A 144,179-nucleotide genomic window follows, 5' to 3' on the forward strand; every position below is an offset into this window, starting at 1 on the left:
ATACATCTCTAGGAATGCATCTGTTTCTTCCAGATTATCTAATTTGCTGGCATATAGTCGATCATAATATGTTCTTATAATTGTATTTCTTTGGTGTTGGTTGTGTTCTCTCTTCTTTCTTTCATGATTTTGTTGATTTGGGTCATTTCTCTTTTCTTTTTGATCAGTCTGGCCAGGGGGTTATCAATCTTGTTAATTCTTTCAAAGAACCGGCTCCTAGTTTCGTTGATCTGTTCTACTGTTTTTTTGGTTTCTATTTCATTGATTTGTGCTCTGATCTTTATTATTTCTCTTCTCCTGCTGGGTTTAGGCTTTATTTGCTGTTCTCTCTCCAGCTTTTTTAGGTGTAGGGTTAGGTTTTGTATTTGAGAACTTTCTTGTTTCTTGAGAAAGTCTTGTATTGCTACATACTTTCCTCTTAGGACTACCTTTGCTGTATCCCAAAGATTTTGAACAGTTGTGTTTTCATTTTCATTTGTTTCATGAATTTTTTAATTCTTCTTTAATTTCCTGGTTGACCCATTCATTCTTTATTAGGATGCTCTTTAGCCTCCATGTATTTGAGTTCTTTCCAACTTTCCTCTTGTGATTGCATTCTAGTTTCAAAGCATTTTGGTCTGAAAAAATGCAGGGAATGATCCCAATCTTTTGGTACCAGAGAGACCTGATTTGTGACCTAGGGTGTGATCTATTCTGGAGAATGTTCCATGGGCACTAGAGAAGAATGTGTATCCTGTTGCTTTGGGATAGAATGTTCTGATAATATCTGTGAAGTCCATTTGGTGCAGTTTGTCATTTAAAGTCTTTATTTCCTTGTTGAGCTTTTGCTTAGATGATCTGTCCATTTTAGTGAGGGAGGTATTAAAGTCCCCCACTATTATTATATTGTTGTCAATGTGTTTCTTTGCTTTTGTTATTAATTGCCTTAAATAATCGGCTGCCCCCATGTTAGGGGCATAGATATTTACAATTGTTAGATCTTCTTGTTGGATAGACACTTAAGTAGGATATAGTGTCCTTCCTCATCTCTTATTATAGTCTTTGTTTTAAAATCTAATTTGTCTGATATAAGGATTGTCACCCCAGCTTTCTTTTGGTGTCCATTACCACGGTAAATGGTTTTCCACCCCCTCATTTTCAATGTGGGGGTGTCTTTGGGTCTAAAATGAGTCTCTTGCAGACAGCATATCGATGGGTCTTGTTCTTTTATCCAATCTGATAGCCTGTGTCTTTTGATTGGGACATTTAGCCCATTTACATTCAGGGTAACGATTGAAAGATATGAATTTAGTGCCATTGTATTGCCTGTAAGGTGACTGTGACTGTATATTGTCTGTGTTCCTTTCTGGTCTATGTTGCTTTTAGGCTCTCTCTTTGCTTAGAGGACCTCTTTCAATATTTCTTGTAGGGCTGGTTTCGTGTTTGCAAATTCCTTCAGTTTTTGTTTGTCTTGGAAGCTTTTTACCTCTCCTTCTATTTTCAATGACAGCCTAGCTGGATATAGTATTCTTGGCTGTCTATTTTTCTCATTTAGTGCTCTGAAGACATCATGCCAGTCCTTTCTGGCCTGCCAGGTCTCTGTGGATAGGTCTGTTGCCAATCTAATGTTCTACCATTGTAGGTTACATATCTCTTCTCCCAAGCTGCTTTCAGGATTTTCTCTTTGTCTCTGAGACTTGTAAGTTTTACTATTAGATGTCGGGGTGTTGACCTATTTTTATTGATTTTGAGAGGGGTTCTTTGTGCCTCCTGGATTTTGATGCCTGTTTCCTTCCCCAAACTAGGGAAGTTCTCTGCTATAATTTGCTCCAATATACCTTCTGCCCCTCTCTCTTTTTCTTCTTCTTCTGGGATCCCAATCATTCTAATGTTGTTTTGTCTTATCATATCGCTTATCTCTCAAATTCTGCCCTCTGATCCAGTAGTTGTTTATCTCTCTTTTTCTCAGCTTCTTTTTTTCCATCATTTGGTCTTCTATATTTCTAATTCTCTCTTCTGCCTCATTTATCCTAGCAGTTAGAGCCCCCATTTTTGACTGCACCTCATTAATAGCCTTTTTTATTTTGACTTGGTTAGATTTTAGTTCTTTTATTTCTCTGGAATGTGTTTCTCTAATAACTTCCATGTTTTTTTCAAGCCCAGCTAGTATCTTTAAAATCATCATTCTGAACTCTAGTTCTGACATTGTACCAATATCCATATTGAGTAGGTCCCTGGCAGTCAGTACTGCCTCTTGTTCTTTTTGTTGAGGTGAGTTTTTCATCTTGTCATTTTGTCCAAAGGAGAATAGATGAATGAGAGAATAAAATGCTAACAGGGTAACAATGTCCACAGAAAATATACTCTAAACAAATCAGAAAAGACCTGAAACTGGGGGAAAAGAAAGGGAAAGAAAGAAAAAAGAAAGAGAAAAGAAAGAAAAAAAAAACAAAAAGAAGAAGATAAAAACAAAAACAGAACAATACAAATAAAACAGAATATGATCAAATATGATCAGGCTAGTGCATAGATCAGTGCCACACACTAGATTTTGGGCGTATTTTGGTCTGTTAGAAAAAAGTGCCTCCTAAAATTTTAAAGGAAGAAAGACATATATGTACAAAATAAGGGTTGATACAATGAAGGGATGGAAGATGACTCTAAAGATGAAAATTATAAAAAATTTTATAAAAGGAATTGATAATTTGTTTGAAAAAAGAAAGAAGAAAATTTAAAAAAAAAGAAAAAAGGGATAGAATGTGATTAGGCAGGAGACTAGAACAAAGCCATACACTAGTGATTTAGGGTATATTTTGATCTGTTAGAAGAAACTCTATCTCAAAATTTTAAAGAGAGAACAACTCATATATATATATATATATATATATATATATATATATATATGCCAAAAATAAGGGTAACTACTATGAAGGGATAAAATATGACTCTAAAAATGAAAAATAAAAAATGTCTTTTTAAAAAAGGGGATTGATAAGATGTTGGTTGAAAAAGGGAAAAAGAAAAATTAAAAAAACAGTAAAAAAATTAACTTTGAAAAACTAATGAATCATGGTAAAAAAAAAGCCATGAATTCTATGTGCAGTATTCCCCCAACGCTGGAGTTCTCCCGTTCTCCCTGATTGGTAAACTTGGTCTTGGCTTGCTGGCTGTTCATGCTGATCTTCTGGGGGAGGGGCCTGTTGCCGACGTTCCCAAATGTCTTTGCCGGAGGCAGAATTGCCCCGCCCTTGTCGGTCTGGGCTAAGCAAGCTGCTTGGGTTTGCTCTCAGGAGCTTTTGTTCCCTGCAAGCTCTGGTACAGCTTTGGAGGACCAGGGTGAAAATGGTGGCCTCCCAATCTCCACTCGGAGGAGCTGAGAACTCGGGGCCCCTCTCCTCAGTGCGCCCCAGAGAAAAGCAGTCACTCCCGTCTCCCTGGTCTCCGGCCGCACTGCGTGTTCACCCAGCCTGGGACCGAGCATTTCTATCTCTGGCACTCAACCCCGTGTGGAGTCTCCAAACCCAGCAGATCCCTGACGTACGCTCCCGCGCCTCTCCTCCCGGGGGAAGGAGGGGAGTCTCCCCGGATCTGCCGCTTCTTGGGTCCCTGCTGGAAGAGCAGTGGCCCGACTGGGCCGCAGATTCACAGTTTATGGCAACCCAGAGCTGAGAGCCCGTGCCTTGGCTCCGTCTCTGCAGCCAGCTTCCCCGCTCCAATACCTGGGATCTCTGCTGCACTCAGGCAGCCTTGGTCTTTCTGTGACTCCGAGGGTCCTGAGACCACACTGTCCCGCGAGGGTTCCACCCCCCACTTAGCCACTTGAGCAAGGTCTCTCAGCGGAGCCGGCTTCTAAAAGTTCTGATTTTGTGCTCCGCGGCTCTATCACTTGCCAGAAGTGGCCAATGGAGGCCCCCTCCCCCGCCGTCTATCCTCCCAAATATCACCTCGGATTCACTTCTCTGCAGGTCCTACCTTCCAGTAAGTGGTCGCTTCTCTGTTCAGAGAGTTGTTGCTACTCTCTTCTTCAGTCTCCTGTTGAGTTCATAGGTGTTCAGAATGGTTTGATCCCTATTCAGCTGAATTCCTGAGACCAGATGAAATCCAGGTCTCCTACTCCTCCGCCATCTTGCTCTGCCCCTTCCACATAAGTTTAAAAACTTGCGTATACTTTACTTTTTACATCTTGGATTTCTGCCTCAACTATTTTCACTGAAAAGTTTATTGCCAACATCTTTCTCTGTTAGAACTAGAAATGTATCTCTCTCTCTTTTTTTTAAGATTTTGTTTATTTGACAGAGAGACATAGCGAGAGAGGGAACACAAGCAGGGGGAGTGGGAAAGGGACAAGCAGGCTTCCTGCAGAGCAGGAAGCCCGATGCGGGGCTCAATCCCAGGACCCCAGGACCATGGCCTGAGCCGAAGGCAGACACCTAACAACTGAGCCACCCAGGTGCCCCCAGAAATGTATCTCATAATACTATAAATAAACCACAACAAGAATGGATAGTGCTGCATTGTGTTGATGTGCTAGAATTTACATACCTGGTCCCTCTTAATGGTTATTTTTACAAATATTCTGTTATGATAAAGGACTAGTATCCAAAAATCTATAAAGAACTTATCAAACTCAACACCCAAAGTACAAATAATCCAGTCAAGAAATGGGCAGAAGACATAAATAGACACTGTTCCAAAGAAGACCTACAAATGGCCAACAGACACATGAAAAAAATGCTCCACATCACTCAGAATCCGGGAAATACAAATCCAAACCACAATGAGATACCATCTCACACAAGTCAGAATGGTTAAAATTAACAAGTCAGGAAATGACAAATATTGGCAAGGATGTGGAGAAAGGGGAATCCTCTTACACTGCTAGTGGGAATGCAAGGTGGTACAGCCACTCTTGAAAACAGTATGGAGGTTCCACAAGAAGTCAGTGGAAAATAGAGCAACCCTACGACCCAACAATTGTACTCTAGGTATATACCCCAAAGATATAAATGTAGTGATCCAAAGGGGCACCTGCACCCATACCTTTAGCTGACATAGCAGCAATGTCTGCAATAGCCAAACTATGGAAAGTACTGAGATGTCCATCAACAAATGAATGGATAAAGAAGATGTGATATATATAAATACAATGGATTATTACTCACCCATGAAAAAATAATGAAATCTTGCCATTAGCAATGACGTGGATGGAACTAGAGGGTATTATGCTAAGCAAAATAGGTCAATCATAGAAAGACAATTATCATATGATATACACATTCATTTTGAGTGCACAGGGAACATTCTCCTGAATTGATCACATACTGGCTCACAAATTAGGCCTCAACCAGTACAAAAAGATTGAGATTATGCCATGCATATTTTCAAACCACAATGCTATGAAACCTGAAGTCAACCACAAGAAGAAATTTGAAAGGACCACAGATATATGGAGTTTAAAGTATGTCCTACTAAAGAATGAATGGGTCAGCCAGAAAATTAAAGAATTAAAAAATACATGGACGATCATGAAAATGAAGACACTACAGTCCAAAACCTTTGGGATGCAGCAAAGGCGGCCCTAAGATGGATGTAGAGCAATATAGGCCTTCTTCAAGAATCAAGAAAAGTCTCAAAAATACACAACCTAAACTTACATGTAAAGGAGCTAGAAAATGAATAGCAAATAGAGCTAACTCTGACAGGAGAAGAGAAATAATAAAGATTAGAGAAGAAAGCAATGATATAGAAATTTAAAAGTAAACCCAGTAGAACAGATCAATGAACATAGGAGCTGGTTCTTTGAAAAAAATTTAAAAATTGTTAACCCCCGGGGCGCTTGGGTGGCTCAGTCATTAAGCATCTGCCTTCAGCTCAGGTCGTGATCCCAGGGTCCTGGGATCAAACCCCGCATCGGGCTCCCTGCTCAGCCGGAAGCCTGCTTCGCTTCTCCCTCTCCCACTCCCCCTGCTTGTGTTCCCTCTCTCACTGTGTCTCTCTCTGTCAAATAAATAAATAAAATCTTTTAAAAAATTGTTAATCCCCTAGTCAGAATTATCAAAAAGGAAAGAGAAGGAACTGAAATAAATAAAATCATGAATGTAAGAGGAGAGATCACAACCAACACTGCAGAACTACAAAGAATTATAAGAGAAAGTTATGAGCGATTATATGCCAATAAATTCGGCAATCTGAAAGAAATGGATAAATTCCTAGAAACAAATATACTACCAAAACTGAAAGAGGAATAAATAGAAAACCTGATCAGCCCGATAACCAAAGAAACTGAATCAGTAATAAAAAATCTCCCAACAAAAAAAAAGAGTCCAGGGTCGGAAGGCTTTTCAGGGGAATTCTAGCAAACATTAAAAACAAAAAACAAAACAAAACAAAAAACTATTCTTCTGAAACTGTTCCAAAAACAGAAATGGAAGAAAAACTTCCAACTCATTCTGTGAGACCAGCATTACCTCGATCCCCAAACCAGACAAAGACCCTACTAAAAAGGAAAATTACAGACCACTATCCCTCATGATCATGGATGCAAAACTTCTCAACAAGATACTAGCTAATCGGCTCCAACAGTATATTAAAAGGGTAATTCACCACAACCAAGAGGGATTTATTCCTGGGCTGCAAGCATAGTTCAACATCTGCAAATTGATCAACATGATACACCACATTAATAAAACAAAGGATAAGAACCATATGATTCTCTCTCTCAATAAATGCAGAAAAAGCATTTGACAAAATACAGCATCCTATTGGGCTGCTCTCCCTGGATTCCCAGGCTCTGCTAGGAGAAGGCTGAGCCACATAGAGAGGTGAGGTTCACATTTTGCTGCACTGACAACCTGAGCTCCCAGGAAACCAGCAGCCTCACCTGCCAGCCTTGTGAGGGAGCCTTGTGGAGCCTTTAGATGACACAGACACAGATGTCATCTGCCCACAGAAGCATGAGAAACTCTAAGCAAGAACTACCAAGCTGAGCCCAGGCAACACATAGAACTATGAGAGATGATAATGTTGTTTGTAACCATGAGTTTGAGGATCCCTTGTTTATTATTGCATAGCAATAATCACAACTTCTGGCTATAATAGTGTCTTGAACGCAAAATCTAATCTTAAAAGAGACTGTAAATCCTGTGAAACAAAATTCATCTGAGTAAATATTAAATGTCGGCTTTCTGCAAGGATCCGTGAATCAGGCAGCATCCAATCTAGCAGATAGAAAGGAGCTCTGACCAAGCAAGTGTCCAGAACTTGGTGGGAGTAGGCAGAACCTGGTGGGACTAGGATGGTAAACAAGGTGAAAAGGAGGGTCGGTGACTGCAAGGTTACTTTCCATTAGAGGAAGCAGGGTATATCAGGCAGGTTCCCTAAGTAGTGCTGTTGAGGTGATCCCTGACTAGCTGGTTAAGATTCCATTTCTAGGAAGCCAAAACTGCAATTAAGTTAATTCTCAGTTTGGTGGTGTGAGGCTTAACATAAGTCCCTCCATACTGAGCCAGTACTCTTGTTTTTAACAGTCCCTTGAGGTCAGTCACTGTGTTTGTCATTGTTAGTTCTTTGTGTTTATCATAGTGACTGGCACATTCATTCCCCAAAATGCTTATTGAATATGTAGCTTGTGCCAGGTACATGTGGGAGACAGGGATTCAGCCAGAATGTCCCAGTCCCTGATGTTCCAGAGGCACAGACAGTCATCAAACATGGAAAACACAAACAGGACCACTTCAAGTAGTGATAAGAGTTGTTCATTCCTTGTGTTTGAGCCCCTACTATGGGGCTGGCACCGACCGAGGCTGTAGGCACACCAGTGAGTAAGACAGACAGAAAACACCCCTGCTGCTCCTGTGGAGCTGACATCACAATGGGGAGACTAACAAGAAGCATCACCCAGCATGGTGGAAGGGATCAGTGTCTGGAGACAAAAACAGGGCTCAGGAAAATCAGGAGGCATGGTGGGGATTGCTGTGGGCGAGAGAGGGGGAGAGGATCTACAAAGGGCCCTGTGACCACCTGAGGACTTTTCCTCTGCATGGGGGGAGCCACAGCCAGGTTCAGAGCAGGAGGATTGGCCCTAAGTGCTATGAAGTGGGTAAGTGCTGGGGACGCTTGGGGCAGGCAGGGAAGACCTCTGAGGAGGTGATCTGTGAGCTGAGCCCTTGTTTGTTTCTAGCTTCTAGCCCTTGACCATGTTTCTAGCTTCCATGAACTTGATGCTTCAATATCTGCATACATGCACATACTGGACACACCTTGTTCTGGATGATCCCATGACAAGCCCAAAGTCACCCTAGCCTCATGCTTGCCCATTTCTCTCCTCCCAGACATGCTTCTTAACCACAGTCAACCATCCTGAGCCCACACGTCCAGGTACCCCCTCTATGGCTCTCACACTCTGGGCCATGTGCCCCCTGCCCTAATCACCCAGGGCCACATACCAGACAGTAGGGGAAGCCTCTATGCACCAGAAACCTCAGAACCTACTCCCAACTAGCCAATCTTGAGGCTGCTGACCATGCCTCACCTGGGCCTTCTAGAGGAAACCACAAAAAGGATCTTGTCCATAGATTATAAACTTTCTCATAATTAAAAGTTTATATTCCTTTAAAGGTGTGTTTTAAAGGATTTATAACAACCGCAGAAAAGAGGGCTGGTTTGATCTCAGGCAAATGAGCATTTGGTAGGAGGAATGAGGCATGGACATAACTCGAGTGCACAGTAGAGACTCCTGGTAAGGAAAGTTGAGAACAGAAAGAAGGACCAGTAAAGAGAGACGCCATTGAGCAGGTGACATGTGAGTCACATGTTGGTAAGAGGATGACACTGATGTCAGCCTGGGAAGGTCCATGTGGGTGCAGGGAGTTTGGGAGCAGAGCTGAGGGCTGTGGCGTCCATTTTAAATGGACATTGTGATGCTTGGGGAAAATGAGCGTGAGGTCAGGTCAATCCTTCACTCTGCCTGGATTTCTTGAGTATTGACGAGGTACAACAAATTTTCCTAGGGGACCAGCTGTGAAAACCACACAAGAAACATCCATCTTGTTTGGTTTTCATTTAGGTGAAGGGTGACAGACAGTAAACAAAAGAATCTACAAATGTTACTGCATTTTAGAAACAGAAGAAAAGTCAGGAAAGCCAATTGACAGTAAGGAAGGGTCTATGTGTTAAAATGGATTAATTTAGTAAGAAGGTGACACTCATCCAGAGGATTTAAGGAGGAGACAACTAGAACCCAGCCCAGCCCAGCCCAGCCAGGGAAGAATGCTGAAGGGAGAGGAACAACAGCATGTGAGAAGCCTGAGGACAGGGACTTGCCTGGATGTCCCAGCAGCAGTGGAGGGTCCTGAGCCAGAGTGAGGGGAAGGACAGGAGAAGAACAGGGGAAGAGGCAGGTGAAGTGGTGCCCCTTTGTGTAGGGCCTCAGGGGCCACTGAGTGGGACACCATCCATCGGAGCATCCTCAGCCCAAGAGGGACACGATCTAAGGTTTACATGAGTCACTCAGGCAGCTGTGTTGAGACCAACCTTTGTCTGTGCAGCAAGGCAAGAGCAGAAGAAGGGGCCTTGTCACAAGAGTGTGGCAATAACTCAGGCTAGATAGGAGGAGGTTTCAGACCAGACTGGTGCAGTGGAGCGGTGATGAGTTATGACACTGGACATGTTTTGCAGATAGAATTGACAGGGTTTGCTCACAGTTTGGATGTGGGATGTGAAATAACTGGTCACCGCACACTGACTTGAAGGCTCCTATCCCGTCAGGAAGGATGGACATGCTATTAGCAGGGAGGGAAAGAACAAAGGTGCATAGACAGGAGCAGACTTGGCAGAGGAGGTGTTCAGCTTTGGGAGTGCAGAAACTGATTTATCTATTAGACCACCTTCTGCACATGCTGAATAAGAATCTGGAGGTCTGCCATGGTGGTGCAGGTGGAGATAGGGATTTCAGAGTGGAAGTGGGGCCACACTAGACCAGAGAGATCGAAAAACATCACCATAGATGCTGCCTGAGTGAAAGAGAGGGTAAGGAAGAGATCCGTGACCCCCTGAATCACGACACCCCACGGATCTTAAAATTCTGCTTTTGCACATCTAGGTGAAAGGATGCTGGGTTTGGGTGTGAAGATTTAGGTATTGCTTCTGGCTGCCCCTAACACAGTGCTTATGCCGCAGGGAAGAGCACCGATGACCACCTCGGAGAAGAAGCGCCTGTGCTTTCCAAACAATGATCCTGCTCCTCCAGCACACCCATGAGGAACACAGCCTAAAATGCCCTTATCCTGAGGCCCCTGAGGCCCTAAAACACCCTGGGGCTCCAGCTCTTTAATCAGCCTCTGTCTCTGAGATTCTCAGAGTGCTTGCAGATAGTCTCTTCGGTCTTTATTCATATCATCAACATTATTGTACAGGGTGCTGAAGGAAGTGCCTAACACTTATGCAAATACAGAAGGAGCTCAGCACAATACCTCCTAGTAATGTAACTGCTAATATCATTCTTTTCCCCCATCTTAGTCCATCCTCCTGGTATCAGGGCTCTTTTCTCAGTCCCCACAAAGAGGAAAGAGACAGAAGCCTCCTGTTCTCATCCACCAGAACCTCATTTTGCTTGACTTGCCAGTTCCCTTGTCTTCTCACTCCCCACACCTGCTCTTGCCTTAAAAGCTCTCCTGAACACCCTGGTTGCCTTTCATGCAGATGCTGAGCACAGTGCTCCCACTGCCACCATCCCACACCCTCTCCACCCTCCCATCTCCTCCTGTGTCCACTGGGGTCACCTGGTTGCTCTCCTGCTCACACTCTCTAGGGCCTCACTGTACCAGCAGAACAAATGCAAATGCTGGCACCTGAGAGGGAAAGTAACCCCAGTGTGCTCCCCTCCCCTCTCTCCCAAATAAGAAAGGAAATGGGTCCATGTGTGCCATACACTACTCAACATCCCCAGTCAGGCTTGCAGCTGCATCCACAAATCCAAAACGTTGAGATCCTGGTGGCAAATACATAGAACCCCAGGTCACTTAGAATGTAGGAAGAGTCTACATGGGTTCTCTTCAGTCAAAACTTGTTTACTGCTATTTCCATTACGGTGCCAAGTTTAAGAAGAAAGCATTTCCTTGTGAGAGATTCACGAATTTAGAACTGAGGGAAGGAAGATACATGGACTTGTGCCTGGAGACAGTGTTATGCTTCTTCAGCATGACCCATCACCCTTCAGGTGAGCAAAGAGCTGGAAGGAACCAAATAGTCTTGACCTTGTTCACTGCTAAGCTTCAAGGCTTAAGCCTTGAAGGGGGAAAGGGAAAGTGATCACCGGGCACAAATCCATTAGTAGATACAAGCATGTGCACTGCTTTATGGGGAAAGTGCAGAAGTCTCTAGGGGCATACCAGTCATGCATCTTAATGAATGAGTGGAGGATAAGATTCCTTGTTGGAGCAACATTTAAGGTAGATGTTGAGTTTCATGGTCTTATCATCATTCTGTAAGGCCTGATAAACCTTTTTACCTTTCAGGCAGGACATAGGGATGGGGGCAGGAGTCCAGCCTACGTTGAACTTGCCCTTGGCCCTGGGCAGAAAGACAACATGTCCTGTATCATAGACTTTGGAGTGGTAATCTTGCTAGTGGCAATGTTTTAAACTGGTATATGCATGTGGAAATTTTAAAAACCTTGTTGCAATTTCTTTAGCCTTCCCCCCATTGAGAAACGTGCTTTAAATTGGTAACACTCTCTTTATACTGTCATGTTCACTTGTACTTTGGTTGGGGGCTGGGCACACATGACAAGTTCTCACGGCCTCAGGATGAGAATGGGTGTGATGAGGTGTAGAATTAGGAGCCAGAGCATATATATAATCCCAGAGTGTTGCTTATCTGAAATATGTTGAGAAAAGCGTGGATTCTGTATTTTCACCCAGTCTGCTGGTGAACACACATTCTTTTTTCTTCATTACTCAGAGAATAACCATTCCTTCACATGCAGAGAGACAAGGGAAGATGTTCAGGGGATTCACACAAATGAGCTAACCTAGTGTATAGGTTTTGCTGTGTACAGGGGAAAAAAACCACGTGTCACACAGGGGGTAACAAAATATATATAATTTGAAAATCACATGCTGAGGCAGAGAAAATATGACATTTAAAACTCAAAATTTCTACTAATGCTTATTTTTTCCTCTGGAAGAAATTTTAATTGTTTACTCTAGAAATGTCTGGTAGCTCAGGAATAGGGGAAATTGGTGGAGATAGTGTTTCAAATCAAGGAATCTTGTGTTTATTCTCCACATGCTAGCTTCATCCCCTGGATCACACTGAAATTTTCTCTGTCAACTCTATTTGGCAGGAAGGACATTTTCTTTCATAGAACTTGCTTTCTTAAACAGAATAACAATGTGTGGGCCTGGGATCAGTTGGTGAAACAAATCTGTCCTCCTAAATGCCACACGGGCCCATGTAGACAGACACTAGTCCCCATAGCAGCACCTGGACCATTACCACATAGAGGCACAATCACTCTGAAAGTTGTACAATGACCCGTCGCCATGGGGATGTGATGGTGCATACTGTGCCCTGCATTTCAACTGTCACTCTCTGAGCTGAGCAGTAGCAGTGTGGTTATAGGTGAGAAGCTCCCCACGATGGGAAATCTGAACTGTTGTTCTGAAGGTATGTACATATTCATGTTCTAAAGGCTGTTCCTTCAAACAGGCTAGGTAACTCTCACTAAATCATTCTCAACTTTTTAAATTTAACTTGCACCCTCCCCACTGTCTACAGGGTTATCAAAAGGTATTTTATAATTTTTTGTATGACAATACTGTTGTCATTCTTCTATCAAGCTGACTGCTTTTAATATCTTCCAACATCTAGGAAAATGTTCTAGTTCCAAATGCCAGTTTTGTAGGCGTTTTCACAGAGAAAACACACAGAACACACCCACACTGCCTTCAGTGGATCAGGAGAATGTTGATGCCACTGCAGCAATAGTCATTATTTTTGGAGAATTACAGGAGAACTACCGGTGAAGTCTTCCTCAATGTAGATGTCAGAGTCTAAAGGCAAATATTAGCAGTCAAAACCGAGAGGTTTTTATAAGGGTTGAAACTGGGCATTCCTATGGGATTTTGTGGGTTAATGTGGACACATTCACCGGCTGTTTGAGTGATGCCTGGGACAGTTGGTGAGGAGAGACAGTGTCATTGCCCCAATGGAACGAATATTTTGCACCTGAGGGATAGAGGCTTTGCCAGGTGTTCTCAAAGAGATATCTTAGGCTGGAATCTCCAAGCTGTGCCTATGGAGGGAATCTTCTTAGAGGAGACAGGCCTGTCCCCTGTCACTGTGGGGTCTGGAGACGATGAGGAATACTGAGACTAGAGACGGGATGTGTAGGAGGACAGAAAGAGCAGGTAGGTGCATACTCAGCCAGCACAGCCAGGTCCGCTCTCGGCCAGGCCTTAGTGCAAGCCCCTCAGACCTTTACCAGATCAATAGCAAGTCACTGAGAATCACAGATTTAATTCATCAAACCACTCTGAGGTCAGGGACTGATTCAGAGAGTTATAAGGCTGAGTTAAGATTTGGATTTTTCTCTGGTCAGACACTTCTTCCATGGCACCCACTCTCTGCCATAGAAACCTTGCGGCAAGACGATGTGAGAAATTGAAGAGAGTCATGGTTTGGGGGTCCAGGGAATTTTCACAGGGGCCCCAGGCTGGTCTCAGGTGGTCAAGGATCCCCGGGCCCTGGATCTAACTACCTTCCTGCCCCAGATCCATCATTCACCACTGTGGCTCCTTGGGCAGATTTCTTCAGCTCCTTAAATTTTAACTTCCCTAAATTTCAGTAATTCTACTTAATTTTCAGGCAGCCTCACTGTAAAACATGGGTGACAATACCTGCTTGTCCCCACCCTAACAAAGTTAATGTGGGATCACAGCAGATGATAATACATATCCTCCATGAGCTGTGACATATCAGTCCCCTGTAAAGGCTGAGGAGTAAGCTTCCATCCTCCCTTGCTGTGCAGCCATCCAGCTCCCCTCTCTGGCTTCACCATTACCAAGTGTCTAGCTCATTCTCTAGTTATTCAGTAGCTGAATACTTACAGAGAATGGTAAAGCACCAGTCCTTTCCTTTCCTTATGGCTTTCCTTGTGGCAGATAAATTGTTGACTCATTTCCACATCCCAGATGAGGGAACTGAGGTACCCGGGGTCCCCGCAGTCCCTGGGGTACATGGACCTCCGAAGTGGGATGTGAACCTAGGCCATCAGGTATGCTCACTGTGCTGTGTGGCATTTCTCTAATGTCACAGCTAAGAAAATATATTTGACCATAAAACCGGTCTGTTGGGGGTTATAAGTGCACACACACTGTAGCATCTTCCTAACTCCAGCTTTGATCCAGGAGGCTCTGCTGGGCAACTGAGGAAGAAAGGGTCAGAGGACTGAACTGTGCATAAATATGACTAATTTCCCTATGGTCTTCTGCCCATAGGTAGCCAACAGTACTCTCCTCTGTTATCTATTTCCCAGAAATTTGTTGGGGCAACACAGAAGAAAATGTGCCACCCAGGTCAGGAACATCACCTTCTGTCTTCAAAAGGCAGATCAGGCAAGGGCCATTCTGGCCCCATAATAGAATTCAACCTACTGAAGACCCAGAGGAAAGTATTGTGGAAATTTCCTCATGAAGTTGATCCAGAGTACTCTCTTTCATTAAGTACCATATGCTTATGAGAAATCAAAAACCAAAAAAGAAAAAACAAAAACAAAAAAAACAGTGGGGGCACATTTTTCTGTTATTTCATGTGTACAAATTTAAATTTAGTAAGTCAACTGGTGGTAGTATTCAACTCCAAATTGGGTTTAATCTAAGGGGAAACAATTCATAGACCTAGCTAATTCATAAAACTTATCTGATTTGGAATATGGGGAGATACCGATCTCTCCCTGAATCACTGTTTCTAAACTTATAAAACTTAACAGACAGAATTCAGGACAGGTTTAGATGAACATAAAGATTGAACAGATAATACAGAAAATTTCCATAAGCTACCCCTCCAGTTTCCCCTAGCAATAAGTTCTTACATGAGTGTGGTACATTTCTTACATTCAATGCAACCACATCCATATACTTTTATTAATTCAAAGTGAATAATTTACACTACAACTCATTCTTTGTGATTTGATATTCTATGAGTTTTGACAAAAGCATTATGTCAAGGATTCCACCATATGGCAACATAAAGAATCCTTACACCTACATTCATAGCAGCAGGACTCAATTGGAATTTGTCAAGATTCCACTGACAAAGCTTATATAGAATAGGCAAATTCGTAGAAAAAGAAAGGAGAGATACCAAGGGCTAAAGGCAGGGGGAAGGAGAAGTTATTTCTTCATGGGTTCAGAGGTTATTTTCAGCCTGGTGAAAGGGTTTTGTGTGTATTGTAGTAATGGGTACAAAGAATGCTGAATGAAATTAACACCCCTGACTCTATGCTTACAGATGATTAGAAGCATAAATATTAAGTCTATTATATGCCAATAAGAGAAGGAAAAATCAATGGACTAGGTGATGAATAGAGAAACGGTATGCATATACACATGGAAGCTGAAATAGTCCTATAATGAGTGGAGAAGTGGGAATTTAACTGGGTAGGAGGTGTCATGGAACCTGTCATGGAAACAAGGTATGCACTTAGTGTTTGCCCTTCTTCACATTGACTATTTCACATTGATTAGATCCCCTTAGCAAAAAAGGCAAAGCCTCTGTTTCTCACTTCTTTCTTGCTCCTCTGCTTTGCCTTTTTTCATCCACCAAGTAGGTGGGCCCAGCAGCAGCTCAGTCCTTGCTTGTTCACCCATCACACCCATGCACTGTGGCTCTGTGTCCACATTAAGCAAAGCTCCCTGAATAATTCCTGAGCAACACAAGCAATGTCCTGACAGTTCCTCTGTGTCCTCCAGATCCTCTGGAGGGCTCACTGGAGAATGTTCCTGGTCACAGGGTGGAGGAAGGCACCCAATCTCTCCCCAAGGTGAGGTCATCTTTGCATTTCTGATGTAGAAATCTCTCTCTCTCCCTCACTCTCTCTCTCTCACTCTCGCTCTCTCTCCATTTTCAATCCTAGGCAGGCAGGAGAATCACAATGTACAATAGTGATGCTATATGCAATTTCCTTGTTTGGGGCCCTGTTAAGTGAATGTCTATAACCACCTGGCAGCCGAAACAAAAGGGAATAAAAATGACAGCATCAGTTACAGATGTATATTAGCGAACATTTTCATTCACAGAAACTTTTCTTCCTTGAAAAAGAATTTTGTATTTGCCAATCAGAATGGACTTCTGCCATACAAAGTCCAAACCTTTTCCATAGGTGTCCTCTTTAACTTGGATGAGCCATTGACTCAACCACTGCATATGTTCTTGTTTCCTGAAATCACATGGAAAACAGTGTATATAAGTGTGTGATCCTCAGAGTTTTTCTTTTTTCTATTCACAGGTAGATGCAGGAGGAAATCAAAATTGTACATATTCTAGAATCAGTCCTTTTTCATACAAAATCTAGGTGATGAGGAAGGTGGGGCTGCCCTGGCTGCTTTGGAGAACTGTCCAGATTCTGGGTGCCCACTGGGAATGGGGGTAGGGGAAGCAGTGAGAGAAACTGCTTCTCCTGTAAAAACTATAACAATATTCTACAGACTCTAGAAGGAAGTTGTTTATTTAGGTGTGGTTTTTGTGTATGAGGGTTGGAGGATGTCTATGGGTAAGTCTGTGTGGCATGAGTGTGAACATGACTGCATGCGTGTGTGTGTGTGTGCGCGCGTGCACACATGAGCCTATTTCCTCAGGAGCACTTTTTCACTTAACCAGCACAGTGCAAGTGTGGACTTTCTAAAGAGAAATAAGAAAACACTCCTCACATGCACGCTTTGCCTACTTTGACTCATTCCTCCTCCACTGCATCTGTGCCTGGAGAATGCTTCAATATTCCTTCCCTGACCAGAGATGGAGCAGAGATGAATGGCCCAAGCTCTTGATCCTACATGGAAAGGTCACAATGTGAACCAAGGTCTAGGTCCCACTGTTGATGCTCTGGGCTACTGACCTTGCACTTATATCTCAGCCACAGGGAGAGCAAGGGACTTTCTGTATCCGAGTCCATGACTGGAAGTACCAGAGTCTACAGAGGTCCTACACACTGCCGAAACATTAAAAAGGAGGCCTCAGTGGCCACATAAAGCAGAGAAGTTATTGGGGCACTTCACATCTGACTGGGCATAGCATTGGTGTGCAATGCACCTAGAAAGCCCACATGCTCTCGGTCAGCCCCCAGATTCTAAGAGGTGAGAGGGCCCATGCAAGACAGTGCAGGTAACATCGGTCATTGCTTGGACATGGCTGAAGCAGAGAAACAGGGAGAGATTTCATTGTATTTGAGGACATTTCTTAAGCCTTACAAATGCTCGACTCCTGCAATCATACACCAAAGGGACAGTGGGAAATAGAAACTCAATGGAAAGTTGTTAGCTTGCTGCCTAACACCCTTGTTGCAAATCTCCTGCACAGCTGGTTAGAAAGTGTCAGCCCACACTCCGTGGCTCCTCTCTTTAATGAACTTCCCACTGGCTCAATGGCCCATGCAGTAAAATTGATCCCTGACTCAATGAGACACACAGAGACACACACACACATACACACACTGCATAGGAAAGGAAGACTGGAAGGAAAATACCACATGATGGATAATCACAAAATTCTACTCCTGAAACCAAAACTACACTATATGTTAACGCACTTGAATTTAAATGAAAAGTAAAAATGGGTATTTTTTAAAAGGTAAGTTGTCAGTATTTCAAATTTTCTATAAGTGATTTACTTTAGGACAATTGATCACTGAACAACTATAATAGGATATTTGCCTAGGATTGATTTCAGTCTCCCAGTAAAGTAGAAAATCTTACAGAAGACATGATCAGTACAGGTGTGGCCTATGGGCATCTGGGGGAAGAACTGGTATTCAAAGAAGATAGTGGCATGAATCATGGATCACTACATCAAAAACTAATGATGTCTTGTATGGTGACATAACATAACATAACATAACATAACATAACATAACATAACATAAAATAAAATAAAATAAAATAAAATAAATAAAATAAAATAAAATAAATAAAATAAAATAAAATAAAATAAAAAAATAAAGAAGATAGTGGCAATTTAACCAAACCTCAAAGATGCAGGAGAGGACATGGGACTCTGTCATTAAAACAGCATACATTTTAAGGTTTACCCTTTTGTAATCTGACTCTTTTACACTGAATAGAATCCCCTTAGCAAGAAAACCAAAGGTCTAGTTTCTCATTTTTTTCTGCTCCTCTACTCTGTCTTCCTTTGTCCACCAAGAACAGCCCAGCAGCAGCTCTGTCCATACATACTCACCACCCATAGGCACACTCCCACACAGTGTCCACATCCAGCAAACCTCCATGGCTAGTTGCTCAGCGCCGGGGCCCTGACATTTCCTATGTCTCTTCCTAGCTCCCACTGAGGGCCTGCTTGAAGAGCTTCCCAGCTGGGGTGTAGAAGAAGCCCTAACCCTCTCCAAGGTAAACTCTTTTTGTCTAAGAGAGATATTTATTTTTCTTCTTCAATAGAACTAAGCTATCAAATTCTGAGCCTGGACATCTCAGATGATATATCCCATTATGTCAGTGTGAAGAGTTTCAAGTGAGAGTGTGTTACCAACTGATACCTGATACAGTAGGGTATTTTATGAATGACAACATCAGCTACAAACCATATGGTAGTGAGCATTTTCCTCAGCAGAAATGTTTGTCCATGAAAGTGAATTTTTGGTTTCCTGATCAAAATGGACTTGCAAGATCTTGTATGAGATGCTCAAGCTTTGTCCATGTCCACTGTATTTTATTCTAGGGCCATTGACTCAACCTCTGGTTCCCATTTGGTTTCCTAAATAGAAAAAAGCACCTGTGTAAAACACTGTATAGTGTGATGCGTTCCTCATACTGTTTTCATTCCTTTAATTGCAGGTGGATGCAGAAGGGAACAAAAAGGTCCCCTTTTTTATAAAGATTTACTTTCATAGGCCTACTATGACCAATGAAGAAATGCTTATCTGCTTCAGTCTGCAGAACAACACTGATTCTGCATTCCTTTTGGGTTTGGGTGCTGAGATGTAATGAGAGAAACTGTCCTGTAGAACTATGACCCTGTTCTACATTCCCTGAGACACTAGGTCATTCAGTCGTATGATTTGTGGTGTGTGAGGGTTGGGGGTGGCTGTGTGCATCTGTGTGGTTAACTGTCAGTGTGTGTGTGTGTGTGTCTGTGTGTGTGTGTGTGTGTGTGTGTGTGTTTCCTCAGGAGGTATTTCCCACTTACATAAGAGTCAACTGTCTACAAACAAGAAAATCTCATCACCACCGCACATACAGTACATGTAAATGTATTGCATACAATACCACATTCCTCCCTCAACACAGCCATACCTGGAGGTTTGTTTAAAACTCCCTTTCCTCAGGAGATGCTGCAGTGATGAATGGCCCAAGCTCTTGCCTTCTATATGGAAAAGGGAAAATATGAACCAGGCCCATGTCTCAATGTTGTAGCTTGGGCCACTGACCTGCCCTTATCACTCAGCTATGGGACCGTCAGTCACAGAGCAAGTCCCACATCCATTACATACCTGGAGATGCTCATCTACAAAGTCACAATATTGCACAACATTTTAAATGGCCTCCGTGGACAAATAACCCAGGACAGTTCATGTGCATTTAACAACCCATTTAAGCCTAGTCTTTAGTGTGGACCACAGATAGAAAGCACACATGCTTGTGGTCAGTCCACAGATTGTGAAAGGTGTGGATGTAGGTTCCCCATAGGACCATGCAGGTCAACATCTGTCAGAGCTGGGGCCAATTCTCATTCAGGACCAAAGCCCATGAAAGCAACTCCCCACTTCCTTCTCCCCCAATGCGTGGCAACCAATCCTCTATTCTCTGCTTCTATGAATTTGATATTTTACGAACCTCATGGACATGCAAACACATAGCTTTGTGTTTCTGTAGAATAAGGCTCTCCAGGTTCATTCCTCATTCTGCAAATGTCAAGTTCTCCTCTCTCTTTGAAGCTGGAATAATATTCCACTGCACTTAGGTACCACATTTTCTTCATCAGTTTATCAATTCACACAAACCTGTGTATGGAAACTGGGGCTGTTTCCATTTCCTAGCTATTGTGTAGAATGCTGCAGTGTGTATAATGGTACAGCTGTATCCTTGAGATGCTGGTTTCATTTCCCCTCACACTATGCCCAGAAGTGTGACTGCTGGATCATTTGGTCCTTCTATTTGCAGTTCTTTGAAAAACTCATTACTGTTTTCATTCATCACATCTGTACCATTTTACATCCTCACTGTGTACAAAGGTTCTGATTTCCCATATTCTCATCAATACTCTCTATGGCTCTCTCTTTATTTTCTTCTTTCTTTCCCATCCTCCCCCCCTCCTCTCCCCTGCCTTTTTCTTTCCTTCTTTTCTTTCTGTAACTGGCATCTGAAGAAGAGAGGTGATTTCTCATTGTCCTTTTAATTTGCATTTCCCTGGTGATCAATTATGTTGAGCAGGTTTTCATATGTCTGTTGGCCATTTGTACATCTTTGAAGTAATGTCTATTCAAGTCTTTCTCCCATGATTAACCTGGGTTACTGGTTTTCTTGGTTTGTTTTTGCAATTCACATGCAGGAGTTTCTTATATATTTTGAATATTAGCTCTTTTTGCAATGTGAATTTGCAGCAGTCCTCTCCCTTTTCTTTCTCTCAGTTGTTGAAGAGACTATCCTTCTCCATGCTGCAGCCTTGGCATCCTTGTGAAGATCATGTGCCCACGTAAGTGTGTTCATTTGGGGGCTCTCTATGCTGACCCATTGTTCTCCCTGTCTGTTTTTAGGGCAATACCAGACTCTTCGAGTGTTGTAGCTTGCAATGCGTCTTAAGTCAGGAAGAGTGGAACTTCCACTTTTCTCTCATGCTTGAGATTGCTTTCGCTATTTGAGGTTCCGTGGGTACTTTAGCATTAACTGTTCTGTTTCTATAAAACGACAACGGGATTTTGATAGGGGTCGCATTGAATTGTACTTTGCTGCTACTAAGACCTGGGGTGTTGACCTTACTGTTTTGGTGTCCCAGGACCTCAAAGAGTACCTGGCATGTGTGCATGGGCCCAGGAAATACCTGCAAATGAATGATCCCATCAGGCCATCATGCTACACAGCAAGGAACGATGAGGGGATGGGCACTTATGTCTTCTACATCTTTGGATTCTACAGCTCTGCTCTCCAGGGTGCTAGCCACTAGCCTGTATCCCTCTGTGTATAACTAATTTCATCCCATCACTCATTAATTCAATTAATTCTGAGGAAAGAAAACATCAGATTGCTCAGTCACACGAGCCACATTTCATGTGTATCACTAAGAGTTGGAATCGGGTCGCTAAGTTTGGTTGTGTGAGCTTTAATGAGCTTGAACAACTGAGAGTGTTAATGGCGATTTCTGTAGCATCTCTATCACATCTCAGATTTGCAACTGTGATCAATGTCTTACTGAAGGGCTCAGATTCCACCAAGCCCAACAAACTTCTGAGAACCCACAGAAAAATTCAGGGAGATGCTGGATGACCTACCACAACCTCACCTAGAGTAGGAGGAATGGCTGGGCCCCTCTCTCCAATAACGGGATTGCTCATGTTTGTGTGTCTCTAGATTTGGTTGTGGAGAACCTGGAGGATTATTCCAGCCAGAGGGGGGAAGACTCTCCAGGTCCGAACAGCACTCAGGTGGGAATCAACGGGAGAGGGTTCCAGGTAACAGTCGGGTTGCACCTGCTGATCTGGAGATTGCAAAGTTGCATGTGAAGTCAGAACAGGGAAATAGGTGTAGAAGTCTGATTTGCTCAGTTCATATTTTAATGACATAAAAGGAAGAGGAAGTGTGTCTGTAGGCTTTGAGTGTGTTGTCTTTGAAAATGTCTGTTCTTGCTTTGCTCTCTAAAACTCTTGTTCCCATGAAACCTGTACTCCCCTCCCTTTGCCACTGCCAAATGTCTGATCTTGGTTTTGTTTGCTTGGCACCTCTTGCAACTTGTGCCTGAGAGATTGGGGGACCATTATCGTGATGATTATGTTAATGCCTTATCATGAATGGATCCTAGCAGGGACACAACTCTCTCACAGACGCCTGACAAAGAGATAAATTTCTAGTGTGTGCCAGGTGGGGAATAAGCTATAACTCTGTCCCGTTAACTTCTATGATCTGTAACATCATGTTTCTGTCCTGTTTGCCCCTCCTTAAAGACCACTCCCTCACTTGCATATGTTAAAGAATGTTTGCTTTGGCATCACTGTATAGGCTCCAGTGTCCTTTCTCAGAGTCAGATGGGCGCATGTGCTTCTATCTGAGGGAGGCCCGTGTGCAGCCGCACTGCAGATTGTCCATGGCTGGCAGGAATTCTAGACGACTGTGTGGGGGGCTGCTAGGCCTGTTTCAAACATGTTTACTCACAGCCCCACTGACCTGTCACCTGGCATTGACCTGACCCAGGGCAGAAGCTCTGGGCAGCGGGTCCATTGGTCACTGCTCCTCTCAAAACCAAGTGCTCCTGCCTTATGGTGTTAGCCTTGCCTCCTATGACATCCTTGTCATGACCACCTTGTGACCTTTTCTCAGGCAAGCCCAGTGCTTTCCTTCCAGTGGTTGGGGCAAACTCTGGCAGGTACTGTATGTTTATGTGGTCACACGGCTGTATATTTCCCAGGGCCTCACTGAGAGACTAAGGGAAATTGGACAAGTTGCCATCCTCTAATTTTCACTCACCCTCTGTAACGGTTCTAGGAATTTGGGGGGTTATTTCAGGGAAAAATGTCTCCTGAGTATGGTCATGTCAGGATCAGAACAGACACCAGCTACATGGAGGTGGCTGGCACTTTCTCCCTCAAGGTCTGCAGCAGTCCCAGACCCAGGACAGCTGCTCCCCACACGAGAAGAATCAGTGGGATTTAGTGAGTAGGTGCCAGCACATGTATTGTCTTTCCTCCAGTGTTTCCCTATTCTAAAACAATGTGACTGGTGGAGGTCGAGTGTAGAAAGGAAATGAAGCATATCTTAGCAGAAGAAGAGGAAGGGGAACAAGGCAGGAGAGGAGCTGGGAGGGAGGAAGGTAATATCAGGCACAAACTGTTACGGGGACAGTGACCTCCTGAAGGAGTGACAGGAGGACACAGGCATCCACCTATTCCTGCTTATGGAGAGAATGTGAGGTTGGAAAAGCAGGTCAGACAACAGAGACCCACACCCTCTCTGCAGACGTGAAGGGTTGGAGCCTGGGGAGGACTCAGAGCTGAGGACGAGTCATCCAGAATTCAGGGTACTTCATCCCTCGAGCAGCGGGGTCTGCGTTCCCACCTCCAACTAACTCTGCGACTTCCTTTCCCACAGCCTTCCCCACATCATCAGTGCCATATCTACTCAAAGACTACTTTGCAGTTTCTGAGGATTCAGATGAACACAGCAACATGGTGCCTTGTAACAATTTCCTCCTTTCATCTCTTTTCACTTTCTCTCTCTGCAATGCATACCTCCTCTTTGTAGCTTTCACCCATTGTCTCTTTTTATGAGGCTCACCCTGAGGGGGCTGGTCTCATCTAGGTACTTGAGGCCTTGCCTCTTCAGGGTCTAGGAAATTTTTCTGCAGTCCCCCTCACCCTGTTCCTTAGTGCTGCCCTGGCCCCTGGACATGGGCCTTCACCACTGACTCATGGTGAGTAGTCCTGAATGGCCCAGCAGTGAGCCAGGCTGGGAGTCAGAAGGGCTGAGCTGGACTGGCCCAGAGAAGGCTGGCCCTGACCTGGTCACATCCCACATGGGTGTCTTCTTACCTGGGGTGGCTCTGGTCATGCCGATTCTTCCCTTCCTTTCAGATGTCAAAAACAGGACCCTAGAGAAACAGCAGAGGGTGATGTTTCACAGGAAGAACACGAAGAGAAATTGTAAATGTGGGGTGCCTGCTGTGAAGGGTTCATCCTTTCCCCAACTTACTTGGTGGGTCTACAGTGGAATCAAGCAAAATGCTGGGCTGGCTGCTACTGCCTGCCACCATGAAGTAGACAAGAGTATAGTCATAATCCATGCAGCCCACTAGATTAGGCCCTGAGCACATCTCCCAGGGAACCAGTACCTAATCCATGCATGCACTTGAGCAATAAGGGCATTGCCCTCCAGCAGCTACTTAACTTGGAGGAAGGGCTCTGGGTGCCTATAGGGCCACCATGGGCAGGCCTGGAGGAGGTATGTGCATTGATTTATTTCTGAAGAGCGCCCTTGGAGATGTTCTTCATCTCACTCTGCAGGACACAACCCTGCCCTCCCAACCTGTTAAAGTCAACAGAGACTTTCGTCTGTTAATATCTAGGTGTGATGAGACATTTGGGGTTGGTTCAGACCACTCCCGATACCGGCATCTGGCAAATGAGTGAAGACATAGGCCCAACAGTGCTCATGCAAGCAGGACAGCTCACCTCACCCTGCTTTGTATCCCTCTGGGCCCATGGCAGGCACTGGTATTGAGGAGGGGACATTGTACGATCCCCATCTGACTGGAGCTGTCCCTGTGCTTGGGTCCCCTGAGCCCACGAGAACACTTTTGAGAGATAGGGGCTAACTTCATGGCACCATTTTCCAGTGTGACTTTTGATGTTCATTAGATTCTGTCTTAACTGGCAGGCAAGGCCTTCAGGGAAAAGTAGTGCTATCTGCTCCCAATGCAAACATGTCCAGTGGTTCAGCATGTACACTGTGCCATCCTATTCCCTCTGTAGTACAGGAGCATCTAGTAACCGCTATGCCATCCACAGCACCCAGATACACCCAAGGACGGTCCACAGAGAAGTAATGTTGAGGCTTCTCTGACAGTGAAAGGGACTGCCAAGCAGCAGAAAGACCCATAGCCACAGAGAGGCAGGGCTATTAGGGAAGGCACCCTGATGGCTTGGAGGACACCACCTTCATTCAGTTTCTGGGCATCCATACAGGCTTGTCTTCCTTCTTAGGAGGCTTGGGTCCTGTAGAGATACATCCAGCCCCGAGAGCTCAGAAGTATGTCCAACCAGAAATCCTATATCTCTTATAAGGTCTGTCCCAAATAAAATGCCATGTGATCTCATACAGCTCCACCTCATGTTTCTCACAGCTGTAGAGAAGGACACTCTGGCCATATCTCAGGCCTAGGTACTTCAGAGGTCCTCATCAAAAGTGAGCCAGACAGGCTTTTGCTGTCCAGCTGCAGCTTTGGTGGTTTCCCAGAGGAAGAGCCAGCATGAAAGGATATACATGTAACCATCAGACGGAAACACTCTTGGAGGAGCAGCTCAGATGCACTTGACAGTCGCAGGCCTCAGAAATAATCTGCGCATACTTCTAACCAGGAGACAGGACAGGGGACCCCTACAGACAAGACAAAGGGATGCTCTGAGGCTGCCACCACCCCTGAGGTGGGTTTAGAATCACTGCTGAAGACCAGCCTCTGAGGAGGAAGCAGCACTCCAAGGTAACACTGGGTAACACTGAGGCCATCTTCAACGACAGCACTAGACGGACTTCTAGTTCTTTCCCTCTGCTTGTAGAAAGGTCTGCTCCTCCTCCAGCTGTCCCTCCAGCCCCCAGCAGGAATACACAGCAGGAGAGATGCAGGAAGACACAGGACTGACAGGGCCCAGTGACCACCCTGGATTCCAACTGAAGGGCAGCTCTGTGCATCCTCTATCTCAAAGGGCACACAGCTTGTGTCAGAGCCCCTTTCAGTCACCTCTTCACAATCACCGTCCCCACCTCCCTGGCTGACTGACTCTTGCTCACTCTCAAGAGTCAGGCAGGGCTGATCTGCTGGGTCCCCAAACCACTACCCCTGCCTCCTCAATCTCACCAGGCAAGGAGTCTGCATGAGAAGTCCATCTCCTGACTGGCCAGCTCCAGAAGCATCTGAGTCACTGTCCCCATTTATGGTGACGCTCTTCCCAGATTCCCCTCTCATGGGGCGAGAGAAGAGACCCTCTGCAACTCAAAGCCTCGGTGACAGCTGAAGCAGATGCCAACTGTGCCTTCCCTGCTCCTCCCAGCATCTCTGAAATGGAGTCCCCACTAGATTCTCCTGTTTTCACCTGGGAGAGCTCCCCTCCCACTCCAGCCCCAGGGCCCATTCTCAGCCCAGCCTGCCCATCATGGCTGCTGCCACTTCTAGCCCATTACCAGCCCAGCTGAAGGACTGGCTCCCCAGCCAGCCTCTGACCCTGAGGTCAACCTCATAGACACAACAGTGTTTTGAGGCACTAAAGCCCCTAATATCACATTCCTAGGGGCCCACCTTCTCAGAGCTCCCTGACTTACAGCTGAACACCTAGCATTGCTGCCTGCCTGGGTGCCTATACATGGGTCTTTACCCCAGGCCTCTACTCCTAGCAGCCCTATCTCTGTGGTGAGCCCAGCAGGAGCACCCTTGCCATGAGGATGCTGCATCCAGCCCCTACGCAGGGCTTGTTAGACCCCAAACTGCTGGGTCACCCACCATGCTGTTTTCCTCCAGGTCTGGATTGTCTTCCTTGGGGTCCCAGAGGCAAATGCTTGTTTTCAGGGAATAGCTTCCTTGAGAATTACCCAATGTCCAATTTCCTCCCAGGTTGGACCATGTGTGAGCCTCGTTTAGATGAGAAATGCATGGTTAGGCCTGACTCTGTGATCCTGGAGCCAACTGAGTGCCCACAGATACAGCATTCCATCCACACCCCTTGCCCTGCAACTTTGCCCAAAGGTGGGTGGTTTAAGGCTGTTGTTCCATCCCTGTAGTCTCAGTCTTCACAGAGCATTTGATGGAAGTGCTCATCTCCCATTTCCCTCCAGGCCTGGATGTGGTGGGACTCCTTCCGCCTAAGCTTGACTCCTCCCTTCTCCATGTTTCCTTCCCAGAACCCTCATGTCTTCTCCAGAACTTATTATAAATCCTTGTTTCTGTTCCTTTATATAATTCTCATGTGCCTGTGCTCTATAAATCAAGGGTTCAAAAGCACGGATTTGGATGAGGGGTAGCATGGGAACCAGACCTGTTTCAATTTTCCTGTGTCTCAGCTAACAGGGTATAGAGAGTAGCACACCTTGGTGTCTAGAAGGACTGACCCCTGCATATGAAAGTGTGTTTGGGGTTTAAGGATGCAGCCCAGGGTATCAGGGGTCCCAGGGGACAGGTGTACCAGGAATATTATCCCTGCTTGCTGGAACCGCAGCTGCTCTAACAACTCTCAGACCCAGAGCAGGCTGGACATCCCTACTGTACACACCATAAGGGGGTGGGGGGGAAGAGAGGTAAACAAACCATAAGATACTCTTAACATTAGAGAACAAGGGGCACCTGGGTGGCTCAGATGGTTAAGCTCGGCTTTCGGGTTAGTTCTTGATCTCAGGGTCCTGGGATGAAGCCCCACATTTAGCTCCTTGCTCAGCAGAGAGACCGCTTTTCCCTCTCTCTCTGTCCCTTCCCACGCCTCTGCTTCTGTTTCTCTCTCTCTCTCTCAAATAAATATTAAAAAATCTTTAAAAAATGGAGATCAAACTGAGGGTCAATGGAGGTAGGTGGGTGGGGCTGGGCTTCCTGGGTGATGAGTATTAATGAGGGCACTTGATTTGATGAGCTCAGGGTGTTGTAAGCAAGTGATGAATCACTGAATTCTACTCCTGAAACCAACATTGCACTGTATGCTACCTAGCTAAAATTTAAATAAAAAATTGAAAAGAAAATAAAAATAAGAAAAAATGAGAAGAAATAAAAATAAAAATAAATACTAGCTGTCTCAATACAGTAATTAAAAGAGTATCAGAATGGACTTTAAAAACATAGGAAACACTTACAAGAAACTCATTAGAAGAACCTCTCTTTAATGATCAGACTATAGATAAGTTAAAAGTAAAGAAGCAGAAAAAGTTAAGCCACCATGCTATGAGTAGCATTCATTTCAGACAAAGCTGACTTCAGAACTAGGAAAATGATCAAGGATGAAGAGAGGCATTACCTGAAGAGGAGGGTCCCTTCTCCAATAAGACGTAAACATTCCTTCACCTACATGCATCTGACAATACAGCATCAAAGTATGTGACACAAAAACTGTTGACGAGGGGAAAGAAATATGGAAAAATCCACTCCCTTGGTGGACAGACATTTGAATGCACAAATTCACTATTATAGCATGAAACCTTGCTCTTTCAGTAATTGACACATGCATCCTGCATAAAGTCATTAAGGATGAACTGAACAGTACCTTCAATCAACTGAATCTACAAGACATTTATGAACTAGTGTACCTAGCAATAGCAGAATACACAGTCTTCCCAAACGCAGGTGGAGCATTCACCAGAATAACCACATTCTGAGAGGAAAAAAACCCACACCTCATAAAATTTAAAACAAGAGACCTCATACACTTTATGTTCTCAGACCCAAAGGAATGTGACCATAGAAGGCTAAAAGAGAAAAATAACTAGAATATTCCAAAATCTGTGGAGACTAAACAACACATGGATCGAATACAGAACACTCAAAAGAATTTTCAACTATTTTCCAATAAGTGAAAATGAATATACACCTTGATGAAATGTGTGGACTTCAATGAAAGCAGTACTTTGAGGAACATTTAGAGCACTGAATACATACATTAACAAAATAAAGATCTGAAGCAAATGGCTAGAAAAAAGAACAATGTAAGCCTCAAGCTAACCAACCAAAAAAAGAAAAAGGAATAATTTCTGCAGAAATTGATAAAAGGAATAGCATAGAGGACATTAGGAGAAGGAAGGGAGAAAAGAAGGGGGGAAATCAGAGGGGGAGCTGAACCATGAGAGACTATGGACTCCAAGAAACAAACTGAGGGTTTTAGAGGGGAGGGGCTTGGGGTGATGGGTTAGCCTGGTAATGGGTATTAAGGAGGGCACGTACTGCATATAGCACTGGGTGTTATATGAAAACAATGATTCGTGGATCACTACATCAAAAAGTAATGATGTAGTGATATATGTATGGTGATTAACATAACATAATAAAATTAAATTAAATTTTAAAAAATGGAAACTCAATAAAGAAAATAAACCAAAACTAGTTTTTGGATTTAAAAAAACAGGGCATAAATATTTAGAATTGTTAGATCTTCATAGATACCTTAATTATGATTTAATGCCCTTCTTCATCTCTTGTTACAGGCTTGGTTTTAATATCTACTTTGTCGGATATAAGGATGGCTACCCCTGGGGTATACCTACTCTGGGTTTCTTTTGACATCCATTGCATAACAAAGGTTTCTCTGTCCCTCACTTTCAATCTGCTGATGTCTGTAGGTCTAAAATGAGTCTCTTATAGGCAGCCGACAACTTGTTTTTGTTTGTTTGTTTGTTTTCTCCATTCTGATGCACTATGTTTTTTGATTGCAACATTTAGTGCATTTACTTTCAGACTGATTATTGAAAGGTCTGAATTTAGTGCCATTGTGTTCCCTGTAAAGTTGGTGTTTCTGGTGATGTTCCTTGGTCCTCTGTTGCTTTTGGTCTTTTTTCCCCACTCTAAGAGCCCCCTTTAATATTTCTTGCTGGGATGGTTTAGTGCTCACAAACTTTTAGTTTTTGTTTCTCTGGGAAACCCTTTCTCTCTCCTATTTCCTGAGTAATGCCTATATTAAAAGAGGTCCAAAAAACAAAAAATTTAAAAAAAAAAAGTGGTCCTATCCTATACTGTCTTGGGCCTGAAGCTTCAGGAGGTGTTTCATAGTGTGTACTCTGCTATTGTATTTTGCTACTCCTTCCCTCAGGTCAGTCCTCTGCAGAGATTCACCTTGCCTGTAGTGAGGAGTGTCCCAACCTTGTCCACTGTGTGGCAAGATCTAATTAAGTGTGTTTTGGTCTACTTGTTTCTTTTTAATTATTTCATTTATTTATTTGACAGAGACACAGCGAGAGAGCGAACACAAGTAGGGGGAGTGGGAGAGGGAGAAGCAGGCTTCCTACAGAGCAGGGAGCCCAATGCGGGGCTTGATCCCTGGACCCTGGGATTATGATGTGAGTCGAAGGCAGACACTTAAAGACTGAGCACCCAGGCACCCCTGGTCCACTTGTTAAATGAAGCTAGAGTCAAGCAAAAAGGAAGCTAGATCCTATTTTGCCTAGACCTAAAGCTTTGCGGCACTCTATGATCAGCAGACTTGTGCCATGCCAGAGGTTTCTGCTGGTATTCTGTGAGAGGGGTCAGCCTCACAGATTCTCAGATGAACTTGCCCTAGGGGAGATGCACCTGCAGGGCACAGGGAGCAGGGCTTGGGGTAAGGGGTTCTGGCCTCCACTTGGTGGCACTGTGTCGCTCACTTTGTTGGTCAGTGTTGATGGGTAGAGGAGATAATGGCATCTCCCCACTCTCTTGTCCCCAACGAGGGGCGTTCACAGCCACTACTCTTTAGAAAGCCCTCAGAGAAGAGCAAACACTCACCCCTCTTGTGTCCCCACCTTCCATCCCATCCCTGCCTTCACACCGTGTCCAAGCTGTTGGTCTGCCAGCAGCACAGTACTGCTGTGTTTTACGTCAGGTGCAGCTGGGTTTCAAAACTCCCAGGTTTGAGGGACTGGTGTGGCATAGACCCGCACTGATTCTCTGGGGAGGGTCTACCCACACTGTGGCCAGGTGCTGCTTTGTCCCTGAAAATAGTCACGCAAACATGCAATGGTTGATAGCTTATGGTAACGTGCAGCAAAAAGTTGGCCCCCAGGTTTGCTGCCCTCAGCTGGTGTCTTTCATCCTATTCTAATGAACAGGGAAGCAGGTTGGTACTTGCCTGGTCTTTGTGCCCAGAGAGTCCCTGCCACCTCTCCCAAATGCACTCCAAGAAGGGGAACTGTTTCTCACCAGGTGACCCAAGGGATCCTCAGACCACACTGACTACTCCCAGGCCTCCAGCCTCCATCCCCACAGGAGCACTGCCAAGCCCTCCAGGAATGAACATGGCAATGGCGTGGATTTCTAAATCCCAGAGGAAATATTCCTTTACCTATCCAGCTCTGGGAGTGGTCGTTAAGGAAGAGAAAAAGGACAGAAACAGGAAGGTGATGTGACAAGTCCTGTCATTTAAGAGGGAGAGAGTTGACTTCTCATCCACCACCTGGCACACACTAGAAAAACTTAGTCTCCATATACAAGTGTCTGTGAGAGAGTTCTTGTGTCCCCACAGAATTCATCTACCACAGGTCCGTAACAAGAAGACACTCAACCCTTCATGTATAGTTTCCCAAATGTTGTTAACCAGCAAAACCAAGATTTGACATCTGATAGTGGCAAAGGGAGGAAAGTGCAGGGAGAGATACTTTTTAGAGAGCAGAGCAAGAAAAGATGTTTACAAACCTAGCACACTCAAGGCCCCTGGATGCAACTCCTCTTACTATTAGGTCATGAAATTATGAAATGAACAAATCCAACTTCTACACATATTTCCCTTTCTTTTCTGATTTCATATGCGCCTTCCTCAGTCTCCAGATCAGCATGTGCACCCGACTCTTCCCAAGGAACCCTCTCCCATTGGTTTTTACTCAGTGTCCTTTCCTACCTGGAGAGTCTTCCACCTCACTGCTGGAGTCCTTGATGCTCTCCACAAGCAAATCTCTAGAAACACAAGCAGGAGAAAACATGTTAGTAGAGAGAGGGGCCCAGCTATTCCTCCTACTCTGGTTCAGATTATGGTGGGTCATACAGCATCTCCCTGACCTTTCTAGTAGGTTCGCAGACCTTTGCTGGGCTTGAGGGGGTCAAAAGACTTCAGCAAGACAATGATCACAGTGGCAAACCTTCAAATGAGACCGAGATGCTAAAGGAATCATCATTTACATTCTCAGTTCTACAGGCCCATTATAACTGTCACTTCCAAATTTAGCAATAGGAAATTCCCTCTGTTATAGAAAACATGAAATGTTCCTAGTGTGTCTCAGTAAAGGGAGGTTATTTTATTTTGTTATTTTTATTTTACTTGAGTTCATTGAGTTAATAAATGATTTTGTAAAATTAACTTTAGAGAGTCACATCTGTCTAGTGGCTATCCATCTGGATAGTGCAGCTCTAGAATCCAAAGATGAAGAAGACATCACCTCTCCTCCCCTGGCTATTCCTTGCACAGTAGACGCTGGCCTGATCTCACCATTTATATGTAGGTCTTTCCTGGACTCATGCACAAATGTCAGGCATCACTTGAGGTGTTGAGAAACTAAAACAGTAAGGTCAACAGCTAGGTCCTAGAAAAAAATCGTCTACAGATTCAATGCCACACCTATCAAAATCCCAATGTCATTCATAGAAATAACAACACAGTCTTAAAACACATATGGAGCCACAAAGGACCCCAAAGAGCCACAACAACACTGAAAATAAACAAAGATGGAGGCTCCATACTTGCTGACTTTCAAACACTTTAGAAAGCTACACTAACCTACCAGTATGGTGCAGGCATAAAAATAGGTAGATAAAAAAAAAATAAAAATAAAAATAGGTAGATAGACCAATGGACCCAAATAGAGAGCCTGAAAATAAACTCACACATACATGGACACATGATCTTTGACAAGGATGCCAGGACCACACAATGAGGAAAGGAGAGTTTCTTCAACAATTGAAGGAAGGAAAAGGCCACCTACACAATGAGAGAAAATATTTGCAAACCTCCTATCAGAAAAGGTGTTAATGTGCAAAAAGGAAAGAAAAGCAACTTACCCAACTTGAGAATTGGGGAAAAACTTGAATTGCTTGGCTCCAAGGGAAACAAACCAATGGCCAACAGGCCTATGAAAAGATGCTCAACCTAACTAGTCATCAGGCAAGTGTAAATCAAAACAACAAAGATATCCCCCTATCTGTTGGGATGGCTTTTATCAAAATAAAAAACACAAAAACAATAAGAACAACAACAACAACAACAAAACAGGTGTTGATAAGAATGTGAAAAAGATCTGTGTATGCTCTTAGTGGAAATGGAAAATGGTGCAGCCATCATGGAAAGCTGTGTTGAGTTTCCTCAAACAGTTGTAAATAGAACTCCCAGAGGATTCAGCTATCACATGTCTGGGTTTACATCCAATGGAAATGAAATGAGTAGTTGGAAGATACACCTGCAATTTCATGCTCATTGCAGCATTTGCACAGTAGCCATATGGAAAAAGGCCCAATGTTAATTGACACTGAATTTTAAAGACAGGTTGGTATATCCATACAGTGGAATATTATTTAGCCTTAATAAAGAAGAAAATGCTGTCTTTTGTAGGAATATGAATGAAATAAACCAATGACAAAAAACAAAAAAGGTATGATTGCATTTCCGTGAGCAATCTAAAATAGTCAATGGCATGGAAGCAGGGAGCAGAAGGCTGTCCAGAGTTGGGGGAGCAGGAAAGGATGAGTTGCTTTTCTATGCATGTGGAGATTTAGTCATGCCAGATAGAAGTAGAGACCTATTGTCCAGCCATGTGCATTGAGTTAACATATGTTAAATGTGTTGTATACTTGCAACTTTGTCAAGAGGATAGATTTAATGTTACGTGCTTTTTTTCCACAATTAAAGTATAAGTAAAAGAAAACACAAATGTAAACAGAAAAGAAAGAAAAGATGGGAGGAGGGTAATGGTTGGGAGGAAGGCAAAATGTTCATGCTGTGGGCAGAGAAGATGACAGAAAGCCCCTCTCTGTAGGTGTTAAAGATTTCCACACAGTGCTCACTCCTGTGAACAGGAGGCTGTGTCCTTTCTCATCTCCCTTCAGGAAGGAGCCAAATATCATCCAAAGTGTGAGCAAGGTGGGCTGAGGTAATACAGCCTCTCCTGTTCTTGACTCCAGAGAATCATCCACTTGCAATGAAACAATGATGTATAGATTTAGGATTTCTAGGGCACCCATATATCAAGTAGACTGTTTCTGGGGCAAACAAGTGACATTTGAAAATCAAGCAGTCTCATCATGCTTTTGTTTCTTTGGGAAAATACCTACAGGGAAATCAAATCCTACTGAGACATGTATTTCTCACAGGGTTGATGCTCCAGAATAAAACTTAAACCATAACTTGGCTCGGTTTCTATTGCTATTGACTTAAAATAACTACCTTGACTTATTTGCAGAGGCCTTCAGAATAATTGAAGACCCTATTTCCCCTGGTCGATGGACAGGGACATGAATAGTGACACTCTTCTCACACTGCTGAAGTTCCCTTTCCCCATTGTGCTATGCAAAATGTGCCCTTTCATCCTCCTTAGGAGGAAGCCAAATGCCCACCCTGAGGCTCAGTCCCTGAGGAAGTCCTCTTGTTTCTCCTTTCATACCACACATTTTTTCCCCAAACACACAGAATCACAGCAACAATCCATGGTGAGAGACTCATTCTCCAAGTGAGAATGAGTTTTATTCTCTTATTCTTTATTCTGAAGGTAACAGTTAGACCCTGATGTGGAAAGGGGCAGCAAATTTCCCCCCAACATTTCCGGGGCTCCTCCCTTCTCAGATTCCCACACACACATCTGTGTGTGGGCACATAGCAGCATCAGGGCCCACCTGCTAAAGGAAGGAGGCCTGCCCCAGCATTCAGTGCTCCAGATGAGCTTGGGAAGACTCACTTAGAAGAAGAGTGTTTTGAGTGGGTGAAGTGGCAAGACTGAGGGACTCTGGCCATTCACAATGTCACGAGACCTACCAGGGTGAGAGTCATTATTAAATGGAATTGTCACTGACTCAGTAACAGGAAATGTGAAGCATGGTTTTGTTTATTTTGTGCACAGTCATCCTCTTCCTAGGTGCTGAGGAGATATGTCTTCCTGGTTAATGGATGTGTATGTGGCATATCATGAACAAGATTTAAATTGTACTATTTGGTTAACTTATATGTGCTTAAACATCCATGATGTAATGGGGATGGGAATTTTTATTTAGAAGGTCCACACCATTAATTGTGATGTGTAGGGAGACATAAATCTGGGGAAACACACAATGTATGACACACTCACACACACACAATCTAAGCCAGAATCACTGTAGATGGGTTCACATACTGACACACCACTGCCCTGCATGTAAACCTACACCACCCAAGAGAAGTACAGCAGTTTCCAGGGACTGTACAATGTGGCCACAGGTCTTTACCTGGAAAATCCTTTTGTATCACCACATCCCCTCTTCTCAGTCCCAGCATGAAGCTGGAATCAGGTGGCTCTCAACATGAAACCTGCAAGACAGCCCCACCTTTCTCATCTCCCAGATTTCTCCTCAGCAAGTGAGTGATTCCAGAATACATACTGCTTTCACTTTTCACATGACCAATCTGCCATTACAGACAGAAAACACTCTGAAGATCAGATCATGCTGTGTCCTGCTAGCACAGCTCTCTTCTTATGTTGGTGGCCAGAGATAACCAGATGGGAATGTGTGATAGAGACCAGGGAAACAAAGAGCGAGAAGAGAGCAAACTTATTAATGAACAAAGGCATCAAATTTTCCCCAAGCAGGTATGTCCCAAGTCCCTTTGGGTAGGCCATTATGAAATAATTTTTCTTAGATTTATTTCGTTGACACAGAGAGATAGCACAAGTAGGCAGAGCAGCAGGCAGAGGGAGAGGGAGAAGCAGGCCCCCCACTGAGCAGAGAGCCCGATGTGGGACTTGATCCCAGTATCCTGGGATCATGACCTGAGCCAAAGGCAGACACTTAACCGAGTGCCCACCCAGGTGCGCTTTTTATTTTGTTTTCTAGATTTTATTCATTAACAATTATGAAATTATTTCCAAGGAGGAAAAATTGTTCCTGGTAAGAAGCTCACTACCCTGTGGATTGCAACTGACACTGCTGTTGTTTAAAAGTCTTTGGAATCAGGAATCAGTAGGTAACAGATTTCACTAAACATTCTTCCACTAAGTAAGTGGTATATATCAACTGGCATGCACATGCTCACATTTTCATATCTTGACTCTCTTTAAAAAGTAAAAGAATAATAAAGAAATAAAGTAAATATAAAAAATAAAAAGCAATAAAACAACTTTTGTATCTCAGACATGAAAAAGCAAGCTTACCTTGGGAAAAGATGGGTGCTCTCCCTCTGCACAGTCACTGGAAATTTCTTCCAACAGGTAATGGAGGGAAGCCAGTTGGACACAGAGAAGCTGTGAAGACACTGGTACGGCTTCTCAGAAATTACTCAGGGATCTTTCCCTGATGGGGCCAAGGGCAAAAATGTTTGGATGCAGGTGGTAAATGATGTGGACTGACCTGCTGCTGCCACATCCCTGCTGGACAAAGGGAAGCAAAGGAAAGCAACAGGAAAGTAATAGAAACACGATCTTTCAATTTTAACTTGAGGAAATCTAGTCAATGAGAAATAGGCAATCTAAAAAGGAGCAAACACAAAATGCCTGCTGGTGTTAATGACAGAGACACATGGCCCCTCTGCCTGTTTGAGGTTCAACTAAATTGCAACTATGTGTTTCACTTTTCCAAGACCTTTCCAAAGAATCATGAAGCCCATGAAGAGAAATAAAAAATAGTCGGTCATGAAGGAAATCCAAAGCCAAATCCGGGTGACCTATCATTTCATACCCACAGGACAACTATCATCCAAAAAACAGATAAGCGTTGGCGAGGATGTGGAGAAATTGCAACCCTCACGCACTGCTGGCAGGAATGGAAAAGGGTGTAGACATTTGGGAAAGAGTCTTGCAGGAATTCAAATAGTACAATACAGATACCTTGTGACCCAACTCCCCCCACCCAGGTTTATACCTATAAGAACATAGGCCCCACAAGATCTTATCCATGAATGCTCCTAGCAACATCATTCGTAATCATCCTGAGGGGAAACCAACCCAAATATTCTTCCACCGAGGAACAAACAAACTGTATAGTATTTATACCAATGGAATACTGTTCAGCCAAATAAAAGACACGAAAAACCCATCCATGCTATATTGATGGACCTTGAAAACATTATGCTAAGTGAAGAAGCCAGGCACAAAAGGTCACACCTTGCTTTATTCCACTTATAGCATGGGCTCAAAATAAGCAAATACATGGAAAGACAAAGCACATTCCTCTTTCCCTGGGCCTTAGAGGTTAGGGGAAATGGGGCTTCTCTGAGGAGAAGTAGGGGATATCTTGTGCGGGGATAATGTAAAACATCTGGAACCCATTGTCATGATGTACAATTCTGTGAATATACTAAAAACAAAAACAAAAGCAAAAACAAAACCACCCTTAAAGGGTGACTTGCATTGTCTGTCAACTTTCCCTCAGGAAAGCTGTTACAGTGATTAAGTGTACATCATCAGGGGCGCCTGGGTGGCTCAGTCGTTAAGCATCTGCCTTCGGCTCAGGTCATGATCCCAGGGTCCTGGGATCGAGCCCCGCACCGGGCTCCCTGCTCGGCCGGAAGCCTGCTTCTCCCTCTCCTGCTCCCCCTGCTTGTGTTCCCTCTCTCGCTGTGTCTCTCTCTGTCAAATAAATAAAATCTTTAAAAAAAAAAGTGTACATCATCATAACAGAAAGTAAACCCCAGAAGGGAGTATGGAATGTTGTCGCCTCACATTGAGGCCTCTGAACTAAGGAAATGAACACTCAGATTAATTCTGTTAGTGAACATTCTAAATATTGTACGGATAATCATGAGGATTTCCTTGTTTCAATTTCAAAGAAAAACAAAAGCATCTAAATTTAAAAAAATTCACAATTTCAGAACAAACCATCATAACTCAGGCAGACGGTAACCCAGGGAAACCAAAAAACAGCCGTGGCTATGAGAGGTTTTGACTGGAGGGATTGATGCTCTGACTATGCAATCAGACACACATTTATTATTGTCCCACCCGCAAAGATGACATGAAAAGTAAGGCAGCCCAGGTAACGGTGTGTCTTTTGAAAGCATCGTTTGTGAGAAGGACAATATTAAGGCATAGATCCTGTGCCATCATGAAGAATTGAATCTTCCAGAATCCCAGAGAGAAAACTCAAAACTCAGATTCCATTGCATAAACATTGGACTGAGTCCTCCTTGTGGTGGGACTGGATTCCAGAAGGGAACAGATGACACGTGGTGAAAAGGTCAAAGGAGGCAGAGTTTCACAAGGCTATTTGTCATAGAGAACGGTGGTTACCCAAGAGGAGCCGGGTGGAGGGGTGGGCAAAGTGTGTGAAGGCAATTAAGAGTTCACTGATCCTGAATGAGTAATGCATCGAATTATACTGGAATTAAGAGAATATATTGGAATTAAGAGAAGAAAATGAAATGAAGTGAAGTGAAATCAAACCAGAGAACATTAAAAAAAAAAGTCTTAAAGGCGATTTGTGGATGCTGGATCCATTTTAAAGTTTCCAGGAGGTAGCAGACATCGGTGCGGATGAGGGCAACCAGCAGGCAAAGTCACAAAGAATCGTGAAAACGTCAATACTGTGTGCAGTCCTAGTTCACAGGCACGAGTATGAAAATTCATCAGGCGAAAATGTACCTTCCACAAGTAATCAAAAACACATACAGAGACCTTTGACCTTTGTCAGAAAGGTGTGTGGCTCTTCTTTACACCAAGTTCTGTACAGTTTCCATGCCTATCAGCTCCCCCAATACCCTCCCCTTCTCAGGTGGCACTCACCAGGCTGTGGCTGGAACTAGGTGGCCTGTGAGAGGCGGTCAGGTCCTCATGCACCCCCAGTGCGAGGCTCCCGCCCTCCCGCCTTCCCAGGCACTGCCCCTGCTGGCCTTTCCTGCTTCTCACCCAAGTGGCTCCATGGCACTATGTGGTGCCAGCCAAGGAGCAGAGGCAGGTGGGCACAGGGCAGGCTGCGCCTGGTGGGAGGACTGTGGCAGGTTGGGAGGAGCTGCGGAGAGTAGGGTGGCGGAGGCGGAGGCAGGGGCTGAGGCTGAGGCAGAGGCTGGGGTGGGCGGACTCAAGGGCTCACCCTCCCCGGGGGGCGGGTGCAAGCGCCCTCTCGCGGCTTTCTGGGAACACGGGGACGGTCCTGTCCTGCATCTCCCTTGAGTTGCTTTGTGGCCCATTCTGGTGCCCCACACGGAGTAGGTGTGGTAGGGACGCTGGCCTGGGGCGGAGAGCCAGGCGCGCCGCGCCCCCACGTGCACTCCTCAACCTGCTGGATGCACTGGCAGCCGAACCATCAGGGGAGATTCGACTCAGGCGTGCAGGGTGCTGCAGGGCTGTGCTGCGAGGGGGCCTCTGTACCGGTTGGGGCGCGAACTAGTGAGGACCTGAGGGATGGAGAGTGTGCACGGGGCAGGGGCTGCGGGAGAAAAGGAGGCGGAGGCAGGAAGGAGGCTGAGGGGCTGGCTCAGGGCCTCCAGGGTCGTCACGCTCCTCCTGGTGCTGACGGCCCTCTCGAATCCATCCGCAACAACCTGTGCTCCCCTGTATGGCGCCTTCCCTGAGTGGCCCCGGGGGACCCCTCAAGTTGAGGAGAACGCGCGCGCGCGCGCGCGGAAGCGCCCCGTACCGCTCCTCACCCACGCCCTCAGGCACCTGCTTAGTGCAGGGCAGCAGAATGTGCTGCAGGGCCACTCAGTGGAGACAGGACAGCAGCGTGCGGGGTCGTTCACACCCTGCGAGGGGGCTGTGGGCACCTCACGCGCGCGCCCTGAGTCCGCCAGCTTGCCCTCTTCCTCCTGCTCCTTCCAGCGACCCCCATTCGGTGCCCTCCGGTACCTGCTCAGTGACCGGACACTAGAGAATTCCACCGAGCGGGCCACTTTTGTGAGGCTCCGGAGGGCGCAAGTTGCAGTCCCAGCGGAGCATGATAGGGGCTCTGAGGCCTGAGGGAGCTTGGCATGCCGCCCCTCTGCCCCCATCGTTCCCTCCACCTTCCACAGCCAGGGAGCCAAGCACCATAAGGTTCCATGGGGCTACTCAGGGGAAGCTCCAGAAAGGCACAGAGGGCAGTCCTGGCGAAGTCGTGGGGGAGGGGGGCTGACCCACAGTATGGGGGGAGGGATGGGACCATGCTGCCCCACCAGCCCCCTTCTTCCCAGCCTTCTTGGCCTTCCCTGCCTTAATTCTTTCAAAACAAATTATTATAACTTTGGGCTTTGGGTCTCTACTTAAGCCTGCATTCCGAGCAAAGTTTGAATTTGGATTGAGTCTGTGTCTCTCAGCTTTCTATTCCTAAGACCTCAAGTAAATGCTGTGCTTGCTTTAGAGCCTCTTCTTCATGGTCAACGTAACTTGGCCTAGTTGGCAGAATTCATAGCCCCTGACCTTTGTCCTGGGCACCACTGTAGGTTCAAGCAAGGGACCTGCCAGAGTCTAGTATGCACTGTCATCTCCCTGGTGGTAAGTCCTCTTGGTTCCAAACCTCCTGTCTTGGTGCAGGTTCAGGCCCTTCCTGGGGTATTCTTTTCTGCTGGGTTCCTTACTTGTTTGTTTCAATTCAACTCAATTAACATATAGTGTAGTATTATTTTCAGAGGTAGAGTTTAGTGATTCATCAGTTGCATGGAACACCCAGTGCTCATTGCATCAAGTGCCCTCCTTAAAGCCCATCACCCAGTTACCGCATCCCCCCACCAACCTCCTCTCCAGCAACCCTCAGTTTGTTTCCTAGAGTTAAGAGTCTCTTAGGATTCCTCTTCCCCTCAGGTTGCATCTTATTTGTCCTACCCTTCCCCAATGTTCATCTGGTTTGTTTCTTAAATTCCACCTAGGAGTGAAATCATATGGTGTATGTCTTTCTCTGATTGGCTTATTTCCCTCAGCACACACAATACCCTCTAGTGCCATCCACGTTGTTGCAAATTACAAGATTTCATTCCTTTCAATGGCTGAGTAACATTCCAGTGTGTGTGTGTGCATGTGCGTGTGTGTATACACCACTTCTTTATTCATTCATCTGTCAATGGACATCTCGGCTGTTTCCATAGTGTGGTTCCTGTGGATGTGGCTACTATAAACATTGGGGTTCAGTTGCCCCTTTGCCCCTGAGTTTGTGTCCTTTGGAGAAATAGACAGTAGCTCAATTGCTAGGTCTTAAGGAAGCTCTATGGTTAACTTTTTGAGGAACCTCCTCACTGTGTTCCAGAGTGGCTGGACCAGTTTGCATTCCCACCAACAGTGTAAGAGGGGTCTCCTTTCCCCACATCCTCACCATCACCTGTTGTTTCCTGACTTGTTCATTTTAGCCATTCTGAGCAGTGTGAGGCGGTGACTCATTGTAGTTTTGATTGGTATTTCCCTGATGCCAAGGGATGTGGAGCATTTTTTCATGTGTCTGTTGGCCATTTTTATGTTTTCTTTGGAGAAACATCTGTTTGTTTCTTCTTCTGCCCATTTCTTGACTGGACCATTTGCTTTTTGGGTGTTGACTTTGATAAGTCCTTTAGGGATCTTGGATACTAGCCCCTTGTCTGACAAGACATGTGCAAATATCCTCTCCTGATCCGTAAGTTCCCTTTGAGTTTTGTCAACTGTTGCCTTCACTGGGCAGAAGCTTTTGATCTTGATGAAGTTCCAAAAGTTCACGTTTGCTTTTGTTGCCCTTGCCTTTGAAGACGTGTCTAGCAAGAAGTTGCTGAGGGCGAGGTCAGAGGTTGCTGCCTGTGTTCTTCTCTAGGATTTGGATGGACTCCTGTCTCACACTTAGGCCTTTCATCCCTTTTGAGTTTATGTTAGTGTATCGTGTAAGAAAGTGGTCCAGTTCCATTCTTCTGCATGTGGCTGCCCAATTTCCCCAAGACCAGTTTTTTGAAGTGACTGTCTTTTTTCTATTGGATATTCTTTCCTGCTCTGTGGAAGTTTAGTTGACCATAGAGTTGAGGGTCCCTTTCTGGGTTCTCTCTTCTGTTCCATGACCTATGTGTCTCTATTTGTGCCAGTACCATACTGTCTTGATGATTACAGCTTGAAGTCTGGCATTGTGATGCCACCAGCTTTGGTTTTCTTTTTCAACATTCCTCTGGCTATTCGGACTCTTTTCTGGTGCCATACCTGTTGTAGGATTCTTTCTTCCAGCTCTGTGAAAAAAATGCCGATGGCATTTTGAGAGGGATTGCGTGGAATGTGTCGATAACTTTGAGTAGCCTCTGCATTTTGACAATACTGATTCTTGCAATTCATGAGCATGGAATATTATTTTTTCCATTTCTTTGTGTCTAGCTCAATTTCTTTCATAAGTGTTCCATAGTTTTCAGAGTACAGATCTTTTTTAATATTTTATTTTATTATGTTATGTTAGTAACCATACAGTACATCATTAGGTTTTGATGTAGTGTTCTATGATTCATTGCTTTCGTATAACACCCAGTGCTCCATGCAATACATGCCCTGATCCTTTACCTCTTTGCTTCAGTTTATTCCTAGGTCTCTTATGGGTTTGGGTGCAATGGTATGTGGGATCGACGCCTTGATTTCTCCTTCTTCTGCCTCCCTGTTAGTATAGAGAAAGGCAACTGATTTCTGTCCATTCATTTTCTATCCTGCCATGTTACCAAATTCCCCTATGAGTTCTAGCAATTTTGGCGTGGAGTCTTTTGGGTTCCCTACATAGACTCTCATCTCATCTGCAAAGAGTGAGAGTATGACTTCTTCTTTGCCTATTTAGAGGTCTTTTATTATGTTTTTTAATTTTTCCTTTCTCTTTTTTTTTTTTTGCCCCCTCCTCCCTGTCTCTCTCTCTCTCTCTCTGTCTGTCTCCCTCTCCTTCTCTCTCTCTCTGTCTCTCTCGGTCTCAAATAAATGAATTAAAAAAAACAAAGACAAAGAAGGATTGGTGCATTCTTCACGTACATGCATGTGACAGCACAGCATCAAACTCCATGACATAAAGACAGTTGAAGATGGGAAAGAAAAATAGACAAATTCGCTCTCTTGGTGGATAGAATTTCAAATCCTCAAATCCACTATTACAGCATGAAACCCTGTTCTTTCAATAATCGATATATGCATCAGGCATAAAATCAATATAGAGGAACTGAACAGGACCTCTGATCCATTGATCTGAATGATATTTATCAAATGTCATATCTAGTAACAGCAAAAAACACAATCTGATAAAACTCACCTGGAGCATTCACCAGAGTAACCATGTACCGTGTGGGGGGGGGGGGAAACACCTCACACTCATGATGTTTAAAACAACGGATTGCATACAAACTATGTCTTCAACCCCGACAGAACATGAAAATCAAAAGCTAAAACAGAAAGATAACTGGAAAATTCCAAAATACTAGGAGACTAAACAACACATGGATCAAAAAGAGAACACTCAAAAGAAATTTCAAATATCTTGCATTAAATGAAAATGAATATAGAACTTAACGAAATATGTGAAATACAATGAAAGCAGTACTTTGAGGAAAATCAGGAGCACTGAAGCATACATTAAAAAAAATAAAGATGTAAAACAATGAGTTGGACACTAAAACGAGGTAAGCCTAAAGCAAGCAGAGGAAAGGAAATAATTTCGGCAGAAATTGATAAAATTAAAATGAGAAAACTTTAATAAAGAAAATCAATAAAACCAAAACTCATTCTTTGAAAGGACAAAAAGAAAATGGGATAATTCTCTAATCAGGCAGTCTAAGAAAAAGAGAGAGAGAGAGGGAGAGAAAGAACCCAAATGAGTTATAGTACTAATAGTAATTACTATCAGTCCTGAGCTCATGAACACTAATAGGATAATAAGGAAATTTTTGATGAGGGGAATGACATGTTCCCTTAGGAACTCTCTGAGAACCATAGAAAACCTAAAAAGGAACTATTTCAACTCCTTCCTCACCCTTTCATATTTAGCCTGTAATTTAGAGTACCAACTATTTATGAGGATATGAATTCACGTCTATATGATATTTCACTGTTAAGACTCCATTATACATAAGTGGGCCATAACTAAAACATAAACATTTGGTGATTCAAGGGACAGTGTTGGAAAATGAAAAAGAAGTCATAACACAGAGGAAAAAATTGCAACTCATATACTGAATAAGAAACATACCTAGAACATCAAAGGAAGTATTACAACTCAGTTAGGAAAAAACAAACAACCCATTAAAAATTAGGCCAGTGACCCCAACAGACACTCCAAGGAAGATATCCAAAGAGACATGAAGCAAATGAATAGAAGTCAAAAATAGTCTGTCATGAAGGAAATCCAAGGCCAAATCAGGGTGACCTATCATTTCGTACCCTGACCTATCATTTCATAACCACAGGACAGCTATCATCCAAAAGACAGATAAGTGTTGGCGAGGATGTGGAGAAATTGCAACTCTTATGCACTGCTGGCAGGAATGGAAAAGGGTACAGTCATTTGGGAAAGAATCTTGCAGGATTTCAAATTGTACAACACAGATACCATGAGACCCAATGCCCTTCCTAGGTATATACCTATAAGAACTGAAAGCATATGGCCCCACAAAATCTTATCTATGAATGTTCCCAGCTGCATTATTCATAATCATCCAAAAGGGAAACCAACCCAAATGTTCTTCCACCGAGGAACAAAAAACTGCAGTATTTATAACAACAGAATACTGATCAGCCAAATAAAAGACACGAAGAACCCATTCATGCTACAACACAGATGGACCTTGAAAATATTATACTAAGAAGCCAGGCACAAATGATCACACCTTGCATTATTCCATTTATACCAAAGGGTCAAAATAAGCAAATCCACGGAAAGAGAAAGTACATACCTATGGGATACTGCCAAAGTCATAAGGGGGCTATACAGAGCCATTCAAGCCTCACTCAAAAAAAAAAAAGAAAAATCCTGAATTCACCAACTAACTTTACACCTTAGGGAACTGGAGAAAAAGCAACAAATGATGCCTAAGACACACATTAGAAGAAAAATAAGATTAGAACACAGATCAATGAACTGGGAACCAGAAATACAGTAGAGCAGATCAACAAAACTAGAAGCTGATTCTTCGAAAGAATTAATAAGATCGATAAGCCCTGGCCAGACTTATCCAAAAGGAAAGGGAAAGGACCCAAATTAATAAAATTATGAATGAAAGGGGAGAGATCATGACTAACATCAAGGAAGTAGAAACAATTATTAGAAATTATTCTCAAGAACTACATGCCATAAATTAAGCAACCTGGAAATAATGGTTGCCTTCCTGGAAACCTATAACTACCAAGATTGAAACAGGGAGAAACTGACAACCTAAGTAGACCAATAACCAGTAACGAGATTGAAGTTGTGATCAAAAACCTCCCAAAAAACAGGAGTCCAGGGCCTGATGGATTCCAGGGGAATTCTACCAAACATTCAAAGAAGAAATAATACCTATTCTCTTGAAATTGTTTAAAAAAAAAGAAACAAAAATAAAGCTTCCAGACTCATTTTATGAGGCCAGCATTACCTTGATCCCAAAACTAGGCAAAGACCCCATCAAAAAGGAGAATTTCACTTAGCATAATCTCCTCCAGTCCCATCCATGTTGATGTAAAAGTTGGGTATTCATCCTTTTTGATGGCTGAGTAATATTCCATTGTATATATGGACCACATCTTCTTTATCCAGTCATCTGTTGAAGGGCATCTTGGCTGGTTTCACTTATTTGTGGAACATAAGGAATAGCATGGAGGACACTAGGAGAAGGAAGGGAAAAATGAGGGGGGAGGAATTGGAGGGAGAGATGAACCATGAGAGACTATGGACTCTGAGAAACAAACAGGGTTTTAGGGGGTGAGGGGGCATTGGTTAGCCCAGTAATGGGTATTAAGGAGGGCATGTACTGCATGGAGCACTGGGTGTTATATGAAAACAATGGATCGTGGATCACCACATCAAAAACTAATGATGTATTGTATGGTGACTAACATAACATAATGAAATTTTTTTAAAAAAGGGAGAATTTCAGACTGATATCCCTGATGAATATCGATTCTAAAATTCTCAACAAAGTCCTACCTAATAAGATCCAACAATACATTAAAAGGATCATCCTCCTTGACCAAGTGGGATTTATCCCTGGGATGCAAGTGTGGTTCAACATTTACAAATCAATCAATGTGATAGAACACATTAAAAGGAGAGAGAAGAACCATATGGTCCTGTCAACTGATGCAGAAAAAGCATTTGACAAAATATAACATCCTTTCCTGATTAAAACTCTTCAGAGTATAGGGATAGAGGGAGCATTCCTCAAGTTCATAAAATCCATCTATGAAAAACCCACAGCAAATATCATCCTCAATGGGGAAAAGCTGAGAGCTTTTCCCTTAAGATCAGGAACACGTCAAGGATGCCCACTCTCACCACTATTGTTCAACATAGTACTAGAAGTCCTAGCAACAGCAATCAGAAGACAAAAAGAAATAAAAGGTATTCAAATTGGCAAAGAAGAAGTCAAACTCTCTCTTTTCACAGATGACATGATACTTTATGTGGAAAACACAAAAGACTCCACCCCCAAATTACTAGAACTCATAACAGCAATTCAGTAATGTGGCAGGATACAAAATCAATGCACAGAAATCAGTTGCTCTCTTATACACTAACAATGTAACTGTAGAAAAAGCAATTAGAGAATCGATTCCATTTACAAGAGCACCAAAAACCATAAGATACCTCGGAATAAACCTAAGCAAAGAGGTAAAGGATCTATACTCTACGAACTACAGAATACTTATGAAAGAAATTGAAGAAGACACAAAAATATGGAAAAACATTCCATGCTCATGGATTGGAAGAATAAATATTGCTAAAATGTCTATGCTGCCCAGAGCAATCTATACCTTCAACACCATCCCAATCAAAATACCAATGGCATTTTTCAAAGTGCTGGAACAAACAATCCTAAAATTTGTATGGAATCAGAAAAGACCCCGAATCGCCAAGGAAATGTTGAAAAAGAAAAACAAAGCCAGGGCATCACGTTGCCTGATTTCAAGCTATATTACAAAGCTGTGATCACCAAGACAGCATGGTATTGACACAAAAACAGACAATATAGACCAATGGAACAGAATAGAGAACCCAGATATGGACCCTCAACTCTATGGTCAAATAATCTTCGACAAAGCAGGAAAAAATATGCGATGGAAAAAAGACAGTCTCTTCAATAAATGGTGCTGCAAAAATTGGACAGCTATATACAGAAGAATGAAACTCGACCATTCTCTAACACCATACACAAAAATAAACTCAGAATGGATGAAAGACCTCAATGTGAGATGGGATCCATCAAAATCCTAGAGAACATAGGCAGTAACATCTTGGACATTGACCACAGCAACTTTTTCAAGATACATCTCCAAAGGCAAGGGAAACAAAAGGGAAAATGAACTTTTGAGATTTCATCAAGAAAAAAAGCTTCTGCACAGCAAAGGAAACAAACAACAAAACAAAGAGGCAACCCACAGAATGCAAGAAGATATTTGCAAATGACACTACAGACAAAGGGCTGATATCCAAGATCTATAAAGAACTTCTCAAACTCAACACCCAAAAAACAAATAATCCAGTCAAAAAACAGGCAGAAGACATGAACAGACACTTCTCCAAAGAAGATATACAAATGGCTAACAAACACATGAAAAAATGTTCATCATCATTAGCCATCAGGGAAATTTAAATCAAAACTACATTGAGATACCATCTTACACCAGTTAGAATGGCAATAATTGACAAGGCAAGAAACAACAAATGTTGCAGAGGTTGTGGAGAAAGGGGAACCCTCTTACACTGTTGGTGGGAATGCAAATTGGTACAGCCATTTTAGAAACAGTGTGGAGGTTCCTCAAAAATTTAAAAATAGAGCTACCCTATGACCCAACAATCGCACTACTGGGCATTACCCCAAAGACACAGATGTAGTGAAAAGAAGGGCCACATGCACCCCAATGTGCATAGCAGCAATGTCCACAAAAGCCAAACTGTGGAAAGAGCCAAGATTCCCTTCAACAGATGAATGGATAAAGAAGATGGGGTCCATATATACAATGGAATATTAGCCATCAGAAAGGATGAGTACCCAACTTTTGCATCAACATGGATGGTACTCCAGGAGATTATGCTAAGTGAAATAAATCAAGCAGAGAAAGTCAGTTATCATATGGTTTTACTTATTTGTGGAACATAAGGAATAGCATGGAGGACATTAGGAGAAGGAAGGGAGAAATGAAGGGGGGGAAGTTAGAGGGGGATACAAACCATGAGAGACTATGGACTCTGGGAAACAAACTGACGGTTTTAGACAGGAGTGGGGGTAGAGAGATGGGTGAGCCTGGTGATGGGTATTAAGGAGGGCACGTATTGCATGGAGCACTGGGTCTTATACACAAACAATGAATCATGGAACACTACTCAAAAACTAATGATGTACCGTATGGTGACTAATATAACATAAAAAGAAAATAAAGATTGGAACAAATAGTGTAAGATTTAAAAAATTAAAAAATAAAAATAAGAAACAAGGAAGAAAGAAGGGTAGGTGAGGAAGAAGAGAGAAAAAATAAGAAGGCTGATCTAGGAAAAAATAGAAGGAAACCAATGCACCCACAAATGAACAAAAGATTACAAGCCTTATACCAAAATAGAGAGAAAAAAAAAACAGGAAAATATATATATAATAAAGGATAAAGAATAAAAAAAAGGAAAATTTAAAATGCATAAATATTTTTTAAAAATTAAGATAAAAAAACTCAAAATGGATGAAAGACCTCAACGTGAGACAGGAATCCATCAAAATCCTAGAGGAGAACATGGGCAGTAACCTCTTCGACATCTTCTTTCAAGACATGTCTCCAAAGGCAAGGGAAACAAAAGTAAAAATGAACTTTTGGGATTTCATCAAGATAAAAAGCTTCTGCACAGCAAAGGAAACAAACAACAAAACTAAGAGGCAACCCACAGAATGGGAGGAGATATTTGCAAATGACATAACAGGTAAAGCACTGGTATCCAAGATCTAAAAAGAACTTCTAAAATTCAACACCCATAAAAACAAATAATCCAGTCAAAAAATGGAAAGAAGACATGAACGGACACTTCTCCAAAGAAGACATACAAATGGTTAACAGACACATGAAAAAATGTTCAACATCACTAGCCATCAGGGAAATTCAAATCAAAACCACATTGAGATACCACCTTATACCATTTAGAATGGCAAAAATTAACAAAACAGGAAACAACAAATGTTGGAGAGGGTGTGGAGAAAGGGGAACCCTCTTACACTGTTGGTGGGAATGCAAGTTGGTACAGCCATTTTGGAAAACATTATGGAGATTCCTTAAAAAGTTAAAAATAGAGCTACCCTATGACCCAGCAATTGCAAAAGGAGGTATTTACCCCAAAGATACAGATGCAGTGAAAAGAAGGGGCATATGCACCCCAGTGTTCATAGCAACAATGTCCACAATAGACTCAAGTTTCTGTCCTATATCATTTTCCTGGTCAAAATAACATGTATTTTAACATGTGTTGTAAGGCAGACACACTGGAGACAAAAAGAATCTTTATTTTTCTTAAAAAGTATTTAGCCTTCATTTTTTTTTTAAATTTAAATTCAATTAGCCAACATAGAGTACATCATTAGTTTCGGATGTAGATTCAATAATTCATCTTTTGCATATAACATCAAGTGCTCATCACATCATGTGCCCTCCTTAATGCCCATCACCCAGTTACCCTGTCCCCCCACCCACCTCCCCTCCAGCAACCCTCAGTTTGTTTCCTGGAGTCAAGAGTCTTTCACAGTTTTTCTCCTTCTTTGATTCCTTCCCATTCCATTTTTCCCTCCCTTTCCCTATGATCCTCTGCACTGTTTCTTATATTCCTCATATGAGTGAAACCATATGATAATTATCTTTCTCTGACTGACTTATTTTGCTCAGCATAATACCCTCCAGGTCCATCCATGTTAGTGTAAATGGCAAGATTTCATCCTTTCTGATGGCTAAGTAATATTTCATTGTATATATACCACATCTTTATCCATTTCTCTGTCAATGGACATCTCAGCTCTTTCCACAGTTTGGTTATTGTGGACATTGCTGCTATAAACATTGGGGTGAATGTGCTCCTTCAGATCACTACATTTATATCCTGGGGGTAAATACCTACTAGTGCAATTACTGGGTCATAGGGTAGCTCTATCTTTAATTTCTTGAGGAATATCCATACTGTTTTCCAGAGTGGCTAGCATTCCCACCAATAGTGTAAAAGGTTTCCCCTTTCTACACATCCTCACCAACATTGTTGTTTCCTGGCTTATTCATTTTGGCCATTCTGACTGGTGTGAGGTGGTCTCTCATTGTGGTTTTAATCTGTATTTCCCTGATGCTGAATGATATTGTGCATTTTTTCATGTGTCTGGTGACCATTTGTAGGTCTTCTTTGGAGAAATGTCTGTTCATATCTTCTGCCCATTTCTTGACTGGATTATTTAGGTTTTTGGGGGTGTTGAGTCTGATAAGTTCTTATAGATCTTGAATACTAGCCCTTTATCTGATATGTCATTTACAAATATCTTCTCCCATTCCATAGGTTGCCTTCTGGTTTTGTTGACTGTTTCCTTTGTTGTGCAAAAGCTTTATCTTTATGAAGTCCCAATAGTTCATTTTTGCTTTTGTTTCCCTTGCCTTTGGAGAAGCGTCTAGCAAGAAGTTGCTGCAGCCGAGGTTGAAGAGGTTGCTGCCTGTCTTCTCCTCTAGGATTTTGATGTAGACTTCACTTTTGAAGGAGATTTTGATGGATACAAAATTCTAAATTGATAGTGTTTTTCTTTCAATGCTTGAAATATGTCATTCCTCTCTGTTTTTGCTTCTCTTTTCTCTGGCTGAAGAGAAAACAAGGTGATTCTAACAGCGATTTTACTACAGGGCAGTTTTCCCCACCCCCCGCGTTCTTTCAAGGTTTTCTTCTTGTCTTAATGTTCTGACACTTGTCATAACAAAGGGGTTGATAACTTTTATGCATCCTGCTTGATGTTTTCTGAGATGTTTGGATCTGAGGTTCACGTACGTTAAAGTTTTCTGCCATTAGTACTAAAATATTTCCTCTAATTCTCTGTCTTGTGTTTTCTTTTCTTAGTAGTTCTATTGATGTTACACCCTTTGTCACTGTCCTATAGTTCCTGACTATTCTATTTTCATCGGTTTTTCTGTTATCATTTAATGTGAGAACTTCTGGTGCTGTATCTGCAAGCTCACTGAACCTTCCTCACTCAGGAGCTCAATAAAAGCATTCTCCAATTCTGTTTACAGTGATTTTTATTTCTACAACTACATTTTGATGCTTCCCACAAATCCACCTCTCTGTTTACAGAGCCCATCACTTTTTGCATGCTGTCCACTTTTTCCACTGGAGGTTTTATCACATTAAATTTATTTGTTTAAAATTCCCAGTTCTGGAGGGGGACGGAGCAAGATAGCGGAGGAGTAGGAGACCTGGATTTCGTCTGGTCTCAGGAATTCAGCTGAATAGGGATCAAACCATTCTGAACACCTACGAACTCAATAGGAGATCGAAGATAAGAATAGTAACAACACTCTGAACAGAAAAGCGACCACTTACTGGAAGTCGGGCTAATGCTCCTCCAGCAGGGACCCAACAAGCGGCAGAGCCGGGGAGACTCCCCTTCCTCCCCCAGGAGGAGCGGTGCGGGAGCGCACCGCAGGGATCTGCTGGGTTTGGAGACTCCACACGGGGTCGGGTGCCAGACATAGAAACGCTTGATCACAGACCGGGTGAGCACGGAGTGCGGCCGGAGACCGGGGAGACGGGAGTGACTGCTTTTCTCTGGGGGCACACTGAGGAGCAGGGCCCCGAGTTCTCAGCTCTTCTGGGCGGAGATTGGGAGGCCACCATTTTCACCCTGGTCCTCCAAAGCTATACTACTGAGAGCTTGCAGGGAAAAGCTCCTGAGAGCAAACCGGAGCAGCTTGCTTAGCCCGGACTCACAAGGGAGGGGCAATTCCGCCTCCGGCAAAGACATTTAGGAACCACAGCAACAGACCCCTCCCCCAGAAGATCAGCACAAACAGCCAGCAAGCCAAGACCAAGTTTACCGATCAAGGAGAACGGGAGAACTCCAGCGCTAGGGGAATACTGCACATAGAATTCATGGCTTTTTTACCATAATTCATTAGTTTTTCAAAGTTAATTTTTTTAACTGTTCTTTTTAATATTTCTTTTTCCCTTTTTCAAACAACATCTATCAATCCCTTTTTTAAAAAAACATTTTTTATTTTTAATTTTTAGAGTCATATTTTTATCCCTTCATAGTAGTTACCCTTATTTTTGGCATATATATATAAGTTGTTCTCTCTTTAAAATTTTGAGATACAATTTCTTCTAACAGATCAAAATATACCCTAAATCACTAGTGTATGGCTTTGTTCTAGTCTCCTGCCTGATCACATTCTCTCCCTTTTTTTTCTTTTTTCTTTTTCTTTTTCAATCTTCTTCTCTCTTTTTAAAAACAACTTCTTATCTTAAGTCCTTTTATAAAATCTTTTATAATTTTCATTTTACAGTCATCTGCCATCCCTTCATTGTATCAACCCTTATTTTGTACATATATAAGTCTTTCTTCCTTTAAAATTTTAGCAGGCACTTTCTTCTAACAGACCAAAATATGGCCAAAAGCTAGTATGTGGCACTGATCTATGCACTAGCCTGATCATATTTGATCATATTCTGTTTTTTTTTTGTTTTGTTCTGTTTTTGTTTGTTTTTATCTTTTTCTTTTTCTTTTTTTTTCTCTTCTTTCTTTCCCTTTCTTGTACCCTGGTTTCAGGTCTTTTCTGATTTGTATAGAGTATATTTGCTGGAGACGTTGTTAACCTTTTAGCATTCTGTTCTCTCATTCATCTGTTCTCCTCTGGACAAAATGACAAGACAAAAAAAATCACCTCAGCAAAAAGAACAAGAGGTAGTGCCGTCTGCCAGGGACCTACTCAATACCGACATTAGTACGATGTCGGACCTAGAGTTCAGAATCATGACTTTAAAGATACTAGCTGGGCTTGAAAAAAGCATGGAAGTTATTAGAGAAACCCTTTCTGGAGAAATAAAAGAACTAAAATCTAACCAACTCGAAATCAAAAAGGCTATTAATGAGGTGCAATCAAAAATGGGGGCACTAACTGCTAGGATAAATAAGGCAGAAGAGAGAATCAGCGATATAGAAGACCAAATGATGGAAAATAAAGAGGCTGAGAAAAAGAGAGAGAAACAACTACAGGATCACGAGGGCAGAATTCGAGAGATAAGCGATACGATAAGACGAAACAACATTAGAATAATTGGGATCCCAGAAGAAGAAGAAAGAGAGAGAGGGGCAGAAGGTATATTGGAGCAAATAATAGCAGAGAACTTCCCTAATGTGGGGAAGGAAACAGGCATCAAAATCCAGGAGGCACAGAGAACCCCTCTCAAAATCAATAAAAATAGGTCAACACCCCAACATCTAATAGGAAAACTTACGAGTCTCAGAGACAAAGAGAAAATCCTGAAAGCAGCTCGGGAGAAGAGATATGTAACCTACAATGGTAGAAACATTAGATTGGCAACAAACCTATCCACAGAGATCTGGCAGGCCAGAAAGGACTGGCATGATATCTTCAGAGCACCAAATGAGAAAAATATGCAGCCAAGAATACTATATCCAGCTAGGCTCTCATTAAAAATAGAAGGAGAGATAAAAAGCTTCCAGGACAAACAAAAACTAAAGGAATGTGCAAACACAAAACCAGCCCTACAAGAAATATTGAAAGAGGTCCTCAAAGCAAAAAGATAGCCTAAAAGCAGCATAGATCAGAAAGGAACACAGACAATATACAGTCACAGTCACCTTACAGGCAATACAATGGCACTAAATTCATACCTTTCAATAGCTACCCTGAAAGTAAATGGGCTAAATGCCCCAATCAAAAGAAACAGGCTATCAGATTGGATTAAAAAACAAGACCCATCAATATGCTGTCTGCAAGAGACTCATTTTAGACCCAAAGACACCCCCAGATTGAAAGTGAGGGGCTGGAAAACCATTTACCATGCTAATGGACACCAAAAGAAAGCTGGGGTGGCAATCCTTATATCAGACAAATTAGATTTTAAAAAGAAAAGAGAAATGACCCAAATCAACAAAATCATGAATGAAAGAGGAGAGATCACAACCAACACCAAAGAAATACAAACAATTCTAAGAACATATTATGAGCAACTCTATGCCAGCAAATTAGATAACCCGGAAGAAATGGATACTTTCCTAGAGATGTATCAACTACCAAAATTGAACCGGAAGAAATAGAAAATCTGAACAGACCTATAACCACTAAGGAAATTGAAGCAGTCATCAAAAATCTCCCAACAAACAAAAGCCCAGGGCCAGATGGCTTCCCAGGGGAATTCTATCAGACATTTAAAGAAGAATTAATACCTATTCTCCTGAAACTGTTCCAAAAAATAGAAATGGAAGGAAAACTTCCAAACTCATTTTATGAGGCCACCATTACCTTGATCCCAAAACCAGACAAAGATCCCATCAAAAAGGAGAATTACAGACCAATATCCTTGATGAACATGGGTGCCAAAATTCTCACCAAAGTACTAGCCAACAGGATCCAACGGTACATTAAAAGGATTATTCACCATGACCAAGTGGGATTTATCCCTGGGCTGCAAGACTGGTTCAACATCCGCAAATCAATCAATGTGATACAATACATTAACAAAAGAAAGAACAAGAATCATATGATCCTCTCAATAGATGCAGAAAAAGCATTTGACAAAGTACAGCATCCTTTCTTGATCAAAACTCTTCAGAGTATAGGGATAGAGGGTACATACCTCAATATCATAAAAGCCATCTATGAAAAACCCACAGCGAATATCATTCTCAATGGGGAAAAGCTGAGAGCTTTTCCCCTAAGGTCAGGAACACAGCAGGGATGTCCACTCTCACCACTGCTATTGAACATAGTATTAGAAGTCCTAGCCACAGCAATCAGACAACAAAAAGAAATCCAAGGCATCCAAATCGGCAAAGAGGAAGTCAAACTCTCACTCTTTGCAGATGATATGATACTGTATGTGGAAAACCCAAAAGACTCCACCCCAAAACTGCTAGAACTCATCCAGGAATTCAGTCAAGTAGCAGGATATAAAATCAATGCACAGAAATCAGTGGCATTCCTAACACCAACAACAAGACAGAAGAGAGACAAATCAAGGAGTCGATCCCATTTACAATTGCACCCAAAACCATAAGATACCTAGGAATCAATTTAACCAAAGAGGCAAAGGATCTGTACTCAGAAAACTATAAAATACTCATGAAAGAAATTGAAGAAGACACAAAGAAATGGAAAAACGTTCCATGCTCATGGATTGGAAGAACAAACATTGTGAAGATGTCAGTGCTACCTAGAGCAATCTACACATTCAATGCAATCCCCATCAAAATACCATCCACCTTTTTCAAAGAAATGGAACAAATAATCCTAAAATTTGTATGGAACCAGAAGAGACCCCGAATAGCCAGAGGAATCTTGAAAAAGGAAAGCAAAGCTGGCGGCATCAGAATTCCGGACTTCCAGCTCTATTACAAAGTGGTCGTCATCAAGACAGTATGGTACTGGCACAAAAACAGACACATAGATCAACGGAACAGAATCGAGAGCCCAGAAATGGACCCTCAACTCTATGGTCAACTCATCTTTGACAAAGCAGGAAAGAATGTCCAATGGAAAAAAGACAGTCTCTTCAACAAATGGTGTTGGGAAAATTGGACAGCCACATGCAGAAGAATGAAACTGGACCATTTCCTTACACCACACACAAAAATAGACTCCAAATGGTTGAAAGACCTAAACGTGAGACAGGAGTCCATCAAAATCCTAAAGGAGGACACAGGCAGCAACCTCTTCAACCTCAGCCACAGCAACTTCTTCCTAGAAACATCGCCAAAGGCAAGGGAAGCCAGGGCAAAAATGAACTATTGGGATTTCATCAAGATAAAAAGCTTTTGCACAGCAAAAGAAACAGTCCACAAAACCAAAAGACAACTGACAGAGTGGGAGAAAATATTTGCAAATGACATATCAGATAAAGGGCTAGTATCCAAAATCTATAAAGAACTTCTCAAACTCAACACCCAAAGAACAAATAATCCAATCAAGAAATGGGCAGAAGACATGAACAGACATTTTTCCAAAGAAGACATCCAAATGGCCAACAGACACATGAAAAAGTGCTCAACATCACTCGGCATCAGGGAAATCCAAATCAAAACCTCAATCATATACCACCTCACACCAGTCAGAATGGCTAGAATTAGCAAGTCAGGAAACGCCAATGTTGGCAGGGATGTGGAGAAAGGGGAACCCTCCTACACTGTTGGTGGGAATGCAAGCTGGTGCAACCCCTCTGGAAAACAGTATGGAGGTACCTCAAACAGTTGAAAATAGAGCTACCATCCGATCCAGCAATTGTACTACTCGGTATTTACCCCAAAGATACAAATGTAGGAATCCGAAAGGGTACGTGCACCCCAATGTTTATAGCAGCAATGTCCACAATAGCCAAACTGTGGAAAGAGCCAAAGTGTCCATCGACAGATGAAGGGATAAAGAAGATGTGGTATATATACACAATGGAATATTATGCAGCCATCAAAAGGAATGAGATCTTGCCATTTGCAAAAACGTGGATGGAACTGGAGGGTGTTATGCTGAGTGAAATAAGTCAATCAGAGAAAGACATGTATCATATGACCTCACTGATATGAGGAATTCTTAATCTCAGGAAACAAACTGAGGGTTGCTGGAGTGGTGGGGGGTGGGAGGGATGGGGTGGCTGGGTGATAGACATTGGGGAGGGTATGTGCTATGATGCGCACTGTGAATTGTACAAGACTGATGAATCACGGATCTGTACTTCTGAAACAAATAATGCAATATATGTTAAGAAAAAAAAAGAAGAAGAAGATAGCAGGAGGGGAACAATAAAGGGGAGTAAGTCGGAGGGGGAGACGAACCATGAGAGACGATGGACTCTGAAAAACAAACTGAGGGTTCTAGAGGGGAGGGTTTGGGGGGATGGGTTAGCCTGGTGATGGGTATTAAAGAGGGCACATTCTGCGTGGAGCACTGGGTGTTATGCACAAACAATAAATCATGGAACACTACATCAAAAACTAATGATGTAATGTATAGTGATTAACATAACAATAAAAATTATTTAAAAAATTTCCCAGTTCTGTAATTACCCAATCTCAGTCATATCCCAGTCTGGTTCTGTTGTGGGCTCTGTTTCTTCAAACTCTGTTGTGTTTGCCTTTTAACATGCTTTGTAATGTTTGGTGGAAATCTGGACATAATGTACTGAGCAAAAACTAATGAAGTAAATTTTCCTTTAATGTGAGTTATTTTATGTTCTGGGAGTTATTCCCATGTTCACTGTTTGCTGTGAGCCATAATGTTTGAAGCTATAAATTCCTCTGAGGTGCTTTTTATTTTGCAGGAGGTTTTTGTTGCTTGTCCCTACTGTTTGCTTTGGGTTTTCCATGATAGTTATTCTTCAGTAAAATCTGAGAGTTGACATTCTTTCACTTGAAATCATGTCTTGATAACCAGAGCCACATTAATGCAGTGGAAAAGTAGGGGAAGTGTTGTGTAGTTGTATGATTAGATCTCAAGGGTTTTAGTGAAAGTATGTCTCTGGGACTTGGCCTTTACAAGTGCTTCTCAGACTTTTGTTCCCATTAGCTAAGACAATAGAAGGAGCTGGAGTTGGGTCCCTTCCTCTACATAGAAACCTGGAGGGGTCTAGATTTGGGGATTTCCTTTCTCCAGGTCAGTTATGCTCTGATCAAACCCAAAGTGGTTGCTCTGCTAACACAATTTCCCTTGAGGGAAGGCTTCTTTAAGGAGAACAGAAGGCTCTGGGTGTGTTTCAGATGGTTGCTTCTCTTCTCTTCCAGATGGAAGTTGAACAACTTTTCCTTGACCTTTATTGTGACAATGTTGTAGGGCTACTTGAGGTAAGTCACAGAAGTGTGGAGGCCCCCACCAGAATTACCCCCCTGGAGATTTTCACTTTCCAACCATGCTCATGGAGCCTCCAGAGATTCTTCAGTCATTTGCAGCCCAGATCCTAGCTCCTCCAGACTCTTGTGCTTCTGAGTCTGTGACTCTTCTGTATTCATCTGTCTCTCATTTTTGTGGTGGCAGTTTGCCTTGAGATCTCAGTTCTCTGATGGATTTTTGAGGACTTGTTGATTTTCAGCTTGCTCAGCATTTCTCTTGTTGCAGTGACAGGAGTTATGATGTCTAAGCTCCATACATATCAGACCACAAACTCGAAGACTATTAATCTTTAATAAAAAGTAACCTTAGCTTGCTTCCTCTGCAAATAGCTTCCCTTTCATGCCCTATTGTTGGAAAAAGGAGGAGGTGTAATGAGGGAATCCCTCTGGGTTTTAAAATGGGATGTCAGGAGTTGCTCAGGGATATGTTACATCCTATAATGAAATCCTGCCTTGTTTTTCCCAGCTCAGCAGCTGTAAAGCCAGGCCCATGTTCCTTAGGTAAGATACTTATGTACATGATCTGCCTGGGATGATAAAGCAAAAAGTTAAAACAAAAATGACTATGTTAGACAAGATGAAATGTATGGAGTGTGATAGGGATGTCCAGCCTGCTCCAGGTCAGAGAGGTGTTTGAGCAGCAACAGTTCCAACAGGCAGGGATGAATCTCCCTGTGTATACCTCCCCTGGGACCCATGTTATCCTGGGCTGCATCCTTAAACCCAAAACACACTGTCATATGCAGTTGTCAGTCCTTCTAGCCATCAAGGTGTGCTACTCTCTCTACCCTGTTAGCTGGGCCATAGGAAATTTGAAACAGATCCAGTCCCCATGTCACCCCTTATCCAAATCTGTGCTTTTCCACACTTGGTCTACAGAGCATAGGCGTATGAAAATTATGCAGAGGAACAGGTACAACGTTTTATGGTAAGTTCTGGAGAAGACACAAGGGTTCTGGGTAGAAAATAGGGAGAGGGGAGGAGACAAACAGGCAGAAGGAGTCCTGCCACATCCAAATCTGGAGGAAAATGGGACATGAGCACTTCCATCTTCTTTGGAGGACTGTGACCACGGGGATTGAACAACAGCCTTAAACCACCCAACTTTGGGGAAAATTGCAGGGCAGGGAATGGGGTTGGAATGCTGTATCTGTAGGCACTCAGTTGGCTCCAGGATTACAAAGGTCAGGACTAGATATTCATTTCCCATCTAAACAGGGCCCACACATGGTCCAGCCTGGGAGGAAGATGGACATAGGCCAGTCTCGATGAAGCTATTCCCTGAGGCCAAGCATTTGCCTCCCAAAGAACAAGATCCAACCCTGAAGGAAAACATGGTCAATGGCTCAGAGGTTTTTACTCTAACAAGCCCAGGATAGGGATGAGGGATCCTCTTGGTGAGGCTGTTTCTCATTATGTCCACCACAGAGGTAGGACTGCTAGGAGTAGAGACCCAGGAAAACACCTCGCCTAAAGGCAGCCAGGCAGGCCACGGTGCTGGGCCCTCAGCGGTAGCTTTGACATGACTATCCCCTGGGCATGTGACTTGAGGGGCAGTTGTGTCTCCAAACACAGTGGTGTTTATGGGGTTGACCTTGGTGTCAGAGGCTGGCTGAGGAGCCATTATACATGGAACATACAAAAGTGTGAATTGACTGTGTTATCCATAAGGCTTCTGGTCAACAAATTTAACAATAGTTAGGTTTTGGGGGAGTCAAAATGTGGATATGTGGATTTTCTTTTTACATCAGGGTCACTGTCCCTAACCCCTGCATTATTCAAGAATCAACTGTATATGCAGAACCATTTCTCATCATCTCCATCATTTCTAAGCTAATCCAAGCCACCATCATTTCTCATCTGGAGTACTGCAATAACCTCTTAATCTCCCTGCTTCTACTCTCACCCACCTTCAGACTGTTCTCAACAGAGCAGCCAGAGCAAATTTTTAAAATGTTATGTCATCGATTGAAACTTCCCATATGTGGTTTTTGTCAGAATGACCAGGGACTATGAGCAAGAAATTCACAGAATTTTTAGAACAAGTTTTTTGGCTTCTTTTGAATCCAATAGTTAATAAATTTTGGATATGTGGGAAGAAAAGAAAAAGGTAAGATCATGTCACTCTTCAGTTCCAAAACTCTCCAATATTATTACTGACACATCCAAAGCCCTTATGGTCTATAAGGTCTGAAATGTGCCCTCCCACCTCCCTCCTGATTCAAGGACTTCACTCCTGATGTTCCCTCTGTTAGGAATACTCTTCCCCCAGATGTATTTATCATTGCATCCCCTGACTTGAAAGTAAGCCTTATGAGGCAGCGAGTTCATTTTCTTCACTACCTCATCTGCAGTGTCTAAAACAGTGACATACTAGGCACCCCATACGTATTTTCATATGCTACCAGTAATCGGGAACTGATCCTGGCTTTGAGGCTGAAAGGCGCGGGATTTGTGGAAGGAAAGATGACTTTTCTGGAGCAGGGAATGTGACTTCAGGGAGCCTCTCAGATGGAGAAAGGCAGCCTGGCCGCCTAGTTGGTTCCTCTTCCCGCCCTAACCACGTCTCCTTCCCAGGCTCTACCCCTTCTAGAGCCCTCTAGAGTTAATTGGAGGAACTCTCCAAGCCCTTTCATCCTCCCAGTCAAAGGTAGGGCAAATACTCTGCGGGAGGCGGGGTCGGAGGTCCCGCGAAGCCGGCGGACTGCTGAAGGGGCGGGAGGATCGAACCTCCAGGGCACAGAGAGGCCAAAACCTCCAGATGCCTAGAAGGGCCGGAGGGTAAGATTGAGAGTTAGTGGGGAGTCAGTGACGCAGTTCCTTCTCCGCTGTGTTCCAAGATGTGGGCCGGGCGCTCTCGGTGAGGGGTATGTGGCAGCCTGGCGTGGGGGTTCGGTCCGTGTTCTGGGAGAGGGTGGGCAACACTGGCTGGGACCCAGACCTGCTTCAACGCAGCCCGCTGCGGCGACGGGGAGGAGATCTCTCTAGGGGTAGTTGAGGGCCTCTTCCTCACCTCGTTTGGTGCTGTCTCTTTGTCTGGGGTCTCGTCTCCCACACAGCGTAGCTGCTTGCTCTGACAGGGCTGATAATGGTTATAGAACTTTGTCATTCCCGCTCCTAGCCAGCAGGCCATCCTGGTAATAGCAGTCCAGATCCCAGCCACGCTCAAAGGACTCCACAACCCCGATTTGAATCGGATCACCAGTCTAATCCCAGCGGTGTTCCCCGTGAGGAACAGAGTTTTGCAGGAGATTACTCATTCATTCATTCGTTCATTCAATACTTATTGAGCATCTACCAAAAAGTGCTATGTCCTGAGGTTACAGTGTGGACAAAGAAGAGGTATTTTCTTGTAGGGAAGAAATGGAACAAGCTTGAAGGGCTAGAAGCCCAGTCTGGGAATCTGGAGGGGTTGAAAACACAAAACGGATTTTGAGGGCAAGTAATCCTAAGAACTAGGTAATCGTTAAAAATAAAGAAACAAGAAAACATTCACCTTTTATCCTCCTTTTAAAGACTTAGGTTTTCCTCTCTAAAGATACTTGACTCAAAAAGTCCCCTTCTCATCTCCCTGCTGGAAACTTTGGCTGGAAAGCAGGATTGCAGTTGGAATGCATTTTGCAGTTAGAGAAGACTATGGAGACTTTTAGGTATCAAACAGAACAGGTGAAAAGGAGCAGCTGTAGTTTAATGGAATGAGGATTACCTTCAGACACAGAAGATTTGTCTCCCACCAGCTATACGACCTTTGGCAAGTCATTCAATCTCTGGGAGCTGCATTTCCTCATCTTCAGAATGGGAATTCATCCTTACTGCTCACAGTTCCTTAGGAAAGGAAGTTGCCCAGGGATGGGACACTGCCCTGAGTGTCTGCTTGGAGTTGAGCTCTCAGAGAATTCAATCATTTCTATCTGTTTACAGTGATACAACACTCCATTAAGAACTTCCTCACCAAACCCAAGGAAGAGATCAGGCAAGATTTGTGCTGGGCACATCCTTTGGAGTGAGGCTGTGCTGGGCAGGTGAGATCTATACCGTGAAATTAGTTATCTGGGGACAGGAATCCTGCTGACTAGAGGAAGGGGACCATGGCTGAAAGGGAGCATTTCTGGATGGCTATTTATTGAGGAGGAGAGAAGCAGAGAAGAGGGAGTGGGGCCTCTGGACCTTGAGGAGTACATTTTGGGGATGGGAGGAAAGGTAATATAGTTGAACTCAAATTTGGGTGTCAGGAGACTTGGATTTGAGTTGCAGCTTTCTTCTAAGTTTGGGGGTTTCCCCATCACTACATTTTGATAGAAGACACTGGGAGAGCTGGGTGATTCCTTCCAGCTCTGACATTCTGAGAATTTCTGAGTAGTTAGATGGTCAGTATAGAATTGGGGGCCTGTTGGATGGCCCTGTTGAGACAGCATTGCCAAGATTGTAAATATACTGTCATGGTGTTCAGACAATATGAAGTACAAAAAGGATGAACAAGTGGAAGAGGGATGGTGGTGGTCATTGTGTGAAGAATGCAGTTCTTATCATCCCTGCACCCAGATAGAATTAGAATCTTGAACTTGTTTAACATTTCAAATCACAAAACATTTACTGAGCCCTCTTTGTGCTAGGTACTTTGTGGAATTCCACCCATGAATACCATGGGCCTTGCTCTCAGGGACTTAGAGCTTAATGTGTACTTGTGAGGAGGAGTGACACAGACATACACCCAATTAATTCTAGTATAAGGCAACTCTAGTTTATATTACAGACTTGTTATGGTGTTTTTTTGAAGTACAGGAATTTCTGTATGGTCAAATCTATCTGCTTTTGTTATGATGTCAGGCTTTGTTTTATGCTTAAGGCATAGGCCTTTTGCTTCCTGAGACCAAGTAGTCCCCTGATATTTTCTCCCAGTTTTTTTTTTCTTTCAATTTTTTATATTTCATTCATCTGTCTTCTCTGGAATTTTTCAGGTATTCCCTCTTACTCCTCACTCCGTGACAGCTAATCAGTAACCAAGGACCATGTGACTACTGCTCACAGAAACCTGAACAGGCAGGTGCTACTGGTGAGTTAAAGGAATACAACCTCCCGAGGTAAAACCTCTTTCTCTTTCTGGGAATAGAACTCTGCCCTTTGTGAGTTTCTCACAGCCTGAAGTGAATGGTGGTCCTAAGATCAGAACACTCACCCATCAGTCTCAGGGATTTGTAGGTCAGAGATTTGGGGGGCTTCGTTTGTTCTCATCCATTTGGCAGTTGTCTCTGAGATTATGCTTTTATTCACAGTTGCTTGGATCTCTTTTAGTGTCCTACTGGCCCTGTCCCTCCTTTTGCTTCTCCAGCCAGGAGTTCACCTTTCTCCTAGTGCCTAGGAATTTTTTCAGGTTTTCTGAGGGAATTTCCCATCCAGTCAGGCAGAGGACAAATCGTTAGGTTTCTTTTTGACCAACGTCTCCTCAGACTGGCCCTCCCTGATTTTCTGATAAGTCTTGCTTCCTTCTCAGGTCCCCTAGAACCACCTTGGGCTTCCTTATGGCACATCCTTGTGCATTTCTCTTTCTCCGTTCCTGCTCTTCTAACCAAAATCTCTATCTCAGTGAGCTTCCTTTGTCCCCTCCATCTTATTCTCAAATTTGCATTCCTGACATATTCTTCCTCTTCTCATCTAAAGTATTTTCCTACATCTTAATCTTTCTTAGGGACATTACCATTGTTGATATTCAGACCTGGATCTGATAACCTTGAATTCTTTCTTTTAGTCATCCTCTGTGTCCAATCTGATACAATTGTATGCTTTCCTGGAAATTGCTGCATTTCATTGTTCTCTTTCCTATCATCCCGGATTAGGGTCTCACTATCTCATTCATTTGTTCAGTCATTCACAAACATTTATCGGATACTTAGAAAGTGGCAGACCCTCTAATGGTCACCCATACTGCATTCCTAAAGTTGTCTCCCAACTCATTTCCCTTCCTCCATTTTTTTTTTCACCTCTAATCCATCTGGGCTAATTTTCCTAAATCATTTCATGTTTAATTGAAGTATAATTGATATACAATATTATACCCTAAAGCGTTCTTTTCCTAACACCACTTTTAGGCAGGATGATATAAAATATATTGCCCAGACTGGAATATTTTTGTGAGTTAAGGGAACCACTATTAATAATGATGCTAGAAACTGTATTCTTGACAAGTGAGAGTGAGAGAGGAGAACGAGGTAGAAAAAAAAATGTAGAGTGGGGAAAGAAAATGAGGATGGCTTGTTACCCATTGACCATTAAATTATATTGATATGTGCCCCATAATTTCAGTGTTCTGGCTCATATCATTTCAGGCAACTTAATTCTTACATTTGTTCATTCAAAAAAAATTTTTTGGTGCCTGCTGTATGCTTGGAACTGTGCTAGATGCTGGGAAGACAAAGGTAAACAAAATGAATAAAAGCCCCACCATCATGAAGCTACGTGATAGTGTAATCGCCCACTTATTTCTGAGTACACTGGCCCTGTGCAACCTTCATTTTTTTTTGCCTCCCCCTCCCCCATAAGCTTCTTTTTGAGGAAACAATTCCTTCATGTTCTGGGGCTCAGCCAAAGGTTTTCCTTCTTAAAGCACCTCTCCCCGAGCATTCCTCGCCCCAGTAATTGTTCCCTTCCCTAGCACCCTTCACCTCCTGATTGGGTACTTTGTAAATCTTAATTTGGTCTCCTCATTTTTCACCATTTACTCCACTGTAAGCTCCTGAAAGGTAGATGTGATATTTCATGCTTCTATTAGTGTGCTCAGGCTGCCATAACAAAATCCCAGACTGGGCAGCGTAAACAACAGATACTCCTTTTCTCACAGTTCTGGAGCCTAGAAGTCCAAGATCAAGGTGATCACCTGATTCAGTTTCTGGTGAGGACTGTCTTCCTGGCTAATAGATGGCCACCTTCTTGTTGTGTGCTCATATGGCTATCCTCAGTTTGTTGGGGGGTGGGGAGGCAGGAGTGGAAGCAAAAGTGAGCTCTCTTCTGTCTTATAAGGACACACTAATCCTATCAGATCAAGCCCTTATGATCTCATTTAACCTTAATTACCTCCTTAAAGGTCACATCTTCAAATACAGTCACATTGGGGGTTAGAACTTCAACATATGAATTTGGGGGGGACACATTCAGTATGTAACAATGCTTTATTTTATCATGTCCAATAATGGTATTTATTGCTTTTTGACGGAGCCATGTAAATACCTGGCTATTAACAGTTTCCACAGACACCTCTTTCTTGAAAGCCACAATACTGATCTTTACCGTAGCAGCTTTTAACAATAGAATAGTTACTACAGTAGCTAGCTAAGACGATTTAGATCAGTTATGCCTAGAAATGAGACATGCTGGAGTTGGCTTCAAGGCATTGTCTCATTCTGAATCTCTAAAATGTTTTGTTCTAGTAATTATGGGGATCCTCTAAAGTAATTTCCCAACTTTTCATAAGAAATACTATAAAAAGAATTAAAAAATAATACAAGTTAGCAGAAGACAATTTGCTAGCAAAATGAGAGGCCTCTATCATATTAATTATATAAACTTACCCAGCTGTTCATCCATCCATTCATTCATACCACAAATAGTTATTTTCTACTTTTCTCTAATAATGCTTTTTAAAATTTTCCCTGTTAGATCCAAAACAGAATGTATGGAGTAGAACACTCAATAATTACTACTTTAAGACATGTATGAAGAAAAGAGTTTCAGAGAAGATTACACATGGAAAAGAAACTCAGAACCATCAACTTTCTCAGAGAACTCTGGAAATGGCTTCATTTACTGTTCTACTCTGCTCTGCAGGCACCTGGCTTCTCACTGAGTTTCTTCCTCTTTGATTAGGAGAGGTAGCAACAGCTGGATGTGAGTGTGCTTCAGGATCCTGGCAAGAATCCACCCCCCTGCCACCATTTTCTCTGCCTCCCCTTTTTATCTTGAGCACAGATTTGTATATATGTGTCCCTGTATGGCATCAGTGGCACCTGTATTCCTGAAATATGAACTCTAACCTCAGTTGGAAGCTCTCTTCCTTTCTTGCTGGTCTTGAGCACTCACCATTGGACATGTTCCTCCTTCAGAGTGTGACTCAGCTTATGAAAAGCTTTGAGACAGTGGAAACTGGTCAGACTTTTTTGAAAAGCAATAGGCAGTACTGCAAAAAAATTTCATTCCCTCTGACCCAGTAACTCCTTTGTGGAACTTTTATCCTAGGGATATATTTCATTAGGAAGAAAACTTTGCATAAAGTAATCATGATAGCATTATTGAAGTGGTTAAACTGCAGGGAGCAACAAAAACATCTAACACTAGCAAAATTGTAGGTAAATCATAATGAATTCAATTGGTAGTGTATTATATAATCATAAAATGATCTTATGATGATGAAATAGCAATGTGGAAAATTACATATGGTAGGATGCAAAATTATATCTACCGTATATTTGTAACCGTATATACTATAAATATGGACAAGTTTGAAGAGGAACATAGTAAAAAAACATTAATTATGTGTTAATATCATGGAGTCATCTTTCTGTTTTCTTTTATGATTGCAATCCCTTTCTGTATATCCCAAGTTTCATGTCAAACCCGTTGGGAAGTTCCTGCTCATTCCTGACATCAGTGTCATGTATTGGCCCGTTTTGGTTGTGCTGTCTCCTACTTTCACCCTTTTGCCAATGTTAGATACTTTACCATTCTACCATGCAAGGTCTTATCAGAGCATGGCCTTACCCTGCCATGCTTTAGCTAGCCCTGTTCCCCAGCTCAGCCTCTCAGGTTTGCACAGTAGATTGGGTGATAGCTTGTCAGAGTGATAGCTTGGTGGGAAGCAGACAGACTGTTCTTCTAGTACCAGAGCCTACTGGAGCCTAGTCACACCATAGCCTATTCTGTAGGGACTGCTCTGTAGCTGGATCCAGCTGCATGTGCTCAGTCTGTCTGAATAGGTCAGCAAGAACTAAAAGCCAAACTGTTTTGAAGAGCTACTGAACTAAGGATCTTTCATTTCATTTTTTCTAGGGACCAGATGAGGAGTTTGATGGCTCCAATTCTGGGAGTAGAGTGTGAGACAGGAGGAAACCTGGGTGGATTTTATATTACTCATTGCTTATCCTGATGCTGGACCTGTTGGGTTCCCCTCCTATCTTTCCATAAGCCTTTACCTTGGCCTCTGGGTCTACCCTCATTTTTCTCATCTCATTTTTGATCAGTTCCCTCTGTCTTTGAACACTTCCTCTTCCATGTGAGACCTTGTGGTGTACCACATCTTGTTATCTTTGGATAGAGAATAGGTGACATGTGCAATTTCTGTTTCTTCTGTCAGATGGTGGAACTGGGACTGAGGAGGTGTTGATTCCAAAGTATCATTCCTGAAAAATCAGGATCTCACACTTTCAAGAGAACTCCACAGAGGTGATGCCAGGGAAGTCAAAATTTAGAAAGCTCCTCTGAAGAGAAAGAGAAGATTCAACAGGCCACTGTGATGCTTCAAGCAAAGCAATATGAGAAAGACAAGAAGCTTCAGGCATAAGACAGTTAAAGACAATAAAACACTTACAGAAGTGAGTGAGCAAGAATCTGAAAAAGATGGTAGTCAGTGCTTGGATCCTGCAACAAACATGAGAGTTCAGGCTGAAAAGAAACAGTATGTATGTACTGAGTGTGGGAAAGCCTTTAGTCAGAGTGCAAATCTTACAGTACATGAAAGAATACACACAGGAGAGAAACCCTATAAGTGTAAGGAGTGTGGAAAAGCCTTCAGTCATAGCTCCAACCTTGTTGTTCATCGAAGAATCCACACTGGACTGAAGCCCTACACATGCAGTGAATGTGGGAAATCTTTCAGTGGTAAGTCACACCTCATTCGGCACCAGGGAATCCATAGTGGGGAGAAAACTTATGAATGTAAGGAGTGTGGGAAAGCCTTTAGTCGGAGTTCAGGTCTTATTTCACATCATAGAGTTCACACTGGAGAAAAGCCTTACACTTGTATCGAGTGTGGGAAAGCCTTTAGCCGTAGTTCAAACCTTACTCAACATCAAAGAATGCACAAAGGAAAAAAAGTTTACAAATGTAAGGAGTGTGGGAAAACATGTGTTTCTAATACAAAGATTATGGACCATCAGAGAATTCACACAGGGGAGAAGCCTTACGAGTGTGATGAGTGTGGAAAAGCTTTCATTTTAAGGAAGACCCTTAGTGAACATCAGAGACTTCACCGTAGAGAGAAACCTTACAAATGTAATGAATGTGGGAAAGCTTTTACTTCTAACCGAAACCTTGTTGATCATCAGAGAGTTCACACTGGAGAGAAACCCTATAAATGTAACGAATGTGGAAAAACCTTCAGGCAGACCTCTCAAGTTATTCTACATTTGAGAACGCACACTAAGGAGAAACCCTATAAATGTAGTGAGTGTGGGAAAGCCTATCGTTATAGCTCACAACTTCTTCAACACCAGAGAAAACATAATGAGGAGAAAGAAACATCATAAATAACATATATTGTCGTTTGTAGGCCTAATTGCTACTTTCTGGAAAAACAATTTTTCATTGTTCTCAACCTTAATTCAATTTCTAAGACTCCATACAGGGAAAGTAACCAGAAGCAGACAAAGATTAACAGAGGGATATTCATGCTAGCATCATATATAACTGAAGGAAGAGAACTAGATTTTCAGTAGTATAGGGTTTAAATGAATGATAGTCTATCTACATGATGGTTTTGCAGCCATTATAAACATTCTTAAAGAATATTTAATGTCATGGGGAAAATTATTTGTATGAAATGGAAGATAAAAAACAAATTTGATCCAAATTTTTAAACATTTACCTATAGGAGAAAAATGGGAATGAAATAATACCAAACCAAAACGTTGACAGTGATTATCATTGGGTGATAGGATTATAGGTGATTTCTATTTTCTTTATACTTTTCTATGCTTCTTAGATTTTCTACAAGAATGTAGTACTTTTATATTCAGGAAAGAAATACAGTATTTTTTAAATGCAGTGAGTATGTGCTCATTTTCACTCAGCAGTGTTATGCAAGTCATGTAGAACATGGACCCTAAACTCATGGGATTCCACCCTAATACTGGCAGTTGGTAGCAGTGGGAGCATGAGCAAGTCATTTCCTTTTAGAGCCTGTTTCCTGTTTATTAAATAATAAACACCAGTCGTTGGTCTTTTGCAGTTTTAAAATAAGCTGACTTTTTTTTAACTCTTAGGTTAAAAGAAAAACAAAAATTTATTGCATTCTTCTTTCCCACAGTTGTAGAAGGCAGGTAATAGAGACTTCATCTTTTCAATATATATCTATAAAACCAGAAATAATAACCCCTTATGAAACTGAAACAATTGCAGCTGCATAACCTGTAAAGATGTCAGCATAATCTAAAATGAGGGGAAGACTCTGCCTTCTCATGTACAGTTTAGTAGCTTAAAGTGTGAACTTTGGGATCAGAGATACGTCTTCTGATCCCAGATCTGCCACACATTAGCTTGTCAGTTTTGGACAAGTCACTTAACTGTGCTGAGCCTTAGACTTATCTGTAAAAAGGGAATAATGACCTACCTAACAGGGTTGTGAGGATTTAATGAGATAATGCCTGGATTGTGTGACAAAGCTGGCCCATAGTAAATGAAAATAGCTCAAGTATGGGACATTGGAGCAGTGTTTCTAAACTCTCAGAGTGATTCAGGAAAAGTTTTACCTAAGGTAGCATTTAGGACATTTTCAGGTGTAATGAACACAATATCAAGTGCTAGTAGCTAAAACCTTAAGAACATTGATTGCTTACTTATGGGGAAGTCTAGAGGTACACACTTCCAGATTTGGTTTGGCAACTGAGCAATTCATCAAACTTAAGTCTTAACTCCCTAATTTTCAGCATATAGGCTTTCATTTTTTGCAGCCTCCCAGTTGTCAGATGTTGGCCATAACTGGAAGCTCTTAACTGCAAGCTCTTCTCTTCACACAACTCTTTCAGAATCAGGAAGTGAGGAAAGGAGCTGAGGCTTTCTGATCTGTTTGCTTTCTCCCTTTTATCATTGAGGAAGCCTTTCTCTGGAGAAGGGAGGGATGCTGTGCAGTCAGGACTGCAGGTGCTCACTTGCTTCCTCTGCCTTTCTTTATGTCCAGCCCTTTGAGAAGGCTTTAACCCATTTCAACCAGTGTTTTAAACTTCTAAGTCCTTAGCTCAAAATATATCTGGGTACACTTAGAATCTGCCCATTCTTTTTTTTTTAAGATTTTATTTTTATTTATTTGACAGAGAGAGAGCCAGAGAGGGAACACAAGCAAGGGGAGTGGGAGAGGGAGAAGCAGGCTTCCCGCAGAGCAGGGAGCCCGATACAGGGCTCAATCCCAGAACCCTGGAATCATGACCAGAGTCGAAGGCAGATGTCCAACGACAGCCACCCAGGCGCCCCAGAATCTGCCCATTCTTTTTTTTTTTTTTTTTTTTTGCGAGAGAGAGAATGAGAGACAGCATGAGAGGGAGGAGGGTCAGAGGGAGAAGCAGACTCCCCGCCGAGCAGGGAGCCCAATGTGGGACTCGATCCCGGGACTCCAGGATCATGACCCGAGCCGAAGGCAGTCGTCCAACCAACTGAGCCACCCAGGCGCCCCGAATCTGCCCATTCTTAAACGCAGTCACTTCTCTTTTCCTAAGCCTAATGCCATTTGTCTTATGCATGTAGTGATTATTGTTATGCCATTCAATTCTTACAACATTTGTACAAGAAAATTGAGTCTCAGTGAGATTAGGTGACTGACTAGTTAGTGATTGGAGCCAGGATTTGAACTCAGATCCAAGTTTTAAATCCATGCTTTCTTCTTTATACCAAAGTGCCTCTGCCCATCATGGCAGTTCTATATGTGAGTGGGAGTCCAGTTGGGACTTTCTTGAGTAGACACCTCTATGAAAAGCAATTGTATCTGGATAATTATTTGATCATGGTTTCATAAGGAAGATACTATATCTTCTCTGAGTTCTATTTACAGCTTATCTCTGTACCTTGTAATTTAGTTTTAAGGATTATATATTTCTTCCTTGCTGTTACTAGAGACAAAGAAGCAGAAGGTTATGAAGGGTATAGTTGTGTGAAAAGGGATTGTTTGCTTTTGTCCTATTTCGACAGGATAGTGGCTTACATTCAATTTTGGGATGTAATTGTCCCTCTTTGTATGGTTATTCAAAAACCTTTGCAAGGTTTGGAGGTTAGTCCCTCTTTGTATAGTTATTCAAAACAAGGTTTGCTGCATTCAGGGATAGGACTATTGGGTAGGCACTTCCCCAAGAGTCTGGGTGGATACAAGGGTAGGGTAATCCACATGTGGCAGTGGGTTACACTACTGCAGTAAGGGTCCTTCCGTCATTTTTCCCTTGTCGCGTGTCATTTTGAAATTAAGGGAGGTGTTTGTAATTAGTATCCCATGCCTTTTGTCATGCCAGCCATCCTCACCTGCTGATTACCTATGTGGAGACTCCCCATGACTAGTGTCTACTGGTGGCCAAAACTAAGAAAATAGGCAGTTGCTTCTTGTATGCCTGTCAGAGGTTATTTTTTGAACATTTATTATTACCAAGCAGATTTGTTGATACTTCATAATACTAAGCAGATACTAAGCAGGTATTCTCTGACATTTTCCTATCACTGTCTCATAGTGTCTGAGATTTCTTTCAAATAGGCTTTCTTTTTCATCTTAAAAGATTTTTGTGATCTTCAAGAGTAAATACCTTCTGGAAGGATACTGTGTCTTCTCAAACCCAGCAATCTGAATATAGATCTTCACATATCTTGCCCCAGGCAAGGTAAGATAATAGACCTTCACCCATTTTCTAGGCTGATACTTGTCTTGAGCTGCAAGAGTAAATGCTGGTAAGTGGTCCCCATGTCCTTTCAGATAAATATTCTGCAATATAATTTAAACTGATTATCCACATTCCTCCAGGGACTTTTTCAACACTACCAGCTGTTAACCTCAGTCAGAGTTTAATTATGCAGTTCTTACCATACTTTCATCAAACTTAAGTCTTAACTCCATAATTTTCAGCATATTGGCTTTTCAAGATGCTCTCTGGATTCAGGGTCTCCTTATGTTTTTTCCAGCTTCCTGTGCTAATGGAAACCTGGTTGTTCCTTAATAGCAGTGCTTCCTCTGCAACCCCTCAATTGTTAGTCTCCCTCTACCCATTTACCTCTCTTTATTGCCATTTTTTCTATATTCTCCATCAAAAACCCAGTTCTTTTGAAATATATATCACTAGACTACTCTGTATTACCCATCCCTGTTTTTGTTATCTACTGGCTTCCTGTGTACTCACACTTACTCATTTATGTTTTTAGTACCCTGAATATTCTGGAGGAATATGAAGAGGCGATATTTTTAGCCATAGACATCCTGGTTATGTAGAATTGCTCTTGTGTGGAATAGAAATATATATGTCTCCTTTTAGTTGAGATAGTGTGAAATAAAATCTCATTTTATATAGCCTTGATTAAAGGGAAATATGAAAGGCAATGAATTCTGCATAGAGAGAAGAGTGTCTCCCTAGGTTTAGAGATATTTTTTATTGATGGTGTGTACTGTATTAATTCTTACTTGGAACTGAGAAGAAAATCAAAACCAAAAAGGACTTTAAATAGCTGAATAATTCTGTTGCATTTAAATCCCATAAGACTAAATTTCATTTTAGTTCTGTATCCTCAGTAACAGACTTCTTTTTTTTTATTTTTCCATTAAATATAAATAATTCCATTTAATATAAATAAATAAAATAGTATGCTTGTATTGTTAGATTGTTTTCAGAAACTAGAGTGTTTTTAATCACTTCTGATGTCATAAAACTTTTTGCAGGACATAGTTATAATTCCTCCAATAAATCTGTTATTATTGTTATAAATATCACTGAATTTTTTTTCTTGTTGCTTCCTTTGTTCAGAATGGGAAGAAAACAGTTCAGTTTGCTTTTCTTTAGGCAGCTCTTTTTGAAATGAAGTGATATGGCTTATTTCTGATTTAAACGCAACATGAAACTTGTTATTTTCATACTCCTACTACATAAATGAGAGCTCTCTAGCCAATAGAAAATGTCCTGTAATTTCCTTAGAGGACTTGTACAGCCGGTTATTGTCCCAGCTCTTTCTCTGGACCCATTTTTGTTTCAAATCTTTACTATTATATAGACCTCAGATGGCTATATAAAACCAGCCATGTTCCCTGACTTGTTTCTGCTCCAGAAAGTAGGTTTATGAGTGGTGTAAAGAAGATGGCGGACTCCTTTCTGGGCAACATAGATAAGGACCTGACTAGTTCCCACTCTTCCCACTGACCATTTAAATGCATATGGCACAATTCGACCACAGGGATTATAGACATGCAAAAGCTATAACCAGTCTCTGAAACTAAGACCAGTGGACTCCAGATTTGGGAACCACAAGAGGTAACAGCACACATACAGATCAATTTCTGAGGCCCACCAAATCTGGACCAGGGTCCAGGGATCTATATAAAACAATACTTTTGCAGTGGGAATTGAAGAAAATTTTTCATTAGGATCCTAGACTGTACATGACTACTGTGATGATTGTCCATTTTTTCCCTCAGAAGAGCCTATAAATTACAAAATTATTGAGACATACACTAAAGTTTGTATAATCATGACAAATTAGCAACCAGTTTACAGAGTATGAAATAAAATGCTGTCACATTTGCAGTGTTTGTTTTACCACAGAATTGAGCAGATATTCATATCTTTAAAAAAGGTATAATAGAACAGTACAGCAAACTAGATAATTGTAAAGCCCTTTGGCTACAAAACAACCTAGAAATTCTGGGTAAAATTTAAACATCCTTTTAAAGGACTTGAGAAGATGAAATAAATGCACAGAGCCTAAAATGAAGAGGAGGTGGAAGCCAGCAAGGTAAGTGGGTGGTGATACCTTGGGTGCTGTGAGGCAGTTTGGTGATATTGGTCACCAAGGGACATAGATTTTATCTGCTGCAAGGGCAGGATTTGAATCTGTGGGCTTGTAAGAGGTGGAGAATTGGAAGTGAGATTTCCACAAGAAGCCCAGATGTTAAAGGGCTATACCCTCAGTGAAAGCATGCATTAGAAAAAAGTCAACCAGGAGCAGAGGAGTACATCAAGGAAGGTTGTGAGATTTGTCATGGGCTCTCAGTGGCAAATAAAAGTCTCACTAATAATTATAGTCATGAGTCAATCTTAATGCTGTTACCTCTTGTGGTTCCCAAATCTGGAGTCCACTGGTCTTAGTTTCAGAGACTGGTTATAGCTTTTGCATGTCTATAATCCCTGTGGTCGAATTGTGCCATGTGCATTTAAATGGTCAGTGGGAAGAGTGGGAACTAGTCAGGTCCTTATCTATGTTGCCTAGAAAGGAGTCTGCCGTCTCCTTTACACCACTCATGAACCTTAAGGTTCAAATTTGGGAAACACTAAACCAAGAAAGTAATATAAAATTAGGTATGCACATTTGCAAGTATTCATGGAACAGTTATTTAAAACTTAACAAATTTTTTAAAAACTGAGTTATCTAGTTGTTTTAGTTTGAGCTTTTCAGGAAGTGTACATAGACAAAGGATAATATGCAGCAAATTTATTGGAGAGTGTTCTTGTGATAAATACCTATAGAGCAGGGAGAACACTAGATTAGTAGTAGGAGAAGTCATCTGAGTTGCTTCAAACTTGGTCAGACCGGGCTGTCCTTTCAGAACTGTGTAGACCAGAGGCGAGAGGTCTAGGCCCTTATACCCCTTCATCAATCAATCACTGAATACAAGCTCCATCACACCACCCAAAAGGGAACCATGATTTTGGGTGAGGTAGACTTCTTCAGTTGAGGATAGTTCCTGTAGAGAACTTACATTTGAGGGCTTTCAGCCTGCCCCTCTAGTGGGTGGCAACAAGATAGTCTCTAATCAGACTGATACATGAGTGTTCACAAAATTGGGCATTGTGGAAGGACACATTCTTATTTGAATATAAAATGTTGATTGTAAGTTTAGGTTTCTCCAAAAGCAGAGCCTGACACAAGTCCTTAGGGATAGGTAGGTTATTTGGGAGGTGATCCCAAGAAGCAGAAGGGAGGCAGCAGGCAGAATAAGACAAGCAATAGAGGACAAGCCAATAAAGTGTGAATTGAGTGATACTACTGTGAGCAACTAAGGCTCAATCTCACTTGGTGCCCCCTAAGGATCCAAGTAGGACATAGCTGAGAATTTTCTTGTCAAAGCATGGGAAACTTGGGCATTTATGCACCAGTTGTTATTGGTCATTCTTTTAGGGTTGCCCTTGGGGCTGTTTTTCTCACCCACTTCTTCCAGGCAGTACCTGAGACCTGGCTGGAAGAGAAAGCCCTGAAGCAAAATAGACTGAGTTGTCATAGTGCACACTACAAGTGGAAGGCTGTCAGGATGGATAGAAGCATTCCTCAAGAGTTGCACAAAAATTACAGGTCGGCAGAGGTGACTGTGGTATAGAACACAGATGGCATATTCTTCAGGTAACAAGCAAAAGCTACTTTTAATATTTGACTCAAAGAATTTAGTGTCAAGAAATAATCCCTTCACCTGTGTAGTAACTACTTCCATTATTTTCCAGTACCCCCAAAAGTATCTGCACAATCTCTTGGACTGGGAAGGGCCTCAGTTACATTTTGTTCTGCTTCCCAGCCACTTCTAAGGCTAGGAGATACTAGATTGATCTCGGGACTACTGCCTTTGGGCCTCTCCAAAGCATAGTGTACTCAAGAGCCATGACCTTCTATATACAAGTCCAGGTGGTACAAGCTAAGATAGTAGGTGCAACTCATTGAGGAGGTAACAAGCGTCCTGAGGGCCCGGGCCCTGTTATTCATCTATGCATCCTTCAGGTCTGGAATGCAACAGCTCCCACCAGTTCGTTGGAAGAAATGAAAACCCGAGGGCCCAGAAGCTCAGCCATTCTCGCCTCCTCCGGCAAAAACAAGGAATCATAGAGATGTGGCTTCCCAGAGAGCCAGGGATGGGAGGGGTTGATGAGCAACCGGAAGTAGCGGTACCCACAGGTCAGCCATTATTTTGAGCTTCAGCCGCCGTTGGTTCCCGTGTCATCTCTCGGCGTCCTGGAGGCCAGGCAGCGATACCCAATGCCGGAGGCGCAGCGGGAATCCCCGGTGAGCGGGGTGGGCTCGGGTCGGGTAGGCAGGCGCGGAGGGCGGCCCGGGGTAGGGGCTTAAGCTCCGTAGAGCTGCGCAACCCTCGCTGGCCGGTCCCCGGCACTGACCCCCAGCACGGTCCCTCCTTAGCTCTGTATTGGCGTGGACGCCCTGGGCTCGACTTGGGCAGATGCCGGTTTGGGGAAGGTAGTGAGGGCAGTACGTCTGAATCCGTGTGTGTCAGTGGTGCTCGAGTCAGACAATGAGGACAGCTGCCTCAGTAGCCAGGCCTTTCTGCTTTTCCTCATTCTTTTTTGAGGCTGGTAGAGAGAGCTTGAGACTTTCTAGAGCGGTGGCAACCAGACTCCTAGGGACTTTTTTTTTTTTTTTTGGTAGGGATGGAATAATTTCCATCTTTTAATTTTGTATTATAATGGTATTTAAAAAACAAACTTACGCCACCCATACCACCATTACTTAAGGGAGTATATTTTAACGCTAAGTACTGACACTGTAAACTCAGAATAAATGCCATTCTTTGCAAGAAAGGTCATTACCAACCTCTATCAGTGACTGTGTAGTTACTGTATTTTTCGTTTTACAGTTTGCCAGATTAAATCTTTATAATGAACTAGCGTTTGTAAACTATTGCTTTAGAATGAATGTTGATTGGCTTTCAGAAGTCTTTAGATGGAAGTATTTTGGACTTTTGGAATTCGATTTGGTGATTTCAGAATTTGCTCCCACAACTTAACCAGTCCAGTGGCCTTGAACTGCTTAGCTCGCCTGAGCCTTCTTTTGTTCTAACTTATAGCTCACAAGCCTTTGGTGAGAAACAAACTGTATGTTTTAGGATTTATTTGTATCTGTGAAGTAAGAGTAAATAGAATTCTAATAATTTACTATAGAAAATCCTTTTTCCCCCAAGTTTTGTTTATCTCAAAATAAACTTTATTCTTTAGAGTAGTTTTAGTTTCACACCAGAAAAACACAGAGATTTTCCATATACTTCCTACCTCCATTCATGCATAGCTTTCCTCACTAATAACATCCTCCACCAGACTGGTACATTTGTTAAAATCAATGAACCTACATTGACACGTCATAATCACCCAAATTCCATAGTCATTACATTAGGGTTTACTCTTGGGTTATACATTCTGTGGGTTTGGACAAATGTAAAATGACGTGTATAATGTAGCGACCATTATAGTATCGTACAGAGTAGTTTCACTGCCCTAAAAATCCTCTCTGCTCTGCCTATTCATCTCTTTCTCCTCCCAACCCCCGGCAGCTATTGACCTTTTTACCGACTCCAAAGTTTTACCTTTTCCAGAATGCCATGTAGTTGGAATTGTACAGTATATAGTTTTTTCACATTGGCTTCTTTCACTTAGTAATAGGCATTTTAAGATTCTTCCGTATCTTTTCATGGCTTGACATCTCTTTTCTTTTTAGTGCTGAATAATATTCCATTGTTGGGGTGAACCACAGTTTATCCATTCACCTACTGAAGGACATCTTGGTTGCTTCTAGATTTTGGCAGTTATGCGAAGTGTTGTTTATACACATGATGTTTATAATGTTTATACATCTGTGTCCAGGTTTTTGTATGGACATATGTTTTTAACTCCTTTTAATAAATACCAAGGAGCACAATTGCCAGATTGTATGGTAAAGAGTATGTTCAGTTTTGCAGAAAACTGCCAAACTGTCTTCCAAACTTGGCGGTACCATTTTGCATTCCCACCAGTAATGAATGAGAGTTCCTGTTGCTTCACCTCCTCACCAGCATTTGGTGTTGTCTGGATGTGTTCTGATGTATTCTGGATTTTGGCTATCTTAATAGGTATGTAGTGGTATCTTACTATTTTAACTTGTATTTCTCTGATGACGTATGATGTGGAGCATCTCTTCATGTTCTTGTTTAGAATCTGTATATCTTTGGTGAGGTGTCTGTTAAGGTCTTTGGGCCATTTTTTAAATTAAGGTGTTTGTTTTCTTATTGTTGATCTTTAAGAGTTCAGTTCTTTATCGGATATGTATGTCTTTTGCAAATATTTTTCTCAGTCTGTGGCTTGTCTTTTCATTCTCTTGACATTGTCTTTCACAGAATAGAAGTTTTTAAATTTTATCAAAGTCCAGCTTACTATTATTTTCATGATCACACCTTTTGTGTTGTATCTAAAAAGTCATCACCATACCCAAGATCATTTAAGTTTTCTCCTCTGTTATCTTGTAGGAATTTTATAGTTTTGCATTTCACATTGAGATCCATTCTGAGTTAATTTTTGTGAAGGGTGTAAGATTTGTGTCTACATTCATTTTTTTTTACATGTGTATGTCCAGTTATCTTGGCACCATTTGCCAAAAAGGCTTTGTTCCACTGTACTGCCTTTGCTCCTTTATCAAATAACAGTTTTATTTGTGTGGATCTATTTCTGGGCTTTGTATTCTGTTCTATTAATTTATCTGTTCTTTTGCCAGTACCACACTGTTTTGATTACTATAGTTTTATCCTAACTCTTCATGTGTGGTGTCAGTCCTTCAACTTTGTTCTTCTCCTTCAGTGTCATGTTGGCTATTCTGGGTCTTTTGCCTCTACTATAAACTATAGAATGAGTTTGTTGGTATCCACAAAATAACTTGCTGAGGTTGTAATTGGAGTTGCACTTAACTGTAAAGTAGGGAAGAAGTGGCACTTTGGCAATATTGAGTCTGTCTGTGAACGTGGGATAGAAATCCTTTTTGAATGTTCTTTCCATCACCCCCAGATCAGTTATCAAGAACTCAGTTTTGGGGCGCCTGGGTGGCTCAGTCGGTTAAGCGACTGCCTTCGGCTCAGGTCATGATCCTGGAGTCCCGGGATCGAGTCCCGCATCAGGCTCCCTGCTCGGTGGGGAGTCTGCTTCTCCCTCTGACCCTCCTCCCTCTCGTGCTCTCTGTCTCTCATTCGCTCTCTCTCAAATAAATAAATAAAATCTTTAAAAAAAAAAAAAAAAAGAACTGCTCAGTTTTTCTCAATTATTTTATCCCTAGTGCTACTTAAGTTTAGAGCTTAATAATTTGTTTAGACCATTGTAAAAACTTTACTGGCCTTCCTGAGATCTAGTCCTCCCTCCCCCATCATTCCTCCCATATAGAATTTTGACCCTGTTAGTTAATATTTCATTCATGCTCAGAGCAGGAAAGGCCTTTCTAAATATGAAACAAAACCTAGAGCATTAAGAAAAAGATCGGTTGTGTGGCAAAACAAATATAAACAAAGTCACATGAGGTGTATGGTAAAGACATGAGAAAAGGAAAAATTTGCCACTCCTATTGTAACAAAGGACTAATTTTCTTAATGTAAAGAGTGTGTACACATTAACAAGACCAGCAAAAGATATGAATAGGTAACAGAAAATAAAATATAAATGACTCTTAAAAATCCAAGTTAGATTTGGTGAAGGAGTGAGGAGAAAAGCACTCCCATACTGCTCATGCTTGGAGTATAAATTGTAAATTAGTTCAGGCCCAAAGAAGGACTAATTGGCAATATCAAAATGATAAAGTCACAGGACACCTGGGTGGCTCAGTCAGTTTGGTGTCTGCCCTTGGCTCAGGTCATGATCCCAGGGTCCTGGGATCCAGCCCCATGTCAGGCTCCTTGCTAAGCTTCTGGCCTCTCCCTTCTGCCCCTCCCCCTGCTTGTGCATGCACACTCGCTCGCTCTCAAATAAAATCTAAAAAAAAAATTATAAGGTCACATAAATTTTGATCCAGCAATTCTTTGAGGAACTTTTCATGTATATACCTACACACATGCAAATTGATGTATGCTCAAGGTTTTTAATGATAATATTGTTTTTAATAAGAAAAGATTGAAAACTGCCCATCTGTGATGGAGTAGGTAAATAAATTAAGATACGCCCATATAGTGATACCATGCATCAGTAAAAAGACAGAAGGGGCTATTTGTGACAGGAAAGATTTCTAAGATATACTTTTTTTAAAGATTTTATTTTTAAGTAATCTCTGCACCCAGTGTGAGGCTCAAATTCATAATCCTGACATCAAGAGTCCCATGCTGCACTGACTGAGCCAGCCAGGCAGCCCTAAGATACATTGTTAATTGGAAAAAGGAAGATGCAGTGCATGATTCATGGTGTTTTGTGAAAAAAAGGAAATACAAAACAATATATATTATACTTAATTGTATAAACATAAATAGCTGGAAAGGTACATAAGAAACTAATGCAGAGAGGGAAACTTTACACAGTATGCATTTTATAATTTAAAATTTTGAACCAATGTTACCTATTTAAAAAAATAACAAGGAAAAATATAAAGTAAAATCTCTTTACTGGATGCATATCACATACAGTACATGATTACTCTCTTGTTCTGCCTCTTTAGAATTTGACTTCTGTTTATCTCTTGACTCTACACCTACAGCCTTGTCTCCAGAGTTTACCTCCCTTCTCTGGTTTGCAAAGCATATTCCTTCCTCCCTCCCTCCTTCCCTCCCTTCTTTCCTTCCTTCCTTGTAAAGTACATTTCTAATAGAGCTGTATGTGCTATTATTCCCATGCTTTTGAAAATATAGTTCTCTCTTCCTGGAATGGCTTGCCTAATACTCCAGTGGTCTTTTTATTTCTCTTTAAAGTCCGATCCAGAATAACCTTTCATGAATTCTTTCTGTGCCTGTATGACCTTCTATTAATTTTATTTATATACTATATCGAAATTGTGTTTACATTTCTGCCTCCTCTGCTTAGTTATAAACATGCTCTGTAAAGGCCCAAGTTTTAAATAAAATTAATGAGGGTGCTTTCATGTCACTGACAGTGATGTAACTGTTATAATCTCAAAAGCTTAAAACTGTTTGTACCTTCCAACCCAACAATTTTTTTTCTGGGAATTTTTCCTGAAAAAATAAGCAGAAATGTAACCAAAAATTCATTAGCAAGGATAGTCACTGTGGCCTAATTTATAATAGGAGGAAATAATGAATAATTTAAATGTCTAACAACAGGGAAGTGCTTAAGTATGAATGGGCTCATATGCTCTTAAAATAATGATGAGGATTATATTAAATATGTTTACAAGATAACATGTGAAAAGCAAGTTAGAGAGATGTACTGTTGGTTCCAATCTTGTGATCCAAATTGGTGCAGTTGATCAGAAGAACATCTCTGGTTTTGTCTTTTCTGATTTTACAAATTTTATGTTTTGTAATAGGAAAAATAAATGTTATTTCTTAAAAAAAGATTTTTAGAGAGCCACAAGCCTAAGTTTTGTATAATAAAAGTCAAATTTATCTAAATATTTTGATTGATGTAATGAACAATTTTCAGAGAATTCAAAGTATGTATAGTAAAGCTAACTGAGTTCAGCCTTTCTTTGTTAATTGAGGTGTTAGGATTTTGTCTCGTGTATCAGGATTAAGACCTTACTTGTTGACTGTACAGAACATAGGAAAGAGTTCTAGTTATAGAAAGATAATAACTGACATTTGAGCCCATATACCAGGCACTGTTCAAAACTTGAAATGTATGTAAATATCAAATTCTTACACAAGGCTATACAGTAGGACCTATTATTACCCCATTCTTCAGGTTAAGAAACAGACTCAGAAGTGGGGTAACTTGTTCAGGGTCACACAGGAGTAGCCAGGATGCCCATTGTTAGAGTGGTAGATAAAGATTTATTGTAATTAGGTGGAGGAGATATTGTGAATAAAGACTAAAGGGATTTCATGACTTTGGTTGCAGCAGTGGTCTGGGTAGCATGAATGTCTGTGTCCTTAAAGCCTTGGGCAGGGGCTTCTGTCAGAGGAGGCACTGCCCGGAACCTAGAACCTTGCATTTAGGAAGGTTCTCTTCGTCACTGGAAACTGACTGGGGTCTGGAAATCTTGGTTATTGCTTTGGGTTAACTTTATCAATGATTTCTTGAGGTCTTCTAGATGATATTCTCTAAGCTTTAAGGAAGAAGTCAAGCAAGGATTGAAGGGGCCTGGAGAGGAGCCTTTCCTAAATGACAACAATGACAAGAGAAAATTGGGCCCACAATGCTCTGAGACAAGAGGGTCTTGTTAAAGGGAAGGATGATACCTGGAAATGGGGAACCAGCTTCCAAGGAAGCAGCTCCTCTGTTTGGGAGACCTCCCACCTGCACTTTAGACAGTTACGTTACCATGAGACATCTGGACCCCAGGAAGCACTGAGCCGGCTCCGGGAGCTCTGTCGTCGATGGCTGAGGCCAGAAGCACGTACTAAGGCCCAGATCCTGGAGCTGTTGGTCCTGGAGCAGTTCCTGAGCATCCTGCCTGGGGAGATTCGGACCTGGGTGCAGATCCATCGCCCTGGGAGTGGTGAGGAGGCTGTGGCCCTGGTAGAGGAGCTACAGAAAGACCTCGATGGACCAGCACTAAAAGTGAGAAAGGGGGAGGGGAGAGATTTGGGATGGAAGGAAGGAGAGAATTAAGGCAGGGCAAGCTGGGCTGGAGGGTGATCCTGTAATTTTTGTAAACAATTTATAGCTCATTAGCAACTGTAATGCTTATTACAGCAGGTTAATGAGCTATTTCAGATTATAGAAAGCTGCAGAGAAATGGATTTATGATTGGCATCTTGGGTCTAATTCAGAATTAGTACACTTTATCCCTCTGGGTGATGCTTGCTAATGCAGAGTTTGGTTGAATAACCTGAAGAACATTATGTTTCTAAGTGTTCCCCTAAACAGAAGCATATGTATTGTTTGTATAAGTTTGTTAGGAATGATGATGTAAGCTTGGAGTATAAAAGGCAATGGGACAGTAAGAATGAAGCTTTCTAAATCTGGCAGGACCTCCCCATGTGTGCCCCTACTGGGAATTATGTGGGCCAAGGGATTGTGTTGAGATACTTACTTCTGGAAAGATTTTATATCCTTGACCATTAAATTGGGATCTTAATATATTTCGTAGTGTGTGTGAGATCTCTTTCTGTCAGTCTGTAGTCCACCAGAAACATTTGTATATAAGAAGTCTGAAACCTAACTTAAAACTTGGGAGTGGCACCAAGGATGGGCTTGTTTATTTTAATCATAAAAATGAAGATTTTTAGAGCTGTATATTTCATTACAAGGCACTAATCCATCCTTATTTGAGAGATAGGAAAGTGGAGGCAGAGAAAGGTTTGCTGGATTGCCTTATGTCAGACATCTAGGTAGCAGCAAAACCATGTGTCTAGACTCTGGTGTTCCTTCTGTTGGAGCAAGAACGGATAATAAAGGGGTAAATAAGTAGAAGAGTGTATTGAACCCAGTCTAATCTAAAACCAGGTCTGAAGCTAAGACCCATACTCTTAATTATTACTTGTTACTTCCCATTCCCTCCTAGCCCACACCCAGATCTCGCTTCTGTTTCCACCGTTCTGTTCAGTCTCAGTGGGAGAGGTCACCAGTGCCATGAGTGGGGCTAGAGGGCCAGCTCCATTGTTCTCAAGGCAAAGCTTTACTGCTGTTTTGATGCTCCAGACTTGAGGTGGGTCTCTGATCTCACAGTTCGAGATTGTGGGTAGAAAGAGGTCCATAGTGGTTAGGTGAGCCCGTTTTCTGGAGGTACAAGAAAAGTCAGCTTATTTTGTTTTGCTTGTTCCTAGGTTCCAGTTCTTGTTCAGGACCAGGACATTCTGCAGGAAGGGATGAACACTCCAGGAACAGCAGTACCTCATGCACCCATTGGCAGCTGCATAGCAACTGAAATTTGCCAAAATCCTTTTACTGACCCAGTGATGTTCAATCTTCAGGATCCACAACATGGTACTTAGTGATCCTGGCTTTGGACTTTCTCAGGCTCTTTATTATGGCTCCTCCTCCAACTTGCAGTTAGTTGCCTCCTCTCCTGTCTTGTATATGAAACCCTTATGGTACCAGGTTCTTTCTGTTATTCCCCCACCTATCCTTTCCTGGGTCCCTGTAACCTTTTATCCATTCTTATTGCTGTTCTTTTATTATTCCAGTCCTTCACATGGGGGTTACTCAGAAGAGGTTTGTAAGTCATTTTATAGCCATCATTGTCTAGTCCTGGGAGTTCTGGGTCTTTCTGAATTCCTTGTTTGTAGAAGAAATGGGACTTGGATTAGTGGTCAGGAACAGCAGTAATTTCACGTGCAGCTTTTGCTCCTTCTTCAGATTCTCCTGGCCCTGAAGCTTCTGCCCTTTCCCAGGAAGAGAACCCAAGAAATCAATTAATGGCCCTCATGCTCCTAACAGCCCAGCCCCAGGTAGGTTTGCATTCTTTTTCCTTCCTAAGGCCCTCTCTGCACTACCAAACTATGGCTGAGGTGTCCTCTGTCATCCTGGTGTTTGGGGCCCAATCAGTTCCTATCTGTAAATCACAGTCCATGTGATTGGAAGGTAGACTTTATGTGGGGTTTCCTTATGTCTCTCTGATAGCCCTTGCTTGCCTCATGGCCTCATAATGTGTCCTTACCCAGAAGTGCAAGGAACTTTTCAGTAGGGGAGCTCCTGGGCATGGATAATCTCACACATACCTGTTATTTCAGGAATTGGTGATGTTTGAGGAAGTGTCAGTATGCTTTACTTCAGAGGAATGGGAGTGTCTGGGCCCGATTCAGAGGGCTTTATACTGGGATGTGATGTTGGAGAACTATGGAAATGTGACCTCCCTAGGTAAGGACTCTTTCTTCCCATCATTCTTACCTTTATTTCATTAGCCTTTGTTTTCTGATTATGAAAGTAGTATATACTTATTTTGGAAAACATAGAATATTAGAAGAGAATACAACTTAAACCCACTCTTGTAGACAACTACTATCAAAATTTTGACATATTACCTGTTTTTTCCTGAGTTTTTTTTATTGGCTACATAATTTGTGCCATAATTTAGCCATTTCCTTATTTTAGATAATTTCTGTAATAATCATCTGTCTCTGTACCTAAGGTCTTTCTTTATTTCTCATTATTTTTTTATTTTTTATTTTTTTTTAAAGATTTTATTTATTTATCATGAGAGACAGAAGGGGAGAGAGAGAGAAGCAGAGGGAGAAGCAGGCTTCCAAGGAGCAGGGAGCCCGATGCAGGACTTGATCCCAGGACCCTGGGATCATGACCTGAGCCAAAGGCAGACGCTCAACCATCTGAGCCACCCAGGCGCCCTCTCATTATTTTCTTAGAAGTAGAATTACTAGGCCTAAGTGTTTGAATTATTTTAAGGTTCTCTTTCATACTGCCAAATTGCTTTCCTTGGTGATCTCTGTCCTCATGGAGAGATACACAGCACTCCTTTTGCTCTGCCTTTATTGGTACTGCGTAATCCCATTCTTTTAAATTGTTGCTGATATGATTTTTTTTAAAGTTGTAATATCTTTATTCTCTAGTGGATTTTTATGACTAGTAATAAAGTAAGAATTTTTTTTTAAAGATTTTATTTATTTATTTGACAGAGGGAGACACAGTAGGAGAGGGAACACCACAAGCAGGGGGAATGGGAGAGGGAGAAGCAGGCTTCCCACTGAGTAGGGAGCCCTAAGCGGGGCTCGATCCCACGACACTGGGATCATGACCTGAGCCTAAGGCAGATGCTTAACGACTGAGCCACTCAGGCACCCCTAAAGTAAGAACATTTAAAAAATATTTAGTAGCCATTTGTGCTTCCAGCAAACATGAAAATATCTATGATGTGATAGCAACTGTGGAAATGATTCTGCCCTTAAGTAGCTTATCACAATTGGGGAGATGAGCATAGAAAGAATAAACAAGGCACAGTAAAATAATTGGTATAAGAGTGTGATAAACCTTTTAAGATGGAAATGAAGAGGACAAAACAACCAATACCATTCCTCCTGAGATTAGGAAAGGCCATAAAGGAGGTAGCTTTGTGCTGGACTTTGAAGAAAAAGGTAAGATTTTGTTTGGACAAATACACATTAAAAATTGAGGAATCAACTAATTCACTGACCTAATTTAGACTGAAATACAGATTTATAGTATCAGTTTAAATAGCTGCATACTATTCCATTGTTTGTGTATCATGCTTTACATTGACAACTTTATGATACTGAATTTCTATTCAAGAACATTACACGCCTTTCCATTTGTTCAGCACTGCTTTTATGTTTCAGGCCTGTTTTAAAATTGTCTTCATCTGGATCTTGCATAGTTCAGGATAATTGATTCTTTGGAATTAGAATCTTCTGATGTTTTCTCATTGACTATAATGTACATATATGAAAATACTGATTTTTTTCGTATGTTGCAGCCTTATTATTTTAATTGTTTATAGTAATTTATACTGTAAATATTTACACTTAATGAGAATATATCTTTTGCTATCTTAGATGTGCCAATTGTGGGCCAAACATTCTGTAGATTTTATATTTTGATACATGTTACCAAACTGCTTTCTACCAATGATGTACCAACTTACTTTCCCATGAAAAGAGCAAAAGAGGGCCCATCTCCCTTATATGTGCTTATGATTTGGTCAGTGTTTTAAATCTCTGCTAGGTAGATGACAGATACTATTTTTTGTTTTTCATTTCTTTGATTATTAGTGTGGTGGAAATCTTCTCACATTTATTGGTCATTTCACCCCTATTCATAGCCTTTCTACATAGTTCTTTTATTTATGAGAACTACCCTTTTGTCAAGTATTGCGTATGTTTTTCCCATTTGTTTGCCTTTCAGCATTATTTATGAGTTGTTATTTTTAAGCCTTAGGAAATCTTTTATGTAGTATTAAATTTAGCAGTATTTTCCTTTATGGTCTTTGTGGTCTTCTCAGTAAAATTATTTTTATTTGTTTATTTTTAAGATTTTATTTATTTAGAGAGAGTGTGTGCAAGCAGGGGAGGGGAAGGGGCAGAGAGAGAGGAAGAATCTCAAGCAGATTCCATGTTGAGCACAGGGCCCATTGTGGGGCTCGATCCCATGACCCTGAGATCATGACCTGAGCCAAAATCAAGAGTCAGACACTTAACCGACTGAGCCACCCAGGCGTCCCAGTAAAATTATTTTTTTTAAATCACTTGTATTGTTTTCAGATACTTTTATTGTTTACTTTTTATTTTTAAGCTTTACTCAATCTAAAATTTATCTTGATATATAGAATGACATATGAATCCAATTTGTTTCTTTGGTTTTTAACCCAAGTGGCTTTTAGTAGTTGTAATGCTATTTACTCAATAATCCATCTTTTCAAGAATTTAAAAATATGTTTTATGAGTAAATTGGTGAATTTTATGAAAAACACTCACCATGGGTCCATATAACTCATGCTATAAGCCAAAATAAATTCTAGATGGGTCTAAGAGTTAAACTAAAAAAAAAAGAGAAGAAAATGGAATTGCTTCTTTAGTCTAGCTCTTTGAGGAAGGAGAATTTTGAATCAATTTTAACAAATAAGATATGCTTCACCTGCAATATTGTTGGAACTTTAGCAAGCCGATACCTGGGGGTTTATGCCTTTTGACCTAGTGATTTTCATTTGAGGATGATACCTTAAAGAAATGGTTCAGAAAGAGGAAAATAAGTAACATGTCTAAGGATAGTACCAGCAAAGTATTTATAAATGGTTAAAAGTTGGGCACAACCTAATTCCCCGAGATAGAGAAAGTACTAAGCAAACCGTTGTGTTTGACTTGGAGTTATACTGTGACACTATCAAATATGACAATTCTGCACTCAATTTCCATGCATTGATAAACTATTTGGTAGAAAAGCGGATTCTCAGATGGCTTGCACACACTGTTTCAGTATGTAAAAGATTTGTATATGTTTTATTTAAGGGATTGGAATAGAATTTGAGGGAAATTCAGGAAATATTGAGTACTTCCCATATGTTAAGCTTAACCCCTGCCTTCAAACATTCAAGTTGGAGTGGTAGACATTTATACTAATAATTACAATACAGTGTGACAAATGCTGTGTAACAAAAGTGTGCACAAGTGTGGGAGCCCATAGGAGCTTGTGATAGTAGGAGCAGGAGAGTGGGGGCAGGGGTGGGTGGCTAAGGGAAAGATTTACATGGGGTGACTTTTTATTTTAATAACAGTTTTATTGAGCTATAATTCACCCATTTAAAGGTTACAGTGCAGTGGTTGTTAGTAATACACAGAACTGTGTGACCATCACCACAATTAATTTTAGAATAGTTCATCACCCCAAAGAGAAGCCTTGTACCATATAGCAGTCAAATTCATTTCACCCAACTGCCCCTCCAACCCAGCCTTAGGCAACCATTAATCTGCTTTCTATCTCTCTAGATTTGCCTTTTCTATGGACATTTTATATAAATGGAATCATACAGTATGTGGTCTTTTGTGACTGCTTTTACTTAGCATAATGTTCTCAAGGTTCATCCATATTGTGGCAGGTATTAATACTTTATTCGTTTTAATGCTGAATATTCTCTTGTGTGTATATATATCACATTTTATTGATTCATCATTTGATGGACATTTAAAAATTTTGTTTCCACCTTTGAGCTGTATAAATAACACTGCTGTGAATATTTGTGCACAAGTTTTTGTGTGGATGTATGTTTTCATTTCTCTTGGATATATACCAAGGAGTGGAATACCTGGGTGTTCTGTGAAAATATTCACAACAGCTGCATCTTGGTTTCTAAAAGGAAAGAAAACTTTATTATTATAGAAACCTAATAGAAACAGAAGAAAGGAATCTACACATAAATGAGAGTAATAGTAAGCAATAAATGAGAATAAGACAAAGCTACATTAGTCAGGTACACAACATCCAAACTCATTAGCTGGGGAAGCCCCATGGAGACAGCCTGGCTCAGTCCAGATTGAGAAGCTTGGGCGGAGCATCCTCCACTCAGGTGAGACTTTCCAACTGACCATCCCCATAAGGGCCATATTTATAGGGCAGATGATGGGGTCTGAAGTTAAACATTTGTTCACCTATGTGCAGTTTGGAGTGAGCTGCGTTTCTGTGTTACCATGTTTTTATATTTTCAAGGAGCCTGGGCTATATTTTCAAGGAGGCTACTTACCTCCCCTCCTGGGTTACATTCTGGGGAGCCAGCCCTGCTTTGTAGGAGGAGGGGATGTGAGTCAAGATTTGTAACTCTTGGCGTCCAGAAGAGTCAGTTCTGACCTGGAGGCCAGATAATATAGTTTAAATAATGAGGTTTCCAAGGTTATTCATATAGCCTGAGTCTCAGAAACAGCATTCTGTAGCCTGCCTGCATACATTCAGGTCTAGGTTGTTGGTTATGCAAGACGAATCACAGAAACATCCATCCTTATAAAACACTGGGTCAAATGGTAACTCTGTTTAATCATATGAGGAGCTGACAGACTGTTCCAAAGTTGCTGCACCATTTTACACTCTCACCATTGGTATATAAGGGTTTCAGTTTCTCCAGATCTTTTTTTTTTTAAGATTTTATTTATTTATATGAGAGAGAGCACAAGAAGGGGGAGGGTCAGAGGGAGAAGTGAAGCAGACTCCCTGCTGAGCGGGGAGCATGATGCAGGGCTCCGTCCTGGGACTCCGGGATCATGACCTGAGCTGAAGGCAGATGCTTAACTGACTGAGCCACCCAGGCGCCCCGCAGTTTCTCCAGATTTTCCCCAGCATTTACAATCTTTAATAATTTAATAATTTATAATCTTTCTGATTCTAGCCATCCTGGTGGATCTAAAAAGATGACTCATTGTGGTTTTCATTTGCATTTTCCTGATGACTAAAGATGTGCAACTTTTCATGTGTTTATTGGTTGTATGTCTTTGAAGAAATGTCTTTTCAGATTCTTTGCCTATCTTTTAATTGGGTTGTCTTTTTGTTGAGTTGTAGGAGTTTGTATATATATATATATATATATATATATATTAAAGATTTTATTTGAGAGAGAGAGAGAATGAGAGAGAGAACACAGGAAGGGGGAGGGTCAGAGGGAGAAGCAGACTCCCTGCTGAGCAGGGAACCTGATGTGGGGCTCAGTCCTGGGACTCCAGGATCATGACCTGAGCCAAGGGCAGTCCCTTAACCAACTGAGCCACCCAGGCGCCCTGGAGTTTATATATTTTAGATACAAATACCTTATCAGGTATGGGACTTTCAAGTATTTTCTCCCATTCTGTGAGTGTCTTTTCACTTTCTCAGTGATATCCTTTGAAGCACAAAAGTTACTAATTTTGATGAATTTCAATTTATCCTTTCTTTTGTTGCTTGTGCTTTACTGTCACATCTAAGAAACTATTGCCTAATTCAAGGTCATGGAGATTTATGTATGCGTTTTCTTTTAAGAGTTTTATAGTTTCAGTTCTTAGTTTTGTTCTTTGATCCATTTTGAGTTAGTTTTTGTATGTGTATAAGGGTCCAACTTCATTCTTTCCATGTCTCAGCATCATGTCTCAGCACCATTCCATTATCTCAGCAGCATTTTTCCCCCACTGAATTGTTTTGGTACCCTTTTGAGAATCAGTTAACCATAAATGTGGAGGCTTATTTCTGGACTCTCAATTCTGTTCCTTTGATTGTATGTCTATCCTTATGTCACTGGAACCCTGTCTTATTACTGTTGCTTTGAAGTACATTTTAAAATCAAGAAGTGTGAGCCCTTCAATTGTGGTTCTTCTTTTTCAGTATTATTTTAGTTATTCTAGGCTTGTTGAGTTTCCATATCAATTTTAGTATTAGCTTGTCAATTTCTGAAGAAGCCAGGGGATTTATGATAGGGATGATTGCACTGAATTTATAGATCAATGTGGGGATTATTGCCATTTTAACAGTATTAAATCTTCCAATCCATGAACATGGAATATGTTTTCATTTATTTAGTCTTTAACTTCATTTAACAGTGTTTCGTAGTTTTCAGAGTATAAGTTTTGTACTACTTTTTAAAATTTATTCCTAAGTCTTTTATTCTTTTTTATGCTGTTATTTCTTAATTTCCTTTTAAGATTGTTCAGTGCTATTATGTAGAAATCCCACTGTTTTTTGTTTATTGATCTTGTGTCCTACAACCTTGCCGTACTTACTTAGTTTTAACAGTTTTTTTGGTAGATTCTTTAGGATTTTCTACATATAAGATCTTGTCATCTGCAAACAGGTAGTTTTACTTCTTCCTTTTCAATCTGGATGACTTTTATTTCTTTCTGTTGCCTAATTGCTTTGACTGAAACCTGCAGTCTGTGTTGCATAGAAGTGGCAAGAACAGAAATCTTTTTCTTGTTGAGAGTTCTTAGAGAGAAATCATCAATTGTTCACCATTAAGTATGATGTTAGCTTTGGATTTTTTTGTAGTTTTTGGCTGAAGAACTTTATCACATTGAAGAAGTTCCCCTTCTATTCCTACTTTGTCAAGTGTTTTATTCATGAAGGGGTATTGGATTTTATCAGATGCTTTTTCTGCATCTATTGAGATGATTATGTGATTTTTGTCATTCATTACATTATGTAATTAATTGATTTTCCAATATTATACCAAACTGCATTTCTGTGATAAATCTCACTCGGTCATGGTGTATAATTTTTTTTCATGTGTTGCTGGATTAGGTTGGCTAGTATTTTGTTGAGGATTTTCATGTCTATATTCATAAGGTCTATTTGTAGTTTTCTTTCTTTTCTTTTTTCTTTTTTTTTTATGATGTCTTTGTCTGGTTTTGGTATCAGGGTAATACTGGTCTCATAGAGTGAGTTGTGAAGTGTTCCCAACTCTTCTGTTTATTGGAAGAGTTTGTGAAAAATTGGTATTCTTTTAATGTTTGATAGAATTCATCAGTGAAGCACTCTGGGCCTGGGCTATTCTTTGTGGGTGGTTTTTTGATTACTGACTCAATTTCTTTATTTTTTAGAGATCTATTGACATTCTCTATATCTTGAGTCAGTTTTAGTAATTTGCGTCCTTCTAGGAATTTGCCCATTTCATCTTAAATTGTCCAATTTATTTGCACAGAATCATTTCTAGCATTCCCTTAGAATCCTTTTTATTTCTGTAATATTTGGTAATATCTAGAGGGGGTGATTTTTGGGCTTATTTTTAAGGGTGTGGGTATTGGGCTTGTAGTGAATTGGGAAAAGGAAGAACAGTTCAGGAAGAGAATTGCTTTCTCTGTCAGATAAAGAAGTAAAATCTTTAAAAAAATTTTATTTATTTGAGAGAGATGGAGAGAGAAAGAGAGCACAAGCAGGGGGGAGGGGCAGAGGGAGAGGGAGAAGCAGACTCCTCACTGAGCAGGGAGTCCAATGTGGGACTCAGATCCCAGGACCCTGGGATCATGACCTGAGCCGAAGGCAGACACTTAAACCAACTGAGCCACCCAGGCGCCCTCTTTTTTTAAGAATTTTAATCATATTTTTTTCCTTTCAAGACATTTAGAATACTGAATATGTATTTTAAGGCATTTCTGTCTTTCTGTTTTTGTTTTTGGTTTTAAGTAAACTCTGTGCCCAATGTGAGGCTCAAACTCACAATCCCAAGATCAGGATTTGCATGCTCTACAACTGAGCCAGCCAGGTGCCCCCAAAATTGCTAATTTCTTAACCATTTTTCATCTCAGTAAACCACTTGCAACACTTCCACTTCTTAAAAACTCTTCTACTTCTTTAAAACACTTCTACTTCCTTAAAGAGAATCTTCCTGAAACCAGCATCCTGCTTAAACCTTGAAACCAATCACTGTGGATGAGGAAACTGGAATACCAGTATTGGATAGGACACATGCCCATCCCTATAGTCAGGTGAAGTAGTGTGATTGGCAGTCCTGCCTGAATCCTGGAAAAAGGGGCAGTTGAGATATGTAAATCTGACCTAAGAATGTAGTTCAGGTTGACATTTATTAGGTATTTTCTATCCTCACCCTCTCATAAATTAAATTTATAATGAAGTAAAATAGCTATTTCTTTCCTATGTCTTTTCTCTCTATTTGGGTAGAAGAACAGTGTTGTTATCCTCTAATAGAAGATAATATTACTATTATTCACATTATTTTACTTACTAGATAATTTGGGGAACAAGTTCATGATTTCTCCTTACATTTGGATGGTGAAAGTAAGTTGCTAAAACATTTTCAAAAAGATAATTTCACATTTTACAATATTTGAGAATGTTGGAGTAGAAAGGGACTGGCAGTTTACTAGTTCAGCCACATCATTTTATAGATGTATTATGTTTTTAAAATGTCTCTATTTTTTTTCATTCTGTATTTCTTCTTACATATGTATATTTTTTTTTAAGATTTTCATTTATTTATTTTAGAGAGAGAGCAAGCGGGGGAAGGTAGAGGGACAAGCAGACTCCATGCTGAGTGCAGAGCCTGATGTGGGGCTCAATCTCATTTGGGGCTCAATCTCATGACCCTGAGATCATGACCTGAACTGAAATCAAGAGTCAGATGCTTAACCAACTGAGCCACCCAGGCGCCCCTCTTCCTTTTTATATTTAGTTGAATCTAACTCAGTCCTGATGTTTTCCATTTCTCAATTTTAAAAGGAATAGTGGGAGTTATAGATGAATTCTAAGCATTAAGTTGCTTTTTAGTGGATTTTTTCCCTGTAGGTTACTTTGCTTTCAAGTAATTAAAAAATATTCACTTGACTCTTCAAAAATTAAAGATTGTTTTAGGGTCCTGACATATATTTTCTCTCCTTTAGAGTTCCCATCTTCCTAGCAAGAAGAAAATAAAGAGACAATTCTTTATAAGCCTAATGATTCTCCCTGTTCCATCCAGCTTCCTGAGCCTCATGTCTGAACCACCTACGCATGATCCCATGTTCTCTCTCTGGTTCTTCCTTATATCTGTTTACTCAACATCATTTATATTTTTCCATCTGCTCCCTGAAGACAAGGAGCTTAGAAGTGTCCGAGTGAGTTCTGTGTTAAAACACAACCTTGTCAGTGTAGTATTCTGCTTTGTATTTTCATTTAATGAAAAGTGTCTTCTTTTTGTATTCATATGAAAGTGTACCCTACTGGCTTGTTTTAAAGTCATTTGAAGATCTTATTCTTACTAACACAGGGACATGGTAACATTTGCATTTTTAATTCCTTTTACCAGAATGGGAGACCATGACTGAGAATGAGGAGGTGACACCAAAGCCAAGCATTTCTCAAAGAGCCGATTCTCAGAAAGGAACATCCAAAAGACTTCAGGGAGGTGTTCCTCAGACCCTAGATTTTGAGGAAGCATGTGAATGGCAAGTTTTGGCAAGTCATTGGGGAACTAAAACAGGGGAAAGGGATACCCTAAAGAAAGTTTCCGTCTGTGAAAGAGCTAAGAAGAAAAGAACGCTACCAGAAAAACAAGGCCAAAAGTGGAAGGAATTTGGAGAAAGCTTGACTTCAGGTTCAGCTCTTTCTGAAAGTTTAATAGGTACTGAAGGAAAGAAGTTTTATAAATGTGATATATGTTGTAAACATTTCAATAAAATCTCCCATCTTATAAACCATCGGAGAATCCACACTGGTGAGAAACCTCATAAATGTAAAGAGTGTGGAAAAGGCTTTATTCAGCGCTCAAGCCTTCTAATGCATTTACGGAACCATTCTGGGGAGAAACCTTATAAATGTAATGAATGTGGGAAAGCCTTCTCTCAAAGTGCTTATCTTCTAAACCATCAGAGAATCCACACTGGGGAGAAGCCTTATAAATGTAAGGAGTGTGGAAAGGGCTTCTATAGGCATTCAGGCCTTATTATACATCTAAGGCGCCATTCTGGGGAGAGACCTTATAAATGTAATGAATGTGGGAAAGTTTTCTCTCAGAATGCTTACCTCATTGACCATCAGAGGCTCCACAAAGGGGAAGAACCTTATAAATGTAACAAGTGTCAGAAAGCTTTCATTCTGAAAAAGAGCCTCATTCTGCACCAGAGAATCCACTCTGGGGAAAAGCCCTACAAATGTGATGAATGTGGAAAAACCTTTGCTCAGACCACTTACCTTGTTGACCATCAGCGGCTCCACAGTACAGAGAACCCATACAAATGTAAAGAATGTGGAAAAGTTTTCATTCGAAGCAAAAGCCTCCTCTTACACCAGAGAGTACACACAGAAAAGAAGACTTTTGGTTGTAAAAAATGTGGGAAGATTTTCAATTCAAAGTCAAACCTAATTGACCATAAGAGGATGCATAGCAGAGAGAAGCCATATAAATGTACTGAATGTGGGAAAGCGTTCACTCAGAGTGCTTATCTTTTTGACCACCAGAGACTCCACAATGGAGAGAAACCTTACGAATGTAATGAGTGTGGGAAAGTTTTCATTCTAAAGAAGAGCCTCATTTTACATCAGAGGTTTCATACTGGAGAGAATCTCTATGAATGTAAAGACTGTGGCAAGGTCTTTGGTTCTAACAGAAACCTCATTGACCATGAGAGACTACACAATGGGGAGAAGCCCTATGAATGTCGAGAGTGTGGGAAGACTTTCATTATGAGCAAAAGTTTCATGGTCCATCAGAAACTACATACACAGGAGAAATCCTACAAATGTGAGGATTGTGGGAAGGCTTTTAGTTATAATTCAAGCCTGCTCGTACATCGGAGAATCCACACTGGAGAAAAGCCCTTTGAATGCAGTGAGTGTGGAAGAGCTTTCAGTTCTAACAGAAACCTCATTGAACATAAGAGAATCCACAGTGGTGAGAAACCCTATGAGTGTAATGAGTGTGGTAAATGCTTCATTTTGAAGAAAAGCCTCATTGGACACCAGCGGATTCACACAAGGGAAAAATCTTATAAATGCAGTGACTGTGGGAAAGTCTTCAGTTACCGCTCAAACCTTATAGCCCATCAGAGAATCCACACTGGTGAGAAGCCCTATGCATGTAATGAGTGTGGGAAAGGCTTTACTTACAACAGAAACCTCATTGAACATCAAAGAATTCACAGTGGGGAAAAAACCTATGAATGTCATATATGTAGAAAAGTTCTTACCTCTAGTAGAAATCTTATGGTACATCAAAGAATCCACACTGGAGAGAAGCCTTATAAATGTAATGAGTGTGGAAAAGACTTCAGTCAGAATAAAAACCTTGTTGTACATCAGAGGATGCACACTGGGGAAAAACCATATGAGTGTGAGAAGTGTAGAAAATCTTTTACTTCTAAGAGGAATTTAGTTGGCCACCAGAGAATCCATACAGGGGAGAAACCGTATGGGTGTAATGATTGTAGTAAAGTTTTTAGGCAGAGAAAAAACCTTACTGTACATCAGAAAATTCATACAGATGGAAAACTTTGTGAATGTGATGAGTCTGAAAAAGAATTCTCTCAGACTTCAAACCTTCATCTTCAACAAGAAATCCATAATGTGGAGGAATTCTCTTGGCTCCAAAGTGCCAACGAGTCCAAGACAGACATTCAGAAAATCTAGTGTCATTTGTAAAATGGGATAAAATCCCTGCCTACCTAAGTAACTGTTAGACAAATGGCAGTGTATGGTCCTTGCAAGGAAAAAATTCATGATTGACCCTTTTGTAGACAAATGATTTGCATGTGAAAGAATGTTAATCTAGGCTTTCAAGACTACATAAACCAAATTCTAGTTAAAGAATATTATGTCCCAGACCGTTTGTTATGACTCTGGAAAGGGACCTTAGAGCACTTGAAGGCTCTGAAGAACCTTATGAGATGTAATGATGTAGTTGTAAGTGATAGCAAAAATATCTTTGTATTAAGAAATGGACATTGTTTCTGAAAATGTGTATATTGTACATTTTAAAAATAGCATCACTGCTACAAAAAAGTCTCTATTGACCATATCGAGACAGGTCAGACATGGAGTTGAGTGGGCAAGAGTCTGCTGTTTGAGGACAACTTAAGAAGAGTACTAGATTTGGAATTAGAAGACGGAGGTTTGGGTCCTGGCTCTTTCTCTTACTAGCTATGTGATGATGTTAAGTCAGCCTCTAGGCCTCAGTTTCTCTGTCAGTCAAGTGTTGACATAATGCTTTCTTAAAAGGGCTTGAGGATTAAGTGAAAGGATGGTTGTGAACATACTTTGTGAAATAATTTAGTTGTCAATAAAGTTGGGTAAAAGAGGTATGGTCAAAATCTAGAACATGGCATAATATAATGTTTGTTCATTACGTCAATATTAGGACTCAGAACTTCAAAAATACTCATTTTAAGAGGAAGTATGGTGGATAGCTTACTTTGGGTTTAATAGTCTAAGAAGACTTTTTAAAAAGATAGCTTTCAGAATTTGATGGGATTAATAGATAATATGCCTAGTTTGTTTCGATGGTAAAATACTGGCTTGTTATGGAAAAACAATATTATGTCCAGCTGTTAACACTGAAGCCAAGGAAAATTATTTTTCAACCTTCAGATTTGAAACCTGGCAGATGTAGAATGTCAAAGTGGAAGGACAGTCCTGCGTTGCTTTCCTTGTTCATAGGGAAAAATCCTTAACTCCAACCCCTGAGCTAATGATCCCTGCCACTTTATTCTCAGTTCTAATCAACATTTCACCATTGCTGACATATGAAAGCTTGTTACTCAAGAAACAACATTCTGTTCCAGTACTCAGCTTACTAATAAGTTTCACAAGAACCAAGTCCTTAAAGCTCTGATTAAATCAATTCAGAATCCACCCCTGAGTGGTCAGGCCCATTACTGCCTGTGAACCAATCATTCATTCAGTCTGTTCTCTTTTGTACATTTGTAGATTTAATTCATCCTATATTCTTGAGTTGCTAATTTTATATTGTAATTCTCAAAACTCCCAATTCTGCAGCTGGACTATAAATACCTTAATATCCAGATTGTGTTTCTAATAGTAGCATTGAACTGATGTGTTGATAAACGTTAACTAATTCAACCTCAGAGTTCCTTGAGGTCTGGTTCCTCATTAGACTGAAAGGTAAACGAGTGAAAAATGGAAGGGCTCAAGATTTAAAAAGTCTTAAGACCTGGGTATAAGTCAGCTTCTGCCACTTTCCTTGGACAGATGCCTTTATTACTTGGAGCCTTGATTTCCTCATCTGTATAACAGGAGGGAGAATATCTACCTCACAAAGTTGTTACGAGGTAATGAATATGGAGATGCTTTGTATCTGTGCTATAGAAGAATCACTACAGATTATGTAATTACAAAGGGAAAGATGTACTTTAACAGAGAAGCTGGCCTTCACCTCTTAACCATCACTAAGACCAAGACAACCTACATTATCTGCCTCCTCATGTGATGCAATAAGCCAGAAGTGTAACCTGAATTTATCAAGCTTCTTAGACCTAATTGCCATTTTACAGGAAATACAGAAAACAGACGAACAAGATAAATGACACAAGAAACAATTTAGAACAGGGACTATTGTAAAGAAAACTGCACTGGATTCTTCAAAAATATGAAAAAGGAAGGGGGTGATAATTGTTGAAGCTGGTTGAATATTGGGAGTTAATTGTACTGATCTCTGCTTTTGTATATGTGTTAAATTTTCCAGAATGAAAGGTATAAAAAGTGGGTGAGGGAGGTTGTTTTTAAAAGATACTGAAGAACCATAAGACACTAAGAGCCAGAGATAGACTCACACAAATGCCCAATTGATTTTTGGCAAAGGTTGAACAATTCGGTAAAAGGGATAGCTTTTTCAACAAATGCTGCTGGTGGAATTTGATATCCATAGGCAAATATCCATCCATCCATCCATCCATCCATCCATCCATAGTCAGGAGCTAGGACTAAGCAAGGAACTCTTAAATTTACATCAAAAGTAGGCTCCATAAAAGGAAAAATGATAAATTGGACCTCATCACAATTAAAATAGTTTGCTCTACAAAAAAAAAAAAAAAACTTTTTAAGAGTGGTAAGACATTACAGACTTGGGGAAAATATTTGTAAATCATATATCCAACAGGATTTGTATCTATCCTATATAAAGAAATCTCAAAACTCAACAATAATAAGTAGATTCATTCGTTTAGAAAATGGACAAAAGACGTAGACATTTCACCAAAATATAGATAACAAATAAACAAATGAAAAGATATTCACCATCATTAGCCAGTAGAGAAATACAAGTTAAAAAAAATGACTGCACACATGTCAGAATAGCTTAAAAAAAGAAAAACAGTGTTATTAAATCTTGGCAAGGATGCAGAGAAACTGAGTCTTTGTCTGTTGCTGGGAATGTTAAATGATACACCCACTCTGGAAAACAGTTTGGCAGTTTCTTACAAAACCAAACATGCACTTATGATATGACCCAGTATTTGTACTCCTGAATATTTACCCCCAGAGAAATGAAAACTTAATTCAGACAAACATATGTACATGACTGTTCATAGCAGTTTTATTTGTAATAGTCAAAATCTGTAAGTAACCCAAAATAGCTTCAACAAGTGGCCAAAACAGTATTCTATTTATACCATGAATACTTATACTCCGCAATAAAATGGAATGACCCATTCCTGCAATGAAAAGTGAATTTCAAGAAAATTATGCCGAGTGAAAATCCAATCTCAAAAGGTGGTATTCTGTATGATTCTACTTATATAATATTCTAAAATGACAAAACTATATAGAGATGAAAGATTAGTGGTTGCCAGAGGTTGGGGATGGTGGGAGGGGACAGGAGGGAGAGAGAGGGGTAGCACTTAGGAAGGTCTTTGTGATGTTGGAACAGTTGTGTGTCTTGATTGTGGTAGTGATTATACAAATACACATGATAAAATGAGGTAGAAGTCTACACAAACATTGTACCAGTGTCAACTTCCTGATTTTTATGTTAAATGATGATTATGTAAATTGTACCTGTTGAGGGAAACTGGGGGAAGGGTATTTTTCCAACTTCCTGTGAATTGTTAAATTCAAAGTAAAAGGTAAAACAAGACCCTAAAAAAGCCATAACCAAATGCATTGTGAAACCGATTTGAAAACAAAATGATGAAAATACATATTTTAGGGTAGTTGGGGAGATTTGAATATGACTGAATATTAGATGATATTAGGAAATTGTTAATTTTCTTACCATATGTAATGGTATAACGTTTGGAGAATATTAAAGGATGCATTTTGAAGAGTTCGGAATGAAGTGTTGATTACAACTTTAAAGTATTTTTCAGTGTATAGAGAGAGATAAGGAAAAGGTAGTCAAGTGTTGAGTCCAGATGCAGGATACAGGTATTCATGGTACCATACTTTGACCTTTTCTGTACCGTTTGTATTTTCAAATAAAACGTTTGAGGCAAAATTGTCAGGGCTTTCTACAGACAAATGCTTTCTGGCTTCAGGCTCCTGCGTATGCGCCTCGCGTAACTACTGCCAAGTCAGGGGATGTACCCTTCCCTGAAGCTCAGGGCCACAGTACACCTGCACCCTCCTAAACACTTGCTCCCATCCCTGGTCCGCAGCAATATTGGACACCCATCGAGAAGACAGCACCTCCGAGGTTCCTAGAGAGGCCAGCCTGGAGACTTGGGAAGCCGGAAGCCCGTCTCGAGGCACTTCCTGTGCGCTCATTGTTCTCGCGCCGGCAGGCGCAGGACGTTGGAGTCTGCGGGCCTTTTGCTATAGAGCACGGGAGCTCCGGTCGGGCGTCTTCTATGAACACGGTCAGTGGGGTTGGCGGTGGTGGGCACGGATGTCGCGGGCACGGGAGGGGCCATCCCAGGGGCGGACTGCCGCGACCTCCCCTCGAGGGGTCCAGGCTTGTCTGTCCCTAGGGCGGCTCCGCGTCCCACCACTTCAGAAACACGGCTGCCGCCTACCGGGGGTCTGGCCTGGGGGACCTTGGAGACGGACAACACCAGGGCCCAGGCTCACCCCAGGAACAGGGCTGTTTGGGATATGAAGGGGGAGGAGGTGGGCTGCCACATTTGGAAATAGGGAAAGGACACTGAAAGGGAAGCCCTTGATAGGGAACTCGGTGCTGTCAGGGGTGGAGGCGATGTGAGTTTTGTCAGCAGTCCGGTAAGAATGCTGGAAGTAGGCAGTCTTGCCTATACACAGGTGAGATGAGTGTTAAGGGCCTTCGTACATGGTAGAATTCAGCTAATCATGGAAAGAATAATCCTCCAGAATTGAGAATTGTTGCAGGAGTGAAAGTGGTATTGTTTAAGAAATTCAGCGTGTACAGTAAATTCACAGTAAGTTGACATAGGAGAAAGCATGTGATTACTTCAATAATAGCAGAAGGGGACTTAATAAAATTTAGCACTTTTTCCCCCAAAAAAACATCTGAAGGGGAATAGAAAAATCTTAATTTCTTCATAATAAACTAAACTAGTAAGATCGTTTTACTTACAAATTAAACGACAACAAAGATCCACTGGCTTGCCTATGATAAAAAGGGTGTTAAGTTGGTGGTGGTGTGATTTGATGTGATCCTTTTAGAAAGCAATTTGGCACTGTATATCAACCATGAAATCCTTAAACCAGTAATCCCTCTATTCTGAAGGAATAATTCAGCAGAAGAAAAAACTATTTGCACAGGAAAAATTTTAACATTAATTGTTAAGAGTATAAACTGGAAACAAAACTCCTTTTACTAAAGCAATGGCTCATAAATAGGGTTGGTTAAGTTATAATATAGTTACAATTTAGAATACTATGCCAGAATGAGGTAGGTCTGTATGTACTTATGTTGAAAGATCTATCTAAGACTATGGAATAGTGTGAGAAATATAGAAATTGAGTTTAAATGCTGAAAAATGCATGAGTGTAATGTAATCTCTTGGGAAAATAAGCAATATATGTAAAGGTGTACATTATCTGTATGGAAATGCATTATCTGTATGGAAAAACACTGATGACTGATAATTTGTGTGTGTGTGTAGGACATATATTTATTTATACATATTTCTGTGTTGATCCTTTTTGGATGAGAATGACAGATTAGGAGAATTAATACTATAGGTTTTTGTATGTATAGCTACTAAAAATGATAAGCATGAAGAATGGTAACATAAAACATCTTTTTTTTATCTTAAGACTAATACAAGGCATTTGGAAGAAATGGAAAAAAATAAACAAACAAAAAGAAGCTCAAAACTACCTGTAAATAAATACATCACCTAGAGATGACCACCCCTAAATGGTGTCTAGACTCTCAGTCTTTTTCTTGAGATTCTTTACTTTATGCTATTGTGTATCTTTGGCGATAAAAAAAAACCTCTTTGTGTTGTAATATTCCTTCTTAAAAAAAAGTGGTGATAATTGTGAAAATATATATCCCCATAGTTAAAAAACAAAAAATTTAATAAGTCGTAATTGTCAGTGTGGTTGAAGGTTTTCCCTTAAAAGAAATATCTTAGATTCGGTGCTATAGCTCTTTGGAGGTGGACTAGGGCTGTTATTTCTTTGTCATTTTCTGTATTTTTCAAGTTTTACAATAAAAATACATTAACTCTATAATCAGGAAAAAATCAATAAACACTATATAAAGGTGTTTGTAATGTGGTTATTATGGGAATAAATTACATGTTTGCAGTTGAACCCTCTCCATCCTATGAGGGAGGAGTAGAGCAGACTCTTGCTATAGTGGCTGCTGCCTAGGCACTGGTGAAATTGGCCAGTGGGCTTAATGGCATCCAGGCAAACCTCTGCTTGATGCTAACAATGTTTTCTGGTTTTTCAGTAGACAGTCTTCATCTTGGCCCTGGGAAGAAACTCAAGAAGAAGCTTTTGAAACTTAAAGATTAGATGGGGCTTGACCTCTGCTGGGCAGCCCCCAGCTATAAGAGTTCCTGTCCTGAGCAAAGAAGATGACTGCACAACTGAGAGAGGCCATGGCCTTAGCCCCCTGGGGCTCAGCGACAGTGAAAAAGGAAGAGGAAGAGGAAGAAGACTTCCTAGGTCAGACATCCAGCCAACAAGTGCACTCTGAGAACACCAAAGCCTGGGCTCCTGGGGAAGGTCCTCAGACAGGCCTTGATATATCAGAACAGGAGGAAAAGGTAAATAATGTTCTGGGAAGAAAGTGGGAGGAGAGACCTGAAGACCTCAAGTGGTTTCAGGGGGGACTATGTCCCTCTGCTTCCACACCTGGAGTATTATTTTCTGTCTAGGGCTCTGGCCTTTAGGCCTTTGGAATATAATAGAAACAGTCTCTTCTGATTGAGGGGACATTTAATGCTTTCTGTAAACCAGTGGTTCTCAAACCTTGCTACACAGAATTAATTGGGGAGCTTTTTATAAAATTGTGATGCTCATGCCATAGTTGGTTCCAATTAAATGAGAATCTTGGGGTGGCACCCAGACATCTGTGTTTTTTAAAAACCTTTCAGGTGACTCCAGTCAGGATCTGATAGCTCTAACCTGTGCTTCTCAAATTTTAATATGATTTAATATCTCAAATTTTAATCACCAGGAGGTCTTGTTAAAATGCAGATTCTGATTCAGAAGGTCTGGGTTAAGATTCTATACTTCTCACAAGCTCCCAGGTGTTGGTAATCTATGGGTTGTACTTCGAGTAGTGAGAATATACACTATACTGTGCTCCATAATGTTTTCAAATACTGCTCCTTACCATCACTAGACAGACGAGACTGAGGTTCCCCAAAGATCATACTCTTGCTTCTCTGATCCTTAGACCTCAGAAATCTCTAGCCTGGAAAATCTCCCCATATGCTCTTTTTATCATGCACTCCCTGGCAAGCTAGTTTTGGATGCCAGAGTGGGCAATGAAGTGAAATCAAAGTGATAGAGAAGAAAGTTGCAGCCTTGATTGTCTATCTGACTCATGTTGGGGATCAGAGAAGACTCTGACTTTATTTTCCTTTTTTGTTGTTTAAAAAAAAAGTTAAAAAATTAAAAAAACATATTTTATGGTCTGCAGGAATAGGTACTTATGTTATCCTCGTGAAAACTAATCATACCACCTCCTACTAACAATCGCCTCATAAACTGACCTGTGCTTTCTTGTCTCTAGGGTCCAAACATGTTCTGGGACATGGCTGTCATCCTGAAAGCAACACAGGAGACACCTGCTGCCTCAGCCATTGGCAGCTATTCATTACCAGGGACTCTGGCCAAGAGTGAGATACTGGAGACTCATGGGATTATGACCTCTCTAGGTAAAGTTTAACTCCCTGATTCAGAATCTGACCACTGGGTTTCTCAAAAATCTCTTCAGAGACTTGAAGAAACATAGAGTATTGAGGTATTGAAACTATCAGGGAGAGCTGGATAGAGGAATGCCAAAAGATGCCCATGCATTTGTCACAGGAAATGGTTTATTTTGCAGTCTTAAGACACCGGACAAACACAGGTGAACTCCAAATTCACCTTTAAATCACATTTACTGATTAGCAAGTTTCATATCTATTCACACATGAAGACACATCTTCTTCATGTGCTTTGTGTTTATCATTAGTTGGTGAGCCTGGAAGAGAAGCTAGCTAAGGTAAGAAGGGTCAGTTTTTGTGGTGATTTTGAGGAACTGTCCTGGACATGTTCTGTTTTTATAGATCTTTGTGCAGATTCCAGAGGATTTTGAGCAGGTGTGTCAACTATATTGATGTTCAAAGCTAGGTCTTCATGGATGTACAGATGACTGGCTTATCACCTAGTTCTTTCTCTAAGCTGGGACTCAGGATGTGTCTGACTAGCAATGGCAGAAGCTTACCTATGGAGGAGTGACATGTAACTATGGGTCAAGAATATGGTAGTCATGGGTCCTGTGTTGTAGACGTAGTCTCTGGATGATTGCCAAGTTCCTTCTGGCACTCACATTCTATAAGTCTGCCTGGTACAGAGCTACATCTGAATATTTTGAACCCACTCTGCTCTCTAATCCATTTCTCAGACTGACCACTTTCTTAAACCAGTATTGTGGGAAATGTTAGGATTATCACCTTTCATTGTCTTGTCTGTTCTTTAATCATTCCCCCCGTCAGCAGCTTCTGTTGCCCACTTTTCTGCTCTCTATTTCATTCTCTCTGGTACATTCTGTGTATTATCACTTATTTTCTGTTTCCTTGCTTTAGCAGTCATTCACTGTCTTAACTCCAGCACTGGCACCCATCCATCAGGAATGGTCACTGTTTTCCTTCTTTGCCTCTTACCTTAAGACCCTGTTCCCAGCCAAAATTTACCTTTTGAGTGCTGCCAGCTATTTGCATAGCAGCCCGTAGCAATGACATGAGCTCTAGGAATTAAGAGAAAGATGCGAATGTAGTTGCTGCCCTGCCTTTGATAACTCTGTGACCTTGAACAAGTCCTTTCTCTCTCAACCTCCATTTCCTGTTCTGTCAACTGGGATGTATTCATTCAGTAAATACAGGATTTCTGGGGGGGCCTGCTTTCTATGTGCTGGGTAGTGTTATAGGTAAGACATAGTCTTGCCCTTTTTTTTTTTTTTAGCTCCCACACAGGTGAAAGAGAATAGTTTTATCTTGATGATAAAATCATATAATATACATGAACATGTTTTAGAAATTTTGATGTGTTACTGGTGGGTAACATTTGAGAGAGTTTTATCTACAGTTTCCTATGTATTAATTACTATTGGATTTATTAAAGTTTATACATTTAAAACCAAATTTTTAAGCATTTAAACATCTTATTTTTATTTTACTTATACATCTAGAAAAATTTTTATAAAAATAAGAATATTTGTACTTTTTCTTTAATTCATGTTTAGTTAAAGCTCAGGTTTTACAGATTAATTTTTTAAAACTTTTAAAGCATTTTGCTCCACCTACATATCAATTTCTTTATATAAAAATTTCCTCATTTTTATTCTCAAATAAAAATATGTAAAATGTATTAAGTTTCAAATTTAATATATCTAATTTTTTTTTAAGATTTTATTTATTTATTTGACAGAGACACAGCGAGAGAGGGAACACAAGCAGGGGGAGTGGAAGAGGGAGAAGCAGGCTTCCTGCTGAGCAGGAAGCCCAATGCTGGGCTTGATCCCAGGACCCTGGGATCATGACCTGAGCCGAAGGCAGATGCCCAACGACTGAGCCACCCAGGCGTCCATAATATATCTAATTCTGTAAAACATTTCAAACACCTAAGTAGATAGACATTCTAATCTTATGTATAAAATCTTGATAAACACACGACTTTTATAAATCTAATAAATTTGTAATGACTTACAAATTTAGTAAATTAAATCACCTTTCATCTATTATAATACAGTCACCAGCTAAGATGGCAGACTTGTATAGAATTCCAGATCTCTTTTTTAAAAAATGAAAGAAAAGTATTGATTTCAAAAGCTACTACTTTGCCTATCCTCTGGTTGATTACAAGTGCATTTTGAGTTTATTTCTGTACTTGGGTTACAGTAATCCTTCAAGATCCAAAAAAGGAAAAATACCATCTCAAACAAGCCAGAGGTACAGGTTCTACACTATTGGCTAATTAATAACCCAAGGGGATTTGAGCTTGAGTACACAGAATGAACCTTCTTTCCTTTTCTTAAACCCTGGGCATTGGCCAAGATCCTAGCTCTTACTTCATCCCTGTGATGAAACTGTTAAAATAACCACTACATGGAGACCCTTGTAGGCCACAGTTGTACCTGCTTCTATAATAATTTTGACAGAAAGCATGATGCAAATAAAAAGAGTTGTTTCTGTTACTGATTCTAGTTGGTTCAGTAATTCCCACCAGTCTTCCCTTTCATGTTTTTCTAGTGTTCTAAATCTCATGGTAGAAAGGGTAAGAGTGAAGTCAGGGGATGGAAGTGAGGTCATAGACTGAAGTATTCTTGGACTTTGTTCTAGTTGGAGAGATGCTTAGTGGGGATGGGAGCCTCCCCCCCCCACCCGCCGTATAAGTAATGCAGGGCTAAAGCAAAGGAGGAGATGGAAAAAAACAGGAGGGAGATTTAGAAGGGAGAAAAATTAGGTGAGATGTACGGGATAAAGAAAGTAGAGAACATAAAAGAGAAGAAAGTAATGAGCAAAAGAAAAGCAGAAGAGACATGAAACCATTACAAGGGAAAAATCAGAATATTTCACACACACTGATTTTTAAAATAAAAACCAAGAGAGGAGAGATGAAGAGGCAGTAGGGGAAAGGGATAGTGGGGAAAAAAGTAATATATGGAGACAGATGGTGACTATACTTAAGGTGGTAAGCATGGAATGTATATATGGAATTGTTGAATTAACATGTACACTTGGAACTAATATAAGACTGTACGTTAATTATACTTCAGTTAAAAAAATAAAGAGAAAAAAATGATGTAAGGGCAGTTAAACTACAGGGAGAAAAATAGAATAGCTATGAGAAAGATAACAGAAGAGTAGTAATGAAATAACTGGAAAAAGACTAACAGTTCAGAATTTGTTATCACATTCAGTGCTCTGCTATACAGCCCCTCAGGCATTGCCTTTTTCCAACATCACCCATCTTATCTGAATGATTGTGAGGGGAGTGTCATGTAACTATTGTCTTAACCAGGCAGCCATAATGGGCTGTTTCCCTGCGCCCCATGATGCTTTGTATCCCAACATCCCTCTCTCACTCACTCATCTCCTACGTTGGAGAGTTGCCTGGTCTGTGCTGGTCGGATGTTTTGTAGATGCTGGATTCTCCCCTCTGCAGTTGCTGCATGATCTGCAGCTCACAGCTTTCCTGCTTCTAAGCTGACACCAGTAGGAATATCTCCTCCTCTGAGAGGCTTGCCTCCTTCTGCTGTTCACCCTTGTTTCTTGTGCCTTATCTGGGTAGTGCTCCTGAGCTTGGTATAATTCAAATACTGTTGAAAGGTTCGCTCTACCAACACTAGGCTGCATGGGTGCACATTCTTGGGTCAAGGGTAGTAGGGGTGGAGAGGAGACAAACATAAAGAATTATGTTACTGACTGCAGGACCCCTTTTCTGACACCATTAGGGTTCTGAGGCAATGTAGAGCAGCCAGACACTAGTCAAGAGTTTTAAAACTTCAGGATGTTTTGGTGTTTTTATGATATTGGCATAATGGAGCAGCCTCTACAATGTCTCAGACTTAGAAAGGCCAGCTTTCCTTGACACAAAGCGAAGCTGTTTGCTCAACACAAGGGTTCAGCTGTTTACTCTGTTTACATTCTTTAGTCCCTTCTAGGGTTGCCATCTATCACCATAAAACTCCTATGTCCTAAGGTTCGTCTTTGCTCCTGGGCCCCAACACTTGGACCCACAGCTCTAGTTGTCCAGCTCAAAGTCAACTGCAGACCCTCACAGAGCCACTTCCTATGCCCCAAGGCTGTTTTCAGGCATTGCTGTAGAGTAACTCAGTTAATCTCATGGTTTTATGGGCTAGATACTGTTATTGTCCCTAATTTGGAGATAAGGAAACTGAGGCACAGAGAAGTTAAGTTACTAGCCCATAGTCATGCAGCTGGTAAGTGGCAGAGCAGGTGTTTGAAAACAAGCAGTCTGGCTCCACAATCCATGTTCTTAACCTCTATGCTGCATAGCCTCTCAATGTTTCAGGTACTCTCAGCTGTTCTGGTCCTTTTGGCATCCACTGTGACCCATTCTTATCCTTTCTTTGATATCCAGCTTCCTCATACACAAAAGTCTAAGTTATATAGATCTTCATTTCCAGGGACGGAATCCCCCTAATTAATTGGTGGGTTGTAAGCAATCCACACTAAGTGGCTAAGGTAAGGAGGCAAGCCTGGGGAGAGATTGGTGTCTTTCATAACTGGTCTTAATTGTAAGATCATTCATCACACAACCAGGAGAGCTGTCTGGAAATGGCTTTCCTGGCATGAGGCAGTGAGTTGGATATCTAATGGAGGTAAGTGGAAGTGCTGGAAAATCCATAAATCAGTGGATTCTGCTCTGGGTGTGGGGGAGAGAGGTGACACGTGAGGGGAATTCTTTCCTTTGATGAAGCCATTTTATGTACACTGAAGTCATATACTTCCTGACATTTATCACTTGATGATCCTTTTCTTTTTCTAGGCCAGAATAAGCTGACATTTGTACTTTTTGTTGTTTCAGGTGCTGAAACCAAGAAGCCACAGTTACTGGTTCCAAAAACTGAGATATATGATGAAGCAGAAAAACCATTCATAAAATCAGGAAGAATCCAGAAAGTTAATCCTCAAGGACCTGAGTTAGGAGAAGCCTGTGAAAAAGGGAACATGTTAAATAAGCAGGCAATTAAGAGGGAAAAGAAAGATTTCAGACATGTGACAGTGAAGGACTGTCATGTACCTGAAAGCTTCAAAGTAGAGGAAGATCAGAAATGTCAGAAATCTGGGGAAAGATACAGCTTTAGTTCTAGCTCTGTTAAAAATCAGAAAAGCCAGCCTGGACAGAAACCTTTTACATGTAGTGTATGTGGGAAAGGCTTTAGTCAGAGTGCAAACCTTGTAGTGCATCAGCGAATCCACACAGGGGAGAAGCCCTTCGAATGTCATGAGTGTGGGAAAGCCTTCATTCAGAGTGCAAACCTTGTTGTACATCAGCGAATCCACACTGGACAGAAACCATATGTTTGTTCAAAATGTGGGAAAGCCTTCACTCAGAGTTCAAATCTGACCGTACATCAAAAAATCCACTCCTTAGAAAAAACGTTTAAGTGCAGTGAATGTGAGAAAGCCTTCAGTTATAGCTCACAACTTGCTCGGCACCAGAAAGTTCACATTACAGAAAAATGCTATGAATGTAATGAGTGTGGGAAAACATTTACTCGGAGCTCAAACCTCATTGTCCACCAGAGGATCCACACTGGGGAGAAGCCCTTTGCCTGTAATGATTGTGGCAAAGCCTTCACCCAGAGTGCAAATCTTATTGTACATCAACGAAGCCATACTGGTGAAAAGCCATATGAGTGTAAAGAGTGTGGCAAAGCCTTTAGTTGTTTTTCACACCTTATTGTGCACCAGAGAATTCACACTGCGGAGAAACCTTATGATTGCAGTGAGTGTGGAAAAGCCTTCAGTCAGCTGTCTTGCCTTATTGTGCATCAGAGGATTCACAGTGGAGATCTTCCTTATGTGTGTAATGAGTGTGGGAAGGCCTTCACGTGTAGCTCATACCTGCTTATTCATCAGAGAATTCATAATGGGGAAAAACCTTACACATGCAATGAATGTGGCAAGGCCTTCCGGCAGAGGTCAAGCCTCACTGTGCACCAGAGAACCCACACTGGGGAGAAGCCCTATGAGTGTGCCAAGTGTGGTGCAGCTTTCATTTCTAACTCGCACCTCATGCGACACCACAGAACCCATCTTGTTGAGTAACAAGAATTTGTTATTCCAGGCATTGATCATAATCCACTACACCCTAATTGGACACGTCTTTGCTGTTATGTTCCTCTAAAAATGAGGCCCACCATATTCTTAACAGTTTTCAGGAGTGTATCATAGAACATAAACATTTCAGAAGCTGACTTAAAAATGAAAGCTAAGCACCTAAAGGCAAGGACTGTTTTTTAACTGTCATCATGTTTGAAATGGAGTGTGGCTTTCTTAGAAATGGGTCATACAAGGCTAAGTGATAAAGATCCTATTTGAGAAAAGGTATTTTAACTTAATCTTGTTTTTAAAAACTCGTCATTTCTTGAGCAACAGCCAGGTTATTGGTATAGGTCTGCTTGGTGGAATTCTGGAGCTTTGAATCTTGTATTCTAGTATTTTGGGTTAAGAAGTAATGACTAAGGAAACTGCTTGGGGTAGCAATTCAACAACAACTCACCTGTGATCATTTATAAGCTTGCCACACCTTAGGCAATTTAAACATTAAAAGAAAAAACACAAAACATTAACTATCTGCCGCTCCTAAAATAGAGGTAGGAAACAGCTGTTTCTTTTAATCCTCTATACCTCCTGAACCTTGGTATGGTAAAGCTCTGGGGAGATCTCGAGTCTTCCATTCTGCAGTCTGTGTGGCCAAGCACTTGAGGATTGATGGCGACAAAACACTGGGACCATAAATGCTGCCAGGCAGTATTCATTTGTTAACATCAACTCTCCAAGTGACCCTAACTTCCATTGCATTCCATCGGAGTGAGATGCCTGTAACAGTCCCCTTCTCACATAGAGGAGTCAAAGAAAGCTTGCTGAGAGGCATGCCCACATTATCTATGCTCATTCTGCTCAGGCCCAGCCAGGGGGCTCAGTTTGGGTGTCATTCTCAGTTTTTGGCTGGTCTTTAGAAGAAATAATGGAGTCCTAAAAATTTAAGAGGACCAAAGAGGGAAATACAGGGAGAGGAAGGAGGCAGAGTGGGACTCCTAAGGTCTTTATTTTTTTGAGAAGCTCAAAGGTATTGGAATGTGAAAACTTAGAAAGATGAAGAAACTGGCTAAGGTAAGATAACCTTTGTTACCATTGAGCCTTTATTCCTGGAAAAAATGATTTATAGAACTATGCAATAGGTAGAGCTATGTAATAATTGCCTTGTATTTAATATGGAACTTAATTCTTTGTTTATACACCTTCATGTATAGAATCATAATCCCCAGCACTTCTCTTATGCTTTCACATAGATCCTTACTTTAATCCTGAGAACGCTGAAAGAAGTGTTTGCCCCATTTAGTTAAGAGTGGTCAAATAACAAAGAACAGCCTACATTCAAATCCAGGACTTAAATCCAGGTTCTCTGTTCTGCCATGCTGTGTCTAACCACCTGTGTCTAACCACCCAGATCTGCGGAGAGCCTGAGAAAGAGGTATATGGCTCATTTTCAGGTGAGGAAGCTGAGGTGACAGATTTTAGGATGTGCCTTAGGCCATGTGACCAGTAAGCAGCAAATCTGAGACTGGAATTTGAGTCTCCCAAGTTCTAGGTCTGTCTCTTCTCCCCGCTTAGTAAGCAAGAGCGTATCATAAATGCCCTACCTGGTGATAAGCTATCTGATGCAACTCATGTAGAAGTCCCACCATTGGGACTCTTACTGACTCATTTGTTTTGTATTTTACAGAGTGCTTTCATGTACAGAAGGCATAAACAAAGCTTATTTCCTCTTTCTACTCCCCTTCAACCATAGTCTTTCATCCAAGCATGTGCACCACCTTTTCCCAGTTTACAGTCTAAATCATACACAACTCTAAGAAATTAATAGGATTCAAAAGTGAGAATCAAAAATGCTATGTACTCACTGACCTTGAAAGTGACTGTTCCTGTCCCCCAGCTGGGAGTGGAGAGACCCAAAGATAACACCTGTGTCTGCTGAGGAACAAGCTTAGGTTTTTCCCCCTGCAGGATCAGGAAGCCCAGAAGAGAGGTAGAGCAGGTCTGAAGATTGGGGATAAATCTGTGACCTGGACCTGTCCAGAGACCAAAAGTGTACTTTCCTGAATGATACTAGCCAGGTTAGGATTCTTATGGCAGTTAAATTGTTTTAGCTTCACCTTGTGTGTTCTTCCTCCTATTTGAATGCTTGTCATGGATGATTGTGATTTCCTGGCTAAAGATTGCTGTTCATAGTTCAGAAAAGGCTACGTAGGTGATTATGATGCAAAGCTGGATTTGGGAATCACTCACCCAACCTTGCAGTGAAACAGTGGTATTCACTTGGCTGCATGTTAGAATCACCTTGTGTACTTAAAAATTTTTTTCATTCCCAGGGCCAGGTATTTTTTTTTCAATTCTGGAGAGGAACCCAATGTGTAACCAAGGTAATGGCCATTGCAGTCAAGTAAAGTCTGCAGACCACAAATGGATCTGATCAAAGGTGGAGTGGGGAAGCCCTAATATAAGGATGTGGATGTGCAGAGTGCTCTGTGCTTTCAGCAAAACAGAATGCTAACAACATTGGCTGCACTGGGTGTCCTGTACCTTGGCTGTAAGGATTGTGTTCCCTAACTTTATTTGTATTTTAAATGAATATACCAAATACTTTATATATATGAGCAAACCAAGTTTTACACATTTATATTCTTCATTCAACAAAATGACTTTTTACATTTGTACTTTATTTCATCTCCAGGTCTTGGTTTCCACAAACCTGCACACAGGTTCAGGACCTTCAATCCTGCACAAATCATGTGAGCCTAGTGGATTACCAGACAGACCAGATCCTTACCCAACTAACAACTCTTACTTCCAGCTCATTTCCAGCCCTCAAAATAGATTACCTGCCCTCCTTTTTCTGTATGGTTTCGGGTAGATGAGAAGTGAGTACTACTAGTTGTCACCATTGGCTTAGGTTTTCCTTTTCCTAGAGGTCAACTCCTTTCTCCCTTGTCTGTTATTTCTAGAAGTGGATGGGAACTCAAGCCCTTTCTTAAGTTGCCAAGAGCAATCAGAGTTTTAGTTATCAAAGAGCCAGGCCAATTGATGGGTATTAAGAGTAGAGCCAGGAAGTCTCAAGTGAGTACAACAGTTGTGTATACTTTGAGGGGCATAGGGGAGACTCATCACACACACACACACACACACACACACACACACACACACACACACACACACCCAATTGCCCATGGATTCCTCCAAGCTCATCACACACACACACACACACACACACACCCAATTGCCCATGGATTCCTCCAAGCTCAGGAACAGGTCTTTGGGCAAAGCTAATCTTAACTCTGAGTTCCTTTTGCCTAGGCAGTTGTCCTTTCACATCTGTCACTTTGCTCCTCCATCCAGTGTGCTCAATTTTCCTGGGCTCACAGCCCCTTTGAGGATCTAATGGAAATTGTAGATCCTCTTCCAAAGAAATGCAGATAGCACATTCAGTTTTTTGTTCATTTGTGGGGGCATATAGGCTCCCTGAGACCAGTTCGGAATCCTGTAGGGCCTAAAGTCACACTTGGGGATGCACTACATAATTGCCAGTGGCATTTTTAAAAAATTAGGTCAGAAGTTATGGATGTTGCCCAAACACAACCTTCTAAATCTTGCTTTTCCTGTATTCCCTCCTTAAGCAACCTTCTAAATCTTGCTTTTCCTGGATTCCCTCCTTAAGCATTTCCAGCACCCAAACTGGAAACTCAGGAGGTATTTCTGGCTTTCTGTGTATGATTCTTTTGCTACAACAGTACTTTTCACTCTCTTTGTGGCAAACACAGTGCTAGTTCCTGGAGTGCAAAGGCAAACAAGGCTTACCAAATCCTTCTGATATTTCATAGGAAGCCTGTCCGTACCCTTTAACATGATTTACTGTCTTCTTAGTCTCTTTCCAACCTAATCTCTCCACTTTCCATGTACTTTTTACTGTAGCCTGGAGGTATGTACTTGCTTTTCTCCATGCCTTTGCTCACACTCTCCCCGGTGCTTATTATCACCACTTCTTATCCATCTCCTGCCTACTTTGCCTAGCTTTAGATTTCTTTTAAGGTTTGATTCAAGTCTCATCTTTGGGAGCCCTCTGATTGCCCTTTAGCAAGTATGTATTTAGAAGTATGGAAGAGCATATGGTATGTTTCCACTTTATGCTTTAAAGTGAAAAAAATGGATTCATAATTGTGTATATAGTACAGTTCTCATATAATGTTTCATATACTATGTACTGTTAAAAAGTAATTGATAAATTGCCTGAAGGAAATATAAGAAAATGTTGTAAATGGTTAAATGATATATTCACAGCCATACAAATGGTAAATTGCAGAACTTAGGTTCAAACCCGGTCCTATAGATTATAGAATTATGGGTGATTAAAAGTCATTTTTTTCTTTTTAAGTAATTTCCACATTTTCTATAAGGAACAAGAATTTTATAATCAGGAAAAAAGAATTATATTTACATACTTAGTTTTATTGTATTAACTATAAACAGTATTTTAATTCTGTGTTTTAAGATGTGGGATATACCCTGCCATTTCTTTCTCCTTCCCTATCCACCTCTCTGCCTCTGACAGTGTCAAGTCTGAATCTTGAACTCTATTCTGTAACCATACTTAGTCTTTTATGCTTTATTGATTTGTTCTAAAAATTGAAAATAAACAGCATGAATGTTGTTATGACCATGTAAATATTGCAGATCTAAGTAGCTTACTATGATTACACACACACACACACACACACACACACACACACTCACACTCACACACTCACTCACTCACTGAATTTTGTTTTTATTGGAGTTTTTAGTTGCCTTTCTTTTCCCCTTGTACGGGTTGCCTTTAGCACACTGAGTGATTTTCAGATTCTCCATCCAATTAGATAACTCTGTTGAGTCCACTTTTTTCTCTTTAAGAGATCTCTAGCTTCCTGCACTGGTCTGTCCTTGATGTTTTCCTGCCCACTGTTTTGTTGTTATACAGGATTTCATTGTGTCCTGAACTGTACATGTTGCTCTTTTTTCATTAACTCCTTAATTTCACTGCAGCACATCTTCAAGTCACTTGCCAAGAAAGAGTATATGGGAGACAAAATTATTGAGGACTTATATATCAAAAAATATCTTTCTCTGTTCTCAAGCTTGATTGGTACTTTGACTGGCTTTGAAATTCTACATTGAAAAATTTTCCCAGAATTTGTAGATGCCTGGTTCCAATCTGATTCTTTTTTTTTTTTTAAGGTTTTATATATTTATTTCTCAGAGAGCACAATGGGGAGCAGCAGGCAGAGGGAGAAGCAGGCTGAGCAAGGAGCCTGATGTGGGACTTGATCCCAGGACACTGGGATCATGACCTGAGCTGAAGGCAGCTGCTTAACCAACTGAGCTACCCAGGCATCCTTCCAGTCTGATTCTTATTTCTTTGACAGTCAATAAATACTACTTGCATTACTGTAATCTGTTCCCATACCCCCATGCCTGGAAGCTTTCAAAGTCTCCTCTTTCTTCTTGGTGCAATCAATTCCCCAGTGTACTCAGTGGAATTTTTCAATCTAGTGACTCAAGTTACTTTTATTCTTGGAAATTTTCTTGTGTTATGTGATAATTCCCCCTTTCCATATTTTTTTTCTGTTTTTACTCTTTTTGGAATTCCTGTCAATCAAATGTTGAACCTTGTGGATTGATCCTCAACTACATTCTGTGTTATTACCATGTCCTTGTTTTGTGCTATTTTCAGGGAGAATACCTTCGTTATTTTTCAATCTGTCTAGTGAATTTCTTATTTTGGCAATAATTTCTAAAAAGCCTTTTTTCCCTGTTTGTTCCTTTTTTGTAGTATACTATTCTAATTTTAGAGATACCTTTTCTTAAAGGTTTCTCTTTCACCTGATAACTCACCCCTTCATGCCCTTGCCCCTGGGTTCTTTTTTCTCTTTGTTTACTCTCATTGGAGACTTTCCTCAAATATATTGTGATTCTTACTGACATATACAAATAAATCTGTGTGTGTATCAAAAGTCCAGTTGAGACCTCTGTGTGTGGGAGTGGGATTTGCTCAGTCAAGAGGCTTCCTTCTAGAGTACTTGGTAGGGAGCAAGCTCTTTCCCTGGAAACTAAGTGCCAGAATGATGAGATCTTTTGTCTGGGGCTCATATGCTTCTTTAGCAGGAAATCCTCTGATGTTTTTGTCTGGGGCTTGGATGCCATAAGTGCTTCTGTAGGAGTGGGAGAGAAGAAAATCAAGTGTTATTATAGACTTTTGGTTAATGCCCTCATTTTTAGCCTCACTTTTCCCTCCCACCCTTAATGTACCTGGGGTTTCCAAGTCCCAAGTTGCTTTGGGATTTGGCAGGGTATGTTAGCTACCTCCTTCCATTGTATTGCCCTCAGCAAGTGTTCCAAGCTGTACTCCCTCCATGCAACTTTCTCAGTTACCACTTCATCCATTTTCCATCTTACAGAGATTTGTTCCCCTTATCACATTATTATTTATACATTTTAAGTCATTGTAATTCATTATGTTTTATAAAAAGGAAAACATCAGTCACGGGTTGTTTTCCTTTTTTTTTTTTTATTAAACAGTAACACTGGCAAGTACACAAATCACTGTCAAAATATTCATTTTTAGGATAGCTAAGTCAAAGCATATCAACATTGTTTTTTTAAATGTTTTAACTTCCCCTAAATTTAGTAGCAGAATAAGGGACTGGAGAATAAAGAGACCAGTTACCAAGAACCTAGTGGTAGACAGTTCAGTCAGGGAATATATGTAACCGCACTGATTGTGACTTATAGTTGTGGCTGGAGTGTGGAGGCTAGGCCATGAGGGGAGAAAGGAATCCTGGAGACCATACAGATAGCTTTTGTCAGACTACAAGGGAGATTTTGACCCAGGCAGGGTAAGGGGGCCAGAAGAGAAGGGACAGATGCAATGAGCAGGCCTTAGGGGCATGAAAGATCAAGGAGCAAATCCCCAAGCCAGAAATCAACCTCTACATCCTGGTGAAACATGACTTGTGACAAATGGGTCCTGGCCCAGTCCTGAGAAGCCCTGGTTTCCTTGTGCCTCTCTGGGGCCACCCTGTGTTCACAGTGGTCAATACTTCCGTGGTGTTGGGCAGGGGTTTGGGAGAAGAAACCTAAGTCCTAGCAGGCTAGTAGCAAGGTTGTAATCACCCCATTCATTGAGGGATTCCTGTGTGGGAGGCTAAATGCCAAATGTTCTTTATTCCATTTAGTCCTCACCTGCGGAGGGAAGTTCTTTTATAATCCCCATTTTCAAGGGCAGTATTCACAGTCAGTATTAGAATAATTCTGTTGTCAAAGTCTGTGCCCCTTTCTCCCAAGCTACTTTCTCAATGTCCCTCCAGAGACCCTTCTCATCAAAAGTTACAAAGGGAAACAATGAAGAGTAAGTCTTCTTCCTAGCCCAGAGTACCCCAGGTTAGGAGTACCCTGGAAATAACTGTTGCAAATTTCTTGATCCTTCCAGAGAGAGTTTGTGCATTTATAGTCTTACATATCCCCCGTTAAAACACACAAACAGGAGCTTAGGATATGCACTGTCTACACCTTGTTTTTTTGTTTGTTTTTTTTTTTTTTTTTTTTCATTTAATGTATCTTGGAGATGGTTCTATAAGATCTACCTCATTCTGTATTTTTTTTCTTTGCCATGTGATAGTCAATTGTATTGATATACCATAATTCATGTAGCAGTATCCCATTGGTGGGCATGTAGGTTCTTTTCTATCTTTTGTTTTACAAACAATGCCATGGTGAATAGCCCAGCACACCATCTTGTGTGTGCGACTTTGCAGGGTAAGTTGATAAAGGGTAGGTACATTTGGTATTTTGATAGAAATTGCAAATGCAGTCCCCAATATGTGTATGAAAATGCCCATTTCCATGAGTCTTCTATAAAACTATTGTTTTCTGGTCTGATAAGTGAAAACTTCTCTCATGTTTTATTTTGTGTTCAATTACGAGTGAAACTGGGTATTGTGTCAGCTGTTTACAAAGTTGTGTGTTTCTTTTTTCTGTCATTTGCTTGTTCATGTTCTTTAGCAGTTTTCTGTTGGGTTGTTGATCCTTTTAAGAATTGGTCCTCTCTTGATTAAAACTTCACAGTGTAGGTATAGAAGGTACAAACCTCAGTATCATAAAAGCCATCTATGAAAAACCCACAGCAAATATCATTCTCAATGGGGAAAAACAGAGCTTTTCCCGTAAGGTCAGAAACATGGCAGAGATGTCCACTCTCACCACTACTGTTCAACACATTACTAGAAGTCCTAGCCTCAGCAATCAGACAACAAAAAAGGAATAAAAGGCATCCAAACCAGCAAAGAAGTCAAATTCTCACTCTTTGCAGGTGATATGATATTTTACGTGGAAAACCCGAAAGACTCCGCCCCAAAATTGCTGGAACTCATACAGGAATTCAGCAATGTGGCAGGATATAAAATCAATGCACAGAAATCAGTTGCATTTCTATACACCAATAACAGAAGAAAGAGAAGTTAAGGAGTCAATCCCGTTTACAATTGCACCCAAAACCATAAGATACCTGGGAATAAATCTAACCAAAGAGGCAAAATATCTGTACTCAGAAAACTATACAATACTCATGAAAGAAATTGAGGAAAACAGAAAGAAATGGAAAAACATTCCATGCTCATGGATTGGAAAAACAAATACTGTTAAAATTTTTATGCTACCTAGAGCAATCTATACATTCAATGCAATCCCTATCAAAATACCATCCACTTTTTTCACAGAACTGGAGTAAATAATCCTAAAATTTGTATGGAACCAGAAAAGACCTCGAGTAGCCAGAAGAATGTTGAAAAAGAAAAGCAAAGCTAGCAGCATCACAGTTCCGGACTTCAAGCTCTATTACAAAGCTGTCATCATCAAGACACTATGGTACTGGCATAAAAACAGATACATAGATCAATGGAACAGAATAGAGAACTCAGAAATGGACCCTCAACTCTATGGTCAACTAATCTTTGAAAAATCAGGAAAGATTATCCAATGGAAAAAAAAGTCATCGGCAAATGGTGTTGGGAAAATTGGATAGCCACATGCAGAAGAATGAAACTGGACCATTTCTTATACCATACACAGAAATAGACTCAAAATGGTTGAAAGACCTCAATGTGAGACAGGAATCCATCAAAATCCTTGAGAGAACACAGGCAGCAACCTCTTCGACCTTGGCCACAGCAAATTCTTGCTAGACACATCTCCAAAGGCAAGGGAAACAAAAGCAAAAATGAACTTTTGGGACTTCATCAAGATAAAAAGCTTTTGCACAGCAAAGGAAACAGCAAACCAAAAGACAACGGACAGAATAGGAGAAGATATTTGCAAATGACATATCAGATAAAGGGCTAGTATCCAAAATCTATAAAGAATTTTTCAAACTCAACACCCAAAGAACAAATAATCCAATCAAGAAATAGAAGACATGAACAGACATTTCTCCAAAGAAAACATCCAAATGGCCGACAGACACATCAAAAAGTGCTCAACATCACTTGGCATCAGGGAAATATGAATCAAAACCACAATGAGATATCACCTTACACCAGTCAGAATGGCAAAAATTAACAATAAGAAACAAATGTTGGCGAGAATGTGGAGAATGTTTGGATATTTCAGTTTTAAAGTCAAATCCAAGACTTCCTCCTCTTCAAATTATACATTCTCCCATGATTTCGCCTAGTCCTTTGAGTTAGGTCCATTTAAAATTCATTTTGGAGTAACAACTGAATTGGGTCCTAGTCCCACCACCCACCCCTTTTCCTCTGGGCCCCGCAGGAGGACCCAAGCTGCAGAACCACAAAGATGAAGACACCTCCTGGCTTCCCTGAATTACTGGGTGAAAGCCTGCAGCGGGGTACTTCCTTCCCAGTGGGGGGGGGGGTACACTCCAGCAACCCGACCTGAGGTCAGGCAAGGTCTGCACTGTGCCCATCAGTGCCACACCCTTGCACTCTGGTTAATAGAGGGCAGGAATAACAGGGGAGGGGGCGACATGGGAAAGAAGTGCTGGGGGTGGGGGAGGAGAGGCCACATTCATGGGCAAGGGAGAGGGAGGACCCAGTACTGTGCAGGCAGGGGCGTGTTGGAAGAGGAAGGGAAGTGGGGACTGCTGCCTGAGGTCAGTGAGGGGACAGAGTAGTCTGCAATTGAGGTGGGGGATGAAGGGAGTGTTGGGGATGGGGCTAGGGCCAGCTGGGGGAGAAGCAGCAATGAATGGGCAGAGTGGAGACGTGGAGAAAGTGGTGGGTAAGGAAAGGGGTCAGATGGGGTGGTGTGGAAGGTTGGAGAGTAGGGGGTTGGAGAAGGAGAGGCTCAGCCCAGAGCAAGGGCAGCTTCCTTTAAGACCTGAGCCTGCCCAAGCTGATTTCTCTGGCCTTCGGTGGGTGGGGCAGGAACCAGGTTGTACTACTGGGGACAAGACTCTCTCAAACCTCCTAGTAGGTAAGAGGGCATTCTAGACTGGCAGTGCCTCTCACCGCCACCCTAACCACTCCAAACATCAGTCATCCCTTCACTCCCTCCAAGCTGAGTGGGAGGCTGAGATAAATGAAGGATTTGAAAAGACATTGTAACCATTAAAAGGCTCCTGTTGGAGGACAGCATGGGCACGTATAAAAGGAAACCAAGCAGGAGTTTAGATGGTGGAGGAGTAAGGGGCCCTAATTTCATTTGGTCCCTGAAATTCAGTTAGATATCAAATCATTCTGAACATCTGTGAAATCAACCAGAGATCTGATAAAAGAATTGCTGCAATCCTAGAAATAGAAAAATGACCCCTCGGGGCACGTGGATAGCTCAGATGGTTAAGCTCAGGTCATGATCCTAGAGTCCTGGATCAAGTCCCACATCAGGCTCCCTGCTCAGCAGGGAGTCTGCTCCTCCCTCTGACCCTCCCCCCTCATGCTTTTTCTCTTTCTCTCTCAAAATCTTTAAGAGAAAAGAAAAGCGACCACTTTTTGCACAGTAGGAGGTGCAGAGAAGTAAATCGCAGGTAATGTTGGAAGATAAATCACTGAGAGAGGGAGCCTCTCTAAGTCAGGTAATGGAAATTGTTATAAGCAGTGGAGCACTAAATCAGAACCTTTAGAAGTCTGCATGAAAGATCCTCAGGTGGTGAAGTGGGAAGGAATCCCAGATGGGAGAACATGGTCCTAGAATCCCAGGGTCACAAAAAGAGGGTGCCACAGTGTGGTACAGTCCCCAACTGTTGGAGAGGAAAAGGCAGCTGAGAACAGCAAGTCCAGGAGTTGGATTATGGATTAGTATTGCCATAGACCAAAAATCATTGCATAGTAGGGCATATTATCCAAGCAAAGGACCAAAGAGAGAGAGACCGTAGACTTGGATCTGGCACTACTTGGCCCCAAATACTAATTCTAAGGAAAGACTGGATTAGGGACAAAAGACTGTTGCATGATACCCAAAGAATACAGAAGCAGGCAATGCCATGGGAAACACCACAGTGAAGGTAATAGCATGGTTCTAGCAAAATCCTACCCCCCAACCCCACAATGTGCCCAGTCCCTAAACAAAAGCTTAACCCTGAGTTTCACCCGAGACCACACGCTCAACTCAGACCTCAGGGCAGGTCTCCACACAACCATCGATTGACTACTACTATGTCCCAGAAATGAACGATAACCCAAACACTGGCTGTGAAATTTTTATTCTCACGTGAGTTCTGGAGGGGCAAAACAATTCAGTCACCTGACTGAAACCGGACACTGTAGTCAGGAACACAATGGGAAACCATGCCCCTTACAATCAAGGGATGAACTGGAGAACATGCTTCTAGCAAAATACCTGAAATTCAGCCCCACTAGGAGCATGCCCCTGAGGCCAAAACTGAAGACTGAACCACACCCTAATGCTATCCTTCCACTCAGCCCTCAGGATAAGATGGCCTCTACATTGGCTAAATGAATATGATAATAAAAAATACATACAAGTTTCGGCTTTTCACCAAAATCGTGGTCGACAGCCACATCCCAGGGGTTGCAAATCGCCTGGTTTCCTTCTTGGTTCTTGCCTGATTAGCCTGGCACTACCCAGGTATTCTAAATCAATCTGACGCATACAAATAGGGTTTGGGCCTGGTCAGGGCCAAGGTAGGGTAATAGTCCTGAAGACGCCAGGAGCAACAAAATGATGGCAAGCCAGAGTCCTATCTCTTTCATTTTTGATGTAGTGTTCAACAATTCATTACTTGCGTGCAACACCCACTGCTCATCATTTCACGTGCCCTACTTAATGCCCATGACCTAGTTAACCCACCCCCCTCATTTCTGGAACCATCAGTTTGTTTCCCAGAGTCCAGACTTTCTCATGGTTACTCTCCCTCTCTGAATTCTTCCCATTCAGTTTTCCCTCCCCTCCCTTCCCCATGGTCCTTGGCGCTATTCCTTAAGTTCCACATATGAGTGAAAGCATACGATAATTGTTTCTCTGCTTGATTTCTGTCACTTAGCATAATCCTGTCCAGTTCCAACCCTGTTGATGCAAATTGTAGGTATTCCTCCTTTCTGGCGGCTGAGTAATGTACCATTGTATATAGGAACAACATGTTCTTTACCCATTCATCTGTTGAAGGATATCTCAGCTCCTTCCACAGATTAATTATCATGGACATTGCTGCTATGAACATTGTGGTGCAGGTGCACCTTATTTGCACTGTCAAAAACACAGAATTCGAGTTTCAACTAACATTTTGTTTCACGAAAATAGGCGCATTGACAAATATATGTGTGGAACCATAAGGCAAGAGGCATATACTTAAACTATACTAAACAATACTATAGAGAAGCTGACTTTCAACAAACGTCTCCTTCCCTGAATATTGAGCTTTGTCAAAAGTGAGTTAGAAACAATAAGGAAAGTACGATAGACTTAAATGGGGGACACAAGTGTGCATAGAATGCAACATACACTAACATCTTGTTTCATGCAGAGAGAAGAGATTACAAGTATATACATTGGAAGCAGAAGGAGAGTGCCAGAAACGTAACTCTGAGAAACAATAGAGTAGAGAAATAGTGTTTCAGAGAAAAGCATTTTGAGAGCCTAAGAAAAGTACCACATGCACAAAAGAACTCCAAGAAAACAACCCTGCAGAGAACCCGACTTTCCCCTAGCCACCTTACTTCTTTCAGAAGTGTGGGTCAAAACATAAGGGAAGTGCCATAAGCTGAACTCTGAGAAACAAGCGTGTGCAGAAGGCAACTCTCGACACATTTCCCTGGTGCGCCCGCCCCCTCCCCACCCCCGCCCAAGAAGATAGAGGGGATCCCAAAGGTACGTGCGGAAGCATGAGGAAAGTGCCATAGACTAAAACGAGAAACCACAGTGCCAGGTGGAGAGACTCCTACTGCCATCTCCCAGACGGGAAGCCTATCCCGAGCCCTGACTGTGCAAGTGCTTGTGCCTGAACCCTAGCTCTGAGGGCGCAGGTGATTCGAGTCCCCTGACGGATGCCAGACTAGAGGTGGTGTGCCACTTGCAACCCCCGGATGTTGCAGGAGAAGATGATTCTAGTGAAACGCCCGAAATCTAGCAACCCCCGGAGAATCCGCCCAAGGCCGAACCCCAAGCCTGAGCCTCACGCTAATGCTGGCCATCCCCTCAGCCCTCAGGCTAGGACTCTGCACTGCCATCGAATGGGCCCCTAACGTCTTCAGGACTCTAACCCGAACCCTGGCCCTGGATGTGGCCCTGACCAGACCCAAACCCTAGCTGGGAGGGTTCAGTGGATTTGTGGACACCTGGGCAGTGCCAGGCCAATCAGGCGAGAACCAGTTAGGAGAACTGACAACTTGCCAGCCCTGGGATGTGCATGAAGACCATAATTGTAGTGAAAAGCCGAAACCCCAGGGACGCTAGGAGCATCTCCCTAAGGCCAAACTGGAAGCTAGAGACTCACCCTACGGCCAGGCCTCAACCCTGCACCCCAGGCACTTCTATGCACCGCCGTCAGATAGGTGCCCACACTCTCCTAGATTCTCACCCTCACCATAGGCGTGGCTCCGGCCCTACCTGGGCCCCAGTGCTTAATCCTGAAGAATGAGGGGCTTGGGGACCCAAGACTGTCAAAGGACGGAAATCCCATGGGAAGACGGAAGCACGCCACACCATGGGCAACCACCGCCCCCGTAGTGAGTGAAGCTAATAACACACTGCCGGCAAAATCGTGACCCTCCGACCCACGAGGGGCCAAGTCCCTGAAACCAAACCCTAACCCTGAGCGGCCCCCTAGAGCTCACCCTCAACTCGGGCCTCCGGGTAGGTCTCCACACTGCCAGCGGACTGATTCCCAACATCTCACAGAACGGAGCCCTTACCCTAGCCCTGGCTGTGCAGTTGTGCCCGAACCCTAGTTCTGAGGGTGCAATGGATTGGGGTCACCACATCGACACCAGACGCATCTGACAGGGACAGAGAAAGAACCCATGCCCCTTGGAACCCACGGATATTGCTGGAGAACGTGACTCCAGCGAAACGCCTGAAACTCAGCCCCACCAGGAGCATGCCCCTGAGGCCAAAGCTGAAGACTGAGCCGCACCCTGAATCTAGCCCTCCACTCAGCCCTCAGGATAGGATTCTGCCTTGCCATCGAATTGTTGGACCCTGGTGTCTTCAGGACGCTCACCCTAACCCTGGCCCTGGGCGTGGCCCTGACCAGACCCAAACCCTAGTTGTGTGCATCAGATGGATTGTGGACTCCTGGTGCCAGGCTCATCAGGCAAGAACCAAGAAGGACACCGGATGAAGTGAAACCCCTGTGATGTGGCTGACTTTCGCACTGTTGCTCACCTCACTCGGGCCTCAGGACAGGGGTCCACACTGCCAACCTATAGACTCTTACGATCTCCCTAACCATCACTCTAACCCTACCCCTGGCTGGGGAACGTACTCTGCCCAAACCCGAGTTCTGAGGACACGGTGGACTTGGGTCACCTGACCCCCAAGGCCAGCAAAATCGGCCAGGAAAACGGAAGGAGACCATGCCACTTGCTGCCCCCGGACTTTGCTGCATACCATGATATCACCAAAACCCTGAAACTCAACAACACTAGGAGCATTGACCTGGGGTCGAACTCAAAGACCGCGCCTCACCCTCGCTATGAGCCCTCCACTCAGCCTTCACGATGAGACACTACACTGCCACGGAACTGGTCCCTAACGTCTTCAGGACGATACCCGTAACCCTTAGCCCTGGATGCAGCCCCGATCAGAACCCAACCCTTGGAGTGAGTCCAAAAGGGAATTTGGACACCTGGGCAATGCCAGGGTAATCAAGAATGGACAAGGGAAACTGTGCGTATCGACACGAATGGGATAGTGACGGACACCAGGATTCTAATGAGAAACCTGCACCTTGGCAAATCGAGAAGCATCCCCCTGAGGCCAAGCCCGAAGCCGAAGCATCACCCTACTGCCAGCCCTACAGACTCAGCCCTCAGAAGAGGACTCTACCCCACAGACGACTTGGCCCATAACGTCTTCAGTGCTAGAACCCAAAATCTAACCTGGATGTGGCTTGAGCAAAACCCGAAGCCAAGGGGTTGTCCTAACATGGATTCTGGACACCAGGGCTACCCCAGGCTGATCAGGCAAGAACGGAGAAGGAAACCCTGCGACTTGCAGCCCCTGGGACGGTGCCGGAGACCATGATTCTCGTGAAAAACCCACCACACCCCAGGACCACGAGGAGCATATCCCTGAGCTCAACGCCAAAACCAGATGTTCCCCCTACAGCTTGCCCTCCACCCAAACCTCAGGGCCCGTCCCCGCACCACCAACGGCTAGGGGGCCTACCATATCCCGGATTCTCACCCTTGCAAGAGGCATGATTCTGGCCCTACTTGGGCCTGCCGACTACGTCTGCGGCTCGCCAGTAATTGGGACACATCCTCCAGGGGCAGGGACGCAAGCTGCGCCCGTGGCAGCCACCGCGATGCACCCAGTGGCAGAATTCTAGCGAAAACCTGGCCCTCGAAAGCACGCTGTGCCACTTAGGGCTGGAAAGCAGCCCCCAACACTGGCTTTCACACTATCGCTCGACCTCAACTCAGGCCTCAGGGCAGCCGTCCACGCTGCCATTCCTTAGGCTCCTACCATCTCCCGGACCCCGTAACCTTAGGCCCTAGCCCTGGCTGTGGAACTCACTCTGCCCGGACCCCTGTCCGGGGGGCGCAGTGGATCTGGGTCACCTGACGGAGGCCAGCCTATGATCAGGCAGGAACACAGAGGGAAAGCGTGCCACTTCCTTCCTGACGATAGAAAAGAGCGGAGCCGATCAGGGCGGAGCAAGATGGCAGAGGAGTAGGAGACCTAGATTTCGTCTGGTCTCAGGAATTCGGCTGAATAGGGATCAAACCATTCTGAACACCTACGAACTCAACAGGAGATCAAAGAGGAGAGTAGCAACAACTCTCTGAACAGAGAAGCGACCACTTACTGGAAGGTAGGACGTGCGGAGAAGTCAATCCGAGGCGATATTCGGGAGGATAGACGGCGGGGGAGGGGCCTCCGCCGGCCGCTTCTGGCAAGTGATAGAGCCGCGGAGCACAAAATCGGACCTTTTAGAAGTCGGCTCCGCTGAGGGACGTCGCTCCAGTGGCTAAGCGGGGGTGGAACCCTCACGGGACAGTGCGGTCTCAGGACTCTTGGGGTCACAGAAAGACCGGGGGAGCCTGAGTGTGCCAGAGCTCCCAGGTATCGGAACGGGGAAGCCGGCTGCAGAGACAGAGCCGAGGCGCAGGCTCTCAGCTCGGGGTTGCCATAAACTGTGATCCGCGGCCCAGTCGGGCCACTGCTCCTGCAGCAGGGACCCAACAGGCGGCAGATCCGGGGAGACTCCCCTTCCTTCCCGGGGAGGAGCGGCGCGGGAATGCACCGCAGGGATCTGCTCGGTTTGGAGACTCCACACGGTGTCGGGTGCCAGAGATACAAACGCTCGGTCACAGGCCGGGTGAGCACGGAGTGCGGCCGGAGACCAGGGACAAGGGAGTGACTGCTTTTCTCTGGGGGCGCACTGAGGAGCGGGGCCCCGAGTTCTCAGCTCCTCCGGGTGGAGATTGGGAGGCCACCATTTTTGCCCTGGTCCTCCAAGGCTGTACGGAGAGCTTGCAGGGAACAAAAGCTCCTGAGATCAAACCCGAGCAGCTTGCTTAGCCCGGACCGACAAGGGCGGGGCAATTCAGCCTCCGGCAAAGACATTTGGAAACCACAGCAACAGGCCCCTCCCCCAGAAGATCAGCACGAACAGCCAGCAAGCCAAGACCAAGTTTACCGATCAAGGAGAACGGGAGAACTCCAGCGCTAGGGGAATACTGCACATAGAATTCATGGCTTTTTTTACCATGATTCATTAGTTCATCAAAGTTAATTTTCGTTAACTTTTTTTTTCTTTTTCTTTTTCCCTTTTTCAACCAACATCTTATCAATCTCTTTTTTTTAAAAAAAAAACATTTTTTATTTTTCATTTTTAGAGTCATATTTTATCCCTTCATAGTAGTTACCCTTATTTTTGGCATATATATATATAAGTTGTTCTCTCTTTAAAATTTTGAGATACAGTTTCTTCTAACAGATCAAAATATACCCTAAATCACTAGTGTATGGCTCTGTTCTAGTCTCCTGCCTGATCACATTCTCTCCCTTTTTTCTTTTTTTTTTTAAATCTTCTTTCTTTTTTCAAACAACTTCTTATCTTATCAAGTCCTTTTATAAAATCTTTTATAATTTTCATCTTTACAGTCATCTTCTATCCCTTCATTGTATCAACCCTTATTTTGTACATATATGTCTTTCTTCCTTTAAAATTTAAGGAGGCACTTTTTTCTAACAGACCAAAATACGCCCAAAATCTAGTGTGTGGCACTGATCTATGCACTAGCCTGATCATATTTGATCACATTCTGCTTTTTTTGTATTGTTCTGTTTTTGTTTTTATCTTTTTTTATCTTTTTTTTTTCTCCTTCTTTTTCTTTCTTTCCCTTTCTTTTCCCCTGGTTTCAGGTCTTTTCTGATTTGTATACAGTATATTTGCTGGGGATGTTGTAAACCTGTTAGCATTTTGTTCTCTCATTCATCTATTCTCCTCCGGACAAAATGACAAGACGAAAAAAATCACCTCAGAAAAAAGAACAAGAGGTAGTACCATCAGCCAGGGACCTACTCAATACGGACATTAGTACGATGTCGGACCTAGAGTTCAGAATCATGACTTTAAAGATACTAGCTGGCCTTGAAAAAAGCGTGGAAGTTATTAGAGAAACCCTTTCTGGAGAAATAAAAGAACTAAAATCTAACCAACTCGAAATCAAAAAGGCTATTGATAAGGTGCAATCAAAAATGGGGGCACTAACTGCTAGGATAAATGCGGCAGAAGAGAGACTCAGCAATATAGAAGACCAAATGATGGAAAGTAAAGAGGCTGAGAAAAAGAGGGAGAAACAACTACAGGATCACGAGGGCAGAATTCGAGAGATAAGTGATTTGATAAGACGAAACAACCTTAGAATAATTGGGATCCCAGAAGAAGAAGAAAGAGAGAGAGGGGCAGAAGGTATATTGGAGCAAATTATAGCAGAGAACTTCCCTAATATGAGGAAGGAAACAGGCATCAAAATCCAGGAGGCACAGAGAACCCCTCTCAAAATCAATAAAAATAGGTCAACACCCCGATATCTAATAGTAAAACTTACGAGTCTCAGAGACAAAGAGAAAATCCTGAAAGCAGCTCGGGAGAAGAGATATGTAACCTACAATGGTAAAAATATTAGATTGGCAACAGACCTATCCACAGAGACCTGGCAGGCCAGAAAGGACTGGCAAGATATCTTCAGAGCACTAAACGAGAAAAATACGCAGCCAAGAATACTATATCCAGATAGGCTATCATTGAAAATAGAAGGAGAGATAAAAAGCTTCCAGAACAAACAAAAACTAAAGGAATTTGCAAACACGAAACCAACCCTCCAAGAAATATTGAAAGGGGTCCTCTAAGCAAAGAGAGAGCCTAAAAGCAGCAAAGATCAGAAAGGAATACAGACAACATACAGTAACAGTCACCTTACAGGCAATACAATGGCACTAAATTCATATCTTTCAATTGTTACCCTAAATGTAAATGGGCTCAATGCCCCAATGAAAAGACACAGGCTATCAGATTGGATTAAAAAACAAGACCCATCCATATGCTGTCTGCAAGAGACTCATTTTAGACCCAAAGACACCCCCAGATTGAAAGTGAGGGGGTGGAAAACGATTTACCATGCTAATGGACACCAAAAGAAAGCTGGGGTGGCAATCCTTATATCAGACAAACTAGATTTTAAAACAAAGACTGTAATAAGAGATGAGGAAGGACACTATATCCTACTTAAAGTGTCTATCCAACAAGAAGATCTAACAATTGTAAATATCTATGCCCCGAACATGGGAGCAGCCAATTATATAAGGCAATTAATAACAAAAGCAAAGAAACACATTGACAACAATACAATAATAGTGGGGGACTTTAACACCCCCCTGACTGAAATGGACAGATCATCTAAGCAAAAGATCAACAAGGAAATAAAGACTTTAAATGACACACTGGACCAAATGGACTTCACAGACATATTCAGAACATTCCATCCCAAAGCAACGGAATACACATTCTTCTCTAGTGCCCATGGGACATTCTCCAGAATTGATCACACCCTAGGTCACAAATCAGGTCTCAACCGGTACCAAAAGATTGGGATCATTCCCTGCATATTTTCAGACCACAATGCTTTGAAACTAGAACTCAATCACAAGAGGAAAGTCGGAAAGAACTCAAATACATGGAGGCTAAAGAGCATCCTACTAAAGAAAGAATGGGTCAACCAGGAAATTAAAGAAGAATTAAAAAAATTCATGGAAACCAATGAAAATGAAAACACAACTGTCCAAAATCTTTGGGATACAGCAAAGGCAGTCCTGAGAGGAAAGTATATAGCAATACAAGCCTTTCTCAAGAAACAAGAAAGGTCTCAAATACACAATCTAACCCTACACCTAAAGGAGCTAGAGAAAGAACAGCAAATAAAGCCTAAACCCAGCAGGAGAAGAGAAATAATAAAGATCAGAGCAGAAATCAATGAAATAGAAACCAAAAGAATAGTAGAACAGATCAACGATACTAGGAGCTGGTTCTTTGAAAGAATTAACAAGATTGATAAACCCCTGGCCAGACTGATAAAAAAGAAAAGAGAAATGACCCAAATCAAAAAAATCATGAATGAAAGAGGAGAGATCACAACCAACACCAAAGAAATACAAACAATTATAAGAACATATTATGAGCAACTCTATGCCAGCAAATTAGATAACCTGGAAGAAATGGGTGCATTCCTAGAGATGTATCAACCACCAAAACTGAACCAGGAAGAAATAGAAAACCTGAACAGACCTATAACCACTAAGGAAATTGAAGCAGTCACCAAAAATCTCCCAAGAAACAAAAGCCCAGGGCCAGATGGCTTCCCAGGGGAATTCTATCAGACATTTAAAGAAGAATTAATACCTATTCTCCTGAAACTGTTCCAAAAAATAGAAATGGAAGGAAAACTTCCAAATTCATTTTATGAGGCCACCATTACCTTGATCCCCAAACCAGACAAAGATCCCATCAAAAAGGAGAATTACAGACCAATATCCCTGATGAACATGGATGCAAAAATTCTCACCAAAATACTAGCCAATAGGATCCAACAGTACATTCAAAGGATTATTCACCACGACCAAGTGGGATTTATCCCTGGGCTGCAAGCCTGGTTCAACATCCGCAAATCAATCAACGTGATACAATACATTAACAAAAGAAAGAACAAGAATCAAATGATCCTCTCAATAGATGCAGAAAAAGCATTTGACAAAGTACAGCATCCTTTCTTGATCAAAACTCTTCAGAGTATAGGGATAAAGGGTACATACCTCAATATCATAAAAGCCATCTACGAAAAAACTACAGCGAATATCATTCTCAATGGGGAAAAGCTGAGAGCTTTTCCCCTAAGATCAGGAACTCAGCAGGGATGTCCACTCTCACCACTGCTATTCAACATATTATTAGAAGTACTAGCCACAGCAATCAGACAACAAAAAGAAATCAAAGGCATCCAAATCGGCAAAGAGGAACTCAAACTCTCACTCTTTGCAGATGATATGATACTTTATGTGGAAAACCCAAAAGACTCCACCCCAAAACTGCTAGAACTCATACAGGAATTCAGTCAAGTAGCAGGATATAAAATCAATGCACAGAAATCAGTGGCATTCCTATACACCAACAACAAGACAGAAGAGAGACAAATCAAGGAGTCGATCCCATTCACAATTGCACCCAAAACCATAAGATACCTAGGAATCAATTTAACCAAAGAGGCAAAGGATCTGTACTCAGAAAACTATAAAATACTCATGAAAGAAATTGAAGAAGACACAAAGAAATGGAAAAACGTTCCATGCTCATGGATTGGAAGAAACAATATTGTGAAGATGTCAATGCTACCTAGAGCAATCTACACATTCAATGCAATCCCCATCAAAATACCATCCACTTTTTTCAAAGAAATGGAACAAATAACCCTAAAATTTGTATGGAACCAGAAGGGACCCCGAATAGCCAGAGGAATGTTGAAAAAGAAAAGCAAAGCTGGCGGCATCACAATTCCGGACTTCCAGCTCTATTACAAAGCTGTCCTCATCAAGACAGTATGGTACTGGCACAAAAACAGACACATAGATCAATGGAACAGAATCGAGAGCCCAGAAATGGACCCTCAACTCTATGGTCAACTTATCTTTGACAAAGCAGGAAAGAATGTCCAATGGAAAAAAGACAGTCTCTTCAACAAATGGTGTTGGGAAAATTGGACAGCCACATGCAGAAGAATGAAACTGGACCATTTCCTTACACCACACACAAAAATCGACTCCAAATGGTTGAAAGACCTAAACGTGAGACAGGAGTCCATCCAAATCCTAAAGGAGAACACAGGTAGCATCCTCTTCGTCCTCAGCCGCAGCAACTTCTTCCTAGAAACATCACCAAAGGCACAGGAAGCCAGGGCAAAAATGAACTATGGGGATTTCATCAAGATAAAAAGCTTTTGCACAGCAAAAGAAACAGTCCACAAAACCAAAAGACAACCGACAGAATGGGAGAAAATATTTGCCAATGACATATCAGATAAAGGGCTAGTATCCAAAATCTATAAAAACTTATCAAACTCAACACCCAAAGAACAAATAATCCAATCAAGAAATGGGCAGAAGTCATGAACAGACATTTTTCCAAAGAAGACATCCAAATGGCCAACAGGCACATGAAAAAGTGCTCAACATCGCTCGTCATCAGGGAAATCCAAATCAAAACCTCAATGAGATACCACCTCACACCCGTCAGAATGGCTAAAATTAACAAGTCAGGGTACGACAGATGTTGGCGGGGATGTGGAGAAAGGGGAACCCTCCCACACTGTTGGTGGGAATGCAAGCTGGTGCAACCCCTCTGGAAAACAGTATGGAGGTTCCTCAAAGTTGAAATTAGAGCTAACATTCGATCCAGCAATTGCACTACTGGGTATTTACCGCAAAGATAGAAATGTAGGGACCCGAAGGGGTACGTGCACCCCGATGTTTATAGCAGCAATGTCCACAATAGCCAAACTGTGGAAAGAGCCAAGATGTCCATGGACAGATGAATGGATAAAGAAGAGGTGGTATATATACACAATGGAATATTATGCAGCCATCAAAAGGAATGAGATCTTGCCATTTGCAACGACGTGGATGGAACTGGAGGGTGTTATGCTGAGTGAAATAAGTCAATCAGAGAAAGACATGTATCATATGACCTCACTGATATGAGGAATTCTTAATCTCAGGAACAAACTGAGGGTTGCTGGAGTCGTCGGGGGTGGGAGGGATGGGGTGGCTGTGTGATGGACATTGGGGAAGATATGTGCTACGGTGAGCGCTGTGAATTGTGTAAGACTGTTGAATCACAGATCTGTACCTCTGAAACAAATAACGCAACATATTTTAAGAAAAAAGAAAAAGAAGAAGATAGCAGGAAAGGAAGAATGAAGGGGAGTAAGTCAGAGGGGGAGACGAACCAGGAGAGATGATGGACCCTGAAAAACAAACTGAGGGTTCTGGAGGCGAGGAGGGTGGGGGGATGGGTTAGCCTGGTGATGGGTATTAAAGAGGGCACATTCTGCTTCGAGCACTGGGTGTTATGAACAAACAATGAATCATGGAACACTACACCAAAACAAATTATGTAATATATGGTGATTAACATAACAATAAAAAATTAAAAAAAAAAAGAAAAGAGCGGAGCCATCTCAATGCTGCGTGTGAACGCACAGGGAAAGTTCCCTGGCCCTAACTCCGAGGAACGCGTCGGGGTACAAGGCAGCGTTCACCTGACGTCTTCTTTCTTGAACCCATAAGCCGTTTGCGTATGTGTGCGTGGATGTGTCAGGAAAGCGCCGCATACCTCCTTCAAAGAGGCAACCCCACTTTGACGAAACCGTCTTGCACCTGACATCCTTTGCCTTGACGATGGGAGCATTTGGAATGGTGCTTCTGGAAGCACAAGGAACGTGCCGGGCCCTGTATTCATCTCTGAGAACCAAGTCCATGTGCAATGGATCTTTCAGCTAGCATACGGGGTCATGAAGTCAGAAGAGTTTCCGAATGTCCGCGTGGAGGCATCAGGAGAGTGCCATACTCCTTAACTCTGAGAAACAGCGTGATGTAGGGAAAGCGTCTTTCAAGCGAACACCTTCCCCGAGGATGGAAGCAGTGGCAAAAGCAGCTGGGTGTGGAAGCCTAACGCAAGGGTTCCCTACGGAACTCTGAAAACAAGGCTGTGTAGAATGCATCTTTCCCTTCGCATCTTGTTTCATGATTCGGGATGGGACACCTAAGGCACGTGTGGAAGCCTAGGGAAAGTACCAGATGCTTAAGTGTGAAAAGCAAGCCTGTGCAGAACGCAACTTTGAGCTCACATCTTGTTTCACGAAGAGAGAAGCCGTTTCAAATGTGTGTGTGGAAGCCTAAGGAAAATGCCACATATACTTACGCCTACGAAACACCACTATAGAAAACCCGACCTTCAACTCACAGCTTTCCTGACGTTTCTCTAAAGTGTGTGTGGAGGCCCAAGGAAGAGTCAGATACGCTTTGCTCTCTGAAAGAGGTCCGCGTGGAACGCATCTTTCAACTCGCGGCTTGTTTCTGGCCTCCGGAATGGTTCTCAAGGGAGTGTATGGGAACCTAGGGGAAAAGTGCATACACTGAACTCTCACGGGGGGGGGAAGCAAAAAAGAAAAAGCACCAGCGAGAAACCGTCTTTCAACGAACAACATCTTTCCCGACGTGAGGGGGCATGTTCCAACGTGTGTGTGTGTGTGTGTGTGTGTGTGTGTGTGTGTGTGTGTGAGTGTGTGTGTGCATGAAGAAGGAAAGTGCCATGTACTTACCTTGGAAAAGCAAGTCTGCGTATCGGGCAACTTTCCACTAACATCTTCAAGTATCCTGGATGAGAATCATTTCCAACAGTGGGTGTGTAAGCATAATGAATGTGCCGTCCAATTTACTCTGAGAAACAAGGCTCTGCAGACTGGATCAACCCCCTCACATCTTGTTCCAGGAAGTCAGAAGAGTTTTCCAATGTATCCGTTGGAGGCATCAGGAAAGTGGCCTGTACTGAATTCCAAGACACAACCCTTTAGAGAAACAGCCTCACAACTAACCTCTTTCCCGAACCTACAGGCTGTTTCAAAACTGCGTGGCAGAGCATCAGGAAGGGGCCATAGACCGAACTCCGAAAAACACGCCCGGCTACAAGGCAAGCTCCCCTAACAACTTGATTCACGAAGGTGGACGCTGGATTTGGGACACCGGGGCTACTCCAGGCTGATCAGGCAAGAACAGAGAAGGAAACCCTGCGACTTGCAGCCCCTGGGATGTTGCCGGAGACCATGATTCTCGTGAACCACCCACCACACCCCAGGACCACGAGGAGCATCTCCTTGAGCTCAACGCCGAAGCCAGACGTTCCCCCTACTGCTTACCCTCCACCCAACACTCAGGGCGCGTCTCTGCACCACCAAAGGCTAGGGGGCCTACCATATCCCGGATTCTCACCCTTGCAAGAGGCATGGTTTGGCGCAACTTGGGCCTGCCGACTGCGTCTCCGGCTCGCTGGTAATTGGGACACATCCTCCAGGGGCAGGGAGGCAAGCTGCGCCCCTGGCAGCCACCACGATAGACCCGTTGGCAGGATTCTACCGAAAAACTGGCCCTCGAAAGCACGCTGTGCCTACTTAGTCCCGGAAAGCAGCCCCCAACCCTGGCATTCACACTATCGCTTGACCTCACCTCACGCCTCAGGACAGCCGTCCACGCTGCCAACCCTTAGTCTCCTACCATCTCCCGGACCCCGTAACCTTAGGCCCTAGCCGCGGCTGCGGGACTCACTCTGCCCGGACCCTCGTTCGGAGGGCGACGTGGATCTGGGTCACCTGACGGAGGCCAGCCTATGGTCAGGCAGGAACACAGAGGGAAAGCGTGCCACTTCCTTCCTGACGACAGAAAAGAGCGGAGCCATCTCAATGCTGCGTGTGAATGCACAGGGAGAGTTCCCTGGCCCTAACTCCGAGGAACCAGTCAGGGTAAAAGGCAGCGTTCACCTGACGTCTTCTTTCGTGAACCCAGAAGCCGTTTGCGTATGTATGCGTGGTTGCGTCAGGAAAGCGCCGCATACCTCCCTCGAAGAGGCAACCTCACTTTGACGAAACCGTCTTGCACCTGACATCCTTTGCCTTGATGATGGGAGCATTTTGATTGGTGCTTCTGGAAGCACAAGGAACATGCCGGGCCCTGTACTATTCTCTGAGAAACCAGTCCGTGTGCAATGGATCTTTCAGCTAGCATACGGGGTCATGAAGTCAGAAGAGTTTCCGAATGTCCACGTGGAGGCATCAGCAGAGTGCCATATTTCTTAACTCTGAGAAACAGCGTGACGTAGGGAAAGCGTCTTCAAGCGAAAACCTTTCCCGAGGATGGAAGCAGTGGCAAAAGCAGCTGGGTGTGGAAGCCTAACGCAGGGGTTCTCTACGGAACTCTGAAAACAAGGTTGTGTAGAATGCAGCTTTCCCCTCGCGTTTTGGTTCATGATTAGGGAAGGGACACCTAAGGCACGTGTGAAAGCCTAGGGAAAGTACCAGCTGCTTAAGTGTGAAAAGCAAGCCTGTGCAGAACGCAACTTTGAGCTCACATCTTGTGTCACGAAGAGAGAAGCCGTTTCAAATGTGTGTGTGGAAGCCTAAGGAAAATGCCACATATAGTTAACCCTACAAACCACCGTTGTAGAAAACCTGTCCTTCAACTCACGGATTTCCTGACGTTTCTCTAAAGTGTGTGTGGAGGCCCAAGGAAGAGTCAGATGAGGTTCGCTCTCTGAAAGAGGTCCGCGTGGAACGCATCTTTCAACTCACGGCTTGTTTCTGGCCTCCGGAATGGTTCTCAAGGGAGTGTATGGGAGCCTAGGGGAAAAGTGCATACACTGAACTCTCGGGGGTGGGGGGGAAGCAAAAAAGCAAAAAAACCAGCGAGAAACCGTCTTTCAACGAACAACATCTTTCCAGATGTGAGGGGAGCACGTTCCAACGTGTGTTGTGTGTGTGTGTGTGTGTGAGTGTGTGTTTGTGTGTGTGGATGAAGAGGGAAAGTGCCATGTACTTACCTTGGAAAAGCAAGTGTGCGTATCCGACAACTTTCCACTAATACCTTCAAGTATCCAGGACGAGAATCATTTCCAACATGGGGGTGTGGAAGCATAATGAAAGTGCCGTCCGATTTCCTCTGAGAAGCAAGGCTCTGGACACTGGATCAGCCACCTCACATCTTGTTCCAGGAAGTCAGAAGTGTTTTCCAATGTATCCGTTGGAGGCATCAGGAAAGTGGCCTGTACTGAATCCCAAGACACAACGCTTTAGAGAAACAGCCTCACAACTAACCTCTTTCCCGAAGCTACAGGCCGTTTCAATCCTGCGTGGGAGAGCATCAGGAAGGGGCCATAGACCGAACTCCGAGAAACACGCCGGGCTACAAGGCAACCTCCCCTAACAACTTGGTTCACGAAGGTGGACGCTTGATTTGGGACACCTGTGTATGCCAGCCTGATCAGGCAAGAACGGAGAAGGAAACCCTTTGACTTGCAGCCCCTGGGACGGTGCCGGAGACGATGGTTCTCGTGAACAACCCACCACATCCGAGGACGACGAGGAGCATCTCCCTGAGCTCAACGCCGAAGCCAGACGTTCCCCCTACTGCTTGCCCTCCACCCGACCCTCAGGGCGTGTCTCCGCACCACCAACGGCCTGGGTGCCTACCATATCCCGGATTCTCACCCTTGCAAGAGGCATGGTTCTGGCCCTACTTGGGCCTGCCGACTACGTCTGCGGCTCGCCGGTAATTGGGACACATTCTCCAGGGGCAGGGACGCAAGCTGCGCCCCTGGCAGCCACCGCGATGGACCCGGTGGCAGAATTCTAGTGAAAACCTGTCCCTCGAAAGCACGCTGTGCCTACTTAGTCCCGGAAAGCAGCCCCCAACCCTGGCTTTCACACTATCGCTCGACCTCACCTCAGGCGTCAGGACAGCCGTCCACGCTGCCATCCCTTAGGCTCCTGCCGTCTCCCGGACCCCGTAACCTTAGGCCCTAGCCCCAGCTGCGGGACTCACTCTGCCCGGACCCTCGTTTGGAGGGCGCAGTGGATCTGGGTCACCTGACGGAGGCCAGCCTATGGTCAGGCAGGAACACAGAGGGAAAGCGTGCCACTTCCCTCCTGACGACAGAAAAGAGCGGAGCCATCTCAATGCTGCGTGTGAACGCACAGGGAGAGTTCCTTGGCCCTAACTCCAAGGAATGCGTCGGGGTACAAGGCAGCATTCAACTGACGTCTTCTTTCGTGAACCCAGAAGCCGTTTGCGTATGTATGCGTGGATGCATCAGGAAAGTGCGGCATACCTCCCTCGAAGAAGCAACCTCACTTTGACGAAACCGTCTTGCACCTGACATCCTTTGCCTTGACGACGGGAGCATTTTGAATGGTGCTTGTGGAAGCACAGGGAACGTGCCGGGCCCTGTACTCTTCTCCGAGAAACAAGTCCATGTGCAATGGATCTTTCAGCTAGCATACGGGGTCATGAAGTCAGAAGAGTTTCCGAATGTCCGCGTGGAGGCATCAGGAGAGTGCCATATTCCTTAACTCTGAGAAACAGCGTGACGTAGGGAAAGCGTCTTTCAAGAGAACACCTTTCCCGAGGATGGAAGCAGTGGCAAAGGAGCTGGGTGTGGAAGCCTAACGCAAGGGCTCTCTACGGAACTCTGAAAACAAGGTTGTGTAGAATGCACCTTTCCCCTCGCATCTTTTTTCATGATTAGGGAAGGGACACCTAAGGCACGTGTGGAAGCCTAGGGAAAGTACCAGATGCTTAAGTGTGAAAAGCAAGCCTGTGCAGAACGCAACTTTGAGCTCACATCTTGTTTCACGAAGAGAGAAGCCGTTTCAAATGTGTGTGTGGAAGCCTAAGGAAAATGCCACATATACTTACCCCTACGAAACACCACTGTAGAAAACCCGTCCTTCAACTCACAGCTTTCCTGACGTTTCTCTAAAGTGCGTGTGGAGGCCCAAGGAAGTGTCGCATACGCTTCGCTCTCTGAATGAGGTCCCCGTGGAACGCATCTTTCAACTCGCAGCTTGTTTCTGGCCTCCGGAATGGTTCTCAAGGGATTGTATGGGAGCCTAGGGGAAAAGTGCATACACTGAACTCTTGGGGGGGCGGGAAGTAAAAATCCAAAAGCACCGGGGAGAAACCGTCTTTCAACGAACAACATCTTTCCCGACGAGAGGGGAGCACGTTCCAACGTGTGTGTGCGTGTGTGTGTGTGTGTGTGTGTGTGCATGAAGAAGGAAAGTGCCATGTACTTACCTTGGAAAAGCAAGTCTGCATATCCGGCAACTTTCCACTAACTTCTTCAAGTATCCTGGACGAGAATCATTTCCAAAAGTGTGTGTGGAAGCATATTGGAAGTGCCGTCCGCTTTACTCTGAGAAATAAGTCTCTGCAGACTGGATCAGCCACCTCACATCTTGTTCCAGGATGTCAGAAGAGTTTTCCAATGTATCCGTTGGAGGCATCAGGAACGTGGACTCTGCTTAATCCCAAGACACAACACTGGAATTTTCTCAGCCAATGAAAGGACTGAAATCTTGTAATTTGCAACATCGTGGGTGGCAGTAGAAAGTATTTTGTGTGCTGAGAGAAATAATTCAGTCAGAGAAATATTCCACTCCTAGGCGGAAAAGAAGTAGTAAACCATATGAATATCGGGGTAGGGCAGGACATAGAAATGAAACCTGAGTGGAAGAGTAATCCTAAGAGGCTTTTAAGTGTTGGAAACAAACTGAGGGTTGCTGGAGAGGAGGTTGTTGGGGGGATGGGGTAACTGGGTGATGGGTTTTAAGGAGGACACTTGATTCAATGAGCACTGTGTGTTCTATGCAACTCATGAATCACTAAACTCTACCTCTGAAACTGATACTACACTATATGTTAAATTGAAGTGAAACAAACAAGTACAAAACCCAGCAGAAGAGAATACCCCAAGAAGGGCCTGAATCTGCACCATGGCAGGAAGTTTGGAACCAAGAGGACTTACCACGAGGGAGATGACAGTGCATGCTAGATCATTGTAGGTCCCTTGCTGGAACCTGCAGTGGTGCCCAGGACAAAGGTCAGGGGCTATGAATTCTGCCAACTAGGCCAAGTTACGTTGACCATGAAGAAGAGGCTCTAAAACAAGCACAGCATTTACTTGAGGACTTAGGAACGGAAAGCTGGGGACACAGACTCAACCCAAATTCAAAGTTTGCTCTGGATTGCAGGCTTTAGTAGAGGTCAGAAGCCCAGGTTTATAAGTTGTTTTGAAAGAATTAAGGAGGGAAGGATGAGAAAGCTGGAAAGAATGGGGTGGGTGGGGCAGCATGCTCCCATCCAACCCCCCTTGAACCAGGGGCAGCCCCCAACCGCCATCCCCCACGACTTCACCAGGACTGCCCTGTGTTCCCTCCTGGAGCTTCCCCTGAGTGGCTTCATGGAATCTTATGGTGCCTGGCTCCCTAGCTGTGGAAGGTGGAGGGAAAGATGGGGGCAGAGGGGCGGCATGCCAAGCTCCCTCAGGCCTCAGAGCCCCTATCATGCTCCACTGGGACTGTAACTTGCACCCTCCAAGGCCTCATAAATGTTGCCTGCCTGGTTGAATTCTATAGTGTCTGGTCGCTGAGCAGGTACCGGAGGGTACCAAATGGGGGCTGGCTGGAAGGAGGATGAGGAGGGTTGGGTGTGCAGTCTCACTATTACAGGGGCTCTCATGATCCTTCTCCCTAAAAAGCCAGCACCCCCTGGAGCTCCGCCTCACTCTGTGCAAGCATGCCCTTTCTGTGCCTCACTGAGTGGTGCTTTGGCACCTTCTGGAGTCTGGCCACCTAGCAATGGGAGATGGCATGAGAAAGGAGGAGACCAGTGGCACTTGGGAAGAAGGGGCGCATGGGGTGGCATGCCCAAACTCCCACTCTATGCCAGCAGCCCTGTGGCAGCTTCACTGGGACCACACCTTCCTGAGTCTCGCCACAGCGGCTCGGTGGAATTCTCTAGTGTCCACTGAGGAAGTACTGGAGGGCGCAAGGTGGGGGACACTGGATGGAGGAGCGGGCCAGGGCAGGCGGGCTCAGTGGTATCTGGGTTCTCATCCTATTCCCTAAGGAACTAACCACCACTTGCGGCTCCGCCTTCCAACGCCTGGGGGCGCCAGTTCTGCGCTTCACCTGAGTGACCCTGTAGAACCTTGGAGCGCCTTGCCACCAAGGTAGGTTCGGGGAGGGGGGGTCTCTGCGGGGTGGGTGGGCTCAGCACAGGCCGAATCCCCAAGCTCCTCTGGTACAAGTGCCCCCCTCCCTGCTTCACCAGGACCTTCCCAAGGCCCTTCCCACGTCTTACTTGACCGCCCCAGTGGAAACATTTTGTGCCCTGGCCACAGAATGCATGCAGAAAGGCACGTGGGCGGGCAGAGGCAGAAAGAAAAGAAAGCAGGGGAAAGACTGCGGGCTGTCTCAGTGTGGTTAGGGTCCTCAGTCTCCCCCAGTGCCAAGGCACCCTCATGGCTCAGCCCTGTGACGCCCTGGGTTCGGTGGGAGGGAGGCAGGGTGGGTGCGGTGGTGCCAGGAAAGAGGAGGAGCAGGAGGAAGAGGGCAAGCTGGCGGACTCAGGGCGCGCGCATGAGGTGCCCACACCCCCCTCGCAGGGTGTGAACGACCCCGCACGCTGCTGTCCTGTCTCCACTGAGTGGCCCTGCAGCACATTCTGCTGCCCTGCACTGAGCAGGTGCCTGAGGGCGCGGGTGAGGAGCGGTACAGGGGGCTCCTGCGCGCGCGCGCCCTCCGCAACTTGAGGGGTCCCCGGGGCCACTCAGGGGAGGGCCATACAAGGGAGCACAGGTTTTTGCGGGGCGGATTCACGAAGGCAGCCAGCACAAGGAGGAGCATGAGGACCCTGGGGGCCCTGAGCCTGCCCCTCAGCCTCCTTCCTACCTCCGCCTCCTTTCCTCCCGAAGCCCCTGCCCCGTGCACACTCTCCATCCCTCAGGTCCTCACTAGCTCGCGCCCCAACTGGTACAGGCGCCGCCTCGCAGCACAGCCGTGCAGCACCCTGCACGCCTGAGCCGCACCTCCCCTGACTACCCCCAGCGCCTTCTGATGCCAGGGCATCCAGCAGGTTGAGGAGTGCACGTGGGGGCGTCGCGCGCCTGGCTCTCCGCCCCAGGCCACCCTCCCTCCCACAACTACTCCGTGTGGGGCACCAGAATGGGCCACAAAGCCACTCAAGGGAGATGCAGGACAGGCCCGCCCCCGTGTTCCCAGAAAGCCGCTAGAGGGCATTCGCAGCCGCACCCCGGGGAGGATGAGCCTTTGAGTCTGCACACCCTACTCTGCCTCAGCCTCTGCCTCAGCCTCTGCCTCCACCTCCGCCACCCTACCCGCAGCAGCAACTCCCAGCCTGCCACAGTCCTCCCACCAGACGCAGCCTGCCCTGTGCCCACCTGCCTCTGCTCCTTGGCTGGCACCACATAGTGCCATGGAGCCACTTGGGTGAGAAGCAGGAAAGGCCAGCAGGGGCAGTGCCTGGGAAGGCGGGAGGGCGGGAGCCTCGCACTGGGGGTGAATGAGGACCTGACTGCCTCTCACCGGCCACCTAGTTCCAGCCACAGCCTGGTGAATGCCACCTGAGAAGGGGAGTGTATTGGGCAAGGTGATAGGCATGGGAACTGTACAGAACTTGGTGTAAAGAAGATCCACACACCTTTCTGACAAAGGCCAAAGTCTCTGTATGTGTTTTTGATTATTTGTGGAAGGTACATTTTCGCCTGGTGAATTTTCATAGACTCATGCCTGTGAACTAAGACTGCACACAGTACTGAAGTTTTCACGATTCTTTGTGACTTTGCCTGTTGGTTGCCCTCATCCCCACTGATGTCTGCTACCTCCTGGAAACTTTAGAATGGATCCAGGGTCCACAAATCGCCTTTAAGATTTTTTTTTAATGTTCTCTGGTTTGATATCACTTCATTTCATTTCATTTTCTTCTCTTAATTCTAGTATATTCTCTTAATTCCAGTATAATTTCATTTTAGTCTCTTAATTCCAGTATAATTCGATACATTTCTCCTTGCTCCTCAGGATCAGTGTACTCTTAATTGCTTTCACACACTTTCCCCACCCCTCCACCCAACTCTCCTTGGGTAACCACCAGTTTGTTCTCTATGACAGTGTTTCTTGTGAAACACTGCCTTCTTTGACCTATTCACCACATGTCATCTTCTGGAATCCACTCCTGCCACAAGGAGGACTCAGTCCAATGTTTATGCAATGGAATCTGAGTTTTGAGTTTTCTCTCTGGGATTCTGGAAAATTCAATTCTTCATGATGGCACAGGATCTATGTCTTAATATTGTCCTTCTCACAAACTGATGCTTTCAAAAGACACCATTACCTGGGCTGCCTTACTTTTCATGTCATCTTTGTGGGTGGGACAATAATAAATGTGAGTCTGATCTCATATTCAGAGCTTCAATCCCTCCAGTCAAAACCTCTCATAGTAACAGCTGTTTTGGGGTTTCCCTGGGTTACCCTTTGCCTGAGTTATAATGATTTTGTCCTGAAATTGTGAATTTTTAAAAAATTTAGATGTTTTGTTTTCTTTGAAATTGAAACAAAGAAATCCTCATGATTATTTCCATAGATCTTGTATTTAGAATGTTCACTAATAGAATTAATCTGGGTGTTCATTTCCTTAGTTCAGAGACCTCAATGTGAGGGGACAACATTCCATACTCCCTTCTGGGGTTCACTTTCTGTTATCATGGTGTACACTTAATCACAGACAATGCAAGTCACCCTTTAAGGTGTGCAGTTTCATGGTTTTGTTTTTGTTTTTAGTATATTCACAGAATTGTACAATGTGTTCCAGATGTTTTACATTATCCCTGCACAAGAAATCCCCTACTCATCCGCAGAGAATCCCCATTTCCCCTAACCTCTAAGGCCCAGGAAAACAGGAATGTACGTT

General features: G+C 42.6%; 3 protein-coding genes across 8 annotated transcripts; all 3 read left to right on the top strand.

Moving 5' to 3' along the window:
- Positions 1-60,958: 60,958 nt before the first annotated feature.
- ZNF660 (zinc finger protein 660) lies at positions 60,959-69,347 on the top strand. Its single transcript, XM_028107015.1, has 4 exons — positions 60,959-60,996; positions 62,051-62,151; positions 63,088-63,182; positions 67,470-69,347. The coding sequence occupies exon 4, from the start codon at positions 67,648-67,650 to the stop codon at positions 68,638-68,640; it is 993 nt and encodes a 330-aa protein (XP_027962816.1). The 5' UTR covers positions 60,959-60,996; positions 62,051-62,151; positions 63,088-63,182; positions 67,470-67,647; the 3' UTR covers positions 68,641-69,347.
- Positions 69,348-76,189: 6,842 nt separating this feature from the next.
- Positions 76,190-97,325, top strand: ZNF197 (zinc finger protein 197). Of its 3 annotated transcripts, none has more exons than XM_028107005.2 (6): positions 76,190-76,330; positions 82,253-82,731; positions 83,940-84,099; positions 84,472-84,563; positions 84,846-84,972; positions 94,328-97,325. In XM_028107005.2, the coding sequence occupies exons 2-6, from the start codon at positions 82,333-82,335 to the stop codon at positions 96,643-96,645; spliced, it is 3,096 nt and encodes a 1,031-aa protein (XP_027962806.1). In that variant the 5' UTR covers positions 76,190-76,330; positions 82,253-82,332; the 3' UTR covers positions 96,646-97,325. The 3 variants fall into 3 exon arrangements, with proteins under 3 accessions (XP_027962806.1, XP_027962805.1, XP_027962809.1); XM_028107004.2 differs by having other exon boundaries at positions 82,262-82,731; XM_028107008.1 differs by lacking the exon at positions 76,190-76,330 and adding an exon at positions 83,678-83,821 and having other exon boundaries at positions 82,646-82,731.
- A 3,389-nt stretch (positions 97,326-100,714) lies between these two features.
- Positions 100,715-113,540, top strand: ZNF35 (zinc finger protein 35). Of its 4 annotated transcripts, none has more exons than XR_003609926.2 (5): positions 100,715-100,826; positions 102,851-103,169; positions 104,144-104,288; positions 109,165-112,956; positions 113,101-113,540. XR_003609926.2 is itself a non-coding variant. In XM_028107009.2 (4 exons), exons 2-4 carry the CDS (start codon positions 102,978-102,980, stop codon positions 110,409-110,411), a joined length of 1,584 nt encoding a protein of 527 aa, XP_027962810.1. In that variant the 5' UTR covers positions 100,715-100,826; positions 102,851-102,977; the 3' UTR covers positions 110,412-113,540. The 4 variants fall into 4 exon arrangements, 2 of the variants coding, with proteins under 2 accessions (XP_027962810.1, XP_027962811.1); XR_003609927.2 differs by having other exon boundaries at positions 109,165-112,789; XM_028107009.2 differs by having other exon boundaries at positions 109,165-113,540.
- The last annotated feature ends 30,639 nt before the right edge of the window (positions 113,541-144,179 follow it).

Source organism: Eumetopias jubatus, unplaced genomic scaffold (assembly GCF_037043125.1).
Source record: "Eumetopias jubatus isolate StellerSeaLion01/CBP00866 unplaced genomic scaffold, mEumJub1_p1.0 scaffold_1, whole genome shotgun sequence".
Classification (NCBI taxonomy): domain Eukaryota; kingdom Metazoa; phylum Chordata; class Mammalia; order Carnivora; family Otariidae; genus Eumetopias; species Eumetopias jubatus.

Coding starts and splice junctions, on each gene's coding strand:
- ZNF660 (XM_028107015.1), top strand. CDS start 67,648: ATGAGAAAGACAAGAAGCTTCAGGCATAAGACAGTTAAAGACAATAAA.
- ZNF35 (XM_028107009.2), top strand. CDS start 102,978: ATGACTGCACAACTGAGAGAGGCCATGGCCTTAGCCCCCTGGGGCTCA. Junction 103,170..104,143: donor TATCAGAACAGGAGGAAAAG/GTAAATAATGTT, acceptor TCTTGTCTCTAG/GGTCCAAACATGTTCTGGGA. Junction 104,289..109,164: donor TGGGATTATGACCTCTCTAG/GTAAAGTTTAAC, acceptor TTGTTGTTTCAG/GTGCTGAAACCAAGAAGCCA.
- ZNF197 (XM_028107005.2), top strand. CDS start 82,333: ATGACAACAATGACAAGAGAAAATTGGGCCCACAATGCTCTGAGACAA. Junction 82,732..83,939: donor TCGATGGACCAGCACTAAAA/GTGAGAAAGGGG, acceptor GCTTGTTCCTAG/GTTCCAGTTCTTGTTCAGGA. Junction 84,973..94,327: donor TGGAAATGTGACCTCCCTAG/GTAAGGACTCTT, acceptor TCCTTTTACCAG/AATGGGAGACCATGACTGAG.